The following is a 119,416-nucleotide window of genomic DNA, read 5'->3' as shown; positions in this document are numbered from 1 at the left end:
TCTTTTAGTTTTTGTTTCTGTTATTCCCACAATAAATGTATTTATAATTCTGCTGAAATACCTGTCTTTGTCCATGGAGGCGGGTCTGAAGCCTCTTAGAAGCACCCAACTGCCGTCAGTCATCTCTTGTGTAGATTTTCGCTGCCCCCTCAGCGCTATTATTGTGTGAATTCCGGCACCTGCACTCTGCTCTTCTGCCTTGCGCAGGCGCATAGAGCATTTGCCGTCCTAGCGCTGGTGCCGGGTTCCGTTCTGCGCCTGTGCGGGCAGTGTGGCCACCCTGTTACTGAATCCCCGCCCCGCACTGTGTTATGCATTATGCACAGTGCGGGGCTGGGATTCCTGGGCATGCGCACTGCGCTTCTCGGACGCTCCCCAGGTCCCCCGCCTTTCTGCGTTGCCGGAATATACAGGTATCCTTACCGGCGTTTGGAACAGCCGCACAGAACAACGCTGGAAGGCGGGGGACCTGTGGAGCGTCTGACAAGCGCAGTGCGCATGCCCAGGAATCCCAGCCCCGCACTGTGCATACTGCATAACACAGTGCGGGGCGGGGATTCAGTAACAGGCTGACCGCACAGGCGCAGAAAGGAACCCGGCATCAGCGCTCGGACGGATAATGCTCTATGCGCCTGCGCAAGGCAGAAGAGCAGAGCGCAGGCGCCGGAATTCGCACAATAATAGTGCTGAGGGGGCGGCGAAAATCAACCCAACAGATGACTGATGGCAGTTGGGCGCTTCTAAGAGGAGGCTTCAGACCCACCTCCATGGACAAAGACAGGTATTTCAGCAGAATTATAAATACATTTATTATGGGAATAAGAGAAACAAAAACTAAAAGAGCCACCTTGTTAGACTGCAGCATTACTGCTGCACAAGGTGGCTCTTTTAGTTTATAACGGCTGGAGGGGGGTGACAGTGGCCCTTTAAGTTACCTCTAGTGATGAGCGAATATACTGGTTACTTGAGATTTCCCGAGCACGCTCGGGTGTCCTCAGAGTATTTTTTAGTGCTCGGAGATTTAGTTTTTCTTGCCGCAGCTGAATGATTTACATCTGTTAGCCAGTATAAGTACATGTGGGGATTCCCTAGCAACCAGGCAACCCACACATGTACTTATGCTGGCTAACAGATGTAAATCATTCAGCTGCGGCGATGAAAACTAAATCTCCGAGCACTAAAAATTACTCGGAGGACCCCCGAGCATGCTCGAGAAATCTTGAGTAACGAGTATATTCGCTCATCACTAGTTAACTCATCTCGGCATGCTTAACATGTCACTCTCCGCAAGGAGAAACTATTCTTCTTGGATCCCACTATAAAGATAGAAACCCAGGTCAGAGAAAACTATTTTTCTAATCAATAGGTAAATGGAGCCTATTTATTTCAGTCCGCACCTTCCCTCGTATAGAATAAAGCAAGTAACGCTCTTCTGTGCTGCAGGTAAGCAGAGCCAAGGTGACCTGCTCAGGTTTATGGAGCCAGTTTGGTGAGAAGTAAATCATTATTCTTAATCCGTGATGATGCAGAAAGTTCCTGGACTTCAAGGCGATGGCCACCTTTGACTTAGGAAAAAATGATTTTAACACATTAGTGGTTACTTAGTGATCTAACTTTCAGATTTTACTCTTGTGGGAGTGTCCCTCCAAGTAATATAGGTTGAATATAAGGTCTGTATGTATACATGGTGCTGCTCAATTAAGAGTGTGCGGTGTATTCTAAATATTACTTACATGGTGCTGCTGTCTTCATTAACTCATGTATAAGCATAGCTTTTTTTCTGCAGCTATTTCTTCTTCAGGTGCCTTCCTTGTTTTCTTTAGCCTGTTTTCTCTGCCCTCCATGAGACCATATGTTCTTCCTCTCCTCTCAACATTGACTAATGAAACACTCCCATCAAGGTTTTTATCCCCCTAATATATTGCAGTCATCATATTGTATAGCAGCACTGTGTTCTTACAATTGCTCATTTTCCCCTTCTACCCAGTTAATTTATCTTTTTTTCCATTAGGTATATGACTTCACCTGATTCCTTCTAAGCTCTATGTGGAAACAGGAGGTCAATTTTCCTTCCATAAGTCATTACTACGAAAGTCTCTGGCAGGGAGGAGGGAGCAGCTGGGTCAGGAGTAGAAGAGGGGAATGATAAATGCAGGGAAAAGAGAAGAATTAGCTGCTTAGAAAGGTAAAACGAGCAATTGTAAGTACACATTGCTATATAATATGATGACTGCAGTATATTAAGAGGATAAAATCTTTGATGAGAGTGCCTATTTCAGTACAATCCATTCACCTCCATGCTGCACTCTAAGGTTCTATTCTCATGTCCTGGAGCTGTTTTCAGATCATAAAAATGGAAATAAAACATTTCAAGATGGGGCCCATTCCTTTGAAAGGGAGCAGAAGTGTGATCTTATCACCTTCTAGTTGTCTTATTTCCAATTGCCATCATTATTTCATATTCAGCAAAAAAAAAAAATAATGCCCAATTTATCATTTGTGATTTTTTTTATCCTGTGCTGATCCTGAGTTACATCCTGTATTATGCCCCAGAGCTGCACTCACTATTCTGCTGGTGGAGTCACTGTGTACATACATTACATTACTTATCCTGTACTGATCCTGAGTTACATCCTGTATTATACCCCAGAGCTGCACTCACTATTCTGCTGATGCAATCACTGTGTACATACATTACATTACTTATCCTGTACTGATCCTGAGTTACATCCTGTATTATACCCCAGAGCTGCACTCACTATTCTGCTGGTGGAGTCACTGTGTACATACATTACATTACTTATCCTGTACTGATCCTGAGTTACATCCTGTATTATACTCCAGAGCTGCACTCACTATTCTGCTGGTGCAGTCACTGTGTACATACATTACATTACTTATCCTGTACTGATCCTGAGTTACATTCTGTATTATACCCCAGAGCTGCACTCACTATTCTGCTGGTGCAATCACTGTGTACATACATTACATTACTTATCCTGTACAGATCCTGAGATACATCCTGTATTATACTCCAGAGCTGCACTCACTATTCTGTAACTCCAGAGAAATTTTCTCAGCATCTAGTAATTTGGAAAATGCAGATTTAATACAGCAGCAGGAAAAGGTGTTTTTTGTGACAAGATGAATGTGCCAAAATACACTTCCCCATTACAGTGCCACCCCGATATCAAGCATGACCAATATGACACCCTATACTAACATGTTCGTATAATGTTCAGTCACTGAATAATGGGGTGCTGTATGTATCCAGCTCTAACATAGACTGATCTGTGCAGGAAGGAGAATGGGAGTTGTTGTCCAGCACTTTGTTCTTTGTATTAGAAAAATGTGAATATTATTTTTCCAGTCCTATCTTTCTGTGTGATTGGCAGTTGTAATGTGGGAGCACTAGGTCCCGACTGTTGTGAATTCCGCTCTTGGGCTCCCTCCGGTGGTTGTAAGTGGCACTTTTGTGAGTTCTGCTCTTGGGCTCCCTCTTGTGGTCTCTAGTGGTATGGCTGCTCCTTGGAGTTAGCGGTCATCAGCTGCCTCCACTTATCTTCTCTTCTGCTCGGCTATTTAGGTCTGGCTCTGTCTTCAGCCAGTGCCACTTGTAAATGGTTCCTGGTTGGATTCACATCTCTTTGGATTTCCCTGTTATCCTGACCAGTTCAGCTAAGCTAAGTTTTTGCTTGCCCTTTTCTGTCCATAGATTGTGGACTTATCCATTCTGTGCTTTCTATGTTTGTCCAGCTTATCAGTGTGAATTAATTCTGTCTTGCTGGAAGCTCTGGGAGGCAGATTTGCCCTCCACACCTTTAGTCAGGGTGGAGTTTTTTTTTGTAAACTCTGCGTGGATTTTTGTAGTGTTTTATACTGACCGCACAGTATTCCATCCTGTCCTATCTATCAAGCTAGACTGGCCTCCTGTGCTCATCCTGGTTTCATTCTGTGTATGTCTTTTTCCCTCTCCACTCACAGTCATTATTTGTGGGGGGCTAATCTATCCTTTGGGGATTTTCTCTGAGGCAAGATAGTTTTCCTGCTTCTATCTTTAGGGGTAGTTAGCTCTTAGGCTGTGACGAGATGCCTAGGGAGAGTTAGGAGCATTCCACGGCTACTTCTAGTGTTGTGTTGAGCTTAGGGACTGCGGTCAGTATAGTTACCACGTCCTTCAGAGCTCGTTCCATGTTGCTCTTAGACCACCGTATCATAACACCCGACCCACTTTAATGCCCCCTCACCCATCAGGGAGCACCTGAAGTATCGCCTGCCCCCTACCCCTTTTCCAGGTGCTGCACAGTAATGTGATATGTGTGACGTCCGCCCCATTGTAGCCGCTCTATTTGTCATTTATACAACTTTATTTTCATACATGAAATCACAACATATTACAGAATCCCGGTCATGTCGATTACCCGGTCGGACGATGATTCAACCAGAACACAAATATATCTGTACAGCGGCTATGACGGGATCGTGGTCCTAACAGGGTGAGATAAGGACGAATATATGATCGTTCTGAATTACACACGTCCAATTCTATGAGTTGCTGGAGATGACAGGAAGAATCTGTTATCTTAAAGGGATAGTCCATGATATGTCACATAGGCAGGATCAGAGGGACAGAAGGGCTGTAACTCTTGCATTGCTGACACCTTTTTGCTGAGTTGGGATCTGCTGCCACATACAACAGACGCAGAAAATCCCCACAGGCCAAATTCCATATTATTACCCTAGGACACATTAGCTCACTTTCTGTTTTGTTCTGTGTCACTCCATTGCAGAGATATTCACATTTGTTTATTCTGGAGCTCAATATGGGATATTTCTGCCTTTAGACCAACTGGGTGTTTCTTCTTAGTCTTCTCTAAGGGCGCGCTTTCACTTTTCCCTCCTATATGTTGCCAATCACAGCTCAGTAGTATTTCTGTCTCAGACACTGCTGCAGCATTTGAGAGAGCGAGAGAGAAGGGTGAAAGCACAACCCCCCCATCCCCACCCAGGAAGACTGCGGAGAAACACCCAGTTGATCCTTAAAACAGAGATTTCACATAGTGCGCTCAGAAGTAATAAATGTGAATATCTTTGCAATGGAACGACGCAGCGCAAAACGGAAAAGAGCGACAGAATCAGATAAGTTCAGAGAACTCAATTTTCTTTAGCAAGTCATAGGTCTTTCTTAGTATCAGTGGGACTATTCTTTTAAACCATGGTATTCGTCTCAAAAATTTACCCACAACCATTCCAGGATCTTGTTCTGCCAGCTGACCCCTGCTATACAAGGTCTGCCCCAGGAAAATTGGCGCTGTTAGTAACTCTGTTTGCCACCTAGTGTAAGAGTGGCATATTAACCCCATATTGTCACCACCACAAGCCATTTGGCCATCTTATGCCGGACCTAACTACATATTAGGTCAAGTCTGTGTCTGAGACGGCAAAAATAAATAAAAGTTATATACAGTGTCACAATCACATTGAATTATGCCTCATTATTCCTCATAAGCAAATGTGTGAATTATATACAGATAATGGGGATATTGCTATGAGAGTGCCAGCCTTGTGTCCGCTCCTTCTTCACCAATTGAGAGACACGGCCTTATAGGTAATGTCATTATATTCTCTATCCTGTCAATCCGATTGGTCGTTTTCTTCTGAAGTGTCGTTTTCTGAAGACTGGTTTCTGACTTTTTTCTTCTTACCCAGAGATTTCTTGGAGGCTGACAAGGAAAATATTGTGGTGTCACCATAATCACTGTTTTCATTCAGTTACAATTTACACTGTTTTCTACACACTGCAATACCTATTCTGTCCACTGGGGTTCCCTAGAGCATTGTTTAAGACCATATAATGAGAAGAAAAATGATGCAGCACTCACCCTTGCGCTTCTTCCAAGTGTGCTCTTTATTCAGCAAAACATACTATGCATAGTATGAACCGGCATACGCAGTGATCCGTGAGGGAGCGGGAGTGAGGAGAGACCGGACGACGGCCGTTTCGCGCTACGGCGCTTCTACGGGTCCATGCTAAAAACAGGTGATGTCATTTCCTTTTTAAGGTTTTTTTTTGTTTTGTTTTTTTTGACTCACCTGATTCTATTAATTGCAATTGTGCAAGTTAAAAACAATGAGATCTCTTATTACAGAATGAACATTTACAAGTATATTACAAAATGAACATTTACAAATGTATTATAAGAACACCGCCATGTCAAGTTTGTCGTTAAGACCCCCTGGGCCCTGTGCGTTTGTTTGTAGGATCCATTTCGCTTCACGCTGCAGCAGTAGGCGGTCATTATTACCGCCGTTTTGTGAACATTTAACTATTTCCAAACCTGCAAACCGCAATTGATCTGGATCACTATTATGTGTCTCTGCCATATGTTCTACAAAACGCACGCGTCCCTTTCCTGTCCGAATTGAGTTATAATGCTCTCGTATTCGGACTGTGAGAGGTCTAATAGTCTTACCTATATAAAACCGTTGACATGGACAAAAAATTACGTAAACCAGAAATTTACTCTTGCAGGTTATGAAGTCTTTCACAAAATGCTCAATTATACCTATTTGCAAGGGGTTCTCAATTTTATGCAGATGGCATATGCTACAATTGCCGCATCTGTGGTTACCTTGCGGTATGGTTTTTGCTAACCAATTATTTGTTGGTGGTGATACTTTATTTTTTACAACAAGGTCTCCTATATTAATTGATCTTTTATATGAGAATAGAGGACATGTATCCGGGAGATTTCTAAAGTCCACGTCTTTCTGCAGCACATGCCAATTTTTTCGTATTGCTGTTTGTATATCTCTATCTAAAGGGCTATGTTTAAATGTAAATGTGAATCTGCGATTTTTATTTTGATATTCGTTTGCATCTTTTCTTTTTCCAATGTTTTTTCTTTTTTTGCCCTTTTCTAACAGCTGAACTTGAAAGTCCACAGAAAAAGCACAGCGACGTGGTGAGAATACGTAAAATCAACAATAATGAGGAAAATTATAAAACTTGGGTAGAAGAATTAAAAACACGCCTTTCAAACAGAGGATATCCAACAGATGTTCTCCAACAAGCAGAAATTAGAGCAGCCAAATTATCTCAAGTTCAGCTGTTAGAAAAGGGCAAAAAAAGAAAAAACATTGGAAAAAGAAAAGATGCAAACGAATATCAAAATAAAAATCGCAGATTCACATTTACATTTAAACATAGCCCTTTAGATAGAGATATACAAACAGCAATACGAAAAAATTGGCATGTGCTGCAGAAAGACGTGGACTTTAGAAATCTCCCGGATACATGTCCTCTATTCTCATATAAAAGATCAATTAATATAGGAGACCTTGTTGTAAAAAATAAAGTATCACCACCAACAAATAATTGGTTAGCAAAAACCATACCGCAAGGTAACCACAGATGCGGCAATTGTAGCATATGCCATCTGCATAAAATTGAGAACCCCTTGCAAATAGGTATAATTGAGCATTTTGTGAAAGACTTCATAACCTGCAAGAGTAAATTTCTGGTTTACGTAATTTTTTGTCCGTGTCAACGGTTTTATATAGGTAAGACTATTAGACCTCTCACAGTCCGAATACGAGAGCATTATAACTCAATTCGGACAGGAAAGGGACGCGTGCGTTTTGTAGAACATATGGCAGATACACATAATAGTGATCCAGATCAATTGCGGTTTGCAGGTTTGGAAATAGTTAAATGTTCACAAAACGGCGGTAATAATGACCGCCTACTGCTGCAGCGTGAAGCGAAATGGATCCTACAAACAAACGCACAGGGCCCAGGGGGTCTTAACGACAAACTTGACATGGCGGTGTTCTTATAATACAGTTGTAAATGTTCATTTTGTAATATACTTGTAAATGTTCATTCTGTAATAAGAGATCTCATTGTTTTTAACTTGCACAATTGCAATTAATAGAATCAGGTGAGTCAAAAAAAAAAAACCTTAAAAAGGAAATGACATCACCTGTTTTTAGCATGGACCCGTAGAAGCGCCGTAGCGCGAAACGGCCGTCGTCCGGTCTCTCCTCACTCCCGCTCCCTCACAGATCACTGCGTATGCCGGTTCATACTATGTATAGTATGTTTTGCTGAATAAAGAGCACACTTGGAAGAAGCGCAAGGGTGAGTGCTGCATCATTTTTCTTCTCATTATATGGTCTTGTACAAAACTCTGACGATTGCATAGCACCACCCGCAGCTCACAGCAAGGGAGACCTCATCTGTCCTTCTGAAACAGATCGTTTAAGCGAATCTCCAATTGCGCTATAGTGAAGCTCTGTGCCGATCATCTTTCTGTTTCTAGAGCATTGTTTGCCTGGCACAGCGCCATACTTTTTTTAGTGGTTGGGCCTGGTATTACAACTAAGGAGCAGCTCAGTCCTGTACTGTCCAGCAATACCAGGCACAGCCATTGTCAAACATACGGCGCTGTGCTTGATAATAAGGAAAACATGGTGCTGCAGACCCCAGGAGCAGCTGATATTGATGGCACATCTTGAACTAATTTAAAAAGGAGGAAAGAAAAGGACTAAAGATCAGCTGAACTTCTTTCATTTTAACAATATGGAGCAAAAGACAAAAACTTAAATAGGGACAAATAGAAACATTGCAAAATGTGCACTTTGCGCCAGGAGTCCCACTGCTGAGACTGGCATTAATGGTCAGAATGGGAAATTTTTATCCCCGACTGGGAACTTAAATCACACTTAAAAATGGTGCAGCAGCTCGGACGCTTGATAGGTGTCTCCAGTGGGGGACATCGGAAATGTACAGCCATCACCCCCACAATCAGCTGTTACCAGCAGAGGCCAGGAGTTCTCAGATGCTGCCACAACACAGCAGCGCCACTATTTTTTAGTGGTCATGGTGGGGTACTGCAGATCCACCCCCTAATTAAATGAATTGGTGGATCTGTAGTACCCGTCTGCGGCCACTATATTCTTTATGGCAGTATCGGCAGCATCCAGGAATGGTAACAGCTGATCTGCGGTGGCTCAGGTGTCTCACCCCAACCCAGTGGCGTATCCAGGGGGGGCAGCCGGGGCATGTGCCCCGGACGCAGCCGACAAGGGGCGCCAGTGGGCTGCCTGATGCGGCGGTCCAAGGATGAGGCTCCCCGATGGCGGAATTCTGCCGCCCCCACACTGAGATTCTTCCGTTCTCTGAGTCGGCTGTGAAATTGACAGCCGGCTCAGAGAAAGTGCTGCGCGTACCCATGATCTGTGCCCTGACCGCTGCCGGCACTTCCGCATGAGTGAATCGCCAGCAGCGTGATCACGTCACATGATCCCGCTGCTGACGTCACTCACCGGCTCTTCACAGGCAGCCTTGCGGTTTGTGGTAAGTGCTCCAGCTCCAGACGGCTGGGTAATGGAGGCTGGAGCTGAAGACACCGAAGGCTTAATGTTGGAAATTTAAGGGGGCTCCTAAGTACCCGGCTAGGAAGGGATGGTTGTGGTCGGCGGGGATGCTATTTGGCAGCAGACATCACACAAGGTCGCAAGGATAGGGAGGGAGCAGGGCAGGGGGAGAAAATTGACTGTGTGAGGACTGAAGCAAGGCCAGGGGGCTGGATAGGTGCAATGTCCTGATTTCTGCCCCCATAATGTGCTCAAATTTCTTCTGCCCCCCTAATGTCCTAATTTCTGACCCCGTTCACCCCATAAGTTCTTCAGACTTCTCCACCACATGCAACTGCACCCGGGAAGGGGGAGGGGGGGTGGGGGCAGAAATCAGGACATTATGGGGGCAGAAGAAATCTGAGCACATTATGGGGGCAGAAATCTGAGGATATTATAGGGGGCTGAAATCTGAGGGGGGCGCCAAACTGATCCTTTGCCCCGGGTGCAGGAAGAGCTAGATACACCTCTGCCCCAACCAATCAGATATTAATGTCTTATCCTAAGTATGGGACATCAATAAAAAAAGTAGTGGCCAATCTCTATGTTTTTTAAGCCATTGTTTGAGCCTAAGCTAGGAGTTGGTCCAGCAGGAAGAAGTCTTTTCAAATGAGCAAAAAGCCTAGTAGACTGAATTTTTGTGCTCATCTTAAAAAATAAAAAGGACACCTTAGGCCTCTTTCACACTTCAGTTGTTTGGCGTCAGTCTAAAACCACCATTTTCCTCAAATAACGGATCCGTCATTTTTTTTGACGGATCCGTTATTTTCCCATAGACTTGCATTAGCGACGGATTGTGACAGATGGTCGTCCGTTCCATCCGCCATGCGACGGATCCATCGAAATGTGGCGGACGTCATCTAGACATGGACGGACATTATAACATTTTTTGTCAACGCCAAAATGGCGGATCGCGATGGATCCGTCGTGTCCGCCATTCCACAGAATGGCCGCCTATGGGCGACGGATCCGTCGCGACCGTCATTTCGGCGGATCCGCCGCCCCAATCCGCTTTTTCAATTGCGCATGCTCAAAAAAGTAGATACTTTTCCCAGACAACCCCCAAGTAACGGATCCGTCAAAAAAACGGATCCGTTAGAACCGTTTTCTCAAAAATTGTGACGGATCCGTCGATCCATCACTATGTCAGAAGCGACTGACGCCAAACAACTGAAGTGTGAAAGAAGCCTTGAAAAAATCCCCTGAACGCACTGCATAAAGCAGTGTAAGCAAAGTTTGATTTATTTCTGTAAATCTACAATGACTTTAGTATTCACTTTGGTTTTTCTCATATCACATACATTACCTCTGTAGAGTTTTTTGGTCATGTTACTGTATAAAAATACAGTGTTTGATTTTTGGGTACCGTAAATCTCATGTCTCTAAACTGTTACCTGGAGTCAGTCTCTTCTTCCACCGGGCTCTATCTGGGTTCCTCTCACTGGAGTTAATGTTTCTCAGCCCATCTCCTAGGGTTTGTTCTGGTCTTTCCATTTCTCCCTGTTAAGAGACGAATTTGAGATTTACCTTCATGATCAAAAACATTATACATACACACACATTACACGTACACACAAACATACACAATACACACACATAACACACGAGCACACACATACACATTACACACGAACACATACACATTACACACGAGCACATACATATTACACACAAACACAAGCACACACTACACAATACACATACACACGAGCACATACACAACATTACACACGAGCACATACACATTACACACAAACACAAGCACACACTACACACATACACACGAGCACATACACATTACACACGAGCTCATATGTTGTGGATTCTGTTTTTGGGCTCCCTCTGGTGGTTACAGATGGTACTGGGTGACTTGTGTTCTCTGCGGTCTCTGGTGTCCACCTGTTCTATCAGGATATGGGAGTTTCCTATTTAACCTGGCTTTCTTGTCATTTCCTCGCCGGCTATCAATGTAATCAGTGTGTCTTGTTACCTCTGCTTCCCGCTTCTGTATTCTTCAGGACAAGCTAAGTTTTTGATTTTCCTGTTCCACGTTTTGCTTAATTTTTGTCTTAGTCCAGCTTGCAGATATGTGATTCTTTTTTGCTGGTTGCTCTAGTGGGCTGATATTACTCCTCATGTTCCATGAGTTGGAACATGAGTTCAAGTAATTTCAGGATGGTGTTTTGTAGGGTTTTTCGCTGACCGCGCAGTTCACTTTTGTATCCTCTGCTATCTAGCTTTAGCGGGCCTCATTTTGCTGTATCTGTTTTCATAACTACGTATGTGCTTTCCTCTCATTTCACCGTCATTACATGGGGGGGGCTGCTATTTCTGTGGGGTGTTTCTCTGGAGGCAAGAGAGGTCTGTGTTTCTTCTAATAGGGAAAGTTAGTTCTTCGGCTGGCGCGAGATGTCTAGAATCATCGTAGGCACGTTCCCCGGCTACAGCTAGTTGTGTGTTGAGGTTCAGGATCGCGGTCAGCTCCGTTTCCATCACCCTAGAGCTTGTTTTGTTTTTTGTGCTTGTCCTTTTGTGATCCCCTGCCATTGGGATCATGACACTCATACACATTACACAGGAGCACATACACATTATACACAAACCCAAGCACACACTACACAATACACACACACGAGCACATACACAACATTACACACGAGCACATGCACACACTACACAATACACACGAGCACATACACAACATTACACATGAGCACATACACAATACACACAAGCACACACTACACAGATACACACAAGCACATACACATTACACACAAGCACACAATACACACATACACACGAGCAAGCACATACACATTACACACAAGCACACACTACACAATACACACACATAGTTCACATGGACACATACACGAGCACATACACATAACACACAATACACATTACACATGAGCACATACACATTGCAAGCACACATTATATACACAACACACACAGCACATGCCCATAACCATCCACTAGATATATAGTTTATGCATATACATACGTACTCCACAAAGTGTGCCAGACTTAATGAGACAGTCCTTCCAAATCCGAATGAGTCCCTAAAGGTCTCTAGAGCTGGAGACATATGGGGACTACACAAACTGCAATAATGATATGCCTCATGTTTGAGAGGAGACATAATCAGTGCTGATTGTCATGTCTATAGACATAGTGAGGAAACCATAGCCTAAGGCCGGCTTCACACTCAGCGTATGAAAATACGGTCCGTTTTTTACGGCCGTAATACGCTGAAAAGTCCCCAAAATAGTGGTCCGTAGCTCCTCCGTAGGCAGGGTGTGTCAGCGTTTTTTGCGCATGGCATCCTCCGTATGTAATCCGTATGGCATCCGTACTGCGTGTTTTTCTCGTAGGCTTGCAAAACCGACATACGGCTATACAAGGGATCCATGTGTCAAAAAAAAAAAACATATATACTGTCTATATATATATATATATATATATATATATATATATATATAATGTCAGTAGACACATATATGTACCGTATTTTTCGGACTATAAGACGCACCGGACCATAAGACGCACCCCAAATTTGGGGTGAAAATTGCAGAAAAAAAGATTTTTTATAACATGGGGGTCCGTCTTATTGTCCGAATTTACAGTATCTTATGGCGGTGGCAGAGCAGGGTCACAGGAGGCAAGGTGTCGGCAGAGGTGGGGTGATGCTGGGATGAGGAGGTGCTGGGATGAGGAGGTGCTGGGATCAGGAGGTGCTGGGATCAGGAGGTGCTGGGATCAGGAGGTGCTGGGATCAGGAGGTGCAGTGAGAGGTATGGCGTGAGAGGGGTCCCTGGCGTACCAAGCAGGCTTACCTAGGTGGCAGAGGTGTGGTGGCAGAGGTCCGGTGGCAGAGGTGCGGTGGCGGGGGTGTGGCGGCAGAGGAGGCGCAGTAAGCGGGGTCCCTTTCCCCAGTATGGTGATGCAGCAGGCCCGGTATGCAGCAGAGCCGGGTGAATCCTCTTGTTATCGGTGGGCGCGGCCATCTTCCTGAGGCCGCGCGTGTGCAGATGAAGCGCTCTGCTCCCGGGGCTTCAGGAAAATGGCCGCGGGAGGCCGCGCGTGCGCAGATGGAGATCGCGGCGGCCATTTTCCTGAAGCCCCGGGAAGCAGAGCGCTCCATCTGCGCACGCGCGGCCTCCGGAAAATGGCCGCCACCACCGATAACAAGAGGATTCACCCGGATTTCTGCTGCATACCGGGCCTGCTGCATCACCATACCGGGGAAAGGGACCCCGCTTACTGCGCCTCCTCTGCCGCCACACCCCCGCAACCGCACCTCTGCCACCGCACCTCTGCCACCTAGGTAAGCCTGCATTGCGACTATTAGACGCACCCCCCATTTTCCCCCCTTTTTTGGGGGGGAAAAAGTGCGTCTTTTAGTCCGAAAAATACGGTATATATATTATTACTTCATACAGCGCTAGTTAGCTTTAAAGCCGGTAATTCAATTACCGGCTTTTGCTTTCTCCTTCCTAAATCCGACATGATATGAGACATGGTTTACATACAGTAAACCATCTCATATCCCCATTTTTTTTGCATATTCCACACTACTAATGTTAGTAGTGTGTATATGCAAAATTTGGCCGTTCTAGCTATTAAATTAAAGGGTTAAATGGCGGAAAAAATTGGCGTGGGCTCCCGCACAATTTTCTCCGCCAGAGTAGTAAAGCCAGTGACTGAGGGCAGATATTAATAGCCTGGAGAGGGTCCATGGTTATTGCCCCCCCCGCCCCTGGCTAAAAACATCTGCCCCCAGCCACCCCAGAAAAGGCACATCTGGAAGATGCGCCTATTCTGGCACTTGGCCACTCTCTTCCCATTCCCGCGTAGCGGTGGGATATGGGGTAATGAAGGGTTAATGTCACCTTGCTATTGTAAGGTGACATTAAGCCAAATGGAGAGGCGTCAATTATGACACCTATCCATTATTAATCCAATACTAGTAAAGGGTTAAAAAAACACACACACATTATTAAAAATTATTTTAATGAAATAAAAACAAAGGTTGTTGTAATAATTTATTCTACGCTCAATCCAATCACTGAAGACCCTCGATCTGTCCAAAAAAAAAAAAAAAAAACAACAATATCCATACCTTCCGAAGATCTGTAAAGTCCAACGATGTAAATCCATCTGAAGGGGTTAAAATATTTTGCAGCAAGGAGTTCTGCTAATGCAGCGCAGCTCCTTGCTGCAAAACCCCGGAGCATTAAGGTAAAGTAGGTCAATGACCTATATTTACCTTCATTTGCGGTGAGGCGCCCTCTGCTGGCTGTTCCTAGATCGTGGGAACTTTCCTAGAAAGCTCCCAGGCTCGAGTTCATAAGAGGCGCCCTCTGATGGTTGTCCTCATATGAACTCGAGCCTGGGAGCTTTCTAGGAAAGTTCCCACGATCTAGGAACAGCCAGCAGAGGGCGCCTCACCGCAAATGAAGGTAAATATAGGTCATTGACCTACTTTACCTTCATTCTCCGGGGTTTTGCAGCAAGGAGCTGCGCTGCATTAGCAGAACTCCTTGCTGGAAAATATTTTAACCCCTTCAGATGGATTTACATCGTGGGACGTTACAGATCTCCGGAAGGTAAGGATATTGTTGGTTTATTTATTTATTTTTTGTTACAGATCGAGGGTCTTCAGTGAGTGGATTGAGCGTAGAATAAATTATTACAACAACCTTTGTTTTTATTTCATTAAAATAATTTTTAATAATGTGTGTGTGTTTTTTTTAACCCTTTACTAGTATTGGATTAATAATGGATAGGTGTCATAATTGACGCCTCTCCATTATTAATTTGGCTTAATGTCACCTTACAATAGCAAGGTGACATTAACCCTTCATTACCCCATATCCCACCGCTACACGGGAATGGGAAGAGAGTGGCCAAGTGCCAGAATAGGCGCATCTTCCAGATGTGCCTTTTCTGGGGTGGCTGGGGGCAGATGTTTTTAGCCAGGGGGGGGGCCAATAACCGTGGACCCTCTCCAGGCTATTAATATCTGCCCTCAGTCACTGGCTTTACTACTCTGGCGGAGAAAAGTGCGCGGGAGCCCACGCCAATTTTTTCCGCCATTTAACCCTTTAATTTAATAGCTAGAATGGCCAAATTTTGCATATACACACTACTAACATTAGTAGTGTGGAATATGCAAAAAAAATGGGGATATGAGATGGTTTACTGTATGTAAACCATGTCTCATATCATGTCGGGTTTAGGAAGGAGAAAGCAAAAGCCGGTAATTGAATTACCGGCTTTAAAGATATGTAGCGCTGGATGAAATATTAATATATATACATATATGTGTCTCACTGACATAGAATAGGTATATATATATATATATATATATATATATATATATATATATATATATATATATACCTATTCTATGTGTACACATTTATTCTACCTATTGGACTGTAAGCTGTCAGTGTGATTTTACTGTACACCGCACTGAATTACCGACTTTTCTCTGTAACAGCGCTGCGTATTCCTCGCAAGTCACACTGCTGGTCCGTGTGTAATCCGTATTTTTGGGGCTTCCATAGACTTTCATTGACGTTTTATTTGCGCAATACGGTGACAAACGCGGCATGCTGCGATTTTCTACGGCCGTAGAAAGCCGTATAATACTGATCAGTAAAATACGGCAGATAGGAGCAGGGGCATAGAGAATAATTGTGCCGTATGTTATGCGAGTTTTACGGACGTAGTTTCTGCGCTCTTACGTCCGTAAAACTCGCTAGTGTGAGGCCGGCCTAAAGGTGAGAATACAGCACAGAGGAGAGGATAGTTGTGGTTTAACCTTATGGAGGGGCTGTATATGGGAGTATGCGGCAGGTTTGTATGTGGCTGCACTGTATATGGGGCATGTTGAAGGCACTTGGCAATGTGATACATATTGCTGTACTGTATATAGGGCATGAGATAGGCACTGGTGATTCATGTCACTGCACTGTATATGAAGGCATGTTTCAAGCACTTATGCATGTGTGTGCAATGTATAAGGGATCCCATGTGACAGGTATCTTGTATAGTGATGCATGTGGTTGCACCACATATGGGGGCATTTGGCAGACACTTGGATGATCCATGTGACTATACTGTACATGGTGGCCGTGCTGCAGGCACATATGGTGATCCATGTGGGTGCACTCTATACTGGGGCATGTTGCAGGCACATATGGTGATCCATGTGGGTGCACGCTATAGTGGGGCATGTTGCAGGCGCATATGGTGATCCATGTGGGTGCACTCTATACTGGGGCATGTTGCAGGCGCATATGGTGATCCATGTGGGTGCACTCTATACTGGGGTATGTTGCAGGCACATATGGTGATCCATGTGGGTGCACTCTATACTTGGGCATGTTGCAGGCACATATGGTGATCCATGTGGGTGCACTCTATACTGGGGCATGTTGCAGGCACATATGGTGATCCATGTGGGTGCACTCTATACTGGGGCATGTTGCAGGCACATATGGTGATCCATGTGGGTGCACTCTATACTTGGGCATGTTGCAGGCGCATATGGTGATCCATGTGGGTGCACTCTATACTTGGGCATGTTGCAGGCGCATATGGTGATCCATGTGGGTGCACTCTATACTGGGGCATGTTGCAGGCACATATGGTGATCCATGTGGGTGCACTCTATACTTGGGCATGTTGCAGGCGCATATGGTGATCCATGTGGGTGTACTCTATAGTGGGGCATGTTGCAGGCACATATGGTGATCCATGTGGGTGCACTCTATACTGGGGCATGTTGCAGGCGCATATGGTGATCCATGTGGGTGCACTCTATACTGGGGCATGTTGCAGGCGCATATGGTGATCCATGTGGGTGCACTCTATACTGGGGCATGTTGCAGGCGCATATGGTGATCCATGTGGGTGCACTCTATACTGGGGCATGTTGCAGGCGCATATGGTGATCCATGTGGGTGCACTCTATACTGGGGCATGTTGCAGGCGCATATGGTGATCCATGTGGGTGCACTCTATACTGGGGCATGTTGCAGGCGCATATGGTGATCCATGTGGGTGCACTCTATACTGGGGCATGTTGCAGGCGCATATGGTGATCCATGTGGGTGCACTCTATACTGGGGCATGTTGCAGGCGCATATGGTGATCCATGTGGGTGCACTCTATACTGGGGCATGTTGCAGGCGCATATGGTGATCCATGTGGGTGCACTCTATACTGGGGCATGTTGCAGGCGCATATGGTGATCCATGTGGGTGCACTCTAGACTGGGGCATGTTGCAGGCGCATATGGTGATCCATGTGGGTGCACTCTAGACTGGGGCATGTTGCAGGCGCATATGGTGATCCATGTGGGTGCACTCTATACTGGGGCATGTTGCAGGCACATATGGGCTTAACTGGGCTGGGCTTAAGCTGAGGCTTGAAAATGATCCAGGAACAATGGACAAGGCTAATGAGATGAATGAGTATTTCAACAGGTTCAGCAGTACATGTGTAATGCAAACTGATAGTGGATGGGAACTGGGTGCAAATTCTGCAACATTGATATTGGAGGATGAGCAGACTAATTTTAGAGTATCCGAAAATGATGTGAGGAGGCAGTTTAAGTCACTTAACATTGGTAAAGCTGCAGGACCTGATGGACTCAGCTCACGTGTCCTTAAAGTGTGTGCAGACCAGCTGTGTACTGTCTTTACACGCTTATTTAATGGAAGTCTACAAACACAGAGGGTACCAGTGTTATGGAAAACTTCCTGTCTGGTGCCGGTACCCAAGACTTCTTCTCCTGCAACCCTAAATGACTATCGTCCTGTAGCCTTAACATCTCACGCTATGAAGGCCTTGGAAAGATTAGTTCTTGCTCACTTAAGACCGAGGGTCAATGCTTTTATTGATCCCCTTCAGTTTGCCTACCGACATAGATTGGGGGTGGATGATGCTATCCTTTCTCTGTTACATAGGGTACATTCATTTCTGGAGAATGACGGAGCCACGGTGCGAGCGATGTTCTTCGATTTCTCGAGTGCATTTAACTCCCTGCAGCCACTTTTACTACACAAAAAGATGACTGATATGAAGGTTGAGGAGGGGATAAGAAATTGGATAACTGACTACCTATCAGATCGGCCACAGTTTGTACAGATGGGAGCAGTGGTGTCAAGCAGATTATTGAGCAGTGTAGGTGCCCCCCAGGGAACGGTGCTTGCGCCCTTTCTATTCACACTGTATACTTCAGACTTTCAGTATAAATCTGAACTTTGCCATCTTCAAAAATTTTCGGATGACTCTGTGGTTGTGGGATGCATTAGGGGAGATCAGGGGGATGAGGAATATAGAAGGGTGGTGTCGAATTTCGTGGATTGGTGCAATGGTAACTATCTGCAGCTAAATGTTAAGAAAACCAAGGAGTTGGTGGCCAACTATAGCAGGATAAAGTTGGAATGCTTACCGATCACTATTGCTGGTCAGGAGGTAGAGCAGGTGGAGAGTTACAAATATTTGGGGGTCCATTTGGATAGCAAACTGGACTGGAGATGCCACTCAGAGTTTGTCTACAAGAAGGGGATGAGCAGACTGTATTTCCTAAGGAAACTGAGGTCTTTTAATGTGTGTAGCAAAATGTTAGAAATGTTCTACCAATCTGTGGTGGCAAGTGCCATCTTTTTTGCAATCACGTGCTGGGGTAGTAGTGTGCAGGCCTCTGATGCTAATAAGCTGAATAAGATTATCAAGAAGGCAAGTTCTGCTGTGGGCTGCAAGCTGGACTCTTTTGGGGAGGTAGTGGAGAGAAGAACTCTGAGAAAGTGTATGGCGATTATGAACAATAATGCACATCCACTATATGAGCTATTCATGAGACAGAAGAGCACGTTCAGTAACCGGCTAATACTTCTGAGGTGTAAGAAGGAAAAATATAGGAAATCGTTTGTGCCAACTGCCATGGGAATGTACAACAATAACATTAGGGTTAAACCACCAAGGTGAATGTCTACTTATTTCTCTGCATTTCGGTTCACTCGTTGTGTATGACCTATTCTAGTGTGTGGTGTTCTTCTGTCAACAGGCTGTCATGTCAACTGTGGAATTCCTTTGTGATTTTTGTGATTTGAGTTGTGCTGCTGTGATACCATAATTTCCCACGGGATCAATAAAGTGTATCGTATCGTATCGTATATGGTGATCCATGTGGGTGCACTCTATACTGGGGCATGTTGCAGGCACATATGGTGATCCATGTGGGTGCACTCTATACTGGGGCATGTTGCAGGCACATATGGTGATCTATGTGGGGTGCACTCTATACTGGGGCATGTTGCAGGCGCATATGGTGATCCATGTGGGTGCACTCTATACTGGGGCATGTTGCAGGCGCATATGGTGATCTATGTGGGGTGCACTCTATACAGGGGCATGTTGCAGGCACATATGGTGATCCATGTGTCTGCACTCTATACTGGGGCACGTTGCAGGCGCATATGGTGATCCATGTGTCTGCACTCTATAGTGGGGCATGTTGCAGGCGCATATGGTGATCCATGTGGGTGCACTCTATAGTGGAGCATGTTGCAGGCGCATATGGTGATCCATGTGGGTGCACTCTATACTGGGGCATGTTGCAGGCGCATATGGTGATCCATGTGGGTGCACTCTATAGTGGGGCATGTTGCAGGCACATATGGTGATCCATGTGGGAGCACTCTATAGTGGGGCATGTTGCAGGCACATATGGTGATCCATGTGTCTGCACTCTATACTGGTGCATGATGCAGGCACATATGGTGATCCATGTGGGTGCACTCTATACTGGGGCATGTTGCAGGCGCATATGGTGATCCATGTGGGTGCACTCTATACTGGGGCATGTTGCAGGCACATATGATGATCCATGTGGGTGCACTCTATACTGAGGCATGTTGCAGGCGCATATGGTGATCCATGTGGGTGCACTCTATACTTGGGCATGTTGCAGGCACATATGGTGATCCATGTGGGTGCACTCTATACTGGGGCATGTTGCAGGCGCATATGGTGATCCATGTGGGTGCACTCTATACTGGGGCATGTTGCAGGCACATATGGTGATTCATGTGGGGTGCACTCTATACTGGGGCATGTTACAGGCGCATATGGTGATCCATGTGGGTGCACTCTATACTGGGGCATGTTGCAGGCGCATATGGTGATCCATGTGGGTGCACTCTATACTGGGGCATGTTGCAGGCACATATGATGATCCATGTGGGTGCACTCTATACTGAGGCATGTTGCAGGCGCATATGGTGATCCATGTGGGTGCACTCTATACTGGGGCATGTTGCAGGCGCATATGGTGATCCATGTGGGTGCACTCTATACTGGGGCATGTTGCAGGCGCATATGGTGATCCATGTGGGTGCACTCTATACTGGGGCATGTTGCAGGCGCATGTGGTGATCCATGTGTCTGCACTCTATACTGGGGCATGATGCAGGCACATATGGTGATCCATGTGGGTGCACTCTATACTGGGGCATGTTGCAGGCGCATATGGTGATCCATGTGGGTGCACTCTATACTGAGGCATGTTGCAGGCGCATATGGTGATCCATGTGGGTGCACTCTATACTTGGGCATGTTGCAGGCGCATATGGTGATCCATGTGGGTGCACTCTATACTGGGGCATGTTGCAGGCGCATATGGTTATCCATTTGGGTGCACTCTATACTGGGGTATGTTGCAGGCACATATGGTGATCCATGTGGGTGCACTCTATACTTGGGCATGTTGCAGGCACATATGGTGATCCATGTGGGTGCACTCTATACTGGGGCATGTTGCAGGCGCATGTGGTGATCCATGTGTCTGCACTCTATACTGGGGCATGATGCAGGCACATATCGTGATCCATGTGGGTGCACTCTATACTGGGGCATGTTGCAGGCACATATGGTGATCCATGTGGGTGCACTCTATACTTGGGCATGTTGCAGGCGCATATGGTGATCCATGTGGGTGCACTCTATACTGGGGCATGTTGCAGGCACATATGGTGATCCATGTGGGTGCACTCTATACTTGGGCATGTTGCAGGCGCATATGGTGATCCATGTGGGTGCACTCTATAGTGGGGCATGTTGCAGGCACATATGGTGATCCATGTGGGTGCACTCTATACTGGGGCATGTTGCAGGCGCATATGGTGATCCATGTGGGTGCACTCTATAGTGGGGCATGTTGCAGGCGCATATGGTGATCCATGTGGGTGCACTCTATACTGGGGCATGTTGCAGGCGCATATGGTGATCCATGTGGGTGCACTCTATACTGGGGCATGTTGCAGGCGCATATGGTGATCCATGTGGGTGCACTCTATACTGGGGCATGTTGCAGGCACATATGGTGATCCATGTGGGGTGCACTCTATACTGGGGCATGTTACAGGCGCATATGGTGATCCATGTGGGTGCACTCTATACTGGGGCATGTTGCAGGCGCATATGGTGATCCATGTGGGTGCACTCTATACTGGGGCATGTTGCAGGCACATATGATGATCCATGTGGGTGCACTCTATACTGAGGCATGTTGCAGGCGCATATGGTGATCCATGTGGGTGCACTCTATACTGGGGCATGTTGCAGGCGCATATGGTGATCCATGTGGGTGCACTCTATACTGGGGCATGTTGCAGGCACATGTGGTGATCCATGTGGGTGCACTCTATACTGGGGCATGTTGCAGGCGCATATGGTGATCCATGTGGGTGCACTCTATACTGGGGCATGTTGCAGGCGCATATGATGATCCATGTGGGTGCACTCTATACTGGGGCATGTTGCAGGCGCATATGGTGATCCATGTGGGTGCACTCTATACTGGGGCATGTTGCAGGCACATATGGTGATCCATGTGGGTGCACTCTATACTGGGGCATGTTGCAGGCGCATATGGTGATCCATGTGGGTGCACTCTATACTGGGGCATGTTGCAGGCGCATATGGTGATCCATGTGGGTGCACTCTATACTGGGGCATGTTGCAGGCGCATATGGTGATCCATGTGGGTGCACTCTATACTGGGGCATGTTGCAGGCACATATGGTGATCCATGTGGGTGCACTCTATACTGGGGCATGTTGCAGGCGCATATGGTGATCCATGTGGGGTGCACTCTATACTGGGGCATGTTACAGGCGCATATGGTGATCCATGTGGGTGCACTCTATACTGGGGCATGTTACAGGCGCATATGGTGATCCATGTGGGTGCACTCTATACTGGGGCATGTTGCAGGCGCATATGGTGATCCATGTGGGTGCACTCTATACTGGGGCATGTTGCAGGCACATATGGTGATCCATGTGGGTGTACTCTATACTGGGGCATGTTGCAGGCACATATGGTGATCCATGTGGGTGCACTCTATACTGGGGCATGTTGCAGGCACATATGATGATCCATGTGGGTGCACTCTATACTGAGGCATGTTGCAGGCGCATATGGTGATCCATGTGGGTGCACTCTATACTGGGGCATGTTGCAGGCGCATATGGAGATCCATGTGGGTGCACTCTATACTGGGGCATGTTGCAGGCGCATGTGGTGATCCATGTGTCTGCACTCTATACTGGGGCATGTTGCAGGCGCATATGGTGATCCATGTGGGTGCACTCTATACTGGGGCATGTTGCAGGCGCATATGGTGATCCATGTGGGTGCACTCTATACTGGGGCATGTTGCAGGCGCATATGGTGATCCATGTGGGTGCACTCTATACTGGGGCATGTTGCAGGCACATATGATGATCCATGTGGGTGCACTCTATACTGAGGCATGTTGCAGGCGCATATGGTGATCCATGTGGGTGCACTCTATACTTGGGCATGTTGCAGGCGCATATGGTGATCCATGTGGGTGCACTCTATACTGGGGCATGTTGCAGGCGCATATGGTGATCCATGTGGGTGCACTCTATACTGGGGTATGTTGCAGGCACATATGGTGATCCATGTGGGTGCACTCTATACTTGGGCATGTTGCAGGCACATATGGTGATCCATGTGGGTGCACTCTATACTGGGGCATGTTGCAGGCACATATGGTGATCCATGTGGGTGCACTCTATACTGGGGCATGTTGCAGGCACATATGGTGATCCATGTGGGTGCACTCTATACTTGGGCATGTTGCAGGCGCATATGGTGATCCATGTGGGTGCACTCTATAGTGGGGCATGTTGCAGGCACATATGGTGATCCATGTGGGTGCACTCTATACTGGGGCATGTTGCAGGCGCATGTGGTGATCCATGTGTCTGCACTCTATACTGGGGCATGATGCAGGCACATATCGTGATCCATGTGGGTGCACTCTATACTGGGGCATGTTGCAGGCACATATGGTGATCCATGTGGGTGCACTCTATAGTGGGGCATGTTGCAGGCACATATGGTGATCCATGTGGGTGCACTCTATACTGGGGCATGTTGCAGGCACATATGGTGATCCATGTGGGTGCACTCTATAGTGGGGCATGTTGCAGGCGCATATGGTGATCCATGTGGGTGCACTCTATACTGGGGCATGTTGCAGGCACATATGGTGATCCATGTGGGTGCACTCTATAGTGGGGCATGTTGCAGGCACATATGGTGATCCATGTGGGTGCACTCTATAGTGGGGCATGTTGCAGGCACATATGGTGATCCATGTGGGTGCACTCTATACTGGGGCATGTTGCAGGCACATATGGTGATCCATGTGGGTGCACTCTATACTGGGGCATGTTGCAGGCACATATGGTGATCCATGTGGGGTGCACTCTATACTGGGGCATGTTACAGGCACATATGGTGATCCATGTGGGTGCACTCTATACTGGGGCATGTTGCAGGCGCATATGGTGATCCATGTGTCTGCACTCTATACTGGGGCATGATGCAGGCACATATGGTGATCCATGTGGGTGCACTCTATACTGGGGCATGTTGCAGGCACATATGGTGATCCATGTGGGTGCACTCTATACTTGGGCATGTTGCAGGCACATATGGTGATCCATGTGGGTGCACTCTATAGTGGGGCATGTTGCAGGCACATATGGTGATCCATGTGGGTGCACTCTATAGTGGGGCATGTTGCAGGCACATATGGTGATCCATGTGGGTGCACTCTATACTGGGGCATGTTGCAGGCACATATGGTGATCCATGTGGGGTGCACTCTATACTGGGGCATGTTACAGGCACATATGGTGATCCATGTGGGTGCACTCTATACTGGGGCATGTTGCAGGCGCATATGGTGATCCATGTGTCTGCACTCTATACTGGGGCATGATGCAGGCACATATGGTGATCCATGTGGGTGCACTCTATACTGGGGCATGTTGCAGGCACATATGGTGATCCATGTGGGTGCACTCTATACTGGGGCATGTTGCAGGCACATATGGTGATCCATGTGGGTGCACTCTATACTGGGGCATGTTGCAGGCGCATATGGTGATCCATGTGTCTGCACTCTATACTGGGGCATGATGCAGGCACATATGGTGATCCATGTGGGTGCACTCTATACTGGGGCATGTTGCAGGTACTTTGGTGATGCATGGGGCTGCACTGTATATGGGGGCAGGTTACAGGCACTTAGGTGGGATGTATACACACATTACATATACCACATTTTATGTCTCGCACCCGGACCTCACTGTCTGATGTGTCAGATTCTCCATCCAGGCCTTGTTGTGGGGAGCTCCTGTCGCTCATTGGCTCTTCATCCTCATCTAATGAGACATAACAGTAACGTTACATAACGCACACAGTAGACAGCAGAGATTTACAGAGAAACAGGAACCAAACGTTGCGTGGACAGTACAGCAAGGTCCTCCACCAATTGCTTTTTTGTTTTCCATTGGCTCCATTTCCCCATCACTGTACTCACCTGAGTCTCGGGGTCTTTTGTGCCCCTTTGTTACTCTCTTTGCAGTAGATAATTCTCTATCTTCTTTTGAGACTATATTGTAGTCCTAAAGAGAAGCACAAAAAGGCCATGTAAATATCGGGGGTCTTTTCACCTTTTATGAACAGTGCCACATTTGCCCATGGTAAAGTCGGGTATTGCTGTTCAGCCCCATTCACGAATACTGCAATATCAGGCACTGCCACTTTTGCAAGTGTTTGTTGTGGACCAAGGGACAATGAGGGTCCTGGGGGGAAGACTATGAGCTCTAGGCTGTGATTACTGCCTCCTCACATCCTGTGGCAACTATTGGGCGGCTAATCTGAACATGCCTTTTAGGAGGGAGAAAGTGAGTGAGTGTTAGTGTAAAGGCACATCCACATCCTATGATATCAGACCCGCAGCCCTGATAGACACAGTTGAATATGCTGATAATATATGTTATGGCTGAGCAGGCTTTCCTCATATTTGGATGTGTGCCTGGGTTTATATTTGCTATTGCACAATCTGCAATACCAGATGCAACCATAGACAAGAGTGGTGCTGTTTCTGGAAAAACAGCCGACATCAGATTTTAGTGGTTTCATGAGAATGCATGTGTGACCTTCTCTCTACCACTCTCTCTATCAGTAGGTGGAAATACTGAACATGTGCTAACTTACAATAACTATATCTTTTGTGTCTTCATCCGTATCATGTTCCCCCTTCGCCTGCGATGTGGTATCTTCCAGCCCAGTCCCATGTATGCGGTCAGAACACGATGCCCTGATGGGAGGGGAGGCATTCTGTCTGGATGATGGGCTTGGCGTGTGCCCTCCATAACTATGCCTTTGCTCTTTCTTGATGACATTTCGATGGGTTTGTTGAAATTTTTGGGTGTCTGAGAGGTCAAGTGGTTTGTCTGGAGCTTCTTCTTGTTCCTCAGCTCTCATCTCGACTTCGGCCCGCTTGGACTCTTTCTCTTCCCAATCTTGCGCCCCCTCTTGGCTATTTATATGCTTGCTGTTTCTCAAGTGTGCACTTAAAACCTGTATCAGGGACATCTCCTTGTCTTCTTGAATTTCCCTTCGTAGACATTTTGGGACGTCTCCTCTTGAATTCGGCATCTTAAGCCCTTGGCTTTGCTTGGTTAGTAAGTAGTGAAGTTTCTCTCTTTGGGTTGCTTGGTTTATTCTGTTCTTCAGTCCTTGCTCTCTGACATATAGCATGGCTCCTTGTAGCTCAGCCATTGCCACCTTTTCTTCCCAATTATCCTCAGATCGTCTCCTCTCTAAAGGAGTCTCCCGATGTTTGTCTGAGAAAATATAAGCAGCCCCCTCACTCTGCAACCCGTGGCCACGTTGTGCCAGATGTTTCTGGATGTAGTGTTGTTTCAAGAGGGTGAATTGTTCTTCTGAGAGTACATGTTTTAAAGGTTCAAGAGGGAAATGGGGTCCACACGGTTCAATCGGGGGCTCCTTAGTAGGTCTACAATGGGATAAACAAGATGCAGTCATCATGAATGAACATATAAAAAATCTAATTCTATGGGATCCAGCATTAAAAAGGTATTCAATAGCTACAAATCGAGGACTATCAGCTATCATGCAATGGGAATTTTACAACAGCTGGAGAGCAGACAATTTTACTACAGAGGCTGTCCTTCATACACTGCATTATATAGTACAAGCAACCAACCGATCATGGCTTATTAAAGTCCTATAAGGTGAATAACAATATATAAAGCCTAAAAAAGCATATTCATTGTCATTAGTGTAACACCCATAAAAGTCTGATTTATCAAAATCAAAACCTTTTTAACCCATAATGTAAACGGTGTAAAGAAAACAAAAAATCAAAACTCAAAAATTGCCATTTTTCTTTCAATAAACCTCTGCCAAAATTTGTAATAGCAAAAAAAAAAAATCATACAGCTGAGTGATAAAGTGTTGGCCCCTTCCTGATTTACTATTTTGTTGCATGTTTGTCACACTTAAGGGTATGTGCACACGATGCAGATTTAGTGCAGAACTGCAGCAGATTTTTCTGCAGCAGAAACGCTGCAGAACTGCACTGTGATCACAGTACAATGTAAATCAATGTGAAAAAAAAAAGCTGTGCACATGGTGCAGAAAAATCTGCGCAGAAACGCTGCAGTTTTCAAAGAAGTGCCTGTCACTTCTTTTGTGCAGTTCTGCAGCGTTTCTGCACCCCTCCATAATAGAAATCTGCAGGTGCGTTTTTCATGCGTTTTTGATGCGTTTTTCATGCGTTTTTCATGCGTTTTTCATGCGTTTTTTGTGCAGATTTGTGCTCAAAAAACGCATCAAAAACGCATCAAAAACGCACCTGCAGATTCTGCCAGGAGATGCAGATTTAGTGCAGAACTGCAGCAGATTTTTCTGCACTAAATCTGCATCGTGTGCACATACCCTTAATGTTTCAGATCACCAAACAAGTTTAAATATTAGAGAAAGATAACACAAGTAAACACAAAATGCAGTTTTTAAATGAAAGTCTTTATTATTAAGGAAAAAAGAAATCCAAACCTACAGGGTCCTGTGTGAAAAAGTGATTGAGCCCCCAAAAACTAATAATTGATTGGGCCACCATTAGCAGCAACAACTGCAATCAAGCATTTGCGATAACTGGCAATGAGTCTTTTACAATGCCCTGGAGGAATTTTGGCCCTCTCATCTTTGCAGAATTGTTGTAATTTCGCCACATTGGAGGGTTTCTGAACATGAACCACCTTTTTAAGGTCAGGCCACAGCATCTCAATCAGATTAAGATCGGGACTTTGACTAGGCCACTCCAAAGTCTTAATTTTGTTTTTCTTAAGCCATTGAGAGGTGGACTTGCTGGTGTGTTTTGGATCATTGTCCTGCTGCATAACCCAAGTGTGCTTCAGCTTGAGGTCATGAACAGATAGATGGACATTCTCCTTTAGGATTTTTTTGGTAGACGGCAGAATTTATGGTTCCATTTACCTCAGCATGTCGTCCAGGTCATGAAGCAGCAAAACAGCCCCAGATCATCACAATACTACCATCATATTTTACTGCTGGTATGATGTTTCTTTTCTAAAATGCTGTTTTACTTCTACGCCAGATTTAATGGGACATACACCTTCCAAAAAGTTAACCTTTTGTTTTGTCAGTCCACAGAGTGTTTTCCCAAAAGTCTTGGGAATCATCAAGATGTTTTCTGTCAAAACTGATATGAGCCTTTATGTTCTTATTGCTCAGCAGTGGTTTTCGTCTTGGAACTCTGCTATGCAGGCCATTTTTGCCCAGTGTCTTTCTTATGATGGCGTTGATGGAGCCATAAACACTGACTTTAACTGATGCACTTGTGACCTCTTGGATAAGTCGTCACTGCGATCTTGGGGTAATTTTGAACAGCTACTCGTGGGAAGGTTCTCTACTTTTCCATGTTTTCACAATTTGTGGATGATGGCTCTCACTGTGGTTCACTGGAATCCCAAAACTTGACAAATTGCTTTATAACCTTTCCCAGACTGATAGATCGCAATTACGTTGTTTCTCATTTGTTCCAGAATTTCTTTGTTTCACAGCATGATATTAATAATCTTTTGGTCTACTTCACTTTGTTAGGCAGGTCCTTTTTAAGTGATTTCTTGATTGAGAACAGGTGTGGCAGTAATCACGTCGGGGTGTGGCTAGGGAATTTGAACTCAGCTTTCCAAAGATGTGATAAACCACTGTTAATTTGTGTTTTAAGGAAGTGGGGCAATCACTTTTTCACACAGGGACCTGTAGGTTTGGATTTCTTTTTCCCTTACTAAGGCTAGTTTCACACTAGCGTTTACCTGATCTGCGGCAGGCTGCAGACTTCCTCCGTGAAGCCCCGCCCTCCACCGCACCTCCACTGCTAGCTCCGCCTACATCTGCATGCGGCCTGCGTACCTATATTTAACATTAGGTACGCAGGTCGTGCGGCTGTATGCGGATTGTGCCGCATGCGTCGTTTTTACTTCCAGTCACATGGCCGCTTGCTCCCAACATTGGGGAATAGAATAGTCACATAAAGAGACTCCAGACTGAGACTTCTACCCTAAGGCTGGACAACCACTTTAACACTCCACATAGCCATGTAATGCCATCCTATATATATTCACACATGCCAATATATAAAGCAGATGACTCACAATTCATGATTTGGACTGCGTTTATGGATGTGTGATTGTGGCACATTGGGTCCGCTCTTGGCTCCTGGCCTCATTACAGCAATGGTCCCGTGGAGCTGGTTGGATATTCTTTGCTGGTTCTGTGTGCTCAGGAAAAGTTTCTGCACCCCAGATATATTCTAGAGAATAACATACAGTGAAAGTAAATCGGTGTCACAACTGAGACTAGATAATCAAATTAGAAAAGAATTTCCCTTAAAACAAAAGTTTGTAATTCACCATTTTTGACACACTCAGATATTCCGGACAGGAGATCATATACAAAAAAGCCAACTTGGCCCAAGCTATCACTAGGACTAGCAGAGGGACAAGAAGTATCATGAAAGTTGAATCTTGTCCTTTTGCTATCAATCACAATAAGGCACTGCCAGAGTTGTTTGGCAGCGGCTTACTCCCCTGTACCCATCAAGCACACATGCATGCTTGACTGAGTGGAGCATGCTAGTGTATGGTGATGTCAGATAAGCTTTTCGGAAAGGCACCATCAAATACATAGTGCATAGCCTGTCACAACTGAAGAGGGCACCACTGACCCCGATGGTTGGGCACACTGATTCATTGATTGGACAGAGTTATTTGGGCAATGGCATTTGTTCCTCCTGGCCAAAGAGAAAATGGTAATATATAAAAAAAAGTATTATTACGGATTAGTAGTGGTCAAACATATTGTACCATATCAGCCTGGCGAGCGTCGTTATCCAGCCCCTGCAGATGCTTCACTGCTGGCGACAGTCTTAGGATGGCGGCACACGTTTCTGACATAGCAATAGAGAATCAAAGTGTTATGTCGGCATCAAATCGGTTTTCAATTCACACAAATGTCCTTTGTGGTGTTGGTAACAAATCAAGAGACGGAAGGACCAGACATTTTAACAGGCTCGATCCTTGTCCCCCGAGAAGATAAGAAGCAGTGACAGAATGGCAGCCGCTTATCTCCATACCGTAGCAGATAGATATCACAAGTGCAGTGTCTGACCTTCAGGCGCTTGGCGTTCAGGGATAATTTCTGGCGTCTCCCTGTCTTTGATTGTCTTTTCACTGCTGTTTTTCTGATTTGCGGTGGAGAATCCAGGCTGCTGGGCCTCGGGGGTGACACTCTTTTCAGGGGTTTGACTCCTGGACCTGCTCCTGTCGCTAAAAATATTAGAACAATACAATATTTTATTTCTGTTTTTGTAGGATATATTTTATGCAGGTTATATTGTCATTTTGTATGTTTCATTTTTCTGATGTAAAAAATTATAATTGATTGCAAATTGTGGTATCACGGCCAATAATGTGCAAAACTTTATAATCTGAGCTGGGACTTCTGTGCCACTCTGTTGGATTTTCATTGCCTTTTGAAGATGGTTCACAAGTTTTTTCCCCACTTAAGTAAGTACTTTCGTTGTGTTATTGCCAAAAGTTTCCATGACTTGTGACAACGCCATTGAGCCCTTGCTTAAAAGATAGATATACTACAGGTGGGGATGTTAATACATGGAGTGAAGGGGTGGCAGTAGCACCTGGGACCCGAAAAAAAAAAAAAAGCGTCCCTTATGTAAAATAAGAAGACACCAGCAGCATAAATGGCAGATAGCTGGGGTGTGTGTGTTTGTACAAATATTATATTGGGGCAAGGTTAAGCTTCGGGACCAAGTTGGGCACCACCTATATGACAGTTATGGTGTGGATCTGTGATACTGTAATACCCCATTACAACTATGTAATGTAAGTAGGTGGCACTTTCCCCGTTGGTATATCAGACACTTTTCAGAAGTTGTTATTTTTTACATAGAAGCACTACAGGCTTGGTGGTTGCAGTCACTAACTGTTATATTATAAGCACAGTTAGTGGTTAAATTCACACTCAAATGGATGATCAATAGTAGAGCTTTCTACAGCCCTATTCCATTGGCCAGAGGACTGTGTGCCACAATGCAAATGTAATACATGGGTCTTGTGTTCAAGACGATAGACAGCTTGTACCTAAACTAACAGTGTTGCTTTGGATATAAAGGAGTCTGCGAGCTACTGTAAGAAGATGGACATACTTGCCACAATCCCCCATGAAGAACTTGTGTATTGTTCTATTGTATAATGTGAACAGTAATATGCATTAATAGTGTTGGTATGATGTTCTGCCCAACAGTAGAGAGGGTTAATGGTTGGGATTAGCCCAAAGTTGGAAGCAGTGGCGCTGCTATCATGAGGCAAGTTGAATACTTTGCCTCAAGCGGCGGTGCATTCCTAAAGACAGGGGGCGGCAGAGCAGCAGTCAGAAGTTAGAACACGTGGTGCCAAATCTCCCTGCAATCCCTGCTCTGACACTTGCTGACAGTGCAGACAGTGTCACAAACAAGCTAACGTGCGGCGTGCCTGGGAGGTGACTATTACCACCCGGCCCGGGCTGAGGTGCGGAGGCGGTGCCCTGTCTCCTGACCTGCTGGCTGCTGTGCTGGGACTCGGAGCAGTAACCGGCAGCAGTAAGTAAAGTAACTATAAAAACATCATTCGTCCCCCCACCCATGCTGCTGCCGCACAGCAAGTCTGTCACGGTTCATAGCCTCCCTCTATCAGATTGTCAGACTCCGAAGTAGATTCAAGGAGCGAGTGCCTCGTGTCAATGGAGAGACTTGATTAACTGAATTTCTTAAAGCAGTGGAAGGAAAGAGTTTAATTACAATGGGCAGCCGTGAAAGTAATGAATTTTAGATGTTATCTCAACTCAGCAAAGATTTTATAAACTTTCCACTTCTTGGAGCGGAGCCGTGTGTGTATGAGGTGTATGGATCGGAGCCGCGTGTGTATGAGGTGTATGGAGCAGAGCTGAATGTATAGGAGGTGTACGGAGCGGAGCCGCGTGTGTATGAAGTGTACGGAGTGGAGCCGCGTGTCTATGAGATGTACGGAGCGGAACCGCATGTGTATGAGGTGTACGAAGCAGAGCCGGGTGTGTATGAGGTGTACGGAGCAGAGCCGGGTGTGTATGAGGTATATGGAGCGGGGCTGGGTGTGTATTCAGTGTAAGGAGTGGAGCTGCATGTGTATGAGGTGTACGGAGCGGAGCCGGATGTCTATGAGGTGTATGGAGCGGAGCCAGGTGTGTATGAGATGTATGGAGCAGAGCTGGGTGTGTGCGAGGTGTATGGAGTGGAGCTGTGTGAGTACGGAGTGGAGCCATGTGTGCAAGGTGTATGGAGCACAGCCGCGTGTGTAGGAGTAACTATGTGTGGCCATTATACAGTATGGAGCATCATGTGGGCCCATTATACAGTATGGAGCATCATGTGTGGCCATTATACAGTATGGAGCATCATGTGTGGCCATTATACAGTATGGAGCATCATGTGGGCCCATTATACAGTATGGAGCATCTTGTGTGACCATTATACAGTATGGAGCATCATGTGTGGCCATTATACAGTATGGAGCACTGTGTGGCCATTATACAGTATGGAGCATCATGTGTGGCCATTATACAGTATGGAGCATCATTTGCGGCCATTATACAGTATAGAGCATCATGTGTGGCCATTATACAGTATGGAGCATCATGTGTGGCCATTATACAGTATGGAGCATCATGTGTGGCCATTATACAGTATGGAGCACTGTGTGGCCATTATACAGTATGCAGCATCATGTGTGGCCATTATACAGTATGGAGCATCATTTGCGGCCATTATACAGTATGGAGCATCATGTGTGGCCATTATACAATATGGAGCATCATGTGTGGCCATTATACAGTATGGAGCACTGTGTGGCCATTATACAGTATGGAGCATCATTTGCGGCCATTATACAGTATAGAGCATCATGTGTGGCCATTATACAGTATGGAGCATCATGTGTGGCCATTATACAGTATGGAGCATCATGTGTGGCCATTATACAGTATGGAGCACTGTGTGGCCATTATACAGTATGCAGCATCATGTGTGGCCATTATACAGTATGGAGCATCATTTGCGGCCATTATACAGTATGGAGCATCATGTGTGGCCATTATACAATATGGAGCATCATGTGTGGCCATTATACAGTATGGAGCACTGTGTGGCCATTATACAGTATGCAGCATCATGTGGGGCTCATTATACTGTATGAAGCAATATATGGGGGTCATTATTCTGTATGGAGCAATATATGGGGGTCATTATTCTGTAAGGAGCGCTGTGGTGCTCAGAATACTGTATGGAGGACTATACTGTCTGATTTATGACCTATGACCTATTGTAGAATGTACAATAGTTATCACTCATGTAATGTATGGGGGGACTGTATATGAGATAGGAGCCCTATGGGGGACTGTACTGTATATGTGTTTGGGGGGGGGGCGCCGTTTTGAAGTTCGCCTCAGGCAGCAGTGTGGCTAGGTTCACCCCTGGTTGGAAGAGCTAAGGTGAAGGGACAGAGACCATTTCCTGTCAGCATGTCAGATAGGGCCCAGTGTGTGCCTGAAGTAGACCTCAGGTCTGGACAGTAAGAAGCACCGCATGACGTGAGTAAAGTGAGGAGAGACGAAGACGGTGGTTAGCGTTAACCAGGATAGAGAGAAAAGTAAAACCGACAGGAGGACAGAGTGATCAAACTGAGATGGGTCTTAGGAAAGGACACCTAGAGTTTATAACTCAGAGATGTAACGGGCCTAGTAGGTGTCCGAATGTTCAGAAGATGGCTTCCGTCATGTGCAGTGCACGCCTCTGAACCCGGGAAGCGTACACCTGGCTTCAGAGTCGCTTTGACGGGTACACATGCGCTAGATTTGCATGAGTGGAAATTATGTTAACACACCCACAGGGGCGTGATAAGATGGAAAGAGGGCTGACTAATCTGGGGCAACTAACGCCCCATTGACTAGGCAAAGCCCTCATTAGCATAGCAGACGGGGACATTATAATATTTATCTGAATTACATTATGATAATGTGTGCAAACTGTAAAGCGCTGCGGAATATGTTAGCGCTATATAAAAAAAGATTATTATTATTATTATACAGGGCTGGTTAGGCAAAGAGTTTTATCATACATACAGTAGGTGCATGCTGCTGGGCTGGAGGGCATGGGGAACCAGACAGGTTCCCTTTAACAGCTCTTTTATAGACTAGTATTACAGTAGCCTCCTCTAGTGGCAGTAGTTAATATTGCAGGCATTCATTTAACTGTATACAGATAGAAAAAAACTATAGTGGAAAGACAGTTACTTATCGTGACATTGGCAAAGGGTAATCAGGTTTACTCCCACCCTCCTTTCCAAAAAATGGTGAAATAATATATCTACCTAGTTATTATAGAAAATGTATTTGTTGCTAAAAAACAAAGTGATTACACTGGAAACAAACGTTGACCCATTACAGACTGGTGGAACCTGTTCTACATAACCAGCACACATCCTTGCTTCTTATTATATGCTAACATATGGATGTAGTCCAGGGAATTTCCCACAAAGGCAGAGCTATGTGCAGAGCAGCTAGCGCTGTTGGATGAAGACAGAGGCGTAAAGCACCGCAACAGAGCAGATGACCCTCAATGATCCCTCCCATCCGTCCTGTCCAGTAATGGGCCCCTAGATCTCATTCACAAAAGACAGCCCACAGAGGGGAACTAAATAGCAAAAAAAGGGATGTGGTGCAGTGACAGCTGATGCTAATGTGTCATTTTGGACTTTGCAGTGCCACCTGGGAATTGTAGATTTGCAACAGATAGAGCACGCATTTAAAGCTCATCTGCCATTTAGATGGCTTTTTGGAATAAACCCATGCATTATATGAAGATTTACACTAATTCATGCCATTATATATTTGGCATTTTTTACTTTTTTCCCCCCTGTACAAGTTCTTTATAATTTTGACGTGTCTTTGCGCGAGTGTGTGGAGACCAGTTGCTATGATGTCTTCCATACCCAGCACACAGAGAAATATTCCTGCTCCCCTGTCTCCATATAGAACATGCTGAGAAGCAGCTGCAGCATGGAGAATGTTATACACCAGCACTGAGCAGTGTAGATCTGAATCCAGGACTGGGGATAAAACGCTTACATAGCTGAACTGGAGCGGGTGCAGAGAAGAGCGACCAAGGTTATTAGAGGACTGGGGGGTCTGCAATACCAAGATAGGTTATTACACTTGGGGCTATTTAGTTTGGAAAAACGAAGACTAAGGGGTGATCTTATTTTAATGTATAAATATATGAGGGCACAGTACAAAGACCTGTCTGTGATGATCTTTTTAATCATAGACCTGAGACAGGGACAAGGGGGCATCCTTTACGTCTGGAGGAAAGAAGGTTTAGGCATAATAACAGATGCGGATTCTTTACTGTAAGAGCCGTGAGACTATGGAACTCTCTGCCGTATGATACTGTAATGAGTGATTCATTACTTAAATTTAAGAGGGGACTGGATGCCTTTCTTGAAAAGTATAATGTTACAGGGTATATATACTAGATTCCTTGATAGGGCGTTGATCCAGGGAACTAGTCTGATTGCCGTATGTGGAGTCGGGAAGGAATTTTTTTCCCCAATGTTGAGCGTACTGTTTGCCACATGGTTTTTTTTTGCCTTCCTCTGGATCAACATGTTAGGGCATGTTAGGTTAGGCTATGGGTTGAACTAGATGGACTTAAAGTCTTTCTTCAACCTTAATAACTATGTTACTATGAATGGCCTATGTGTCAGTGTCTCTTTGGTAGACTTTAGTAGACAGCTATAATCTGATCCCTCATTAAGGCTAGAAGTCTGTATTGTTTTGACAGATTTTAGCACTTTTTCAGAGTGAATAATGAAGTTCAAAAGCTAGGAAGTTGGGAGATGGAGAAGTGGCTCATAAGTGGAGAAAGACGTATATCTCTGATAAGTTATATCAAACAGTTTCTTATATTCGTTTGTGCAATGTTTATGCATAGTTTGTTGAAATTACAGTCACCATGAACAGTCCGTAAGATGATGTTATACCTGGAGTTCATTTCCACACATTTGGCTTTTCTCAGCTCGTCCAGCAGAGTCTTGTTCTCTTCCTTCAGCAAATTTATTTCATTGGCTGCAAAGGGAAAAGACTTTCTTAAGATTAAATCTAAATCCGGTGATTGCACTTTCACACAAAGGTGCACTAATCCCAAAACTACGCATATTATTTTAAGCAGAACACTAAGGTTTGGATGTGAACTTCTACTGTATCATTTTCTCCTTCAGACATCCATATACAATGTTACGCATGCACAAAACACTACCAGGTATTATAACAACGAAAACAGGAGACAGTGACTATGCATATCTCTGAAGCCTAGTTGACCCTAAATGACACTAAATGAAACATAGTTGCAAATAATGGCTGCTTGTGCACGCATTGGCCACGCATGTGGTTTGAAAAGAAAAGTAAGCTGCTGCCAGACACATCTGGAGTACAGATGCTGGCACTGAAAGGGTCACCTTTCACTGGCATCATCTGTACTCCAAATTAGTACATTCTGATATTAATGCAGGCACACAGACTGGGGGAAAGTTTCATAACTTTCAATGCTGGACAAAATTATATGAGAAATTAAAAAGTTTAGTTACTCTTAAACTGGCTAAGTGTTGCAGTGCCCAATATACTCACTTAGAGAGGAGATCTGCTGAAGATTGTGGAAGTGACAGTTTTCATATTCTTGTTGCTTCTTCTTTGCTAGTTCTTGTGTCACTGTGCACCGATCACACAAACCAGCTCTCAGCCTGAATGATCAAACATGAACATGTGAAATCTGGTGTATATGTCTTTATTATTTATATAAAGGTATAAAGCTGCCTCTCGCAAAATTAGAATATCATCAAAAAGTTAATATATTTCAGTTCTTCAAAGCTAAGCTCATATATTATATAGAATTATTACAAACAGAGTGATCTATTTCAAATGTTTATTTCTGTTAATGTTGATTATTATGGACTCTATATAAAATGAGTTTCACTTTTTGTATTGAAGAACTGAAATAACTTAACTTTTTGATGATATTCTAATTTTATGAGAAGCACTTGTATATGCGAAGAGTATAGAAGAGAAGCAACCTGAACAGCAAGCAGGTCCAACATTTGGGGAACTGATGAGTGTGTATGAATAGCAAACTCACCTGTTCTCAAGCACCTTAATATTTTCATTCAGAACTTTGTGCTGTTCTCTTAGTAGATGGTTCTTAGAAAATAGCTCCTCAATCCTTTGTGCATCTCTAAAATTGAATAGTGAATATAGTTAGGTAGAGAGAGAGAGAGAGAGAGAGAGAAAACAACCAGCACTCCTAATGTGAACACGTGCAAGCTGCAAACTGCAATATAGATAAAAAAGGACACAGCAGCACATGTACATGAATCTAGGCCATGTGAAAACACAGACAAATATTCAATATGAATTCTACTTCTCAAAAATATTTTTTTCACAAATTTATCAAAAACATTTTTTTTCATAAAACTTACAGTAATAGATGAAATGAAGATTCTTAGCGCATAAATTGGCCAATTCATGTGTGCCCATCAACCATGGCAAGGTGATCTCCTTCTGATGGGTCCTACTCCACCATACATGTCACCCTTGGGCCAAATATATATATATATATATATATATATATATATATATATATATATATATATATATAATATATAGTACAGACCAAAAGTTTGGACACACCTTCTCATTTAAAGATTTCTCTGTACTTTCATGACTATGAAAATTGTACATTCACACTGAAGGCATCAAAACTATGAATTAACACATGTGGAATTATATACTTAACAAAAAAGTGTGAAACAACTGAAAATATGTCTTATATTCTAGGTTCTTCAAAGTAGCCACCTTTTGCTTTGTTGACTGCTTTGCACATTCTTGGCATTCTCTTAATGAGCTTCAAGAGGTAGTCACCAGGAATGGTCTTCCAACAATCTTGAAGGAGTTCCCAGAGATGCTTAGCACTTGTTGGCCCTTTTGCCGTCACTCTGCGGTCCAGCTCACCCCAAACCATCTCGATTGGGTTCAGGTCTGGTAACGGTGGAGGCCAGGTCATCTGGGGATACACCCCATCACTCTCCTTCTTGGTCAAATAGCCCTTACACAGCCTGGAGGTGTGTTTGGGGTCATTGTCCTGTTGAAAAATAAATGATGGTCCAACTAAATGCAAACCGGATAGAATAGCATGCCGCTGCAAGATGCTCTGGTAGCCATGCTGGTTCAGTATGCCTTCAATTTTGAATAAATTCCCAACAGTGACACCAGCAAAGCACCCCCACACCATCACACTTCCTCCTCCATGTTTCACGGTGGGAATCAGGCATGTAGAGTCCATCCGTTCACCTTTTCTGCGTCGCACAAAGACACGGTGGTTGGAACCAAAGATCTCAAATTTGGACTCATCAGACCAAAGCACAGATTTCCACTGGTCTAATGTCCATTCCTTGTGTTCTTTAGCCCAAACAAGTCTCTTCTGCTTGTTGCCTGTCCTTAGCAGTGGTTACTTAGCAGATATTTTACCATGAAGGCCTGCTGCACAAAGTCTCCTCTTAACAGTTGTTGTAGAGATGTGTCTGGTGCTAGAACTCTGTGTGGCATTGACCTGGTCTCAAATCTGAGCTGCTGTTAACCTGCGATTTCTGAGGCTGGTAACTCGGATAAACTTATCCTCAGAAGCAGAGGTGACTCTTGGTCTTCCTTTCCTGGGGCGGTTCTCATGTGAGCCAGTTTCTTTGTAGCGCTTGATGGTTTTTTGTCACGGCGCCACCTGCCTCCGCGCCTGCCGCTCTCTCTGCGCGCCAACATACTTAACCGTCCCGGTGCACTCAAGTGGTGTGTGCGCGCGCCTTCCGGTCTCTTCTCGTGACTCGCCGCCAGTCCCTGGATCACGTCGGGTGCGCGTGTGCGCCTCTCACTGCGCACGCGCACTTCCTCTCTCTGGTCTGCAGATGCTCCATTCCTTCACTCTATGATTCTGGAGGATCTTGACCCGGAAGTTCTGTAGCACTCGGTCTATTTAAGGTAACTCCTTCCTCTGCTCCATGCCTGATTGTCATTTGTCCTCATTTGACCCAGGTCCCTCTGTACCTTGCTCGGTCCTGTGTTTCCACCATACCCCGCCTGTCCTGTGTTTCCGCCATACCCTGCCTGTCCTGTGTTTCCGCCATAACCTGCCTGCCCTGTGTTTCCGCCATACCCTGCCTGTCCTCTGTTTTCACCATATCCAGTCTGTCCTGGGCGTCCGCCATATCCTGCCTATTCTTAAGGTACCTTCACACATAACGATTTCGTTGCAACGTCACGCTTTTTGTGACGTAGCAACGATCCCGCTAACGATATCTTTATGTGTGACAGTGACCAACGATCAGGCCCCTGCTGGGAGATCGTTGGTCATGGGGAATGATCAGGACCTTTTTTTGGTCGCTGATCACCCGCTGTCATCGCTGGATCGGCGCTTAGTAACCCGATATTTACCCTGGTTACCATTGTAGAAGTAAAAAAAAAAACACTACATACTTACATTCCGATATCTGTCACGTCCCCCGCCGTCAGCTTCCCTGCGCTGACTGTCAGTGCCGGCCGTGAAGCGGAGCACAGCGGTGACGTCACCGCTCTGCTTTACGGCCGGTGCTCACACAGTGCAGGGAAGCTGACGCCGGGGGACGTGACAGACATCGGAATGTAAGTATGTAGTGTTTTTTTTTTTACTTTTACAATGGTAACCAGGGTAAATATCGGGTTACTAAGCGCAGCCCTGCACCTAGTAACCCTATGTTTACCCTGGTTACCCGGGGACTTCAGCATCGTTGAAGACAGTTTCAACAATGCCGAAGTTGTTCCCCTGATCGTTGGTCGCTGGAGAGAGCTGTCTGTGTGACAGCTCCCCAGCGACCACACAACGACTTACCAACGATCACGGCCAGGTCGTATCGCTGGTCGTGATCGTTGGTAAATCGTTTAGTGTAACGGTACCTTTAGTCTCAGTCATTGCCAATCTGTCCTGTGTCTCTGTTCTGCGTCTTTTCCGCTCCTACTTCCTGTCCCCGGGTATCAGTTTCTGTGGCAATAGTCTCCCTCGGGCCTGCCCCTAACATTCCCTGTATTGGGGCTGGTCCACCAGGCCAGCTCACCCTTGGTAGGTTCATTATTGTGGTTCTGCGGGTTCATTTTAGGAGTTCCAAAAGATCTGACATTTTTGCCACTGCACTTGGGGACACTTTCAAAGTTTTCGCAATTTTTCAGACTGACTGACCTCCATTTCTTAAAGTAATGATGGCCACTCGTTTTTCTTTACTTAGCTGCTTTTTTCTTGCCATAATACAAATTCTAACAGTCTATTCAGTAGGACTATCAGCTGTGTACCCACCAGACTTCTGCTCAACACAACTGATGGTCCCAACCCCATTTATAAGGTAAGAAATCCCACTTATTAAACCCGACTGGGCACACCTGTGAAGTGAAAATTATTCCCGCTGACTACCTGTTCAAGCTCACCAAGAGAATGCCAAGAGTGTGAATGTACAATTTTCATAGTCATACAGTGCCTACAAGTAGTATTCAACCCCCTGCAGATTTAGCAGGTTTACACATTTGGAATTAACTTGGCATTGTGACATTTGGACTGTAGATCAGCCTGGAAGTGTGAAATGCACTGCAGCAAAAAATAATGTTATTTCTTTGTTTATTTTTTTTTTAAATTGTGAAAAGTCTTTTCAGAGGGTCATTTATTATTCAACCCCTCAACCCACCAGAATTCTGTTTGGTTCCCCTAAAGTATTAAGAAGTAGTTCAGGCACAAAGAACAATGAGCTTCACATGTTTGGATTAATTATCTCTTTTTCCAGCCTTTTCTGACTATTTAAGACCCTCCCCAAACTTGTGAACAGCACTCATACATGGTCAACATGGGAAAGACAAAGGAGCATTCCAAGGCCATCAGAGACAAGATCGTGGAGGGTCACAAGGCTGGCAAGGGGTACAAAACCCTTTCCAAGGAGTTGGGCCTACCTGTCTCCACTGTTGGGAGCATCATCTGGAAGTGGAAGGCTTATGGAACTACTGTTAGCCTTCCACGGCCTGGACAGCCTTTTAAAGTTTCCTCCCGTGCCGAGGCCAGGCTTGTCCGAAGAGTCAAGGCTAACCCAAGGACAACAAGGAAGGAGCTCCAGGAAGATCTCATGGCAGTGGGGACATTGGTTTCAGTCAATACCATAAGTAACGTACTCCACCGCAATGGTCTCCGTTCCAGACAAGCCCGTAAGGTACCTTTACTTTCAAAGCGTCATGTCAAGGCTCGTCTACAGTTTGCTCATGATCACTTGGAGGACTCTGAGACTGACTGGTTCAAGGTTCTCTGGTCTGATCAAGATCTTTGGTGCCAACCACACACGTGACGTTTGGAGACTGGATGGCACTGCATACGACCCCAAGAATACCATCCCTACAGTCAAACATGGTGGTGGCAGCATCATGCTGTGGGGCTGTTTCTCAGCCAAGGGGCCTGGCCATCTGGTCTGCATCCATGGGAAGATGGATAGCACGGCCTACCTGGAGATTTTGGCCAAGAACCTCCGCTCCTCTATCAAGGATCTTAAGATGGGTCGTCATTTCATCTTCCAACAAGACAACGACCCAAAGCACACAGCCAAGAAAACCAAGGCCTGGTTCAAGAGGCAAAAAATCAAGGTGTTGCAGTGGCCTAGTCAGTCTCCTGACCTTAACCCAATTGAAAACTTGTGGAAGGAGCTCAAGATTAAAGTCCACATGAGACACCCAAAGAACCTAGATAACTTGGAGAAGATCTGCATGGAGGAGTGGGCCAAGATAACTCCAGAGACCTGTGCCGGTCTGATCAGGTCTTATAAAAGACGATTATTAGCTGTAATTGCAAACAAAGGTTATTCCACAAAATATTAAACCTAGGGGTTGAATAATAATTGACCCACACTTTTATGTTTAAAATTTATAAAAATTTAACTGAGCAACAAAACTTTTTGGTTTGTAAGATTTATGCATGTTAATAAATCCTGCTCTTGTTTGAAGTTTGAAGGCTCTAACTTATTTGCATCTTATTAAACCTGCTAAATCTGCAGGGGGTTGAATACTACTTGTAGGCACTGTATATGCATACACACACACACACACACACACACATATTTTTATGTTCTAAAGAAAAAAGAATATTAATAATAAACTAGGCTGCTGGGTAAATTGTTGTGAATTCTGTGGCTGAGTTCACTTCTGTGGTCACAAGTGGTATTGCAGTCTCTGGGCTTCCTCCCTCAGGTGTTTTGGTGAGCTCGTTGGCTGCCTTGCTATTTAGCTCCACCTGAGTCTGTCTTCCTTGCTCCTTGTCAATGTTCCAGTGTTGGATCTGAGCTACTGCATCTTTCCTTGGGCCTGCTGCTCTGCTAGATAAGTGCTTCTAGTTTGTTTTCTGTTTTTTCTGTCCAGCTTGCTATTAACTTTTGCTGGAAGCTCTGAGAAGCAAAGGGGTGCACCGCCGTGCTGTTAGTTCAGCACGGTGGGTCTTTTTGCCCCTTTGCGTGGTTTTCGTTTTAGGGTTTTTTGTAGACTGCATAGTTCTCTTTGCTATCCTCGCTCTGTCTAGAATATCGGGCCTCACTTTGCTGAATCTATTTCATTCCTACGTTTGTCTTTTCATCTTGCTAACAGTCATTATATGTGGGGGGCTGCCTATTCCTTTGGGGTATTTCTCTGAGGTAAGTCAGGCTTGTATTTCTATCTTCAGGCTAGTCAGCTCCTCAGGCAGTGCCGAGTTGCATAGGTAGTGATAGGCGCAATCCACTGCTGCTTATAGTTGTGTGAGGATAGATCAGGTACTGCAGTCTACAGAGATTCCACGTCTCAGAGCTCGTCCTATTGTTTTTGGTTATTGCCAGATCTCTGTATGTGCGCTGATTACTGCACGCTGTGTTGCCTGATTGCCAGCCATAACAGTACAAGGAGCCATACCAATGATTCCCAATAGAGGGAAAAAAGAAATCCTGACATCATTTTTTTTTCTTAGCTCTGTCTTCAGTCTTTTTTTTCCCCTAGACATTAGAGTGCTTCAGGACACAGCTGTGGACATGGATATTCAGGCTCTGTGCTCCTCAATGGATAATCTCGTTGTAAATGTACAAAAGATTCAAGATACTATTGATCAGAAATCGATGCTAGAACCAAGAATTCCGATTCCTGATTTGTTTTTTGGTGACAGAACTAAGTTCCTGAGCTTCAGAAATAATTGTAAGCTATTTTTGGCCTTGAAACCTCATTTTTCTGGTAATCCTATTCAACAGGTTTTGATTATTATTTCTTTTTTGCGCGGCGACCCACAGGACTGGGCGTTTTCTCTTGCACCAGGAGATTCTGCATTGAGTAATGTTGATGCATTTTTCCAGGCGCTGGGATTGCTTTACGATGAGCCTAATTCAGTGGATCAGGCTGAGAAAAATCTGCTGGCTTTATGCCAGGGTCAGGATGATGTAGAAGTATATTGTCAGAAATTTAGGAAGTGGTCAGTACTCACTCTGTGGAATGAATCTGCACTAGCGGCTTTGTTCAGAAAGGGTCTCTCTGAAGCTCTTAAGGATGTAATGGTGGGATTTCCTATGCCTGCTGGTTTGAATGAGTCTATGTCCTTGGCCATTCAGATCGGTCGTCGCTTGCGCGAGCGTAAATCTGTGCACCATCTGGCGGTATTGTCTGAGAGTAAACCTGAGCCTATGCAGTGCAACAGGACTATGACTAAAGTAGAACGGCAAGAACACAGACGTCTGAACAGACTGTGTTTCTATTGTGGTGATTCTACTCATGCTATTTCTAATTGTCCTAAACGCACTAGGCGGTTCGATAGCTCTGCCGTTATTGGTATTGTACAGTCCAAATTCCTTTTGTCCATTACCTTAATGTGCTCTTTGTCATCGTATTCTGTCATGGCGTTTGTGGATTCAGGCGCTGCCCTGAATCTGATGGATTTGGATTATGCTAAACGTTGTGGATTTTTCTTGGAGCCTTTGCGGTGTCCTATTCCGTTGAGAGGAATTGATGCTACACCTTTGGCCAAGAATAAGCCTCAGTACTGGGCCCAGCTGACCATGTGCATGGCTCCTGCACATCAGGAAGTTATTCGCTTTCTGGTACTGCATAATTTGCATGATGTGGTCGTGTTGGGGTTGCCATGGCTACAAACCCATAATCCAGTATTGGATTGGAACTCTATGTCGGTAACCAGCTGGGGTTGTCAGGGAGTACATGGTGATGTTCCATTTTTGTCTATTTCGTCATCCATTCCTTCTGACATCCCAGAGTTCTTGTCGGACTTTCAGGATGTATTTGAAGAGTCCAAGTCTGATGCCCTACCTCCGCATAGGAATTGTGATTGTGCTATCGATTTGATTCCTGGTAGTAAATTCCCTAAGGGTCGTTTATTTAATTTGGCCGTACCTGAACACACCGCTATGCGCAGTTATGTGAAGGAGTCCCTGGAGAAGGGACATATTCGCCCATCGTCGTCACCATTGGGAGCAGGGTTCTTTTTTGTAGCCAAGAAGGATGGTTCGCTAAGACCGTGTATTGATTACCGCCTTCTTAATAAGATCACTGTTAAGTTTCAGTATCCCTTGCAATTGATTTCTGACTTGTTTGCTCGGATTAAGGGGGCTAGTTGGTTTACTAAGATTGATCTTCGTGGTGCGTATGATCTGGTGAGAATCAGGCAGGGAGATGAATGGAAAACGGCATTTAATACGCCCGAGGGTCATTTTGAGTATCTGGTGATGCCGTTCGGACTTGCCAATGCTCCATCTGTTTTTCAGTCTTTTATGCATGACATTTTCCGTGAGTATCTGGATAAATTCTTGATTGTTTACTTGGATGACATTTTGATCTTCTCAGATGATTGGGAGTCTCATGTGAAGCAAGTCAGAATGGTTTTCCAGGTACTGCGTGCTAATTCCTTGTTCGTGAAGGGATCAAAGTGTCTCTTCGGTGTGCAGAAAGTTTCATTTTTGGGGTTCATCTTTTCCCCTTCTACTATCGAGATGGATCCGGTTAAGGTTCAGGCCATCCAGGATTGGACTCAGCCGACATCTCTAAAAAGTCTGCAGAAATTCCTGGGCTTTGCTAATTTTTATCGTCGCTTCATCTGTAATTTTTCTAGCATTGCCAGACCATTGACCGATTTGACCAAGAAGGGTGCTGATTTGGTTAATTGGTCTTCTGCTGCCGTGGAAGCTTTTCAGGAGTTGAAGCGTCCTTTTTGCTGTGCCCCTGTGTTGTGTCAACCTGATGTTTCTCTTCCGTTCCAGGTCGAGGTTGATGCTTCTGAGATTGGTGCAGGGGCGGTTTTGTCACAGAGAGGTTCTGGTTGCTCAGTGTTCAAACCATGTGCTTTCTTTTCCAGGAAATTTTCTGCTGCTGAGCGTAATTATGATGTGGGCAACCGAGAGTTGCTGGCCATGAAGTGGGCATTCGAGGAGTGGCGTCATTGGCTTGAGGGTGCTAAGCATCGCGTGGTGGTTTTGACTGATCATAAGAACCTTACTTATCTTGAGTCTGCCAAGCGCTTGAATCCTAGACAGGCCCGTTGGTCGTTATTTTTTGCTCGTTTTGATTTTGTGATTTCATACCTTCCGGGCTCTAAAAATGTGAAGGCGGATGCTCTGTCTAGGAGTTTTGTGCCCGACTCTCCGGGGTTATCTGAGCCGGCGAGTATCCTCAAGGAAGGAGTCATTGTGTCTGCCATCTCCCCTGATTTGCGGAGAGTGTTGCAGAAATTTCAGGCTAATAAACCTGATCGTTGTCCGGCCGAGAAACTGTTCGTCCCTGATAGGTGGACTAGTAAAGTTATCTCTGAACTTCATTGTTCGGTGCTGGCCGGTCATCCAGGAATCTTTGGTACCAGGGAGTTGGTTGCTAGATCCTTCTGGTGGCCGTCTCTGTCACGGGATGTGCGTGCTTTTGTGCAGTCCTGTGGAATTTGTGCTAGGGCTAAGCCCTGCTGTTCACGTGTCAGTGGGTTGCTTTTGCCCTTGCCGGTCCCGAAGAGGCCTTGGACACATATTTCGATGGATTTCATTTCTGACCTTCCCGTTTCTCAAAAAATGTCGGTCATTTGGGTGGTCTGTGATCGCTTTTCTAAAATGGTCCATCTGGTGCCCTTGGTTAAATTGCCTTCCTCCTCTGATTTGGTGCCTTTGTTCTTCCAGCATGTGGTTCGTTTACATGGCATTCCTGAGAATATTGTTTCTGACAGAGGTTCCCAGTTTGTCTCGAGGTTCTGGCGAGCCTTTTGTGGTAGGATGGGCATTGACCTATCTTTCTCCTCGGCCTTCCATCCTCAGACTAATGGCCAGACCGAACGAACCAATCAGACCTTGGAAACATATCTGAGATGTTTTGTTTCCGCTGACCAGGATGATTGGGTGTCATTTTTGCCGTTGGCTGAGTTCGCCCTTAATAATCGGGCCAGCTCGGCTACCTTGGTCTCTCCATTTTTCTGCAATTCTGGGTTCCATCCTCGTTTCTCTTCAGGACAGGTTGAGTCTTCGGACTGTCCTGGTGTGGATTCTGTGGTGGACAGGTTGCAGCAGATCTGGACTCAGGTAGTGGACAATTTGACCTTGTCCCAGGAGAAGGCTCAGCTTTTCGCTAATCGCAGACGCCGTGTGGGACCCCGACTTCGTGTTGGGGATCTGGTTTGGTTATCTTCTCGTCATATTCCTATGAAGGTTTCCTCTCCTAAATTTAAACCTCGTTTTATTGGTCCGTATAGGATTTCTGAGATTCTCAATCCGGTGTCTTTTCGTCTGACCCTCCCAGACTCCTTTTCCATACATAATGTATTCCATAGGTCGTTGTTGAGGAGATACGTGGCACCTATGGTTCCATCTGTGGAGCCTCCTGCCCCTGTTTTGGTGGAGGGGGAATTGGAGTATATTGTGGAGAAGATTTTGGATTCTCGTGTCTCTAGACGGAAACTCCAGTATCTGGTCAAATGGAAGGGTTATGCTCAGGAAGATAATTCCTGGGTTTTTGCCTCTGATGTCCATGCCCCAGATCTTGTTCGTGCCTTTCATGTGGCTCATCCTGGTCGGCCTGGGGGTTCTGGTGAGGGTTCGGTGACCCCTCCTCAAGGGGGGGGTACTGTTGTGAATTCTGTGGCTGAGTTCACTTCTGTGGTCACAAGTGGTATTGCAGTCTCTGGGCTTCCTCCCTCAGGTGTTTTGGTGAGCTCGTTGGCTGCCTTGCTATTTAGCTCCACCTGAGTCTGTCTTCCTTGCTCCTTGTCAATGTTCCAGTGTTGGATCTGAGCTACTGCATCTTTCCTTGGGCCTGCTGCTCTGCTAGATAAGTGCTTCTAGTTTGTTTTCTGTTTTTTCTGTCCAGCTTGCTATTAACTTTTGCTGGAAGCTCTGAGAAGCAAAGGGGTGCACCGCCGTGCTGTTAGTTCGGCACGGTGGGTCTTTTTGCCCCTTTGCGTGGTTTTCGTTTTAGGGTTTTTTGTAGACTGCATAGTTCTCTTTGCTATCCTCGCTCTGTCTAGAATATCGGGCCTCACTTTGCTGAATCTATTTCATTCCTACGTTTGTCTTTTCATCTTGCTAACAGTCATTATATGTGGGGGGCTGCCTATTCCTTTGGGGTATTTCTCTGAGGTAAGTCAGGCTTGTATTTCTATCTTCAGGCTAGTCAGCTCCTCAGGCAGTGCCGAGTTGCATAGGTAGTGATAGGCGCAATCCACTGCTGCTTATAGTTGTGTGAGGATAGATCAGGTACTGCAGTCTACAGAGATTCCACGTCTCAGAGCTCGTCCTATTGTTTTTGGTTATTGCCAGATCTCTGTATGTGCGCTGATTACTGCACGCTGTGTTGCCTGATTGCCAGCCATAACAGTAAATGTGTTGCTATATGTACACACACTTGTGCTAACACCACATTTACCCACCAGACCAGTTTTGTAATTAATATTCTGTTTCTTTTTTCTTTTTTTTATAACATTAAACCCCCCCGCACACACCACTGATTGGCAGATTTCTGCACAAAGCTACACAGAGCTCATGAGTATGGATGACAACTTGGCAGCAGGTTTACTAGTCCTAATGTGATAATCTCCTGCTGATAAAAACAGTGATTTTATCAAAACTACAGCAAGAAGCCCAGTAATTAACTCATCGCTGCAATCAAGGTTTCTGTATCTATATTATGCTGAAATTAGGTGGCAGAAATCTGGTGTCAGATTCCTTTTAAGATATGATTTATATGTCCGTGTTTCAAACAGACAGCATGTGTCTGTAACACAGATGGCATCTGTCTGTTCTCGGTTTTAATTCCAGATCATTTGCTAGGATGGTTGAGTTTGGTATGCAAATAAGAGCAAGGAACAACAATTTTCCGTAGACATGTGAAAAGAGCCTTAAAATATAATGTGTCCATGTACTGTTAATTACAAAAAAAAACAGGAAGAACATGTATAATAAAGACCGATGTCTTTGCTTTTTATATAACTAAATATTTTTAGGAACCGTAATGGGAGCAAAAAAGATGCCTGCAATATTCTTTTCTCCAGATAGAGGGAGTAGAAGGGCAGCATTCAGTCTCTGTTCTTATGCATTTTAATTAGATTGTAATGGTGAGAAAAAAATAGGAATATCAGTGGGAACTCAAATCAGTGATGTATAAAAACTGAGAAAAGTAGTCTAATAAAGCCTCACTCACCGACACTTCTCCATTGTTAATTCTGTGAGTTTTGCTTGCATACCTGAAACAAAGTAAGTTATTAACATAGTTATTAACTTCTAAGTGTAAAGTTCAGTTGTTTGTTCTAACTAAAGTAAAAAAAAAGCACAAAAGATGTGTTTACTTCTTTTAAAAAATGATAACATTTTGACTTAAAAAAGTTAAGAGACTCATGACCCTACCACTGATTCACTGGTCATCCTTACTTGGACCACTTTTAGTACGTAGTAGCCACTGAATTTTGGGAAAACCCTACAAGACCTGTTTTAGAGATGTTTTGAACCAGTCATGAATTGAAGACATCACAATTTGGCCTTTGCTCAGATCTTTACACTTGCTTATTTATCCTGTTTCTAAAACATTAACTTCAAGAACCAACTGTTCATTTGGTATCTAACATGTCTTATGAGGTGCCATTGCTGACAGAAGACCAGTATGTGGGCTCTTTGCAGTCCAATAGTAGATCATAATGTACCCTTTTATGTCTTTGTCACAGAAACTGCTTGCTGCTTTGGAAGTTTAAGTGAGCCCTAACCTCTTAAGCCTTGTGCAATTGCACAGGTTACAACAATAATATGTCCTATAACAACAGCTACAAATAATTAGTTGCAGTTTTTTAATCATATTTTCTAATTTATTGATTGTTGTCAATCATCTGCTTTGATGGTCATATCCTATGTGTAGCAGTTACTATGACCAGTCTTAAAATTGTTAATTGTATAATTGTTCAAATTTCCAACATTTTAGGGTTTCTAGTCAAAAGTGACTGGTTTAGACAGCACTTTTTTGATGCCATTTGGCAGGTATGTAGACAATTTTGTGATGGAAGACTGTAGCAGATTTTATTGCTTGTTTATCAAAGGAGTGGTTAATAATTAGAGTACCAGCAATGTTGCTGTAAGTGAGAAAGGTTGTTAACCTTTAAAGAACGCAGTACATGTAGATCATTGAATTCCACTTTACACTTTTTTTTTATAAACATTATCAGACAAAGTAAACCTCTGTTCACACTGTTCTATGCTCTTTGTATGATAACATGTGCAAAACTCTAAAGCGCTGCGGAATATGTTAGCGCTATAAAAAAATAAAGATTATTATTTGTATTAATGATTCTGATATTGCTGACATCAAAGCTGATTTAGTCTGCAGCTTCATTGTCAAAAATATTGGAACCGCTATGGGCACCATACCAAGCTAATAGGAACCATGAGAATTGTTGGGGTGCCTTTAGAAACTGATCCTTCAGAACTGTCATAGCTCCTGGCTCTGTTATGAACAGAAGCCATGAAGATAGTGTGAACCAAACCTTAATGGAGAACTAAGTATGATTCTACACAAGTTAGAATAATGTTAAACATTTGTATGTCATAAATGTAATTATAGTTAAATGGAGATTCACGGTGACTTCCTTGGCTACTACTGTATGGAGAAATTATAAGAAAACGTGGGGGAATTACTCTGCAGACCACTCTCCATCTAATCTATGATGAACAGGTTCTCACTGAGGTCTTTTAGTTTATGTGTGAACTATCCTAAAAAAGAATAGACTCCAAAGACAAGTGAATGTCTCCATTGTCACTTCCAAATAGAGTTGTCTTCTACTTGACCTTAGGGACCGATATTGTGTTTAGTTATACCGGCTTCTAAGGAAGGTGGCTGGCCATGCTGCGAAATGTTAAGGTACCTATATGCATGCCGTTAAAACTAGTGGGATCAGCCAACTTTTGTAAAATTTGTTTGAGGGCCTTCATTTATTTCCATACACAAATACTGTATATGGTTCTCCAATCAGTTTGTAGAATCTGCCAACAGTAGTTCCGGGGTGGGTTGAGGAAGAGAACTGTTCCCTTCACAAAGCTTGCCAACATCTGCAATGATGAATTGAATTTCCCTGTGTATAATAAGAGCAGCCGTGTGTTATACAGTACAGCTTTTATACCTCCGCTGTCTGAGACTCTCTGCCACACACATTGCTACATGTCTGCTCAATAATGAGAAAATATTCTTTCCCTTAACGACTCGCGACACGTGACAAACCTGTCTGTCGGGTTTCTGGCTTTTTACACAACTCCAACAGCTATTTGCACTTCAACTTACACTTTGCCAGTGTTCTAAGAAAATGACATTGAAAAAAGTCCCAACTACTTGTTAAATTCCATGTACCTCCATCTGATGTGAGGTGATGAAACATCTGGTCAAACTTCAGAGATGATATTGGGTTAAAAGGGGTTAAATGACAGTGTTGTTACCCTCAAATCCAACAGATTATGGACAGGCATGTAGCATGAGAAGCCTTAATGTCATGTTAAAACTGGGCTATCAAGACGACGGCCATCGGTAGAGGATGGCATGACCTGAGAGACGTGTCTTGAGCCCGACTGGATGGGTATCTTGATTGCACACAGGGCATGTGAAAGGGTCACCACATAATGGCAGTCAAACACCGATTGACTATTTTTCAAATTATATCCTTGAACACATTTCTATGGTCCTAGATTTGTATTCATAAAGGTTTAGCTGATATATATGGACTGAAATGTATGAGGCTGTGAAGATCCATCCATAATGTTCTAGGAGATTCAAGAGTAGAAAGACCTGTAGTAAAGTTGTAATCTTCTAAATCCATGATCTCCAACCTGTGGTTCACCATCTCTTCTGAAACTGCCTATCCATAGATGCCCTGGTATGTGAAGCCAGTGGGACTTTTAACTTAAAGGTATTGTCCACATTTTAACAAATGTGTTGAGGACATGACTTTCTGTTCCTTACTTATGTACAAGTATTGCCTTATAGTTTCTCCTCCTGCACTTCTTTCCTCACATCCTGCTCAGCTCTCTTGTCCATATAACGGCTGCTGATGTAGGAGTACTTGACCAGACCTGTCCGCCAGTCTCCTTAAATTAAAAAACAGCTTTTCCAGCTTTCCCAGTTACAGTGTTTTTCCATTGGAGAATCTTGATGGACAGGTCTGGTCAGATGCACCTCCATCAGCGGCCATACTGTGGACAAGAGCTGTGCAGTCTGTGAAGGAGGAGGAGAACCTGTAATATTTGTATATTAGTAAGTGCCACAAAATCATGGCCCCAATACATTTGGTAAGATAAGGGTTACCAGCCCTTTACAATTGTGTTAATTGATCATTATTTATCATGGCATAATGAAAAGACATATGGCTGCGATATTACACATTAATTTATCAATAACGGAGCTTCCACAATATGGTAGATTTATTCTAGACATTGGCACAACTTTTACATTCACATGCCAGTCCTGCCCACAGCTATTTTTCTCATCCTTCACATATATGATCCGCTTGGCTGAACATGCATGGGTTATCAATGGCGAGAACAAAGTAAGCCTCTGACAAACATTTCTGGTGGTAACTAAGGGGCAGACATAGACAGTATCTGGTCCCTATGAAGAAATAGTATATGGGCCCCTACTGTTTATCAGGTAATTTAAAGGTAAGTGTCATCAGAAAATTGCTTATTGTATAGTGGCGGCGACCGGGTACTGCACATCCGCTATCTATTAGAACCAATGAGGGGGTGGATGTGCAATACCCAACCGAGGCCACTGTTAGTGGACCTGAGCTTTGTGGGACAGGATCACGGTAACTCATCTAATTCATAAGGAGCTGTCGTGTTCGCAAGCCAGAACTGTTAATCCAGAGACTGTGGGGACTGTAGTAAGATTTGTGCTGCAGCTCATGGAGGCGCACACCACTCGTTAGACTCTCCTGATTCATTAAAGGGGTTGTCCGGGATTTTGACATTGATGACCTATCCTTAGGTCATGAATGTCTGATCGGTAGGGGTGTGACACCCAGACCCCGGCTGATCAGCTTTTCCCAGTTTCGATGTCGACCAGAACTGCTCAGTTACGGAGCTGCACATCCGCCCCGAATTCAAATCAATGTGAGGTGGATTTGCAGTACCCGGTCGCTGCCACTATTCCGCCGGCAGAGCTGTGTGGCGCCGTAACTAACAAGATCCATCCGCCACTTAAACCAGGAACAGCTGACCGGCAGGGGTGCAGGCTGTCACACCCCCACCAATCAGACATTGATGACCTCTCCTAACGATGGCCAGCAGTGTTAAAGTCCAATTTATTTATTTTGATACATTATGCTCACATTTTTTGGGTCATGCGACTTGTTAGAGAATTGCTGTCGTACGGCACATGCCCGCCGTGACTATGGCAGTGGTTGCCTAACAGTGAAGTGCCTTGGACTCTGCAGTCAGTACTCCCTAACCTCTTTGTTCTGCACTTTAAAGGGGTTGTTGGAGTAAAACAATGATTTTTTGCATCGCTCAGATACCCTTGAGCAGCACATCATTGGAAGTCGTCTTACCACTGCAGCCAGTCATTGGCGACAGCAATCTGGCAGCTCATTGAACAGTGATATCTCTGCTTCCTGTCTCTTCTCAGTCCAGGAAAAAGTCTGTACCAGTGAGTATTATGGATTTAGTTTTTTTTTTACATTTTATAGTCCCCCATTTACTCAGAGACCCGTACAGCCATTATTCAGGAGCAGATGAGAGTGGTTGGGGACTGCTAGCAATATTGAGCCAACGGTACTTCACTGTTAGGGAGCGCAGCAGCGGAGATTTGGCAAAGAGGTGCGCTGGATTTGCCTCGGTCCTACTGATATTAACAACATCCGCATAAATATGTTTAAATTGTTTTCCAGGTCACCTATTGTGTGCAGTCATAGCTGCTGAGAGTCCCCTTAAAGCCACAGAAGCACCAGGCTCCAAACAGCCATGGGAGGGATCGGTGAGACAAGTTTATTCATGAGCGGTTCTCCTCCGACCTGTCTAAACGCTGAGGAAAACAATGCGGTCTCACCACCAGTCGTACTCGTTTAACCAACACAGCCCAGTGCACGTTGTGTTTCCCAGAACATTTTTCTCAAGGTTCTCAGACGTGCCTCATCCTGTCCTTGAAAGACAAGACAAATCATTAATCCTGTCTGTTGTTGAAATGATTGTGGAAGTGGTGAATGGAAGATGCTGCTTACAAAGTTCATACAAAATACTGTATATATTCATACCCCGGAAACTTTTCCACATTTTTTCATGTTACACCCATAAATTTAAATGTATTTTATTGGGATTTTATGTGATACACCAACACAAAGTAGCAAGTATTTTTGAAGTGCAAAGGAAATGCTACATGGGTTTCTAAATATTTTAAAAATACGTACGTGATGTGCATTTGTATTCAGCTCCTCAGAGTAAATACTTTGTAGTACCACCTGTCACTGCAAATACTGCTGCAATTCTTTTGGGGTATGTTTGTTGCCGCCACCATTTCTGATGGTGGGTATGGTGTTTTCAGGATAATGTGCAATGTAAGTTTTCCCCCACCCATAGCGCTTTGCATTTAGTAAAAAAAAATTCTATTTTGATCTCATCTGACCAGAGCACCTTCTTCCATATGCTCGCTGTGACCCCTCCATCACATTTGCAAACTGCAGATTGGACTTCTTATTGCTTGCTTTCAAGAATGGCTTTCTTCTTGCCTCTCTGCCATAAAGGTAGATTTGTGAAGTAAAAGATTAAAGGGAACCTGTCACCCCGAAAATCGCGGGTGAGGTAAGCCCACCGGCATCAGGGGCTTATCTGCAGCATTCTGTAATGCTGTAGATAAGCCCCCGATGTTACCTGAAAGAGGAGAAAAAGACGTTATATTATACTCACCCAGGGGCGGTCCCACTGCTGGTCCGGTCAAACGGGTGTCTCTGGTCCGCTCCGGCGCCTCCCATCTTCATTACAAGACGTCCTGTTCTGATCTTCAGCTCCGGCGCAGGCATACTTTGCTCTGCCCTCTTGAGGGCAGAGGATAGTACTGCAGTGCGCAGGCGCCGGAAAGGTCAGAGAAGCCCGGCGCCTGCGCACTGCAGTACTTTGTCTGCCCTCAAGAGGGCAGAGCAAAGTATGCCTGCGCCGGAGCCGTGGCTGAAGATCAGAAAAGGACGTCTTGTAATGAAGATGGGAGGCGCCGCAGTGGACCAGAGACACCCATCCGACCGGACCAGCAGCGGGACCGCCCCTGGGTGAGTATAATATAACGTCTTTTTCTCCTCTTTCAGGTAACATCGGGGGCTTATCTACAGCATTACAGAATGCTGCAGATAAGCCCCTGATGCCGGTGGGCTTACCTCACCCGCGATTTTCGGGGTGACAGGTTCCCTTTAATAATTGTTCTGTGGACAAATTCTCCCATCTGAGCTGTGGATCTCTGCTGCTCCTCCAGAGGGACAATGGGCCTTTTTGCTGATTCATTAATTAGTGCTCCCCTTGCTTGGGATGTCAGTTGAGGTGGGCGGCCATATTTTTTAAGATTTGCAGTTGTACCATAATCCTTACATTTTTGATGATGGATTGAACAGTGCTTCATAAGATATTCAGAGTTTTTTTTTGTAACCTAACCCTGCTTTACTTTTCTCCACAACTTTATCCCTAACTCGTCCGGTGTGTTCCATGGTTTTCATGATGCTGATTTATCCTTTATGTTCTCAAACAAACCTCTGAAGTCTTCACAGAACAGCTGTAGTTATACTGAGAATAAACTACACCCAGGTGGACTCAATATACTACTTACGAAGGCAATTGGTCACTCATTTTATTTAGGGATATCTGACTACAGTGGGCCGAATACAAATGCACGTCACAATTTTCAGATTTAAATTTGTAAAATAATTAGAAAACCATATATAATTTCCTTTACACGTCACAAATACTTGCTACTTGGTGTTGGTGTATCGTATAAAATCTCAATAAAATAAATACAAGTTTGTGGGTTCCAGTTTCTCACCCAGCCACTGACTGTACAGGGGAACAGCAGCACAGCTATTTTCAAGTGAATAAGGCTGCAGTTTCCTGCTGAGTGCACCACAACTTATAAACGATCCTACATCTTGTAAGGTGGGGCTATCTATATGCTCTAAAACATTTGAATATTTTTTCAACCATTGTTTTTATTGTTCCAATGCATGAAAAATAAAATCAAGAAAAATTTGTAAAAATATCTCCTATTCTGTGCAGAGCGGCAATGCAAACCGATATGTCAATGATAATGCTGTCATGTGTTACATCAGGGAGTAGGAAGAGTAATGTGATGGCAAGACTGTGTGAAAGAAATATGATCAGAGACTCTGATTCCAGCAATGTGTCACATACTGGGCTGCTTGCCGCAGTTTTGAATTAAACATTTTTATCTGCTGCAGATCTTGCAGTTCTCACCACTTATCGGCAGCTTTCTGTGTACACTGTGCATAGGCAGAAAGCTGTTAATCAGTGGTGGGAGCATGGCTGGACTATCTGGCAGCAAGTTTACTAGTCCTCTAGTGATAATCTCCTGCTGATAAAACAGTCAGTTTATAAAAATTACAGCAAGCAGTCCAGGTAGTACCACATCACTGAAATCAGGGTATCTGCCCCTACATCATGCTGCTCAGATTAGGTAGCAAAAACCTGGAGAAAGATTCCCTCTAATGGTTACATGTAGGACAGGCAGGTCATGTGCATCTTATATAGGTGTATGGCTCGTCACAGAAGAGCTGTGATAAGTGTTCTTTATATGTATATCTCTGGCCTCACCGATTACTTCCTTGTCATGTATCTCCTTCAGTCTGTTCAGAGCTTCGCCAAAGCTTTCATTCGCCATATTGCCACACTTTACGTTCACAGATTCTGGGTTATAACCATTTGGATGTTGCCCTTAGAATAGAAAGAGATTTATAATGTTATTCATGTCCTCACACATGACACCATTGCTACCATACTGGTAGCTGCCATACCAATATATTATTAATAGAAGACATAGGTGAAGGGTAGGAGGGGTACGCAGCTGCAGTATCTCTACCTCAAAGCGTTTGTGAAGGTGGGGGCATGCTGAGATCATTTTTAGGGGTCAAATAGACAGGGCCCACTTTATTGCCCCCTTTCCTTCGCATATTGGTGGGCCATTCATTGAGCAATTGTCCTGTGACCAATTCTCTCAGGTATTTTGCACCTTACTTAATGCCTTTTGAAAAGATTGATCCAACAGTTATTTAGTAAACTCCACTTTGAGTCTGATACCTTGTGGTTTAGTGACTCAGCGATCGCTCCAGGCAATCCTGTTTCAGAAATGGATGCGTTCAGTGAAGACCCTGCTGTGCTGCCAGGCATTTTGTGTTTGAGCAAGCTGGAGATGGTGCCAACACATGGCGCCAATATACAGCCTCGTGGATTTACTCTAAGCATTAGTATACATCTTATACATAAATTTGACGCGTTTCACTCCCACTATTTTCCATGCTCCTTCCTTATTGTTGAATTCAATAGTATAAAAAAAAATAAATCTGAATATTCAAAAATCTTATTTCTTTATATACAAATTCACACCAAATATAGCAAATTAAAATCCAATGCGTTTCAATCAAGTTTTTCTTCTTTTTCGACTATAATACTCGGAGTAGCAGAAGGATGCTTGTAAGATATCTTCAAAATTCTTGAAAAATATAGAGGGGATTCACATCAAGCCGAAACACACATTACATATGGGAGCACAACGCATTTCACTCCAGCTTTTTTTCTCTGTATTCTACAGTACTAGGTAAATCATAAGGACCACTCGTGACATCTTGAAGTATTGTATTTATCTATATAAAATACAGACACGCACAACATATTCGAACACAACGCGTTTCATGCCAGCTTTTTTTTTTTGTTTTGTTACTGTATTGTACTAAGGATATTAGAAGGACTATTTTTGAGACGTCTTTGAGAATCCTATTTCTTTAGTGAAACTTAACTCCTGAATTTCGTGCTGAAATATTATCTGGGTTATGACTGTAAGCTGTGCGGAGCAGGTGAGTATTTGTCCTGTACACCCTGTGTGTCATTTGACCCATGGTAAAGAAAGATGACATAGCGAAGAACTTGTTATTTCACTTTATGTTGACTGTCTGGTTGAACTTGTGAGAAATAAAGGTTAACCACTCCTCGTATTTAGAGTAATGCCAAAAAATATGTTGTAATGCTCCATAAGACCCCCCTCAAAATGTATTTTTTTGCTACAATATCCCCACTTAAGTCTGTAGTTATTCCATGATTATCCCTTTACTTCTAATAGACCTGATCTTGATTTAAAAATAAAATCCACAATTAATTGATTTTCTTATGATAGAACTCAATAATTATGCTGATATGTGGTGCGCCACATCAGGCTACATCTCAGGTCAGGAGGGAAGGGGTGTTTTATACCCAATTATCAGACCTATCAACACCACAGAACAAAACAATATAGGTGACATATGGTGCCCAAATAATTCCATAAATGAGCCCACCATAAGTGATCAGAGTATTATTGGAACGGACTCAGAACTGTTGGTTCTGCTAATTCTACACTTGATGAATGTTAGTAGAGGCTTAAAGGCGAATCAGTATTTTACTAATATATACACACCAGAATATTATCATTTAAAGGGGCCGTCCACTATATTTCATGAATGTGCTAATCTGTCCGGGGTGGTGGTAAAATGTAAAATACAATATACATTTTCTTTTACCCGGGCCCTATTATTACATTTATAAAATGTAGTTGACAACCCCCAAGTCCATGTTTCTTTGCATCAGGAAAACAGAATTCTCAATTGAGTATAGAAATATTAAAGGGATATTCCCATCTTGGATATTTCTGACAAAGGGATAGGAAATGCATGCATCCTCGATGTCATCTGCCCATAGGATGGCCAGTTCTACACCTCATACGCTATGGCGCCATCAAATAGACCTGTAATAGCCGCCAGCACCACCCATAAGATGGCCGGCTCTACACCTCATACGCTATGTCATGCCATCATATAGACCTGTAATAACCGCCAGCACCACCACCCATAAGATGGCCGGCTCTACACCTCATACGCTATGTCATGCCATCATATAGACCTGTAATAACCGCCAGCACCACCACCCATAAGATGGCCGGCTCTACACCTCATACGCTATGTCATGCCATCATATAGACCTGTAATAGCCGCCAGCACCACCCATTAGATGGCCGGCTCTACACCTCATACGCTATGTCATGCCATCATATAGACCTCTAATAGCCGCCAGCACCACCACCCATAAGATGACCGGCTCTACACCTCATACGCTATGTCATGCCATCATATAGACCTGTAATAGCCGCCAGCACCACCACTCACAGGATGGCCAGCTCTACACCTCATACGCTATGTCATGCCATCATATAGACCTGTAATAGCCGCCAGCACCACCACTCACAGGATGGCCAGCTCTACACCTCATACGCTATGTCATGCCATTATATAGACCTGTAATAGCCACCTGCACCACCACTCACAGGATGGCCAGCTCTACACCTCATACGCTATGTCATGCCATCATATAGACCTGTAACAGCCGCCAGCACCACCACCAATAGAATGGCCAGCTCTACACCTCATACGCTACGTCGTGCCATCATATAGACCTGTAATAGCCGCCAGCACCACCACCCATAGGATAGCCAGCTCTACACCTCATGCGCTACGTCGTGCCATCATATAGACCTGTAATAGCCGCCAGCACCACCTCCCATAGGATGGCCAGCTCTACACCTCATACGCTATGTCGTGCCATCATATAGACCTGTAATAGCCGCCAGCACCACCTCCCATAGAATGGCCAGCTCTACACCTCATAAGCTATGTCGTGCCATCATATAGACCTGTAATAGCCGCCAGCACCACCTCCCATAGGATGGCTGGCTCTACACCTCATACGCTACATAGCGCCATCTTATAGACCTGTAATATCTGCCAGCACCACCTCCCATAGGATGGCCGGCTATACACCTCATACGCTATGTCACGCCATCATATAGACCTGTAATATCTGCCAGCACCACCACCCATAGGATGGCCAACTCTACACCTCATACGCTATGTCGTGCCATCATATAGACCTGTAATAGCTGCCAGCACCACCTCCCATAGGATGGCCGGCTCTACACCTCATACGCTATGTCGTGCCATCATATAGACCTGTAATATCTGCCAGCACTACCTCCCATAGGATGGCCGGCTCTACACCTCATACGCTATGTCGTGCCATCATATAGACCTGTAATATCTGCCAGCACTACCTCCCATAGGATGGCCAACTCTACACCTCATACGCTATGTCGTGCCATCATATAGACCTGTAATATCTGCCAGCACTACCTCCCATAGGATGGCCGGCTCTACACCTCATACGCTACGTCGTGCCATCATATAGACCTGTAGTATCTGCCAGCACCACCACCCATAGGACGGCCAGCTCTACTCCTGATATGCTACGTCATGCCATCATATAGACCTGTAATAGCTGTCAGCACCACCTCCCATAGGATGGACAGCTCTACACCTCATACGCTATGTCGTGCCATCTTATAGACCTGTAATATCTGCCAGCACCACCACCCATAGGATGGCCAGCTCTATACCTCATACGCTATGTCGTGCCATCATATAGACCTGTAATAGCTGTCAGCACCACCACCCATAGGATGGACAGCTCTACACCTGATACGATACGTCTTGCTGCCGTATAGACCTATAATAGCTGCCAGTATTACCGCCCAGAAAATAAACAGATTCTAGTTGACATAACAGGCCTGATTAACCCATTAATAAATAATGTTGTGTGTATACAAGCAGTGCCCGACGGTTCCACACGGGTGTGATCTGACCACTGCTGCATACCGCGTGCACAAATGAGCATGTCGTTCTGCGCCCGAATGATCATTTGAACAGAATAACGCAAAACATCTTTAGAAGAATGATCGTCCGACCAATTATTGACCCATGTAAAAGGGTCTTAATGTGTTAATCCCATTTTTATGATTTAGGATTCCCCCAGTGCTGGACCCCCAGCGATCCTGATAATGGGCCATCTGAATGGAGTCATGGCATACACCCCATCGCTTTATTCCTTCTTTATAGGATTGCTGGAAAAAGCCAAGCCCTGTGTTTGGCTTTGCAGTTGTGCGCTTGTTCGCCCTCCACTCCATTTTGGCAGTTAATTTTAGACACCCATTCCCTGCATTTTAGGGGGTCCCAGCTTTTTGGGGTCTCAGCCCTCAGAGCCTCACTGATAGGTGATAATTTTTAAAGATTAGAATAAGTCTTCAAGGAGCTTTAGAGGTGTCAGGTTCAACATTCTGACCTGAATATTTTCCTCATATATAGGGTATAAGGACTGGAGTTGTTACCTTGATGAGACAACTGATAAAAAAATGACATTCTGGCCACCAGCAGCCACCACCACTGGAGGGAGCTCAGGAGCTTACTGCGTACTGTTCAATACATTAAAGTCTATGGTAATACAGTATGCAGAAAACACCTAAACTCCCCCTAGTGGTGACTTCAGACTACCAGAATGTTATTTTCTGCACTGGGAGATTGCAGATCTGTATCAGATAGCAGCACATGCTCCTAGTCACACAAGAAAATCCCCATATTGCACACACAATCCTTCCTTTGCTGAATAGGGGAGGATTATTTTTCACCTCTGGCACGATTTCTGAGAATGAGGTATACAGGGGTACTGCGGTATGGAATGCTTTACTTTAATTATTGCCCCACACAATGTAGCCTAGGTTTAAAGCGGTTCTATTAGATTCTCATAACTAGTTTCTACCAGGTACAGCACCACTCTTGTCCAGTGGCTTTGTGTGGTACTGCAGCTCAGCTCTATTTAATCACATTTAGCACCCCACAAACGAGTGGTACTTTTTTGGATGCAGAGCAGCCATGCTAGCTACAGAGTAGCAGTCAGTTTAACATTTTCCCTCCAGCACTCCCACTGGAGAAGTGAAGTATTACATGGTACATAGTGAAATCAATGAGCTCTGTGTGTAATGCAGGGACTTGCTGGGTCCTCCAGGCTGAGAGGCACTCTTTATAGCTGCCCACTGATGTCTTGTAGCTAATTTGGTGTCAGGCTTTACCACTCAGGACCGTAATATATTAATTTTACACTGATAATTTACTTAAAGGAGTTTTCAATTTCCAATTTTATCTTAAAAAAATTAAACTGTTTACATAAAATAGCAATTCTTATCTCTCTCCGCACCACTCCCCTCCTGATGGTTGACCCGCGCCATTCGCTACTTTGCCCAAAGATGATGACCCAACACAGAGAGATGTGATCGCTGCAGCCAATCACTAACAGACCAACCACTGCTGCTATCAGTGATTGGCTGCACCGTTTACTTGTGCCTGTGTTGAAGAGTCATTGCAGCAGCCGGAAGTAGAAAGCAGCGGGGGATTGAGCAGTATCAGAATAAGATCGATGGAGATAGGTATTTTTTTTCTTCAATTTTTATTATTTCGAGCCTATTTTTTTCAAATTGAAAAAAATAGTGGAAGCGGACAACGTTATACAATGGAAATGAATTTTGTCCAAAAATCTTGGCGAAACCGTACAAAAATACAACCAACATAATGAAGCCGATTCCGATTGGGTGGGACTGATGGTTACGTGTATGGTCATCTTAAAGGGCGGCTATGACAGATGACTTGTCCCGCTGGCTGAGAAAGTCGTGGAGTACTTTTTATCTCCTGGAGTATTTCGTCAGGTCTCTCCGATTATATTTAATGACCTGCAGACAAAGACTGTTTATTCTCTGGCTACCGGGGCGGCAGGACTCTGCCATTCCTTCAGAGACATTCCACCTGCTTGGGGTGCGAGCACAAAGCTCCTCTTATGTGGCGGCCTCTACTCCAGCATTCCTGTGGGGTAACACTGGCGAAGTCGCTGCCAACCTCAAGAGTCATGTGCCTCTGCAGCCATTAACTGTTAACCCTTTATACATAACCTTAAAGGATGAGAAATAGCGCCACACCTCTCTATGGGTTGTGTCTGGTACTGCAGTCAGCTCCATTGAATACCAATCTCCAACCTGTGGATAGGCGTGGTGCTGTTTTTGGAAGAAAGCGGCTATGTTTTATTTAATTTTTTTTAAATCTTGGATTAAAATTCTCTCTGTCTCGGGGAGGCTATTTTTCCACTGCAAATAAAATACATTTTATCTGAAAATCAGGTGTAGTTGGATGTCCTGTATCCTGGTGCATAATCTTTATATAATTGTGTCACATGACACTATAGCAATGAAATATAAAATCTATATACACATGGTCACTGATAGATACATACAGCTCTGTCCAGCTTGGCTACATATAGTGCTATGAGTATGCATCACCGCACCAGCAGGGATAGACATTGGGCCTTTATTAAAGGATGGGCAATAATAATAATAAAAATATATATTTTTTTGAAAACAACAACGCCACCTCCGTCTACAGGTTGTATGTGGTATTGCATTTCAACCTCATACCCTTCAATGGCGCTAGCATGCAATATCTGATATTACCGATAATATCTGTTTTTGGAAATATATATTTTTGAATATAGTCCTGGTCCACAATATTATATTCATAGAAATATATATATATATATATATATATATATACAGTACAGACCAAAAGTTTGGACACACCTTCTCATTTAAAGATTTTTCTGTATTTCCATGACTATGAAAATTGTAAATTCACACTGAAGGCATCAAAACTATGAATTAACACATGTGGAATTATATACTTAACAAAAAAGTGTGAAACAACTGAAATTATGTCATATTCTAGGTTCTTCAAAGTAGCCACCTTTTGCTTTGATGACTGCTTTGCACACTCTTGGCATTCTCTTGATGAGCTTCAAGAGGTCATCGGAAATGGTCTTCCAACAGAGATGCTTAGGCTACTTTCACATTTGCATTGTTGGGCGCAGCGTCGTCGACGCATACCGACGCATGCGTCATGCCCCCCTATCTTTAACATGGGGGGCGCATGGACATGCGACGGTATGCGTTGTATTGCGTGTTACGACGCATGCGTCATATTGACGCACAGACAGGGCGCAGAGGACGCTACTTGTAGCGTTTTCCCTGCGCCGAAATTCCTGCTCTGTATGATCTTATGACAACGCATGCGTCGCAAAACGCTGTGCTGTGTACATGCATTGTTGGTTGCGTCGCCGACGCTGTGCCCAACAACGCAAATGTGAACATAGCCTTAGCACTTGTTGGCCTTTTTGCCTTCACTCTGCGGTCCAGCTCACCTCAAACCATCTCGATTGGGTTCAGGTCTGGTGGCTGTGGAGTCATCTGGCGTAGCACCTCATCACTCTCCTTCTTGGTCAAATAGCCCTTACACAGCCTGGAGGTGTGTTTGGGGTCATTGTCCTGTTGAAAAATAAATGATGGTCCAACTAAACGCAAACCGGATGGAATAGCATGCCGCTGCAAGATGCTGTGGTAGCCATGCTGGTTCAGTACGCCTTCAATTTTGAATAAATCGACAACAGTGTCACCAGCAAAGCACCCCCACACCATCACACCTCCTCCATGCTTCACGGTGGGAACCAGGCATGTAGAGTCCATCCGTTCACCTTTTCTGCGTTGCACAAAGACATGGTGGTTGGAACCAAAGATCTCAAATTTGGACTCATCAGACCAAAGCACAGATTTCCACTGGTCTAATGTCCATTCCTTGTGTTCTTAAGGCCGGTTTCACATTAGCGTTTACCTGATCTGCGGTGGGCTGCGAACTTCCTCTGTGAAGCCCAGCCATCGGCCGCACCTCCGCCGCTAGCTCCGCCTACTTCTGCATGCGGTCCGCATGCAGCCTGCGTACCTATCTTTAACATTAGGTACGCAGGTCGTGCGGCTGTATGCGGATGCCACCGAATGCGTCGTTTTGACGATGAGGCGGCCAGCGTAGGACGCAGCCTGTAGCATTTTTTTTTCCGCATCGTCAAAGCGACGCATGCGGCAGCATCCGCATACAGCCGCACAACCTGCATACCTAATGTTAAAGATAGGTACGCAGGCCGCATGATGGCCGCATGCAGAAGTAGGCGGAGATAGTGGCGGAGGTGCGGCCGAGGGCGGGGCTTCACGGAGGAAGTCCTCAGCCCGCCGCAGATCAGGTAAACGCTAGTATGAAACTAGCCTTAGCCAAAACAAGTTTCTTCTGCTTGTTGCCTTTCCTTAGCAGTGGTTTACTAGCAGCTATTTTCCCATTAAGGCCTGCTGCACAAAGTCTCCTCTTAACAGTTCTTGTAGAGATGTGTCTGCTTCTAGAACTCTGTGTGGCATCGACCTGGTCTCTAATCTGAGCTGCTGTTAACCTGCGATTTCTGAGGCTGGTGACTCAGATAAACTTATCCTCAGAAGCAGAGGTGACTCTTGGTCTTCCTTTCCTGGGGCGGTCATCATGTGAGCCAGTTTCTTTGTAGCGTTTGATAGTTTTTGCAACTGCACTTGGGGACACTTTCAAAGTTTTCCCAATTTTTCGGACTGACTGTCCTTCATTTCTTAAAGTAATGATGGCCACTCATTTTTCTGTACTTAGCTGCTTTTTTCTTGCCATAATACAAATTCTAACAGTCTATTCAGTAGGACTATCAGCTGTGTATCCACCAGACTTCCGCTCAACACAACTGATGGTCCCAACCCCATTTATAAGGCAAGAAATCCCACTTAATAAACCTGACAGGGCACACCTGTGAAGTGAAAACCATTCCCGGTGACTACCTCTGGAAGCTCATCAAGAGAATGCCAAGAGTGTGCAAAGCAGTCATCAAAGCAAAAGGTGGCTACTTTGAAGAACCTAGAATATAAGACATATTTTCAGTTGTTTCCCAATTTTTTGTTAAGTATATAATTCCACATGTGTTAATTCATAGTTTTGATGCCTTCCGTGTGAATTTACAATTTTCATAGTCATGAAAATACAGAAAAATCTTTAAATGAGAAGGTGTGTCCAAACTTTTGGTCTGTACTGTATATATTACATATACATTATATATACTCCTCTGCATACACTGGGCCACCAAAATCAATGATAGCCACCATGCTCTTGCATAATTTTAAAGGTCACACCGTGCACCCCGGACCACATGTTCCTCTTCCTCTATGACCCTCACAGTCCAATATGAGTAATGGCTGACCACCACTCAGGTTTGTTCCTCCCATAGTTTGAAGTCCTGCTGCCGTCTGTATCTTATGTTACAGTCACACTATATCTGCCGACCATAATCATAAATGCACAGCACACATGTCACTTACATATCCCTCGCAGACACCTCTAGTCCCCCAGGGCTTGACGTCCACCGACTTCAAATTTGGCAAAATTTGGAAGAGTCTCCGCAGCCTGATATCAGCCAGCAGTCCGACCGCACAGACACCAAACACACAAATAAAATAAATTTGTCTTTTTTCTTTTTTTTTTTTTTTCCTTTCTTGTTGACAAACTCGTTGAACAGGTTTAAGTTCCTTCATCCCTGCAGCAGGAAAGAGGCAAACCATAGCCAAAGTGGACAGACCGGTCCTGCTGTTTCCCAACAAAGCTGTAGAACTCGTATGGTGCTGGCCGCAATAGAGATACGATTGTAGTATGGGAATCTAGAGGTGGAGGCTTTGTCACATTCACTGTAGACATTAAAGAGCTTTTCCCCTATAAATAACCAAATATATAAATCCTTCTTGTCCACCTCTGTCAAGTTCTACCCAGTGGTCTTGTTCTTCGTGACAAGTTGTGTGGTCCCAATTTATCTTTCACAGATAACATTTTTCTTCTGTGAAAACAGATTTTCCCATTCCTCAGATAGGAGATGGCAGTTGGTGCTCATTAAGTTCTATGGAAAAATGTAACCGCCCTATCCTGGGACCTTACAGCAGAATGTTTGTGTCGGCCTCTAGCTCCCCCTTCTCCATTGAGTTTTAAAAGCACCAACTGCCATCTCCTATCTCAGGAATGGTGAAATCTGTGATTCATGAAATCTTTTATCCACGAATTGAGAGTGAAAGATCAGTCTAGGACAGCGATGGCGAACCTATGGCACGCGTCCTCAGAAAACAGCAGAAAGAAGGCAGCGATATTTACCTGCCCAGGCCTTCAGACAAATGCACTCAGGATGCAGCTGACCCATGTAGTTAAGATGGTGGCAACACAGGTGCAAAAATACCGATGAGACAACCATTCACGGCCTACCAGTCCATGGGATGCATTTGGATAGCGCTGGGCAGCCCGCGTGATCGAATAGTATGGGCGTCACTAATAGGCTGTAAGCTGGATGCCGTGCTTCAGCTGTATGTGAACAGCGCCCCATAAAAGCCTTTATTTTGCATTAATGTACGGAGCAGCCACCCCCTCCATGGATTGGTAGGCTGAGAGTGGTTGTCTCATCGGTATTTTTGCACCTGTGTTGCCGCCATCTTAACTACATGGATCCACTGCCTCCTGAGTGCATTTGGAGCGCCCCCCGTAGGGCAGTGGGGTACTCGGTACCGGGTCCTTCGATTCTCAAGGGGGATGTCACGGTGGCTGACCCGGTCCGTGGCCCTCGGGAGGTCCGTTGTAAAAGGGAAAGGTCTTTAAAGGGGAAATGTTCGTGACGCCACCTGTGGTATTCGGTCAGGGTGACCGACGCTGTTTAGGGGTCCGCTGGGGTGATGTTATGGCAGCTAGATAGTATACCTTCCCACAGGTGAAGTGTATCCCCAGGGCTTCCCATTGTGTAGATGGTGGATGGTGTGAGGCGCAGTGAGGAACGAGGACACAAGGTTGCAGTCTCTTTACCTTTTTACTGAAGGCTTCAGCGTCCACAGTCCAGAGCACCAGATCACAGGGCAGGCAGAGTCCGGCCGGTCTGAAGGCAAATCCAGAGTCCCCTTATCCAGGTGGAAATCAGGTGCCTTCCTCTAGCGCCTGGGTGTTGTAGTCCCTTCCTGCTAAGCTTCTCAGTAAGGTCCTCACAACTGTTGTAGATGTTATGTCTCTCTCTCTGTCCCCCAGATGGATAGGAACAAACCAGTATGACTGGTGACCTGAGGCTTTTTGCAGGGACTTGCCTCCTGGGTATAGGTCGGGCAGGTAACATGGAATTAGCTATCCTGCCGGTCTCTGGAGCAAGGCATGGAGACGATTGCTCTCTCGGTGTTCCGGCTACCGGATCCTGCACCTCAGAAGGAGGCAGCCTGTATAGGGCAGAACTCCTTCTGGTTTCCTCTCCTTTTGCTAAGACTTCGTTTCTCACCCTCTACAATACAATTTGCTGTTCTTGTCTCTTTCTTAGGATGCTGCCGCATCGGTAGGCAGTCAGAGCTCCATGGCCTTCCATCTAGGCCTCTAACAGGATCCCACCCCTTTCAGGGACCAACTACCGGAGCGGAGCTCAGATAGCAGCTCACTGGGTGAAGCCCAGCCAGCTTCTGTCTAACTTCCTATCCAGACCACCAGTTTTACCTAATTGTGAAAAGTGCCCTAATAAATAGGAGCATGGCTCCCCCTGGTGGGCTGGCGTGTGAAGTGTGGTTTGTGATACCTGGTAAAGTGATCTCCTTTATTGCCTTCAGACGTAACATCACTCCCCCTGGTGGAAGAATGACATTACTGCAACGACCAGGACCCTGGGGCGCTGCACATTTGTCTGGAGGCCTGCAGTTTTTTTAGTCTTTAGAGGATTTTCAGTCCTCTTTTAGTGGCTTTGCGGTCACGTGTCCTCAGACACACATCCAGCTGAAGTGTACTGCAGTGCACGAACTGACAAGGTCCGTACACCGCTACTCAGAGGCTAGCAGCTGACACCAGTGTACACGTGATTAGGCGCATGGCAGTGACGTCATGTGCCCCCCGTCGCTTGGACGCGGAAATCAGCTGCCGGCTTCAGAAGATGACGTGGCGGGGGAGAGGAAGGAAGGAAGATGAGCAGCAGCGATTTTTTTTTCTTTCGATGCATTGTGCAGCGACGCCAGCAGGATGGGGGGCACATATGCCAGCATATACAATGATGGGGGACATTTACCAGGATGGAGTGACATTTACAAGGATGTGGGCATATATACCAGGAATAAGGGCATATAGAAGGATGGGGGAACATATACCAGGATTGGGGACATATACAATGATGAGCAGACATAAGGATGGGGGCATATATACCAGGATATGGGGGCCTATACCAGGACTGGGGACATATACAAAAATGGGGAGCATATACAAGGATGGTGCATATGCAGCGCCCCAGGGTCCTGGTCGTTGCAGTAATATCATTCTCCTCTAGGGGGGAGTGACGTTACGTTTGGAGGCAATAAAGTAGATCTCTTTACCAGGTAACACCATCACACAACACATTTCATACTCCAGTCCACCAGGGGGAGCTATGCTCCTATTTATTAGAGCACTCTTCACAATTAGGTAAAACTGGTGGTCAGGATAGGAAGTTAGTCAGAAGCTGGCTGGGCTTCTCCCAGACAGTTGCTATCAGAGCTCCGCTCAGGTAGTTGGTCCCTGACAGGGGTGGGATCCTGTCAGAGGCCTTTACAGAAGACCACGGAGCTGCGCCTGCCCCACGTGCGGCAGCCCCTAAGAAAGAGACACGAACAGAGAACTGTATTGTAAATTCTGAGAAGAAGTCGTAGCAAAAAGGAGAGGAAACAAGAAGGAGTTCTGCCCTGCACAGGCTGCCTCCTTCTGAGGCGCAGGATCCGGTAGCCGGAACACCGAGGGATCAACAGTCCTTTATGCCTTGCTCCAGAGACCGGCAGGACAGCTAATTGCAAGTTACTGATCCGCCCTATACCCAGGAGGCATGGTGACAACTTGTGGGGGCCGGGGCGTGCTAGAGTCCCTGTGGAGAGCCTCGGGCCACCGGTCGTGCGGTTTTGTCCTATCCATCTGGGGGACAGAGAGAGAAAGAGACATAACATCTAGAACATCTACAACAGTTGTGAGGACCTTATGAGAGGCTCAGCAGTAAGGTACTACAACACCCAGGTGCTAGAGGAAGGCTACTGATTTCCACCTGGATAGGGGGACTCTGGATTTGCCTCCAAACCGGCCGGACTCTGCCTGCCCTGTGATCTGGTGCTCTGGACTGTGGATCCTGAAGCCTTCAATAAAGGTAAAGAGACTGCAACCTTGTGTCCTCGTTCTTCACTGCGCCTTACATCATTCACCATCTACACACTGGGAAGCCCTGGGGACATACTTCACCTGTGGGAAGATAAACCATCTAGCTGCCATAACATCACCCCAGTGGACCCCTAAGCAGCGTCGGTCACTCTGACAGTATACCACAGGTGGCGTCACAAACAATATCCCTTTAAAGACCTTTCCCTTTTTACAACGGAACTCCCGAGGGCCCCGGACCGGGTCAGCCACCGTGACATCCCCCTTGAGAACCGGAAGACCCGGTACCGAGTACCCCACTGCCCTACGGGGGCGATCCACATATACATGGATTGGTGGCATCATATACAAGGATAGGGGAGCATATACATATATGTGGGCAGATACATGAATTGGGGGAACATATACATGGGTGGGGGTCATATACATAGATTGGGGGAGCATATACCAGTATGGGGGGTAGAATATACAAGGATGTGGGTGCATATACCAGAATAAGAAGCCTATTACTTATCTATACTCTATACTCCCCGCAGTCAGTGGCCAGCGCCCGCTCCCCGCAGTCAGTGTCCCCGGCGCTCCGCTCCCCGCAGTCAGTGTCCTCGGCGCTCCGCTCCCCGCAGTCAGTGTCCTCGGCGCTCCGCTCTCCACAGTCAGTGTCCCCGGCGCTCCACTCCCCGCAGTCAGTGTCCCCAGCGCTCCGCTCCCCGCAGTCAGTGTCCCCGGCGCTCCGCTCCCCGCAGTCAGTGTCCCCAGCGCTCCGCTCCCCGCAGTCAGTGTCCCCGGCGCTCCGCTGCTTACTCCCCGCAGTCAGTGTCCCCAGCCAGTGTCCATACTCGCCTCCGGACACCGCTAACACAGAGTTAATGCCGGCGGTAACGCATTCCGTTACCGCCGCTATTAACCCTGTGTATCCCCAACCTTTTACTATTGATGCTGCCTATGCGGCATCAATAGTAAAAGAAAGTAATGTTAAAAATAGTACAAAAACAAAAAACTTGCTATACTCATCCTCTGTTGTCCGCTGAGCTTCTCGCGCCTGCCGCCGTCTTTCTTTCCCAGCGATGCTTTGCGAAATGACCTATAAGACCTAGCGGTCTTGCGAGACCGCTAAGTCATATGGGTAATTTCGCAAAGCATCCTGGCCCGATTCTAACGCATCGGGTATTCTAGAATATGCATGTCCACGTAGTATATTGCACAGCCCACGTATTATATTGCCCAGCTACGTAGTATATTGCCCAGCCACGCAGTATATTGCCCAGCCACGTAGTATATTGCCCAGCCACGTAGTATATTGCCCAGCCACGTAGTATATTGCCCAGTCACGTAGTATATTGCCCAGCCACGTAGTATATTGCCCAGTCACGTAGTGTATTGCCCAGTCACGTAGTATATTGCCCAGCCACGTAGTATATTGCCCAGTCACGTAGTATATTGCCCAGTCACGTAGTATATTGCCCAGCCACGTAGTATATTGCCCAGCCACGTAGTATATTGCCCAGTCACGTAGTATATTGCCCAGCCACGTAGTATATTGCCCAGTCACGTAGTGTATTGCCCAGCCACGTAGTATATTGCCCAGCCACGTAGTATATTGCCCAGCTATGTAGTATATTTCTCAGTCACGTAGTATATTGCCCAGTCACGTAGTATATTGCCCAGCTACGTAGTATATTGCATAACGACGTAGTATACAGCACAGAGCCACGTAGTATACAGCACAGACACATAGTATATTGCCCAGCCACGTGGTACATTGCCCAGCTACATAGTATATTGCCCAGTCACATAGTATATTGCCCAGTCACGTAGTATATTGCCCAGTCACGTAGTATATTGCCCAGCAACGTAGTATACAGCACAGAGCCACGTAGTATACAGTACAGAGCCACGTAGTATATTGCCCAGCGACGCAGTATATTGCCCAGCTACGTAGTATACAGCACAGAGCCACGTAGTATACAGCACAGAGCCACCTAGTATACAGCACATGTAGTATATTGCCCAGTCACGTAGTATATAATACTGCCGACGCAGTATATAACAGTGGCCACGTAATATCTAACACAGCCCACGGAGTATATCACACAGCCCACATAGTATATAACACTGCCTATGTAGTATACAGCACAGAGCCACGCGGTATGTAACACAGCCCACGTAGTATACAGCAGTGTGGGCACCATATCCCTGTTAAAAAAATAATTTAAATAAAAAATAGTTATATACTCACCCTGAGATCACCTCATGAGACCGCTAAATCTTCTGGGTAATTTCGCAATGCATCGCTGGGAACGGAAGATGGTGGCAGGCGCGAGCGGCTCGGCGGACTACGGAGGGTGAGTATAGCAGGTTTTTTGTTTTTTTTATTATTTTTAACATTACATTTTTTTACTATTGATGCCTCATAGGCAGCATCAATAGTAAAAAGTTGGGGACACACAGGGTTAAAAGCGGCGGTAACGGAGTGCGTTACCTGCGGCATAACGCGGTCCGTTACCGCCGGCATTAACCCTGTGTGAGCGGTGACCGGAGGGGAGTATGAGGGCGCCGGGCACTGACTGCGGGGAGTAAGGAGCGGCCATTTCCTTCCGGACTGTGCCCGTCGCTGATTAGTCGTGGCTGTTTTGCCGCGACCAATCAGCGACTTGGATTTCCATGACAGACAGAGGCCGCGACCAATGAAGACTGAAGTGACCCTTAGACAATTATATAGTAGATTATTGAATTATGAAATAAAAATTAAAGCGACAGTTACACTTTAAAGGAGCACTCCGTGCAAAAGTGTGCATGGTTGTATACAATATATATACAGTATATATATGTAGGGCAGCACGGTGACTCAGTGAATAGCCTTGCAGTGCTGGAGTCCTGGGTTCAAATCCCACCCACGACAACATCTGCAAGGAGTTTGTATGTTCTCCCCGTGTTTGCGAGGGTTTCCTCCGGGTACTCCGGTTTCCTCCCACATTCCAAAGACATACTGATAGGGAATCTAGATTGTGAGCCCCAATGGGGACAGTGATGATGATGTGTGTAAGGCCGGCTTCACACTTGCGAGTTTTACGGACGTAAGAGCGCAGAAACTACGTCCGTAAAACTCGCAAAACATACGGCACAATTATTCTCTATGCCCCTGCTCCTATCTGCCGTATTAAACTGATCAGTATTATACGGCTTTCTACGGCCGTATAAAATCGCAGCATGCTGCGTTTGTCATCGTATTGCGCAAATAAAACGTCAATGAAAGTCTATGGAAGCCCCAAAAATACGGATCACACACGGACCAGCAGTGTGACTTGCGAGAAATACGCAGCAGTGTTAGCGAGAAAAGCCGGTAATTCATTGCGGTGTACAGTAAAATCACACTGACAGCTTCCAGCAGAATAGGTAGAATAAATGTGTACACATAGAATAGGTATATATATATATATATATATATATGTCAGTGAGACACATATATATATATATATATATATTAATATTTCTTCCAGCGCTAGACAGCTTTAAAGCCGGTAATTCAATTACCGGCTTTTGCTCTCTCCTTCCTAAACCCGACATGATATGAGACCTGGTTTACATACAGTAAACCATCTCATATCCCCATTTTTTTTGCATATTCCACACTACTAATGTTAGTAGTGTGTCTATGCAAAATTTGGCCGTTCTAGCTAGTAAATTAAGGGGTTAAATGGCGGAAAAAATTGGCGTGGGCTCCCGCACAATTTTCTCCACCAGAGTAGTAAAGCCAGTGACTGAGGGCAGATATTAATAGCCTGGAGAGGGTCCATGATTATTGCCCCCCCCCGGCTAAAAACATCTGCCCCCAGTCACCCCAGAAAAGGCACATCTGGAAGATGCGCCCATTCTGGCACTTGGCCACTCTCTTCCCATTCCCGTGTAGCGGTGGGATATGGGGTAATGAAGGGTTAATGTCACCTTGCTATTGTAAGGTGACATTAAGCCAGATTAATAATGGAGAGGCGTCAATGATGACACCTATCCATTATTAATCCAATACTAGTAAAGGGTTAAAAAAAATACACAAACACATTATTAAAAATTATTTTATTGAAATAAAAACAAAGGTTGTTTTAATATTTTATTGAACGCCCAATCCAATCACTGAAGACCCTCGTTCTGTAACAAACAAACATAATAAACCAACAATATCCTTACGTTCCGCAGATCTGTAAAGTCCAACGATGTAAATCCATCTGAAGGGGTTAAAATATTTTGCAGCCACGAGCTTTGCTAATGCAATGTTGCTCATGTCTGCAAAACCCCGGAGAATGTAGGTAAAGTAGGTCAATGACCTATATTTACCTGCATTTGCGGTGAGGCGCCCTCTGCTGGCTGTTCCTAGATCGTGGGAACTTTCCTAGAAAGCTCCCTGGCTCGAGTTCATATGAGGACAACCAGCAGAGGGCGCCTCTCCATTATTAATCTGGCTTAATGTCACCTTACAATAGCAAGGTGACATTAACCCTTCATTACCCCATATCCCACCGCTACACGGGAATGGGAAGAGAGTGCCTTACAGATGTGCCTTTTCTGGGGTGGCTGGGGGCAGATGTTTTTAGCCGGGGGGGGGCCAATAACCGTGCACCCTCTCCAGGCTATTAATATCTGCCCTCAGTCACTGGCTTTACTACTCTGGCGGAGAAAATTGCACGGGAGCTCACGACAATTTTTTCCGCCATTTAACCCCTTAATTTACTAGCTAGAACGGCCAAATTTTGCATAGACACACTACTGACATTAGTAGTGTGGAATATGCAAAAAAAATGGTGATATGAGATGGTTTACTGTATGTAAACCATGTCTCATATCATGTCGGGTTTAGGAAAAAATTGAATTACCGGCTTTCTGCTATATCGCGCTGGATGAAATATTAATATATATCAATATATGTGTCTACTGACATATATATATATATATAGACAGTATATATGTTTGTTTGTTTGTTTGTTTTTTTAACACATGGATCCCTTGTATATCCGTATGTCGGTTTTGCAAGCCTGCGATAAAAACACGCAGTACGGATGACATACGGATTACATACGGAGGATGCCATGCGCAAAAAACGCTCAAACACCCTGCCTACGGAGGAGCTACGGACCACTATTTTCGGGACTTTTCAGAGTATTACGGCCGTAATATACGGACCGTATTTTCATACGCTGAGTGTGAAGCCGGCCTAAAACTGTAAAGCGCTGCGGAATATGTTATCGCTATATAAAAATAAAGATTATAAAGATTATTATAATATAAAGGGGGGCTGGCACAGGGATACATAGCATACCGATGAGAGAATGCCTGTGTCAGGTGCACTTGGTATAACATGGCGTATTAGTTTAGGCTGGAGTGCTCCTTTTAAAGAGGTTATCTGGGACTTTAACATTGATGACCTTTCCTTAAGCGGCTGATGTGCAGTACCTGGCCATGGCCACTTTACCATTAATGGAACTATGCTGTGCAGCTCCATTACTGAGCGGTTTCAGCTGACGACACTGGGAACAACTGATCGGTGGGGGTGCTAGGCACTGATGACCTAGCCTGAGGATAATACCATCAATGTTTAAGTCCCTGATAACCCCTTTAATGCGTAGGGTTGGTCTGCTTTAAAAAAAAATCCCTACAATCTATAACCTTAGAATATTCTACAGTAAAGAAGATAATGGACGATCAGCTGTGATCTTCAAGAGAAATTGGCCAATTTTCCTGCAACGCTCCCACAGGGTAAATGAAACATTGCACAATTTCTAATGAAATCAGTAGACCAGCCAATAACATACGTACATGCCGAGTTCTCCAAGATGAAGACACATTTTGCAGCCGCTCTAGGTGGGACCCTATGTCTTCATATGGGGATTTTTCTGAAGCAGCCTTGAGAGAATACATGGGGGCTGGTGACGTTATCGGAGATTAGTCCTGGACCTTGGTAGAGATTTTGCACCAGAGATTCATCTTATGCATTGTGATTGTAGAGAAATAATTAGATCTATTATGGGATTTCTTTTAACAATGGGTCGTCACATATTAAGTTTTCTTTCACGTATACCCATCTCAGGGGTGTTGGCTGACTAGTAGTACCGCTAAGTCTTGTGGCCTCAGGGTCCCTGTGAGATTGAATATAATGGAGTGCGACAAGGAGTGCAAAAAGTAATACAGAGGCTTGGTCCCAATACAAAATCTATACCAGACCATTACCTACCGAGGGCCATCTGACATCAACTAATATGATAGAAAGGCCTTTGGGCCCCCTCAGGCAGCAGGGTCCGGACGCGACTGGTAATCCTGTGCCCAGGGACGTACTGGCCCTACGGAGAACCGAAGGATTCTTCGGTGGAACTAGGCACTGACACCTGCTGGCATACTGGCCAGCAGCTGCCTAAGGCCCTCACTGCTCTAGGGGCCCCCAGCCAGTGGCTATGGGGCCCCTGAGTCCAGGGGGCCTATCCTGTGCCAGTGGAGCAGCAGCGGGTGACAGGAAGCCATGCCTGTCCCCGCTGCTAAAGAGAAATGAATACTTACGCTTCTCCACACCCCCATGGGCGTGGAGAGGATTGAACACATTTCAGTTTAATAGCGGTCAGCGTTGGCTGCAGCTAACACTCCTGCATGTAAAGCCCTACAACCACCACACCACTCTCACACTCACACACAAAGCACCGCACCACATACACACACGCACTCAGACAGACACACAGCACCATTCACCTCTCGCAGCACATCCCGGCGTCCTGCTTCCTGCCCGGTGCTTGCTGTCTGAGACAGCGCAGCTGGATGATGTCATCATTCAGCACTTGGCTGTTTCAGACAGAAAGATGTTGGCGAGGAAGGGGCTGCCGGGATGTGCTGCGAGAGGTGAGTGATGCTGTGTGTCTGTCTGCGTGTATGTGGTGCGGTGCTTTGTGTGTGAGTGTGAGAGGGTGGTGTGTGTGTATGTGGTGCGGTGCTGTGTGTGTGAGTGAGTGAGTGAGTGAGTGAGTGAGTGAGTGAGTGAGAGTGGTGTGGTGCTGTGTGAGTATTGGAGATGTGTGTATTGGAGATTGGCAATGATGGGGTGGTGGGGAAGGAGGCAATGATGGAGGTGGTGAAATGGGCAGTGATGGGGTGGTGGGGAAGAAGGCAATGATGGTTGTGGTGGAAAGGACAATGATGGTGGTGGGGCAGGCAATGATAGAGGTGTTGAAATGGGCAATGATGGGATTGTTGAAATGGGCAAAGATGGGGGTGGTGTGGGAGAAAGCAATGATGGTTGTGGTGTAAAGGACAATGATGGTAGTTGTGGAAAAGACAATGGTGGTGGTGGAGAGGGCAATGGTGGGGGTTGTGGGGGAGAAGGCAATGATGGGGTGGAGTGGGAGAACAATGATGGAGGTGGAGAGGGGCTGCATTATACCCTAAGAGGGGGGCTGCATTTTACTTTATGAGGGGGCTACATTATATTCTGTGGGGGAACTGCATTATTCTCTCAGGGGACTACATTATATTCTGGGAGCTACATCATACTGTATGAGGGGGCTACAGTATACTCTATGGGGGGCTATATTATATACTGTGGTGGGGCTGCATTATTCTCTCAGAGTACTATATTATATTCTGGGGGCTAAATCATACTATATGAGGGGGCAGCATTATGCCCTATGAGGAGGCTACATTATACTATATGAGGGGGGCTGCATTATACCCTATGATGTGCTACATTATATGCTATGGTGGGGACTGCATTACACCTTATGAGGGGGTTGCATTACATTTTGTGGGGTGCTGCATTATATTCTATGAGGTGGGCTGCATTATATTCTTTGAGAGGGGGCTGCATTATATTCTGTGAGAGGGGGCAGCATTATATTCTTTGAGGGGGCTACATTTTATGAGGGGGCTACATTATATTCTATGAGGGGGCTACATTATATTCTATGAGGGTGGCTACACCAACCCCTGCTACATAATTACAATGTTTACTACTTTTTATTATACCCTGATATTAGTGTGTTTTACAGCACAATTGCTGGTCTTATATTTATTTCTATGTAGCTACATAGTGGGCCCCAAGAATGATTTTCTCTGGTGGGCCCAAAGTGCTCCAGTCCGACGCTGTATATGCCCTCTATAGTAACACCCTTCAAATTATACCATGTGTCTCCGACTGACACCATGAATGCGGGGTGGCGCTGAGCATCAGTGTGTGTAAAGTGGTGGCCCGGCAGTCTCACATATTCACACCCTGCTCTCGGGAACCGGTCCATCATACTCGTTTCATCAAAATGAGAAACATAACAGCTTACAAACTGCACCAACCACATGCCGGGGCCACTGGTTTAGCAGCCAGGAACCATAACTTATCTTCGCGTCACAGAGCAAGGAGAAATATTGCAGAGCACAAAAAGCTCAAGGGCCCCAAAGCAAGATCTATAGTGGGGCCCCAAAACATTTACATAATTTTTATGTCATTGCTCCTTTTATGGGTTCAAAATGGGATTTGGGAGTCCTAATTCTCCGGGAAGCAACTATAACCCCATAGATAACCTGTCTTCTCAGCTTTAGTAAATGCTTTCATTCTCCTAAAATAACAATTGTGGAGGAACTTTTCTTAGAACTCAGAGATTTGAAGTTTCTCTGTAATTCGTTCTAGAATAGAAAACTGGCTGTTATGTGGTACAATGATGTGTGACCCTACAAGGTCGGACATTGAGGGTTAACTAGGGGTTCAGCATAGAGGGGGCAAAACAGATCTGAGTGGACCCCCTATCCAGATAACACATGTGAAGAATGACCGAGCTGCGCCATAATTATACTGGATCATAGACCAATATTACCGCCATACAGTGACCATATAGTGTTAGATACCCATTCAGCAGACTGTGTAAGTGATCACCGTACAGGTACATACGACTTGCATCCCAGGTGGTATCCTTTCGCTTTTCCCATCTATTCCACCTGGCCAAGACCATTATGACACATTTCACTTCACATTTCTAGCACCGTTCCCACCTATTCCAAACCTACACAAACTCCCCATCCCTCTGATACCCCCAATTATGTGCCTGTTTCAAACTCTGCAGTATTGTACGGTGTCCTATACAGTATACTGTACAGTGTAGTTCAGAAAGTGTTGTCATTGCCCCCTTTCTGCCCTCTGAACAGTAGAAATGTCCCATGTGTGCCTTTTTGAGGGCTGCATTTCTTCAAGAGCTCCCTTATAAAATAATGGCCTCAGTGTACCCTTATCAAGTAGTAGTCATGTAGAGCAGGGGTCCCCAACTCCAGTCCTCAAGGCCCACCAACAGGTCATGTTTTCAGGATTTCCTTTGCATTGCACAGGTGATGCAATTATTACCTGGGCAAGACTAAGGAAATCCTGAAAACATGACATGTTGGTGGGCCTTGAGGACTGGAGTTGGGGACCCCTGATGTAGAGCCCCTTTTAAAGTAATAATGCCCTTTTATACTCCACTAGAAAGTACGGTAATAATGCTGCATGATTGCACTGTTAACACGCAATGCCCCCTTATTAGCCCAAATGTACAAGTGCCCCCTTATCAATTATGACTAATGAAGGCCTGTTTTTAAAAGTAATACCTCTGAATAATATTATATATTATACATAGCGGCTTGCAAAATTATTCACCCCTTGGCATTTTTCAAGTTTTGCTATCGCACAACCTGGAATTTCAATGGTATTTTTTAGGGTTTGCATCAGTTCATGTAAAGAACATGCCTACAACTCTGAACATTTGGTTTTCTTTTTATTGTGAAGTAAACATCAAGTAGGACAAAATAACTGTAAACTTCAGTGTGCATAACAATTCACCCCCCAAAAGTCAGTACTTTGCAGAGCCTCCTTTTGCGGCAATTACAGTGCAAGTCGCTTTGGATAAGTCTCTATGAGCTTTCCACCTCTGGCCACTTGGATTTTTGCCCATTCCTCAAGGCAAAACTCCTCCAGCTCCTACAAGTTAAGGTACCTTCACACATAACGATATTGTTAACGATATCGTTGCTATTTGTGACGTAGCAACGATATCGTTAATGAAATCGTTCTGTGTGACAGCGACCAACGATCAGGCCCCTGCTGGGAGATCGTTGGTCGCTGAATAAAGTCCAGAACTTTATTTCGTCGCTGGACTCCCTGGAGACATCGCTGGATCGGCGTGTGTGACACCGATCCAGCGATGTCTTCACTGGTAACCAGGGTAAACATCGGGTAACTAAGCGCAGGGCCGCACTTAGTAACCCGATGTTTACCCTGGATACCATGCTAAAAGTAAAAAAAAACAAACACTAGATACTTACCTAACGCTGTCTGTCCTCCAGCGCTGTGCTCTGCACTCCTCCTGTACTGTCTGTGAGCCGGAAAGCAGAGCGGTGACGTCACCGCTCTGCTTTCCGGCTCACAGACAGTACAGGAGGAGAGCAGAGAAGCAGAGTGCAGCGCTGGAGGACAGACAGCGGTAGGTAAGTATCTAGTGTTTGTTTTTTTTAACTTTTAGCATGGTATCCAGGGTAAACATCGGGTTACTAAGCGCGGCCCTGCGCTTAGTTACCCGATGTTTACCCTGGTTACCGGCATCGTTGGTCGCTGGAGAGCTGTCTGTGTGACAGCTCTCCAGCGACCAAACAGCGACGCTGCAGCGATCCGGATCGTTGTCGGTATCGCTGCAGCGTCGCTTAATGTGAAGGGGCCTTTAGATGTTTCCTCTGGTGAATAGCAATCTTCAAGCCTGACCACAGATTCTCAATTGGATTAGGTCCAAAACATTTACACATTTCCCCTTAAACCTCTCAAGTGTTGCTTTAACAGTATGCTTTGAGTCATTGTCTTCTTGGCAAGTAAACCTCCATCACAGTCCCAAATCACTTACAGACTAAAATTGGTTTTGCTTAAAAATATCTCTGAATTTCACACGATCCATCTTCTCCTTGACGCGGAACATTTTCTTTGTCCCTGCTGCTGAAAACATCCCCACAGCATGATGTGTTCTTGGGGTGATGAGCTGTGTTGGTTTGGCAACAGAAATAACGTTTACCGAAAAGTTCAATTTTGGTCTCATCTGACCATAGAACTTCATATATTTGGGGAGTCTCCCTCATGTCTTTTGGCAAACTCAAAATCTTACAATTTTTATGGGTAAGTAAAGGCGTTTTTCTGCCCACTCTTCCATAAAGGCCACCTCCATGTAGTGTACGGCTTATTGTGATCGTTTGGACAGATACTCCAGTCTCTGCTTGGAAACTGTGCAGCTCTGTCAAGGTTACTTCTGGTCTCTGTGTTGCCTCTCTGATCAATGTCCTCCTTGCCCGGGCTGAGAGTTTTGGTCGGTGGTCCTCTCTTGGTAGATTTGTTGTAGTACCATGTTCTTTCCATTTGATGATAATGGATTTCATGGAGCGCAAGGGGAACATCAGAGATTGGGATTTTTTTTTTATTTTTTATAACCCAACCATGACTTGTATTTTTCAACAGTTTTGTCCCTGACTTTTTTTGGAGATCTCCTTGGTTTTCATGTTGTTGCTTGGTTAGTGGTGCCTCTTGTTTAATGGTGTTGCAGGTTTTAGGGGCTTTATTACCAAAGGGGTGAATACATATGCACATGCCAATTTTTAGGTATTTCATCCCATAAATTTAATTTATGCCTATATCCTTCTCACTTCACTAACTATTTAGTGCTGATTAGTGATAAGCGAATATACTCGTTACTCGACATTTCTCGAGCAAGCTCGGGGGTCCTCCGAGTATTTTTTAGTGCTCAGAGATTTAGTTTTTCTTGCCGCAGCTGAATGATTTACATCTGTTAGCCAGCATAAGTACATGTGGGGATTCCCTAGCAACCAGGCAACCTCCCCATGTACTTAAGCTGGCTATCAGATGTAAATCATTCAGCTGCGGCAAGAAAAACTAAATCTCCGAGCACTAAAAAATACTCAGAGGACACCCGAGCATGCTTGAGAAATCTCGAGTAACGAGTATATTCGCTCATCACTAGTGCTAGTGTAATAGAGTGCAGGGTTGAGTATGTCACCACGGAACAGACAGACCAACTGTTGGGGGGAATTTATTAACAGGAGTAAGATTCTCCTCGCAGGGAATAAACAGGGGGTTAATAGAGATAAAACAAACAGTAAACAGTTAAGCGGAATCGCAACGATTAATGAATGTTCTTGTAACTTATCAATCCAGGGAGGTCCTGACTGGAGGGTCCTTATTCCAACGTGGGTACAGTTACCAGCAGTGCTTGAGATCCTGAAGTCTCTCCTCTGTCTCTTGGGAACTGGAGACTCCGGGGTTTTGTCTTTTCTTCCAGTGAAGCTGAAAGCAGGAAGTAACTCAGCCACTCTGCTGCGAGTCTCTGTATATCAGGCTGGCAGGCTTTCTGCAGTTGCAATGCTACACACACACACTGAGCAGTTTACTTATCACATTCAGGGGTTCTGGCTTGTCACTGCGGTCACCGGGGCTGCGCGCTCAGGTCACTGTCAGGAGATGCTTCTTTTCAGATTACGGAGGCTGCCAAGTCCACACTCTCACATCCAGCCTTCACTATGGTGGGTATCTCAGCCTCAGTGCCCTCACGGGGAGCACTACCTTTAGGGGAGCACGGCGCTACAGCCTGCCCTCTCTTTGGCGTGCTGCCCTCTCTCTGCTCTCCCGCTCTTTTCTGACCCCACCCCTCTCTCTTCCTCTCTCCTCCCAGCAGTCACATGGTCCCCTCTGTCCAGGGCAGAAAATCTTCCCCCCCAACAAACCAGCTGTCTGAATAAGTGGTTCCAGGCAAGAAGTAGGGAAAGCAACCTCCTTACATTCCCCCTCTCTTAAAGCTCGCCATTCCACGGGTGAGGACTCTTCGTGCTTCTCTTTGTTCTTTTGAGGAAAGTCAGATACCTGCAATCCTCGCATTTCCTTCTGCCTTTCTTCTTGCACATACTCCCAAACTAAATGGTCTAGGGGGTTGTTCATCAATCAGGTTGAGATATGCTTTCTCTGCTTCGTCAACAACTGCTGTCCTCTTCTTCTTTTTTCTTCTTCTTCTTAGCCTTGCCGATAGCAGGTGTTTGCGTAGGGGCTTCTTGCTCGGGTTCCTCAGTTTGGGGGCTTAGTACGGGTAATTCATCTCTATAGCCCCCTTCTCTTTGACAGGAGCATTCTCGTTAAAACTAGAATCAGATGAATTAAGACCATGCAGGTCGGACTCTTCGTCATCTGCGCCGGGCTCTGCAGGCATCACTTCCCAGGGCTTCTCAGCCACACGCCCTGTCTCACACAGCTGTTCCATTTCCTCTGTCCGATCAGGATCTTGGGAGCTGACAGCCAGCACACTCTTCACCTCAGGGGATGATATCAGTGGTTCCTCCTTCTCATCCACGAGGACCTCGAAAACGAGCATCGCAGGTACACTTGGCACTTTCTCTTCTTTTTCGGGAACTCGTGTTGGGCAAGGTAGTAAAGCACTTTGGTGGTCTTCTCGAGTGACCATCCCTTTCTTTCCTCTGGGCTGAGTCTCAAAAGCAAAACCTTCAGACCCAGGCTGGAGATCCACCAGGTTCGCCTTTACACGTCAGGACAGCGCAGTCATTCCACCAGAGATGCTTGACACCTTCTCCTCTCCTTGGCGTCCGACATTGTGGTACTGTCTTGCCTTAGGTGGTAATCTTCTCTTCCTGCCGTACCATTGTCTCCAGGGGCGACGTTCCCTCCAGTTAGCAGGACCCTCAGAGAGGTGAGCGGATATCTGCCACCGCTCTTCTCGGGTAGGGCAATTTCTGGACATGTGTGCCACCCTTCTGCACGACCAGCACTCACGTCTGCGTCTGTCTGGAGGGCGCTTCAGTCTGTATCGTCGACCTTGGCGGGGGACATCTCTCATCTGCGGTTGCTCTTAACCCCAGGATACGGAGTTACACTCTGGAGCCACCACGGAAGCCTTCTTCATGCTGCGCACCTCTCCTCTATCTCTTTCTGGCGGCTTCCACACGTTACCTCGAGGTATGCCGCTGGTCCCAAAACGGCAGTAAGGGCTTTCCCCAGACTCCCAATCTCCTCCCAGATTCTTCCTATCTTCAGCTGGGAATCTCGGGTCCACATCGCCTCTTCTTCATTTTGACTGGGTGTTCCGCAGTTGTAGCATGTAGGCAGTCTTCTTCGCCGAGCGGCACTAGTCTCACTTTGGGGGGCGGTCTCTCTTTCTCGCACAGGGCAGCACTCGGCAGCAGGGGTCTTCTTATATTCAGCTACTTCCTCACGGACTCGCTTAACCTCCTTCAAGTCTTCTACCCATTGAGGGGCTGTTACCTCCCCGCTCCATACCTTTCCCACTGGCACTACCACCCTTTGCTCTTGCTCGCGCGTGTGTGCCTCACTCCCGACCTCAGATAAAGTCATATCTAGCTTTACGCGCATGCGCTCTTGCAGGGCCTGTTTCACCAACACATCTCGCAAGCCTGTCACCAGTTGGTCTCGCAGCACAACGTCAATTGACCCCACACCTATGCCGTCCTTCCGTATAATGGCAGTATGAAGCTCCTGCAGTGCGTTCATATATTGCGTCACGGTCTCCCCCTCTCTTTGCACCCCGTGGAACAGTCGCATGCGCAGCTCCCCTGCGTCAGTGGGGTCTCCATGCGTCTCCTCAAGTATACGTAATACTTTGTCCAGGGTATCTCTCGCCTGGGGGGGTCTGAGCATAACAGAGTCCCATGCATCCCCCTCTAGGGCCATCACAGCTATTTCCACCTGCAGAGCCGGTGTCATAGGATGCATCCGCATCATGCCTCGGATGTGCTCCGTCCAACTCCACAACATGACATTGCTCCCTGAAAATGTTGCCAGGTTAACTAACATGGCTCCCAGGGAGATGCTAGACCTGGGGCCTCCCCCAACTGCTTGGTCTGCCCCTTCCACGCTATCATGTGACATCCTGCTGACTACGCCAAGTGTAATAGAGTGCAGGGTTGAGTATGTCACCACGGAACAGACAGACCAACTGTTGGGGGGAATTTATTAACAGGAGTAAGATTCTCCTCGCAGGGAGTAAACAGGGGGTTAATAGAGATAAAGCAAACAGTAAACAGTTAAGCGGAATCGCAATGGTTAACGAATGTTCTTGTAACTTATCAATCCAGGGAGGTCCTGACTGGAGGGTCCTTATTCCAACGCGGGTACAGTCACCAGCAGTGCTTGAGATCCTGAAGTCTCTTCTCTGTCTCTTGGGAACTGGAGACACAGGGGTTTAGTTTTTTCTTCCAGTGAAGCTGAAAGAAGGAAGTAACTCAGCCACTCTGCTTCAAGTCTCTGTATATCAGGCTGGCAGGCTTTCTGCAGTAGCAATGCTACACACACACTGAGCAGTTTACTTGTCACACTCAGGGGTTCTGGCTTGTCACTGCGGTCACCGGGGCTGCGGACTCAGGTCACTGTCAGGAGATGCTTCATATCAGATTACGGAACCTGCCAAGTCCACACTCTCACATCCAGCCTTCACTATGATGGGTATCTCAGCCTCAGTGCCCTCATGGGGAGCACTACCTTTAGGGGAGCACGGCGCTGCAGCCTGCCCTCTTTTTGGTGCGCTGCCCTCTCTCTGCTCTCCCGCTCTTTTCTGACCCCACCCCTCTCTCTTCCTCTCTCCTCCCAGCAGTCACCTGGTCCCCTCTGTCCAGGGCAGAAAGTCTTCCCCCCAACAACCCAGCTGTCTGAATAAGTGGTTCCAGGCAAGGAGCAGGGAAAGCAACCTCCTTACACTGATGCACCACACACAACTCCGACTACAAAAATACTAAACAGATTGTAATGTAACACAATAGGGAAAAAGCCGCCAGGTGGAGGTGAACACTTTCGCATATACCGTATATATATATATTTATATATATATATATATATATATATTACACAGGTGCATCTCACAAAATTAGAATATCATCAAAAAGTTAATTTATTTCAGCTATTCAATACAAAAAGTGAAACTCATAAAGTTGTGGCCAAGAGTATTGACACCCCTGCAATTCTGCCAGATAATACTCAGTTTCTTCCTGAAAATGATTGCAAACACAAATTCTTTAGTATTATTATTTTCATTTAATTTATCTTAACCCCTTCCCGACCTTTGACGCCACGTAGGCGTCATGAAAGTCGGTGCCAATCCGACCCATGACGCCTATGTGGCGTCATGGAAAGATCGCGTCCCTGCAGATCGGGTGAAACGGTTAACTCCCATTTCACCCGATCTGCAGGGACAGGGGGAGTGGTAGTACAGCCCAGGGGGGTGGCTTCACCCCCCGTGGCTACGATCGCTCTGATTGGCTGTTGAAAGTGAAGCTGCCAATCAGAGCGATTTGTAACCAGGGATTCAAGCTTGAGGAGGATAATTTGCATATTTCAGGTGCCTTCTGGGAAAAGCGAAGAGTCTCCCTCAGCAAGAAGATCGTTGGGTACAGCCGGGACCAGCTACTTGGAAAGCATCACCAAACCAGGGATTCAAGCTTGAGGAGGATAATTTGCATATTCCAGGTGCCTTCTGGGAAAAGCGAAGAGTCTCCCTCAGCAAGAAGATCGTTGGGTACAGCCGGGACCAGCTGCTTGGAAAGCATCACCAAACCAGGGATTCAAGCTTGAGGAGGATAATTTGCATATTCCAGGTGCCTTCTGGGAAAAGCGAAGAGTCTCCCTCAGCAAGAAGATCGTTGGGTACAGCCGGGACCAGCTGCTTGGAAAAGCATCACCAAACCAGGGATTCAAGCTTGAGGAGGATAATTTGCATATTGCAGGTGCCTTCTGGGAAAAGCGAAGAGTCTCCCTCAGCAAGAAGATCGTTGGGTACAGCCGGGACCAGCTGCTTGGAAAGCATCACCAAACCAGGGATTCAAGCTTGAGGAGGATAATTTGCATATTCCAGGTGCCTTCTGGGAAAAGCGAAGAGTCTCCCTCAGCAAGAAGATCGTTGGGTACAGCCGGGACGAGCTGCTTGGAAAGCATCACCAAACCAGGGATTCAAGCTTGAGGAGGATAATTTGCATATTCCAGGTGCCTTCTGTGAAAAGAGAAGAGTCTCCCTCAGCAAGAAAATCGTTGGGTACAGCCGGGACCAGCTGCTTGGAAAGCATCACCAAACCAGGGATTCAAGCTGGAGGAGGATAATTTGCATATTCCAGGTGCCTTCTGGGAAAAGCGAAGAGTCTTCCTCAGCAAGAAGATCGTTAGGTACAGCCGGGACCAGCTGCTTGGAAAGCATCACCAAACCAGGGATTCAAGCTTGAGGAGGATAATTTGCATATTCCAGGTGCCTTCTGGGAAAAGCGAAGAGTCTCCGTCAGCAAGAAGATCGTTGGGTACAGCCGGGACCAGCTGCTTGGAAAGCATCACCAAACCAGGGATTCAAGCTTGAGGAGGATAATTTGCATATTCCAGGTGCCTTCTGGGAAAAGCGAAGAGTCTCCCTCAGCAAGAAGATCGTTGGGTACAGCCGGGACCAGCTGCTTGGAAAGCATCACCAAACCAGGGATTCAAGCTTGAGGAGGATAATTTGCATATTCCAGGTGCCTTCTGGGAAAAGCGAAGAGTCTCCCTCAGCAAGAAGATCGTTGGGTACAGCCGGGACCAGCTGCTTGGAAAGCATCACCAAACCAGGGATTCAAGCTTGAGGAGGATAATTTGCATATTCCAGGTGCCTTCTGGGAAAAGCGAAGAGTCTCCCTCAGCAAGAAGATCGTTGGGTACAGCCGGGACGAGCTGCTTGGAAAGCATCACCAAACCAGGGATTCAAGCTTGAGGAGGATAATTTGCATATTCCAGGTGCCTTCTGTGAAAAGAGAAGAGTCTCCCTCAGCAAGATGATCGTTGGGTACAGCCGGGACCAGCTGCTTGGAAAGCATCACCAAACCAGGGATTCAAGCTTGAGGAGGATAATTTGCATATTCCAGGTGCCTTCTGGGAAAAGCGAAGAGTCTTCCTCAGCAAGAGGATCGTTAGGTACAGCCGGGACCAGCTACTTGGAAAGCATCACCAAACCAGGGATTCAAGCTTGAGGAGGATAATTTGCATATTCCAGGTGCCTTCTGGGAAAAGCGAAGAGTCTCCCTCAGCAAGAAGATCGTTGGGTACAGCCGGGACCAGCTGCTTGGAAAGCATCACCAAACCAGGGATTCAAGCTTGAGGAGGATAATTTGCATATTCCAGGTGCCTTCTGGGAAAAGCGAAGAGTCTCCCTCAGCAAGAAGATCATTGGGTACAGCCGGGACCAGCTGCTTGGAAAGCATCACCAAACCAGGGATTCAAGCTTGAGGAGGATAATTTGCATATTCCAGGTGCCTTCTGGGAAAAGCGAAGAGTCTCCCTCAGCAAGAAGATCGTTGGGTACAGCCGGGACCAGCTTCTTGGAAAGCATCACCAAACCAGGGATTCAAGCTTGAGGAGGATAATTTGCATATTCCAGGTGCCTTCTGGGAAAAGCGAAGAGTCTCCCTCAGCAAGAAGATCGTTGGGTACAGCCGGGACCAGCTGCTTGGAAAGCATCACCAAATTTTTGCCTGTAGGACATTATTGCAAGAAAGCTTGGCTGAGTAGATTACACGAGAAGGAAAACACACAGCAAGTCAGCAGGATCTAGGAGCAACATGGCAGATGTGACAACAGGGCCGTCTCCAGGTTTTTGAGGGCCCCGGGCGAAAGAGTCTCAGTGGGCCCCCCCTTTAACACATACCCCGATTCATGATCGCATATAAACACAGCCATGTAGTATATAACACTGCCCACGTAGTATATAACAGCCCATGTAGTATATAGCAGCCCACGTAGCATATAGCAGCCCACGTAGTATATAGCAGCGCAGCCCACATAGTATATAGCAGCGCCACTCACTCATGCACTGGTAGGACTAGGAGCTCCTCCTGAATCTGCCTCATAAGTTCAGCAGCACGGCAGCCAGCCAGGGGCGGAGATCAGAGCAGAGAACTTGCTCTCTCCCCACACAAACAATGTCACGCTGGCTGCCATCTCTTAACCCCTATGTGTGCCTGCCTGGCTGTACTCACTGAGTGATAAGATGCTTGTGTCAGAGCTGGCACATAGGGGTTAAGAGAACGCAGCCAGCAGTGACTTTGTAGGCGGAGAGAGCATGTTATCTCCTGCTCTGCTCTCCCAGCTGTATCTATCACAGCATGAGTGGGCCCCCCTCTCTCCCCAGGGCCCCGGCATTTGCCCGCTGTGCCGGGTGCTGACGCCGGCCCTGTGTGACAACCTACATGGTGAGCTGCAGCATGTGCTACATGTTCACAGATCGACCAGAAGAAGAATCTAATTTCACCTGTCAGAAGTGTAGACTAGTGGCCCTTTTAGAAGAAAAGGTGCGGGGTCTGGAAGAAAGAATAGCAACTTTGAAACTTTGAAACTCATCAAAGAGAATGAAGACTTCCTAGACAGAACAGAAGCATCTCTACTGGTCACAGAAGGTGAAAAAAGTGTCAGAGAACCTCCAAAAGCAGATGAGTGGAAGCATGTGACCAAAAGAAGCAAGAATACCATGGAGAAATCACCAACCACACAACTGAAGAACCGATATCAAATCTTTGTAGAGGATGAAGATGGCACACCTAAGGATGAAGCAATACCAGCAAGCAAAAAAGAAAAGGGCACACAGCAACAAGTGACAGCAAAAAGTACAGCCAAGAAGCAACGAAGAGTGGTGGTGGTGGGAGACTCACTACTGAGAGGCACAGAAGCAGCCATCTGCAGACCGGACATAACCTCAAGAGAAGTATGCTGCCTTCCAGGTGCGATGATGAAGGATGTGACCGATAGGATACCAAAGCTCTTCAGCTCCAAGGACGTCCACCCATTTCTTCTGATACATGTTGGCACCAATGACACGGCAAGGAAGGACCTACCGACAATCTGCAAGGACTTTGAAGAGTTGGGGAAGAAAGTAAAGGAACTGGATGCACAGGTAGTTTTTTCTTCTATCCTTCCAGTAGACGGGCATGGCACCAGGAGATGGAACAGGATCCTTGATGCGAACAACTGGCTAAGACGATGGTGCAGACAACAAGGATTCGGATTCCTGGACCACGGTGTGAATTACTTGTACGATGGACTCCACGCCAGAGACGGACTACACCTCAACAAACCTGGGAATCACACATTCGCCAGAAGACTCGCTACACTCATCAGGAGGGCGTTAAACTAGAAGAAGAGGGGACGGGAAGAAAAACATTAGACTCGAACAAAGAAGACCGAGGAAAACATACTCAGAAGGGAGGTAAGAACATTTCTAAAACAATCCACAGCGAGGAGATTGGAACAAAACAAAATCCTCTAAACTGCATGCTCGCAAACGCCAGAAGCCTGACAAACAAGATGGAAGAACTAGAAGCAGAAATATCTACAGGTAACTTTGACATAGTGGGAATAACCGAGACATGGTTAGATGAAAGCTATGACTGGGCAGTTAACTTACAGGGTTACAGTCTGTTTAGAAAGGATCATAAAAATCGGAGAGGAGGAGGGGTTTGTCTCTATGTAAAGTCTTGTCTAAAGTCCACTTTAAGGGAGGATATTAGCGAAGGGAATGAGGATGTCGAGTCCATATGGGTCGAAATTCATGGAGGGAAAAATGGTAACAAAATTCTCATTGGGGTCTGTTACAAACCCCCAAATATAACAGAAAGCATGGAAAGTCTACTTCTAAAGCAGATAGATGAAGCTGCAACCCATAATGAGGTCCTGGTTATGGGGGACTTTAACTACCCGGATATTAACTGGGAAACAGAAACCTGTGAAACCCATAAAGGCAACAGGTTTCTGCTAATAACCAAGAAAAATTATCTTTCACAATTGGTGCAGAATCCAACCAGAGGAGCAGCACTTTTAGACCTAATACTATCTAATAGACCTGACAGAATAACAAATCTGCAGGTGGTCGGTCATCTAGGAAATAGCGACCACAATATTGTACAGTTTCACCTGTCTTTCACTAGCGGGACTTGTCAGGGAGTCACAAAAACACTGAACTTTAGGAAGGCAAAGTTTGACCAGCTTAGAGATGCCCTTAATCTGGTAGACTGGGACAATATCCTCAGAAATAAGAATACAGATAATAAATGGAAAATGTTTAAGAACATCCTAAATAGGCACTGTAAGCGGTTTATACCTTGTGGGAATAAAAGGACTAGAAATAGGAAAAACCCAATGTGGCTAAACAAAGAAGTAAGACAGGCAATTAACAGTAAAAAGAAAGCATTTGCACTACTAAAGCAGGATGGCACCATTGAAGCTCTAAAAAACTATAGGGAGAAAAATACTTTATTTAAAATACTAATTAAAGCTGCCAAAAAGGAAACAGAGAAGCACATTGCTAAGGAGAGTAAAACTAATCCCAAACTGTTCTTCAACTATATCAATAGTAAAAGTATAAAAACTGAAAATGTAGGCCCCTTAAAAAATAGTGAGGAAAGAATGGTTGTGGATAACGAGGAAAAAGCTAACATATTAAACACCTTCTTCTTCACGGTATTCACGGTGGAAAATGAAATGCTAGGTGAAATCCCAAGAAACAATTAAAACCCTATATTAAGGGTCACCAATCTAACCCAAGAAGAGGTGCGAAACCGGCTAAATAAGATTAAAATAGATAAATCTCCGGGTCCGGATGCCATACACCCATGAGTACTAAGAGAACTAAGTAATGTAATAGATAAACCATTATTTCTTATTTTTAGGGACTCTATAGCGACGGGGTCTGTTCCGCAGGACTGGCGCATAGCAAATGTGGTGCCAATATTCAAAAAGGGCTCTAAAAGTGAACCTGGAAATTATAGGCCAGTAAGTCTAACCTCTATTGTTGGTAAAATATTTGAAGGGTTTCTGAGGGATGTTATTCTGGATTATCTCAATGAGAATAACTGTGTAACTCCATATCAGCATGGGTTTATGAGAAATCGCTCCTGTCAAACCAATCTAATCAGTTTTTATGAAGAGGTAAGCTATAGACTGGACCACGGTGAGTCATTGGACGTGGTATATCTCGATTTTTCCAAAGCGTTTGATACCGTGCCGCACAAGAGGTTGGTACACAAAATGAGAATGCTTGGTCTGGGGGAAAATGTGTGTAAATGGGTTAGTAACTGGCTTAGTGATAGAAAGCAGAGGGTGGTTATAAATGGTATAGTCTCTAACTGGGTCGCTGTGACCAGTGGGGTACCGCAGGGGTCGGTATTGGGACATGTTCTCTTCAACATATTCATTAATGATCTGGTAGAAGGTTTACACAGTAAAATATCGATATTTGCAGATGATACATAGTAACATAGTAACATAGTTAGTAAGGCCGAAAAAAGACATTTGTCCATCCAGTTCAGCCTATATTCCATCATAATAAGTACCCAGATCTACGTCCTTCTACAGAACCTCATAATTGTATGATACAATATTGTTCTGCTCCAGGAAGACATCCAGGCCTCTCTTGAACCCCTCGACTGAGTTCGCCATCACCACCTCCTCAGGCAAGCAATTCCAGATTCTCAATGCCCTAACAGTAAAGAATCCTCTTCTATGTTGGTGGAAAAACCTTCTCTCCTCCAGACGCAAAGAATGCCCCCTTGTGCCCGTCACCTTCCTTGGTATAAACAGATCCTCAGCGAGATATTTGTATTGTCCCCTTATATACTTATACATGGTTATTAGATCGCCCCTCAGTCGTCTTTTTTCTAGACTAAATAATCCTAATTTCGCTAATCTATCTGGGTATTGTAGTTCTCCCATCCCCTTTATTAATTTTGTTGCCCTCCTTTGTACTCTCTCTAGTTCCATTATATCCTTCCTGAGCACCGGTGCCCAAAACTGGACACAGTACTCCATGTGCGGTCTAACTAGGGATTTGTACAGAGGCAGTATAATGCTCTCATCATGTGTATCCAGACCTCTTTTAATGCACCCCATGATCCTGTTTGCCTTGGCAGCTGCTGCCTGGCACTGGCTGCTCCAGGTAAGTTTATCATTAACTAGGATCCCCAAGTCCTTCTCCCTGTCAGATTTACCCAGTGGTTTCCCGTTCAGTGTGTAATGGTGATATTGATTCCCTCTTCCCATGTGTATAACCTTACATTTATCATTGTTAAACCTCATCTGCCACCTTTCAGCCCAAGTTTCCAACTTATCCAGATCCATCTGTAGCAGAATACTATCTTCTCTTGTATTAACTGCTTTACATAGTTTTGTATCATCTGCAAATATCGATATTTTACTGTGTAAACCTTCTACCAGATCATTAATGAATATGTTGAAGAGAACAGGTCCCAATACTGACCCCTGCGGTACCCCACTGGTCACAGCGACCCAGTTAGAGACTATACCATTTATAACCACCCTCTGCTTTCTATCACTAAGCCAGTTACTAACCCATTTACACACATTTTCCCCCAGACCAAGCATTCTCATTTTGTGTACCAACCTCTTGTGCGGCACGGTATCAAACGCTTTGGAAAAATCGAGATATACCACGTCCAATGACTCACCGTGGTCCAGTCTATAGCTTACCTCTTCATAAAAACTGATTAGATTGGTTTGACAGGAGCGATTTCTCATAAACCCATGCTGATATGGAGTTAAACAGTTATTCTCATTGAGATAATCCAGAATAACATCCCTCAGAAACCCTTCAAATATTTTACCAACAATAGAGGTTAGACTTACTGGCCTATAATTTCCAGGTTCACTTTTAGAGCCCTTTTTGAATATTGGCACCACATTTGCTATGCGCCAGTCCTGCGGAACAGACCCTGTCGCTATAGAGTCACTAAAAATAAGAAATAATGGTTTATCTATTACATTACTTAGTTCTCTTAGTACTCGTGGGTGTATGCCATCCGGACCCGGAGATTTATCTATTTTAATCTTATTTAGCCGGTTTCGCACCTCTTCTTGGGTTAGATTGGTGACCCTTAATATAGGGTTTTCATTGTTTCTTGGGATTTCACCTAGCATTTCATTTTCCACCGTGAATACCGTGGAGAAGAAGGTGTTTAATATGTTAGCTTTTTCCTCGTCATCTACAACCATTCTTTCCTCACTATTTTTTAAGGGGCCTACATTTTCAGTTTTTATTCTTTTACTATTGATATAGTTGAAGAACAGTTTGGGATTAGTTTTACTCTCCTTAGCAATGTGCTTCTCTGTTTCCTTTTTGGCAGCTTTAATTAGTTTTTTAGATAAAGTATTTTTCTCCCTATAGTTTTTTAGAGCTTCAATGGTGCCATCCTGCTTTAGTAGTGCAAATGCTTTCTTTTTACTGTTAATTGCCTGTCTTACTTCTTTGTTTAGCCACATTGGGTTTTTCCTATTTCTAGTCCTTTTATTCCCACAAGGTATAAACCGCTTACACTGCCTATTTAGGATGTTCTTAAACATTTCCCATTTATTATCTGTATTCTCATTTCTGAGGATATTGTCCCAGTCTACCAGATTAAGGGCATCTCTAAGCTGTTCAAACTTTGCCTTCCTAAAGTTCAATGTTTTTGTGACTCCCTGACAAGTCCCCCTAGTGAAAGACAGGTGAAACTGCACAATATTGTGGTCGCTATTTCCTAAATGCCCAACCACCTGCAGATTTGTTATTCTGTCAGGTCTATTAGATAGTATTAGGTCTAAAAGTGCTGCTCCTCTGGTTGGATTCTGCACCAATTGTGAAAGATAATTTTTCTTGGTTATTAGCAGAAACCTGTTGCCTTTATGGGTTTCACAGGTTTCTGTTTCCCAGTTAATATCCGGGTAGTTAAAGTCCCCCATAACCAGGACCTCATTATGGGTTGCAGCTTCATCTATCTGCTTTAGAAGTAGACTTTCCATGCTTTCTGTTATATTTGGGGGTTTGTAACAGACCCCAATGAGAATTTTGTTACCATTTTTCCCTCCATGAATTTCAACCCATATGGACTCGACATCCTCATTCCCTTCGCTAATATCCTCCCTTAAAGTGGACTTTAGACAAGACTTTACATAGAGACAAACCCCTCCTCCTCTCCGATTTTTACGATCCTTTCTAAACAGACTGTAACCCTGTAAGTTAACTGCCCAGTCATAGCTTTCATCTAACCATGTCTCGGTTATTCCCACTATGTCAAAGTTACCTGTAGATATTTCTGCTTCTAGTTCTTCCATCTTGTTTGTCAGGCTTCTGGCGTTTGCGAGCATGCAGTTTAGAGGATTTTGTTTTGTTCCAATCTCCTCACTGTGGATTGTTTTAGAAATGTTCTTACCTCCCTTCTGAGTATGTTTTCCTGGGTCGTCTTTGTTCGAGTCTAATGTTTTTCTTCCCGTCCCCTCTTCTTCTAGTTTAACGCCCTCCTGATGAGTGTAGCGAGTCTTCTGGCGAATGTGTGTTTCCCAGGTTTGTTGAAACTACAACTACAAAACTATGTAATGCAGTTAATACAAGAGAAGATAGTATTCTGCTACAGATGGATCTGGATAAGTTGGAAACTTGGGCTGAAAGGTGGCAGATGAGGTTTAACAATGATAAATGTAAGGTTATACACATGGGAAGAAGGAAGCAATATCACCATTACACACTGAACGGGAAACCACTGGGTAAATCTGACAGGGAGAAGGACTTGGGGATCCTAGTTAATGATAAACTTACCTGGAGCAGCCAGTGCCAGGTTGCAGCTGCCAAGGCAAACAGGATCATGGGGTGCATTAAAAGAGGTCTGGATACACATGATGAGAGCATTATACTGCCTCTGTACAAATCCCTAGTTAGACCGCACATGGAGTACTGTGTCCAGTTTTGGGCACCGGTGCTCAGGAAGGATATAATGGAACTAGAGAGAGTACAAAGGAGGGCAACAAAATTAATAAAGGGGATGGGAGAACTACAATACCCAGATAGATTAGCGAAATTAGGATTATTTAGTCTAGAAAAAAGACGACTGAGGGGCGATTGTTATGATCTGGTGGTTAGGACAAATAGTGGACCTGGTAGTTAGAGCACCAGGAAAGACCTGATAGTACATTAACACAGGACAAGCTCTGGGAAGTGGAACCTCTGCTGACCGCAATCCCTAATCCTATCACGCACACTAGAAATAGCCGTGGAGCGCTCCTATCATGACCTAGGCGCCTCGTCACAGCCTCAGAACTAGCTAGCCCTAGAGATAGGAAAAATAAGCCTATCTTGCCTCAGAGAAAATTCCCCAAAGGAAAAGGCAGCCCCCCACATATATTGACTGTGAGTAAGATCAAATCACAAACACAGAGATGAAATAGATTTAGCAAAGAGAGGCCCGACTTACTAAACAGACAGAAGATAGGAAAGGTCACTTTGCAGTCAGCACAAAACCCTAAAAAAGCCACACAGAGAGTGCAGGGAAAAATACCTTCCGCACCGACTAACGGAGCGGAGGCGCCCCGCTGCGTCCCAGAGCTTCCAGCAAGCAAGGCAAAATTCACATAAGCATGCTGGACAGAAAAAATAGCAAACAAGAAAAAAGCAAAGCGAAACTTAGCTTCTGCTGGAGGAAACAGGTAACCAGAAAGATCCAGGAGCGAACTAGACCAATGCTACAACATTGACAGCTGGCATGGGGCAAAGATCCAAGTGGAGTTAAATAGAGCAGCCCACTAACCAATTAGCCTCGTCACCTGTGGAAGGAAACTCAGAAACACCCACAGGCACCAGAGAAAGTCCATGGACAGAACCAGCCGAAGTACCATTCATGACCACAGGAGGGAGCCCGAAAACAGAATTCACAACAGGCGATCTAATAACCATGTATAAGTATATAAGGGGACAATACAAATATCTCGCTGAGGATCTGTTTATACCAAGGAAGGTGACGGGCACAAGGGGGCATTCTTTGCGTCTGGAGGAGAGAAGGTTTTTCCACCAACGTAGAAGAGGATTCTTTACTGTTAGGGCAGTGAGAATCTGGAATTGCTTGCCTGAGAAGGTGGTGATGGCGAACTCAGTCGAGGGGTTCAAGAGAGGCCTGGATGTCTTCCTGGAGCAGAACAATATTGTATCATACAATTATTAGGTTCTGTAGAAGGACGTAGATCTGGGGATTTATTATGATGGAATATAGGCTGAACTGGATGGACAAATGTCTTTTTTCGGCCTTACTAACTATGTTACTATGTTACTATGTAATATTTCACCTATTAAAACTGGTAAAATATTACAATCCAGCCATGGCCAATGCTGCAATATCATCGGCCATGGCTGGAAACACTAATGTGCCCTCATCCCACCGATCTCCCCCCCCCAAGCCACCGATCTGTCCGGTACACTGCTCCGGCTCCCCTCCGTCCTGTGCTCCGCTCCCCCCGTGGTCTTGTCCGCTCCCCCCGTGCTCCAATCACCCCCCCGTGCTCTGATCCAACCCCCCGCGCTCCGATCCACCCCCGTGCTCCGAGCCACCCCCCCGTGCTGCGATCCACCCCCGCGCTCCGATCCACCCCCCCATGCTCCCATCCCCCCCCCTTTGCTCCCCCCACCCCATCATACTTACCGATCCTCCCGGGGTCCGTTCGTCTTCTCCCGTGCGCCGCCATCTTCCAAAATGGCGGGCGCATGCGCAGTGCGCCTGCCGAAGATGTAATCTATCACAGTGATCAAAGTAAAAAAAATAGTAAATGACCCCCCCCCCCCCTTTGTCACCCCCATAGGTAGGGACAATAAAAAAATAAAGAATTTTTTTCCACTAAGGTTGGAATAGGGTTAGGGTTAGGGTTAGGGTCAGGGTTTCGATATGTGCACACGTATTCTGGTCCTCTGCGGATTTTTCTGCTGCGGATTTCATAAATCCGCAGTGCTAAACCACTGCGGATTTATGGCGGATTTACCGCGGTTTTTCTGCACATTTCACTGCAGTTTTACAACTGCGATTTTCTATTGGAGCAGTTGTAAAACCGCTGCGGAATCCGCAGAAAGAAGTGACATGCTGCGGAATGTTAACCGCTGCGTTTCCGTGCAGTTTTTCTGCAGCATGTGTACAGCGATTTTTGTTTCCCATAGGTTTACATTGAACTGTAAACTCATGGGAAACTGCTGCGGATCCGCAGCATTTTCCGCAGCGTGTGCACATACCTTTAGAATTAGGCTATGTGCACACGGTGCGGATTTGGCTGCGGATCCGCAGCGGATTGGCCGCTGCGGATTTGCAGCAGTGTTCCATCAGGTTTACAGTACCAAGTAAACCTATGGGAAACCAAATCCGCTGTGCCCATGGTGCGGAAAATACAGCGCGGAAACGCTGCGTTGTATTTTCCGCAGCATGTCAATTCTTTGTGCGGATTCCGCAGCATTTTACACCTGTTCCTCAATAGTGCCTTTTACCCGCGGATTTTTAAAAAATGATGCTGAAAAATCTTCGCAACGTGGGCACATAGCCTTAGGGTTAGGGTTGGAATTAGGGTTGTGGTTAGGGTTGTGATTAGGGTTATGGCTACAGTTGGGATTAGGGTTAGGGGTGTGGGGGGGTTAGTGTTGGAGTTAGAATTGAGGGGTTTCTACTGTTTAGGCACATCAGGGGTCTCAAAACGCAACATGGCGCCGCCATTGATTCCAGCCAATCTTGTATTCAAAAAGTCAAATGGTGCTCCCTCACTTCCGAGCCCCGACATGCGCCCAAACAGTGGTTTACCCCCACATATGGGGTACCAGCATACTCAGGACAAACTGCGCAACAATTATTGGGGTCCAATTTCTCCTGTTACCCTTGTGAAAATAAAAAATGGCTTGCTAAAACATCATTTTTGAGGAAAGAAAAATGATTTTTTATTTTCACGGCTCTGCGTTGTAAACGTCTGTGAAGCACTTAGGGGTTCAAAGTGCTCTCCACATATCTAGATAAGTTCCTTGGCGGGTCTAGTTTCTAAAATGGGGTCACTTGTGGGGGGTTTCTACTGTTTAGGCACACCAGGGGCTCTGCAAACGCAACGTGACGCCCGCAGATCATTCCATCAAAGTCTGCATTTCAAAACGTCACTACTTCACTTTCGAGCCCCGACATGTGCCCAAACAGTGGTTTACCCCCCACATATGGGGTATCAGCGTGCTCAGGAGAAACTGGACAACAACTTTTGGGGTCAAATTTCTCCTGTTACCCTTGGGAAAATAAAAAATTGCATGCTAAAATATCATTTTTGAGAAAATTATTTTTATTTTTTATTTTCATGGCTCTGCGTTATAAACTTCTGTGAAGCACTTGGGGGTTCAAAGTCCTCACCACACATCTAGATTAGTTGCTTTGGGGGTCTAGTTTCCAAAATGTGGTCATTTGTGGGGGATCTCCAATGTTTAGGCACACAGGGGCTCTCCAAATGTGACATGGTGTCCGCTAATGATTGGAGCTAATTTTCCATTTAAAAAGCCAAATGGCGTGCCTTCCCTTTTGAGCCCTGCCGTGCGCACAAACAGTGGTTTACCCCCACATATGGGGTATCAGCGTACTCAGAACAAACTGGACAACAACATTTGGGGTCCAATTTCTCCTATTACCCTTGGCAAAATAGGAAATTCCAGGCTAAAAAATCATTTTTGAGGAAAGAAAAATTATTTTTTATTTTCATGGCTATGCGTTATAAACTTCTGTGAAGCACCTGGGGGTTTAAAGTGCTCAATAAGCATCTAGATAAGTTTCTTTGGGGGTCTAGTTTCCAAAATGGGGTCACTTGTGGGGGAGCTCCAATGTTTAGGCACACAGGGGCTCTCTGTTATGATAGGCAATTCAGTAACACAATGTACATAGCGATCAGAGCACATACAGTGATCTGACAATAACCCAAAATAATAGAACGAGCTCTGAGACGTGGAAACTCTGTAGACCGCAATTCCTGATCCTCTCCAAACACAACTAGAGGCAGCTGTGGATTGCGCCTAACGCTCCCTATGCAACTCGGCACAGCCTGAGAAACTAACTAGCCTGAAGATAGAAAAATAAGCCTACCTTGCCTCAGAGAAATACCCCAAAGGAAAAGGCAGCCCCCCACATATAATGACTGTGAGTAAGATGAAAAGACAAACGTAGGGATGAAATAGATTCAGCAAAGTGAGGCCCGATATTCTAGACAGAACGAGGATAGGAAAGATAACTTTGCGGTCTACACAAAACCCTAAAGAAAACCACGCAAAGGGGGCAAAAAGACCCTCCGTACCGAACTAACGGCACGGAGGTACACCCTTTGCGTCCCAGAGCTTCCAGCAAAACAAATAGACAAGCTGGACAGAAAAAATAGCAACAAATAGCAAAGAAGCACTTAGCTATGCAGAGCAGCAGGCCACAGGAATGATCCAGAGAAACACAAGTCCAACACTGGAACATTGACAGGAAGCATGGATCAAAGCATCAGGTGGAGTTAAGTAGAGAAGCAGCTAACGACCTCACCAGATCACCTGAGGGAGGAAACTCAGAAGCTGCAGTACCACTTTCCTCCACAAACGGAAGCTCCCAGAGAGAATCAGCCGAAGTACCACTTGTGACCACAGGAGTGAACTCTGCCACAGAATTCACAACAGTACCCCCCCCCCTTGAGGAGGGGTCACCGAACCCTCACCAGAGCCCCCAGGCCGACCAGGATGAGCCACATGAAAGGCACGAACAAGATCGGGAGCATGTTCATCAGAGGCAAAAACCCAGGAATTATCTTCCTGAGCATAACCCTTCCATTTAACCAGATACTGGAGTTTCCGTCTTGAAACACGAGAATCCAAAATCTTCTCCACAATATACTCCAATTCCCCCTCCACCAAAACCGGGGCAGGAGGCTCAACAGATGGGACCATAGGTGCCACGTATCTCCGCAACAATGACCTATGGAATACGTTATGTATGGAAAAAGAATCTGGAAGGGTCAGACGAAAAGACACAGGATTAAGAACCTCAGAAATCCTATACGGACCAATAAAACGAGGTTTAAACTTAGGAGAGGGAACCTTCATAGGAATATGACGAGAAGATAACCAAACCAGATCCCCAACACGAAGTCGGGGACCCACACGGCGTCTGCGATTAGCGAAAAGTTGAGCCTTCTCCTGGGACAAGGTCAAATTGTCCACTACCTGAGTCCAAATCTGCTGCAACCTGTCCACCACAGTATCCACACCAGGACAGTCCGAAGACTCAACCTGTCCTGAAGAGAAACGAGGATGGAACCCAGAATTGCAGAAAAACGGCGAAACCAAGGTAGCCGAGCTGGCCCGATTATTAAGGGCGAACTCAGCCAAAGGCAAAAAGGACACCCAGTCATCCTGATCGGCAGAAACAAAGCATCTCAGATAGGTTTCCAAGGTCTGATTGGTTCGTTCGGTCTGGCCATTAGTCTGAGGATGGAAAGCCGAGGAAAAAGACAAGTCAATGCCCATCCTACCACAAAAGGCTCGCCAAAACCTCGAAACAAACTGGGAACCTCTGTCAGAAACAATATTCTCTGGAATGCCATGCAAACGAACCACATGCTGGAAGAACAAAGGCACCAAATCAGAGGAGGAAGGCAATTTAGACAAGGGTACCAGATGGACCATCTTAGAAAAGCGATCACAGACCACCCAAATGACTGACATCTTTTGAGAAACGGGAAGGTCAGAAATAAAATCCATAGAGATATGTGTCCAAGGCCTCTTCGGGACCGGCAAGGGCAAAAGCAACCCACTGGCACGAGAACAGCAGGGCTTAGCCCGAGCACAAATCCCACAGGACTGCACAAAAGTACGCACATCCCGCGACAGAGAGGGCCACCAAAAGGATCTAGCCACTAACTCTCTGGTACCAAAGATTCCAGGATGACCAGCCAACACCGAACAATGAAGTTCAGAGATAACTCTATTCGTCCACCTATCAGGGACAAACAGTTTCTCCGCTGGGCAACGATCAGGTTTATTAGCCTGAAATTTTTGCAGCACCCGCCGCAAATCAGGGGAGATGGCAGACACAATTACTCCTTCCTTGAGGATACCCGCCGGCTCAGATAAACCCGGAGAGTCGGGCACAAAACTCCTAGACAGAGCATCCGCCTTCACATTTTTAGAGCCCAGAAGGTACGAAATCACAAAGTCAAAACGGGCAAAAAACAACGACCAACGAGCTTGTCTAGGATTCAAGCGCTTGGCAGACTCGAGATAAGTCAAGTTCTTATGATCAGTCAATACCACCACGCGATGCTTAGCTCCTTCAAGCCAATGACGCCACTCCTCGAATGCCCACTTCATGGCCAGCAACTCTCGGTTGCCCACATCATAATTTCGCTCAGCAGGCGAAAACTTCCTGGAAAAGAAAGCGCATGGTTTCATCACTGAGCAACCAGAACCTCTCTGTGACAAAACAGCCCCTGCTCCAATCTCAGAAGCATCAACCTCGACCTGGAACGGAAGAGAAACATCTGGTTGACACAACACAGGGGCAGAAGAAAAACGACGCTTCAACTCTTGAAAAGCTTCCACAGCAGCAGAAGACCAATTGACCAAATTAGCACCCTTCTTGGTCAAATCGGTCAATGGTTTGGCAACACTAGAAAAATTGCAGATGAAGCGACGATAAAAATTAGCAAAGCCCAGGAACTTTTGCAGACTTTTCAGAGATGTCGGCTGAGTCCAATCATGGATGGCTTGGACCTTAACCGGATCCATCTCGATAGTAGAAGGGGAAAAGATGAACCCCAAAAATGAAACCTTCTGCACACCAAAGAGACACTTTGATCCCTTCACAAACAAAGAATTAGCACGCAGGACCTGAAAAACCATTCTGACCTGCTTCACATGAGACTCCCAATCATCCGAGAAGATCAAAATGTCATCCAAGTACACAATCAGGAATTTATCCAGGTACTCACGGAAGATGTCATGCATAAAGGATTGAAACACTGATTGAGCATTGGCAAGTCCGAACGGCATCACTAGATACTCAAAATGACCCTCGGGCGTATTAAATGCAGTTTTCCATTCATCGCCTTGCCTGATTCTCACCAGATTATACGCACCACGAAGATCTATTTTAGTGAACCAACTAGCCCCCTTAATCCGAGCAAACAAATCAGATAACAATGGCAAGGGGTACTGAAATTTAACAGTGATCTTATTAAGAAGGCGGACCATCTTAGAAAAGCGATCACAGACCACCCAAATGACTGACATCTTTTGAGAAACGGGAAGGTCAGAAATAAAATCCATAGAGATATGTGTCCAAGGCCTCTTCGGGACCGGCAAGGGCAAAAGCAACCCACTGGCACGAGAACAGCAGGGCTTAGCCCGAGCACAAATCCCACAGGACTGCACAAAAGTACGCACATCCCGCGACAGAGAGGGCCACCAAAAGGATCTAGCCACTAACTCTCTGGTACCAAAGATTCCAGGATGACCAGCCAACACCGAACAATGAAGTTCAGAGATAACTCTATTCGTCCACCTATCAGGGACAAACAGTTTCTCCGCTGGGCAACGATCAGGTTTATTAGCCTGAAATTTTTGCAGCACCCGCCGCAAATCAGGGGAGATGGCAGACACAATTACTCCTTCCTTGAGGATACCCGCCGGCTCAGATAAACCCGGAGAGTCGGGCACAAAACTCCTAGACAGAGCATCCGCCTTCACATTTTTAGAGCCCAGAAGGTACGAAATCACAAAGTCAAAACGGGCAAAAAACAACGACCAACGAGCTTGTCTAGGATTCAAGCGCTTGGCAGACTCGAGATAAGTCAAGTTCTTATGATCAGTCAATACCACCACGCGATGCTTAGCTCCTTCAAGCCAATGACGCCACTCCTCGAATGCCCACTTCATGGCCAGCAACTCTCGGTTGCCCACATCATAATTTCGCTCAGCAGGCCAAAACTTCCTGGAAAAGAAAGCGCATGGTTTCATCACTGAGCAACCAGAACCTCTCTGTGACAAAACAGCCCCTGCTCCAATCTCAGAAGCATCAACCTCGACCTGGAACGGAAGAGAAACATCTGGTTGACACAACACAGGGGCAGAAGAAAAACGACGCTTCAACTCTTGAAAAGCTTCCACAGCAGCAGAAGACCAATTGACCAAATTAGCACCCTTCTTGGTCAAATCGGTCAATGGTTTGGCAACACTAGAAAAATTGCAGATGAAGCGACGATAAAAATTAGCAAAGCCCAGGAACTTTTGCAGACTTTTCAGAGATGTCGGCTGAGTCCAATCATGGATGGCTTGGACCTTAACCGGATCCATCTCGATAGTAGAAGGGGAAAAGATGAACCCCAAAAATGAAACCTTCTGCACACCAAAGAGACACTTTGATCCCTTCACAAACAAAGAATTAGCACGCAGGACCTGAAAAACCATTCTGACCTGCTTCACATGAGACTCCCAATCATCCGAGAAGATCAAAATGTCATCCAAGTACACAATCAGGAATTTATCCAGGTACTCACGGAAGATGTCATGCATAAAGGATTGAAACACTGATTGAGCATTGGCAAGTCCGAACGGCATCACTAGATACTCAAAATGACCCTCGGGCGTATTAAATGCAGTTTTCCATTCATCGCCTTGCCTGATTCTCACCAGATTATACGCACCACGAAGATCTATTTTAGTGAACCAACTAGCCCCCTTAATCCGAGCAAACAAATCAGATAACAATGGCAAGGGGTACTGAAATTTAACAGTGATCTTATTAAGAAGGCGGAAATCTATATACGGTCTCAGCGAACCATCCTTCTTGGCTACAAAAAAGAACCCTGCTCCTAATGGCGACGATGACGGGCGAATATGCCCCTTCTCCAGGGATTCCTTCACATAACTGCGCATAGCGGTGTGCTCAGGCACGGATAAATTAAACAGTCGACCTTTTGGGAATTTACTACCAGGAATCAAATTGATAGCACAATCACAATCCCTATGCGGAGGCAGGGCATCGGACTTGGGCTCATCAAATACATCCCGGTAATCAGACAAGAACTCTGGAACCTCAGAAGGGGTGGATGACGAAATTGACAGAAATGGAACATCACCATGTACCCCCTGACAACCCCAGCTGGACACCAACATGGAATTCCAATCCAATACTGGATTATGGGCTTGTAGCCATGGCAACCCCAACACGACCACATCATGCAGATTATGCAACACCAGAAAGCGAATAACCTCCTGATGTGCAGGAGCCATGCACATGGTCAGCTGGGTCCAGTATTGAGGCTTATTCTTGGCCAAAGGTGTAGCATCAATTCCTCTCAATGGAATAGGACACTGCAAGGGCTCCAATAAAAACCCACAACGTTTAGCATAATCCAAGTCCATCAAATTCAGGGCAGCGCCTGAATCCACAAACGCCATGACAGAATACGACGACAAGGAGCATATCAAGGTAACGGACAGAAGAAATTTTGACTGTACAGTACCAATGGCGGCAGACCTAGCGAACCGCTTAGTGCGCTTAGGACAATCAGAGATAGCATGAGTGGAATCACCACAGTAGAAACACAGCCCATTCAGACGTCTGTGTTCTTGCCGTTCAACTCTGGTCATAGTCCTATCGCACTGCATAGGCTCAGGTTTAATCTCACGTAATACCGCCAAATGGTACACAGATTTACGCTCACGCAAGCGTCGACTGATCTGAATGGCCAAAGACATAGACTCATTCAAACCAGCGGGCATAGGAAATCCCACCATGACATCCTTAATGGCTTCAGAGAGACCCTTTCTGAAAATGGCTGCAAGCGCAGATTCATTCCATTGAGTGAGCACGGACCATTTTCTAAATTTCTGGCAATATAGCTCTATCTCATCCTGAGCCTGACAAAGAGCCAGCAAATTTTTTTCTGCCTGATCTACTGAATTAGGCTCATCGTACAGCAATCCAAGCGCCAGGAAAAACGCATCGATATCACTCAATGCAGGATCTCCTGACGCAAGAGAAAATGCCCAGTCCTGAGGGTCGCCACGCAAAAAAGAAATGACGATCCTAACCTGTTGCGCTGGGTCACCAGAGGAGCGAGGTTTCAAAGCCAGAAACAGTTTACAATTATTCTTGAAACTCAGAAATTTAGTTCTATCTCCAAAAAACAAATCAGGAATAGGAATTCTCGGTTCTAACAAAGAATTCTGAACCACAAAATTTTGAATATCTTGAACTCTTGCCGTGAGCTGATCTACACATGAAGACAGACCTTTAATGTCCATTGTAACACCTGTGTCCTGAACCACCCAAATGTCTAGGGGAAAAAAAAGACAAATCACAGTGCAAAGGAAAAAAAAATGGTCTCAGAACTTCTTTTTTCCCTCTATTGAGAATCATTAGTACTTTTTGCTTCCTGTACTGTTATGATAGGCAATTCAGTAACAAAATGTACATAGCGATCAGAGCACATACAGTGATCTGACAATAACCCAAAATAATAGAACGAGCTCTGAGACGTGGAAACTTTGTAGACCGCAATTCCTGATCCTCTCCAAACACAACTAGAGGCAGCTGTGGATTGCGCCTAACGCTCCCTATGCAACTCGGCACAGCCTGAGAAACTAACTAGCCTGAAGATAGAAAAATAAGCCTACCTTGCCTCAGAGAAATACCCCAAAGGAAAAGGCAGCCCCCCACATATAATGACTGTGAGTAAGATGAAAAGACAAACGTAGGGATGAAATAGATTCAGCAAAGTGAGGCCCGATATTCTAGACAGAACGAGGATAGGAAAGATAACTTTGCGGTCTACACAAAACCCTAAAGAAAACCACGCAAAGGGGGCAAAAAGACCCTCCGTACCGAACTAACGGCACGGAGGTACACCCTTTGCGTCCCAGAGCTTCCAGCAAAACAAATAGACAAGCTGGACAGAAAAAATAGCAACAAATAGCAAAGAAGCACTTAGCTATGCAGAGCAGCAGGCCACAGGAATGATCCAGAGAAACACAAGTCCAACATTGGAACATTGACAGGAAGCATGGATCAAAGCATCAGGTGGAGTTAAGTAGAGAAGCAGCTAACGACCTCACCAGATCACCTGAGGGAGGAAACTCAGAAGCTGCAGTACCACTTTCCTCCACAAACGGAAGCTCCCAGAGAGAATCAGCCGAAGTACCACTTGTGACCACAGGAGTGAACTCTGCCACAGAATTCACAACAGCTCTCCAAACGCGACATGGTGTCCGCTAACAATTGGAGCTAATTTTCTATTCAAAAAGTCAAATGGCGTGCCTTCCTTTCCGAGCCCTGCCGTGTGCCCAAACAGTGTTTTACCCCCACATGTGAGGTATCGGCGTACTTGGGAGAAATTGCCCAACAAATTTTAGGATCCATTTTATCCTATTGCCCATGTGAAAATTAAAAAGTTGAGGTGAAAAGAAATTTTATGTGAAAAAAAAGTACTTTTTCATTTTTACAGATCAATTTGTGAAGCACCTAAGGGTTTAAAGTGCTCACTAGGCATCTAGATAACTTCCTTTGGGGGTCTAGTTTCCAAAATGGGGTTACTTATTGGGGAGATCCAATGTTTAGGCACACAGGGGCTCTCCAAACGCGACATGGTGTCCGCTAACGATGGAGATAATTTTTCATTCAAAAAGTCAAATGGCACTCCTTCCCTTCCGAGCCTTACCATGTGCCCAAACAGTGGTTTACCCCCACATGTGAGGTATCGGTGTACTCAGGAGAAATTGCCCAATAAATTTTAGGATCCATTTTATCCTGTTGCCCATGTGAAAATGAAAAAATTGAGGCTAAAAGAATTTTCTTGTGAATAAAAAGTACTTTTTCATTTTTACGGATCAATTTGTGAAGCACCTGGGGGTTCAAAGTGCTCACTATGCATCTAGATAAGTTCCTTGGGGCGTCTAGTTTCAAAAATAGGGTCACTTGTGGGGGAGCTCCAATTTTTAGGCACACTGGGGCTCTCCAAACGTGACATGGTGTCCGCTAAAGAGTGGAGCCAATTTTTCATTCAAAAAGTCAAATGGCGCTCCTTCCATTCCAAGCCCTGCCGTGCACCCAAACAGTGGTTTACCCCCACATATGAGGTATCAGCGTACTCAGGACAAATTGGACAACAACTTTCATGGTTCAGTTTCTCCTTTTACCATTGGGAAAATAAAAAAAATTGTTGATAAAAGATAATTTTTGTGACTAAAAAGTTAAATGTTCATTTTTTCCTTCCATGTTGCTTCTGCTGCTGTGAAGCACCTGAAGGGTTAATAAACTTCTTGAATGTGGTTTTGAGCACCTTGAGGGGTGCATTTTTTTGAATGGTGTCACTTTTGGGTATTTTCAGCCATATAGACCCCTCAAACTGACTTCAAATGTGAGGTGGTCCCTAAAAAAAATGGTTTTGTAAATTTCGTTGTAAAAATGAGAAATCGCTGGTCAAATTTTAACCCTTATAAATTCCTAGCAAAAAAAAATTTTGTTTCCAAAATTGTGCTGATGTAAAATATACATGTGCGAAATGTTACTTATTAACTATTTTGTGTCACATAACTCTCTGGTTTAACAGAATAAAAATTAAAAATGTGAAAATTGCAAAATTTTCAAAATTTTCGCCAAATTTCCGTTTTTATCACAAATAAACGCAGAATTTATTGACCTAAATTTACCACTAACATGAAGCCCAATATGTCACGAAAAAACATTCTCAGAACCGCTAGGATCCGTTGAAGCGTTCCTGAGTTATTACCTCATAAAGGGACCCTGGCCAGAATTGCAAAAAACGGCCAGGTCATTAAGGTCAAAATAGGCTGGGTCATGAAGGGGTTAAATGAAAAAACACAAAAGAGAATGAAGCAAAACATTGATCAGTTCACACAAAACTCCAAAAATGGGCCAGACAAAAGTACTGGCACCCTCAGCCTAATACTTGTTTGCACAACCTTTAGCCAAAATAACTGCGACCAACCGCTTCCGGTAACCATCAATGAGTTTCTTACAATGCTCTGCTGGAATTTTTGTGACAGTTCTAAACAAAAAGGTGGACCCTCTGGACTGTGACGACGAACCCCCCACGGACGAGCTAACCAGGTGGACCGCCCCCATATACAGGGAGAGTTAGGGGCAGGCCCGTGAGGGACTATAGCCACGGAAGCTGAGGGACCAGGATGGAAAAAACTAAGGACCAGTGGAGCGGCAGAAACTCTGGATAGAGAGGTAAAGTAAAAAACGGAACTGGCGAGGATGTCAGAGACAAAAGGGCAAACAGGAAAAACTACTGCAACTCAGTGACTGACAGAAACACTACAGAGACACAGAAGCCGCTGAGGTATAGCTGCGGATCGGAGACTGACCAGGTATAGCAGCGGCACATGGACAGATAGGAATAGTACGGAGACACAGGGATTGCAGTGGCACAGGAAGAGACCTGGTACTGCAGCGGCAAAGCAGAGACATGGCAAACGGCGAAATCTTGCGGAAACAAGAACAAGCCTAAGTCAGAGGAAATAGAACACCCAAAGACCTACGAGCACTTGCAAAGCACAAATGATCATCAGGCACAGAGGGGCGGCAGGAAACAGTTTAAGTACCTGATGAAGAGCGGGACATCCGGGAATGAGTCCTCCTGAAGCATAGAGAGGACGAAAGGAGTGCCGACCGGAAGTTAGAAGTGCGCACGCGCCGCTTTGAATCTAGAGTGTGCGCGCGCGAGAGCAGCAGAGACCGGCAGCGAGTGCTGAGGAGAAGATGCTGCAGAGGGTGAGGCGCGCCGGGATGCCAAAGGCAGGTAAGTATGACAGAGCGGGGAGGAGGATGGCGGCAGCGGCGGCATGACAATTTTAGACCATTCTTCTTTGGCAAACTGCTCCAGGTCTCTGATATTTGAAGGGTGCCTTCTCCAAACTGCCATTTTTAGATCTCTCCACAGGTGTTCTATGGGATTCAGGTCTGGACTCATTGCTGGCCACCTTAGAAGTCTCCAGTGCTTTCTCTCAAACCATTTTCTAGTGCTTTTTAAAGTGTGTTTTGAGTCATTGTCCTGCTGGAAGACCCATGACCTCTGAGGGAGACCCAGATTTCTCACACTGGGCCCTACATTATGCTGCAAAATTTGTTGGTAGTCTTCAGACTTCATAATGCCATGCACACGGTCAAGCAGTCCAGTGCCAGAGGCAGCAAATCAACCCCAGAACATCAGGGAACCTCCGCCATGTTTGACTGTAAGGACCGTGTTCTTTTCTTTTTTCTCCTGTAAGCTCTATGTTGATGCCTTTGCCCAAAAAGCTCTACTTTTGTCTCATCTGACCAGAGAACATTCTTCCAAAACCTTTTAGGCTTTTCGGGTAAGTTTTGGCAAACTCCAGCCTGGCTTTTTTATGTCTCGGGGTAAGAAGTGGGTCTTCCTGGGTCTCCTACCATACAGTCCCTTTTCAGTCAGACGCCGACGGATAGTACGGGTTGACACTGTTGTACCATTGGACTGCAGGGCAGCTTGAACTTGATTGGATGTTAGTCGAGGTTCTTTATCCAACATCTGCACAATCTTGCGTTGAAATCTCTTGTCAATTTTTCTTTTCCATCCACATCTATGGAGGTTAGCCACAGTGCCATGGGCTTTAAACTTCTTGATGACACTGCGCACGGTAGATACAGGAACATTCAGGTCTTTGGAGATGGACTTGTAGCCTTGAGACTGCTCATGCTTCCTCACAATTTGGCTTCTCAAGTCCTCAGACAGTTCTTTGGTCTTCTTTCTTTTCTCCATGCTCAATGTGGTACACACAAGGACACAGGACAGAGGTTGAGTCAACTTTAATCCATGTCAACTGGCTGCAAGTGTGATTTAGTTATTGCCAACACCTGTTAGGTGCCACAGGTAAGTTACAGATGCTGTTAATTACACAAATTAGAGAAGCATCACATGATTTTTCGAACAGTGCCAATACTTTTGTCCACTCCCTTTTTTGTTTGGTGTGGAATTATATCCAATTTGGCTTTAGGACAATTCTTTTTGTGTTTTTTCATTTAAGACAAATTAAATGAAGATAATAATACCAAAGAATTTGTGTTTGCAATCATTTTCAGAAAGAAACTGAGTATTATCTGACAGAATTGCAGGGGTGTCAATACTTTTGGCCACAACTGTATATTATATAGACTCATTACAAACAGAGTGATCAATTTCAAGTGTTTATTTCTGTTAATGTTGATGATTATGGCTTACAGCCAATGAAAACCCAAAAGTCATTATCTTAGTAAATTAGAATACTTTATAACACCAGCTTGAAAAAATGATTTTAAAATTCAAAATGTTGGCTTACTGAAATGTATATTCAGTAAATGCACTCAATATTTGGTCGGGTCTTTTTTTGCATCAGTTACTGCGTCAATGCGGCATGGTATGGAGCCGATCAGCCTGTGGCACTGCTGAGGTGTTATGGAAGCCCAAGTTGCTTTGCTAGCGGCATTCAGCTTGTCTGCATTGTTGGGTCTGGTGTCTCTCATCTTCCTCTTGACAATACCCTAAAGATTCTCTATGGGATTAAGTTCAGATGAATTTGCTGGCCAATCAAGCACAGTGATACTGTTGTTTTTATACCAGGTATTGGTACTTTTGGCAGTGTGGACAGGTGCCAAGTCCTGCTGGAGAATGAAATTTCCATCTCCAAAAAGCTCGTCAGCAGAGGGAAGCATGAAGTGCTCTAAAATTTACTGGTACAGTAGATGGCTGCGCTGACTTTGGTCTTGATAAAACACAGTGGACCTACGCCAGCAGATGACATTGCTCCCCAAACCATCACTGATTGTGGAAACTTCACACTAGACCTCAAGCAGCTTGGATTGTGTGCCTCTCCATTCTTCCTCCAGACTCTGGGACCTTGATTTCCAAGGTCTGGTGTGAAGTATCCACAATCAATGATGGTTTCGGAAGCCATGTCATTTGCTGGTCTAGGTCCACTGTGTTTTATCAAGACCAAAGTCAGCACAGCCATCTACCAGGAAATTTTAGAGCACTTCATGCTTCCCTCTGCCGACAAGCTTGTTGGAGATGGAAATGTCATTCTCCAGCAGGACTTGACACCTGTCCACACTGCCAAAAGTATCAATTCCTGGTTTAAAAACAACAGAATCACTGTGCTTGATTTGCCAGGAAACTCGCATGACCTTAACCCCATAGAGTATTGTCAAGAGGAAGATGAAAGACACCAGACTCAACAATGCAGACAAGCTGAACGCTGCTATCAAAGCAACCTGGGCTTCCATAACATCTCAGCATGCCACAGACTGATCTCCTCCATGCCATGCCGCATTGATGCAGTAACTGATGCAAAAGGAGCCCCGACCAAGTATTGAGTGCATTTACGGAACATACATTTCAGTAGGCCAACATTTCGGATTTTAAAATCATGTTTTCAAACTGGTGTTATAAAGCATTCTAATTTACTGAAAAAATTACTTTTGAGTTTTCATTGACTGTAAGCCATAATCATCAACATTAAAAGAAAAAAAACACTTGAAATACATCACTCTGTTTAATGACTCTAACATACGAGTTTCACTTTTTGTATTGAAGAAATTAAATAAATTAACTTTTTGATGATATCCTAATTTTGTGAGATGCATGTGTGTGTGTGTGTATATTCTATCCTCGTGTGTGTATATAAATTGTTGTTACCCCTCGTTTAATGAGAGAAAAACTCACAATGGTCACAGAAATAACTTGAATCTGACAAAAGCAATAAAAGATCTATGAAAATTAGCAAATGAAAGTCAGACATTGCTTTTCAACCATTCTTCCACAGAATTAAAAAAAAAATGAAATAAAACTCATGAAATAGGCCTGGACAGAAATGATGGTACCCCTGAAAAAAAGTGACAAAAGGGACATGTTAACTCACGGCGTGTCCACTAACTAGCATCACAGGTGTCTACAATCTTGGAATCAGTGAGTGGGCCTGTATATAGGGATACAGATACTCACTGTGCTGTTTGGTGACATGGTGTGTATCACACTCAATATGGACCACATGAAGCGAAGGAAAGAGTTGTCTCAGGAGATTAGAAAGAATATTTTAGACAAACATGTTAAAGGTAAAAGTTATAAGACCATCTCCAAGCAGCTTGATGTTCCTGTGAATACAGTTGCACAAATTATTCAGAAATATAATATCCATGACACTGTAGCCAACCTCCTTGGAAGTTTCCGCAGGTGAAATATTGATGACAAATCAAAGAGACGGATAATACGAATGGTAACAGAAGAGCCCAGAAAAACTTCTAAGCAGATTAACCCCTTTCTGCCATCAGACGTACTATTCCGTCCATGTGGGGTGGGCTTTACTTCCCAAGGACGGAATAGTACGTCATAGGCGATCGGCCACGCTCATGGGGGGAGCGCGGCCGATCGCGGCCGGGTGTCAGCTGCTTATCGCAGCTGACACCCGGCACTATGTGCCAGGAGCGGTCACGGACCGCCCCCGGCACATTAACCCCCAGCACACCGCGATCAAACATGATCGCGATGTGCCGGCGGTGCAGGGAAGCATCGCGCAGGGAGGGGGCTCCCTGCGGGCTTCCCTGAGACCCCCGCAGCAACGCGATGTGATCGCGTTGCTCCGGGGGTCTCCCACCTCCTTCCTGCAGCAAGTCCCGGATCCAAAATGGCCGCGGATCCGGGTCCTGCAGGGAGGGAGGTGGCTTACCAAGTGCCTGCTCAGAGCAGGCACTTGGTAACGCTGCACTGCTCTCAGACAGATCGGTGATCTGTCAGAGTGCTGTGCAAACTGGCAGATCACCGATCTGTATTGTCCCCCCCTGGGACAAAGTAAAAAAGTTAAAAAAAAAATTTACAAATGTGTAGAAAAAAAAAAAAAATCCTAAATAATGAAAAAAAATATATATATTATTCCCATAAATACATTTCTTTATCTAAATAAAAAAAAAACAATAAAAGTACACATATTTAATATCGCCGCGTCCGTAACGACCCGACCGATAAAACTGTCCCACTAGTTAACCCCTTCAGTAAACACCGTAAGAAAAAAAAAAAAACGAGACAAAAAACAACGCTTTATTATCATACCGCCGAACAAAATGTGGAATAACACGCGATCAAAAAGACGGATATAAATATCCATGGTACCGCTGAAAGCGTCATCTTGTCCCGCAAAAAACGAGCCGCCATACAGCATCATCAGCGAAAAAATAAAAAAGTTATAGTCCTGAGAATAAAGCGATGCAAAAATAATTATTTTTTCTATAAAATAGTTTTTATCGTATAAAAGCGCCAAAACATTAAAAAAAATGATATAAATGAGGTATCGCTATAATCATACTGACCCAAAGAATAAAACTGCTTTATCAATTTTACCAAACGCGGAACGGTATAAACGCCTTCCCCAAAAGAAATTCATGAATACCTGGTTTTTGGTAATTCTGCCTCACAAAAATTGGAATAAAAAGCGATCAAAAAATGTCACGTGCCCGAAAATGTTACCAATAAAAACGTCAATTCGTCCCGCAAAAAACAAGACCTCACATGACTCTGTGGACTCAAATATGGAAAAATTATAGCTCTCAAAATGTGGTAACGCAAAAAATATTTTTTGCAATAAAAAGCGTCTTTCAGTGTGTGACGGCTGCCAATCATAAAAATCCGCTAAAAAACCCGCTATAAAAGTAAATCAAACCCCCCTTCATCACCCCTTTAGTTAGAGAAAAATAAAAAAATTAAAAAAATGTATTTATTTCCATTTTCCCATTAGGGTTAGGGCTAGGGTTAGGGTTAGGGCTAGGGTTAGGGCTAGGGTTAGGGCTAGGGTTAGGGCTAGGGTTAGGGCTAGGGTTAGGGTTAGGGTTAGGGTTAGGGCTAGGGTTAGGGTTAGGGCTAGGGTTAGGGCTAGGGTTATGGTTAGGGCTAGGGTTAGGGCTACAGTTAGGGTTAAGGCTACAGTTAGGGTTGGGGCTAAGGTTAGGGATAGGGTTTGGATTACATTTGCGGTTGGGAATAGGGTTGGTATTAGGGTTAGGGGTGTGTCTGGGTTAGAGGTGTGGTTAGGGTTACCGTTGGGATTAGGGTTAGGGGTGTGTTTGGATTAGGGTTTCAGTTATAATTGGGAGGTTTCCACTGTTTAGACACATCAGGGGCTCTCCAAACGCGACATGGCGTCCGATCTCAATTCCAGCCAATTCTGCGTTGAAAAAGTAAAACAGTGCTCCGTCCCTTCCGAGCTCTCCCGTGTGTCCAAACAGGAGTTTACCCCAACATATGGGGTATCAGCGTACTCAGGACAAATTGGACAACAACTTTTGGGGTCCAATTTCTCCTGTTACCCTTGGGAAAATACAAAACTGGGGGCTAAAAAATAATTTTTGAAGGAAAAAAAAGATTTTTTATTTCCACGGCTCTGCGTTATAAACTGTAGTGAAACACTTGGGGGCTCAAAGTTCTCACAACACATCCAGATAAGTTCGTGGGGGGGTCTAGTTTCCAATATGGGGTCACTTGTGGGGGGTTTCTACTGTTTAGGTACATTAGGGGCTCTGCAAATGCAATGTGATGCCTGCAGACCATTCCATCTAAGTCTGCATTCCAAATGGCGCTCCTTCCCTTCCGAGCCCTCCCATGCGCCCAAACGGTGGTTCCCCCCCACATATGGGGCATCAGCGCACTCAGGACAAATTGGACAACAATTTTTGGGGTCCAATTTCTCCTGTTACCCTCGAGAAAATACAAAACTGGGGGCTAAAAAATAGTTTTGGGGGGAATTTTTTTTTTTTTTTTCACGGCTCTGCGTTAGAAACTGTAGTGAAACACTTGGGGGCTCAAAGTTCTCACAACACATCTAGATAAGTTCCTTGGGGGGTCTAGTTTCCAATATGGGGTCACTTGTGGGGGGTTTCTACTGTTTAGGTACATTAGGGGCTCTGCAAACGCAATGTGACGCCTGCAGACCATTCCATCTAAGTCTGTATTCCAAATGGCGCTCCTTCCCTTCCGAGCCCTCCCATGCGCCCAAACGGTGGTTCCCCCCCACATATGGGGTATCAGCGCACTCAGGACAAATTGCACAACAACTTTTGGGGTCCAATTTCTCCTATTACCCTCGGGAAAATACAAAACTGGGGACTAAAAAATAATTTTTGTGGGAAAAATGTTTTGTTTTATTTTTACGGCTCTGCATTATAAACTTCTGTGAAGCTCTTGGTGGGTCAAAGTGCTCACCACACATCTAGATAAGTTCCTTAGGGGGTCTACTTTCCAAAATGGTGTCACTTGTGGGGGGTTTCAATGTTTAGGCACATCAGTGGCTCTCCAAACGCAACATGGCGTCTCATCTCAATTCCTGTGGATTTTGCATTGAAAAGTCAAACGGCGCTCCTTCCCTTCCGAGCTCTCCCATGCGCCCAAACAGTGGTTTACCCCCACAAATGGGGTATCAGCGTACTCAGGACAAATTGTACAACAACTTTTTGTTTCCAATTTCTTCTCTTACCATTGGGAAAATAAAAAATTGGGGGCGAAAAGATAATTTTTGTGAAAAAAAAATGATTTTTTATTTTTACGGTTCTGCATTATAAACTTCTGTGAAGCACTTGGTGGGTCAAAGTGCTCACCACACCTCTAGATAAGTTCCTTAGGGGGTCTCCTTTCCAAAATGGTGTCACTTGTGGGGGGTTTCAATGTTTAGGCACATCAGTGGCTCTTCAAACGCAACATGGCGTCCCATCTCAATTCCTGTAAATTTTGCATTGAAAGGTCAAACGGCGCTCCTTCCCTTCCGAGCTCTCCCATGCGCCCAAACAGTGGTTTACCCCCACATATGGGGTATCAGAGTACTCAGGACAAATTGTGAAACAACTTTTTGGTTCCAATTTCTTCTCTTACCATTGGGAAAATAAAAAATTGGTGGCGAAAAGATAATTTTTGTGAAAAAAAAATGATTTTTTATTTTTACGGTTCTGCATTATAAACTTCTGTGAAGCACTTGGTGGGTCAAAGTGCTCACCACACATCTAGATAAGTTCCTTAGGGGGTCTACTTTCCAAAATGGTGTCACTTGTGGGGGGATTCAATGTTTAGGCACATCAGTGGCTCTCCAAACGCAACATGGCGTCCCATCTCAATTCCAGTCAATTTTGCATTGAGAAGTCAAATGGCGCTCCTTCGCTTCCAAGCTCTGTCATGCGCCCAAACAGTGGTTTACCTCCACTTATGGGGTATCGGCGTACTCAGAACAAATTGTACAAAAAGGTTTGGGGTCCATTTTCTCCTGTAACCCTTGGTAAAATAAAACAAATTGGAGCTGAAGTAAATTTTTTGTGAAAAAAAGTTAAATGTTAATTTTTATTTAAACATTCCAAAAATTCCTGTGAAACACCTGAAGGGTTAATAAACTTCTTGAATGTGGTTTTGAGAACCTTGAGGGGTGCAGTTTTTAGAATGGTGTCACACTTGGGTATTTTCTATCATATAGACCCCTCAAAATGACTTCAAATGAGATGTGGTCCCTAAAATAAAATGGTGTTGTAAAAATGAGAAATTGCTGGTCAACTTTTAACCCTTATAACTCCCTAACAAATAAAAATTTTGGTTCCAAAATTGTGCTGATGTAAAGTAGACTTGTGGGAAATGTTACTTATTAAGTATTTTGTGTGACATATCTCTGTGATTTAATTGCATAAAAATTCAAAGTTGGAAAATTGCGAAATTTTCAAAATTTTCGCCATGTTTCCGTTTTTTTCACAAATAAACGCAGGTAATATCAAAGAAATTTTACCACTATCATGAAGTACAATATGTCATGAGAAAACAATGTCAGAATCACCGGGATCCGTTGAAGCGTTCCAGAGTTATAACCTCATAAAGGGACAGTGGTCAGAATTGTAAAAATTGGCCCGGTCCATAACGTGCAAACCACCCTTGGGGGTAAAGGGGTTAAAGTTGAAATTCAAGCTCAAGGAACATCAGTGTCATATCACACCATCTGTCGTATGAGCCAAAGTGGATTTCATGGGAGATGACCTAGGAGGACACCATTGTTGAAAAAAATCATAAAAAGCCAGACTGGAATTTGCCAAACTACATGCTGACAAGCCACAAAGCTTCTGGGAAAATGTCCTATGAACAGATGGGACAAAAATGGAACTTTTTGGCAAGGCATATCAGCTCGATGTTCAAAGATTGAAAAATGAAGCACATCAAGAAAAGAATACTGTCCCTACTGTGAAACATGGAGGAGGCTCTGTTATATTCTGGGGCTGCTTTGCTGCATCTGGCACAGGGTGTCTAAGATATATGGAGGGTACAATGAAATCTGAAGACTATCAAGGGATTCTATAGAGAAATGTGCTGCCCAGTATTAGAAAGCTTGGTCTCAGTCGCAGGTCATGGGTCTTGCAACAGGATAATGACCCAAAACACACAGCTAAAAACACCCAAGAATGGCTAAGAGAAAACATTGGACTATTCTGAAGTGGCCGTCTATGAGCCCTGACCTAAATCCTATTGAGCATCTTTGGAAAGAGCTGAAACATTCCGTCTGGAAAAGGCAACCTTCAAACACGAGACAACTGGAGCAGTTTGCTCTGGAGGAGTGGCCAAAATACCTGTCGAGAGGAGCAGAAGTCTCACTGACACAGGAATCATTTGATTGCAGTGATTGCCTTAAAAGGTTGTGCAACAAAACATTAAGTTAAGGGTTCCATCATTTCTGTCCAGGCCTATTTCATGAGTTTTATTCTTTTAAGATTCTGTGGAAGCATGGTTGATAAGCAATGTCAGACTTTCATTTGTTCATTTTCATAGATTTTTTATTTATTACTTTTGTCAGATTCAAATTATTTCTGTGACCACTGTGGGTTTTTCTGTCATTAAACGAGAGGTACCAACAACTTTGACTGCGTGTGTGTATATATCTCTATATACAGGTCCTTCTCAAAAAATTAGCATATAGTGTTAAATTTCATTATTTACCATAATGTAATGATTACAATTAAACTTTCATATATTATAGATTCATTATCCACCAACTGAAATTTGTCAGGTCTTTTATTGTTTTAATACTGATGATTTTGGCATACAACTCCTGATAACCCAAAAAACCTGTCTCAATAAATTAGCATATTTCACCCATCCAATCAAATAAAAGTGTTTTTTAATAACAAACAAAAAAACCATCAAATAATAATGTTCAGTTATGCACTCAATACTTGGTCGGGAATCCTTTGGCAGAAATGACTGCTTCAATGCGGCGT

The 119,416-nt window shown here is 45.1% G+C and overlaps 1 protein-coding gene across 2 annotated transcripts; it reads right to left on the bottom strand.

Annotated features, from left to right (window-relative positions):
- Positions 1-4,348: 4,348 nt before the first annotated feature.
- Positions 4,349-66,568, bottom strand: RBBP8NL (RBBP8 N-terminal like). Of its 2 annotated transcripts, none has more exons than XM_069751170.1 (14): positions 66,445-66,568; positions 56,880-56,999; positions 49,252-49,294; positions 37,661-37,756; positions 37,156-37,268; positions 36,513-36,597; positions 30,553-30,710; positions 30,249-30,331; positions 29,538-29,695; positions 26,050-26,854; positions 25,370-25,454; positions 25,126-25,211; positions 10,815-10,920; positions 4,349-5,723 (listed from the first exon to the last, which is right to left on the bottom strand). In XM_069751170.1, the coding sequence occupies exons 2-14, from the start codon at positions 56,944-56,946 to the stop codon at positions 5,635-5,637; spliced, it is 1,974 nt and encodes a 657-aa protein (XP_069607271.1). In that variant the 5' UTR covers positions 56,947-56,999; positions 66,445-66,568; the 3' UTR covers positions 4,349-5,634. The 2 variants fall into 2 exon arrangements, with proteins under 2 accessions (XP_069607271.1, XP_069607272.1); XM_069751171.1 differs by having other exon boundaries at positions 25,132-25,211.
- Positions 66,569-119,416: the final 52,848 nt, after the last annotated feature.

Source organism: Ranitomeya imitator, chromosome 2, assembly GCF_032444005.1.
Source record: "Ranitomeya imitator isolate aRanImi1 chromosome 2, aRanImi1.pri, whole genome shotgun sequence".
Taxonomy (NCBI): Eukaryota; Metazoa; Chordata; class Amphibia; order Anura; family Dendrobatidae; genus Ranitomeya; species Ranitomeya imitator.
The sequence above is the reverse complement of the archived record's forward strand: the minus strand, read 5'-3'. Positions and strand labels throughout refer to the sequence as shown.

What these genes read in the sequence shown, in the direction of transcription:
- RBBP8NL (XM_069751170.1), bottom strand. Translation starts at nt 56,946, where the DNA reads ATGGCGAATGAAAGCTTTGGCGAAGCTCTGAACAGACTGAAGGAGATA. An exon ending in TGAACGCCAAGCGCCTGAAG is followed by an intron (nt 30,332 to 30,552) that starts GTCAGACACTGC and finishes TTGCTATGTCAG; the next exon opens with AAACGTGTGCCGCCATCCTA. An exon ending in CGCAGTCCAAATCATGAATT is followed by an intron (nt 26,855 to 29,537) that starts GTGAGTCATCTG and finishes ATCCCATTGTAG; the next exon opens with ACCTACTAAGGAGCCCCCGA.